General features: G+C 38.0%; 7 protein-coding genes across 15 annotated transcripts in view; 5 read left to right on the top strand and 2 right to left on the bottom strand.

The window, feature by feature from the left end:
- The window catches only part of tenm2a (teneurin transmembrane protein 2a), a 206,682-nt gene extending 182,106 nt beyond the window's left edge, over positions 1-24,576 (top strand). The window contains exons 11-29 of the mRNA XM_060885595.1: positions 413-613; positions 2,080-2,265; positions 7,278-7,424; positions 10,165-10,375; positions 10,549-10,668; positions 11,077-11,338; positions 11,730-11,997; positions 13,338-13,481; positions 13,965-14,214; positions 14,319-14,339; positions 14,436-14,665; positions 16,561-16,715; positions 16,983-17,872; positions 18,620-18,795; positions 19,608-19,843; positions 19,970-20,266; positions 20,505-22,122; positions 22,242-22,372; positions 22,861-24,576. Coding sequence (XP_060741578.1) covers positions 413-613; positions 2,080-2,265; positions 7,278-7,424; positions 10,165-10,375; positions 10,549-10,668; positions 11,077-11,338; positions 11,730-11,997; positions 13,338-13,481; positions 13,965-14,214; positions 14,319-14,339; positions 14,436-14,665; positions 16,561-16,715; positions 16,983-17,872; positions 18,620-18,795; positions 19,608-19,843; positions 19,970-20,266; positions 20,505-22,122; positions 22,242-22,372; positions 22,861-23,601 — 6,284 coding nt within the window. The 3' untranslated portion in view covers positions 23,602-24,576. The remainder of the gene's footprint in view (positions 1-412; positions 614-2,079; positions 2,266-7,277; positions 7,425-10,164; positions 10,376-10,548; positions 10,669-11,076; positions 11,339-11,729; positions 11,998-13,337; positions 13,482-13,964; positions 14,215-14,318; positions 14,340-14,435; positions 14,666-16,560; positions 16,716-16,982; positions 17,873-18,619; positions 18,796-19,607; positions 19,844-19,969; positions 20,267-20,504; positions 22,123-22,241; positions 22,373-22,860) is intronic.
- A 1,558-nt stretch (positions 24,577-26,134) lies between these two features.
- Positions 26,135-28,496, top strand: tstd1 (thiosulfate sulfurtransferase like domain containing 1). Its single transcript, XM_060885023.1, has 4 exons — positions 26,135-26,246; positions 27,285-27,410; positions 27,608-27,770; positions 27,916-28,496. Exons 1-4 carry the CDS (start codon positions 26,234-26,236, stop codon positions 27,968-27,970), a joined length of 357 nt encoding a protein of 118 aa, XP_060741006.1. The 5' UTR covers positions 26,135-26,233; the 3' UTR covers positions 27,971-28,496.
- Positions 28,497-30,026: 1,530 nt separating this feature from the next.
- Positions 30,027-33,249, top strand: cfap96 (cilia and flagella associated protein 96). The gene is made up of 8 exons (XM_060885021.1): positions 30,027-30,181; positions 30,342-30,439; positions 30,624-30,843; positions 31,525-31,662; positions 32,032-32,107; positions 32,215-32,397; positions 32,490-32,668; positions 32,929-33,249. Exons 2-8 carry the CDS (start codon positions 30,346-30,348, stop codon positions 32,978-32,980), a joined length of 942 nt encoding a protein of 313 aa, XP_060741004.1. The 5' UTR covers positions 30,027-30,181; positions 30,342-30,345; the 3' UTR covers positions 32,981-33,249.
- A 93-nt stretch (positions 33,250-33,342) lies between these two features.
- On the bottom strand, positions 33,343-43,338 carry pdlim3b (PDZ and LIM domain 3b). 3 transcript variants are annotated; one of them, XM_060885020.1, is made up of 8 exons: positions 43,017-43,338; positions 39,118-39,269; positions 38,715-38,799; positions 36,026-36,093; positions 35,552-35,743; positions 35,192-35,319; positions 34,636-34,747; positions 33,343-34,472 (listed from the first exon to the last, which is right to left on the bottom strand). In XM_060885020.1, the coding sequence occupies exons 1-8, from the start codon at positions 43,107-43,109 to the stop codon at positions 34,283-34,285; spliced, it is 1,020 nt and encodes a 339-aa protein (XP_060741003.1). In that variant the 5' UTR covers positions 43,110-43,338; the 3' UTR covers positions 33,343-34,282. The 3 variants fall into 3 exon arrangements, with proteins under 3 accessions (XP_060741003.1, XP_060741002.1, XP_060741001.1); XM_060885019.1 differs by lacking the exon at positions 36,026-36,093 and adding an exon at positions 36,507-36,694 and having other exon boundaries at positions 43,017-43,336; XM_060885018.1 differs by lacking the exons at positions 35,552-35,743; positions 36,026-36,093 and adding an exon at positions 36,507-36,694 and having other exon boundaries at positions 43,017-43,330.
- A 3,560-nt stretch (positions 43,339-46,898) lies between these two features.
- Positions 46,899-84,327, bottom strand: sorbs2b (sorbin and SH3 domain containing 2b). Of its 2 annotated transcripts, XM_060884567.1 has the most exons (29): positions 83,899-84,327; positions 75,367-75,420; positions 73,963-74,058; positions 72,852-72,878; positions 72,577-72,701; positions 71,412-71,888; positions 70,600-70,923; positions 69,589-69,727; positions 68,756-68,925; positions 68,344-68,410; positions 67,641-67,691; positions 67,240-67,441; positions 66,832-66,946; positions 65,587-65,670; positions 64,980-65,036; positions 63,534-63,583; positions 62,355-62,557; positions 60,627-62,120; positions 59,679-59,764; positions 58,451-58,497; positions 58,202-58,316; positions 57,959-58,087; positions 55,954-56,139; positions 53,308-54,141; positions 52,960-53,130; positions 51,354-51,467; positions 50,174-50,208; positions 49,876-49,982; positions 46,899-49,666 (listed from the first exon to the last, which is right to left on the bottom strand). In XM_060884567.1, exons 1-29 carry the CDS (start codon positions 83,942-83,944, stop codon positions 49,605-49,607), a joined length of 5,667 nt encoding a protein of 1,888 aa, XP_060740550.1. In that variant the 5' UTR covers positions 83,945-84,327; the 3' UTR covers positions 46,899-49,604. The 2 variants fall into 2 exon arrangements, with proteins under 2 accessions (XP_060740550.1, XP_060740549.1); XM_060884566.1 differs by lacking the exons at positions 60,627-62,120; positions 71,412-71,888 and having other exon boundaries at positions 62,355-62,548; positions 83,899-84,172.
- Positions 84,328-98,393: 14,066 nt separating this feature from the next.
- Positions 98,394-114,377, top strand: fam149a (family with sequence similarity 149 member A). 6 transcript variants are annotated; one of them, XM_060885124.1, is made up of 16 exons: positions 98,394-98,405; positions 98,586-98,670; positions 102,418-102,510; positions 102,671-102,803; positions 104,027-104,169; positions 104,866-104,988; positions 106,625-106,783; positions 107,502-107,686; positions 108,134-108,282; positions 108,379-108,473; positions 108,939-109,106; positions 109,457-109,580; positions 109,835-109,954; positions 111,225-111,321; positions 111,799-111,957; positions 114,043-114,375. In XM_060885124.1, exons 2-16 carry the CDS (start codon positions 98,621-98,623, stop codon positions 114,117-114,119), a joined length of 1,875 nt encoding a protein of 624 aa, XP_060741107.1. In that variant the 5' UTR covers positions 98,394-98,405; positions 98,586-98,620; the 3' UTR covers positions 114,120-114,375. The 6 variants fall into 6 exon arrangements, 5 of the variants coding, with proteins under 5 accessions (XP_060741107.1, XP_060741106.1, XP_060741108.1 ...); XM_060885123.1 differs by lacking the exon at positions 98,394-98,405 and having other exon boundaries at positions 98,445-98,670; XR_009649382.1 differs by lacking the exons at positions 98,394-98,405; positions 114,043-114,375 and having other exon boundaries at positions 98,445-98,670; positions 109,840-109,954; positions 111,225-111,331; positions 111,799-111,903.
- An 841-nt stretch (positions 114,378-115,218) lies between these two features.
- LOC132856281 (cytochrome P450 4V2) lies at positions 115,219-121,292 on the top strand. Its single transcript, XM_060885799.1, has 11 exons — positions 115,219-115,487; positions 115,612-115,724; positions 115,921-116,006; positions 117,273-117,463; positions 117,598-117,667; positions 118,291-118,417; positions 119,148-119,318; positions 119,401-119,503; positions 119,676-119,810; positions 120,052-120,231; positions 120,862-121,292. Exons 1-11 carry the CDS (start codon positions 115,295-115,297, stop codon positions 121,023-121,025), a joined length of 1,533 nt encoding a protein of 510 aa, XP_060741782.1. The 5' UTR covers positions 115,219-115,294; the 3' UTR covers positions 121,026-121,292.
- The last annotated feature ends 604 nt before the right edge of the window (positions 121,293-121,896 follow it).

Consider the following 121,896-nt stretch of genomic DNA (forward strand, 5'->3'; position numbering starts at 1 on the left):
TTGGCAACTTAGCAGTCCGTGTCAGTTTCTGTTGAACAGCACAAGGTAGTGGGCAATGAGCAGGCTAGACCATTCAAAGAACTAGAGAAGGAGATTGTGGAAGGAAAGTGGGGGAGATGAAAAAGTATTTGAGAGGAAAGGCTCATTCACTGACCTACAATGTGAAGGATATTGATTTTTTTATGCTCAGATGAAAGGTTGTGTGTGTCTTTGTGTATATGTGTTATTGTCACAAACCCTCCAGACTCAAGTCCACTCGCTACGTCTTGCATATTAGTATTTTACTTACTGCATACAGGTCATGACTCATTTATAGTTTTTTTTTTCTAAATCAATAATCTTTTAATGTTGAGCCAATCTAATGTGCCATTCTCTTTTATAACATTAGTACTGTGTGGTGTTTTATGTGTAGTGGACTGTCTGGACCCTTCCTGCTCTGGTAATGGAATCTGTGTGAGTGGTGAGTGCCACTGTAAACCAGGATGGGGAGGAACACACTGTGAGCTGCCCAGAGCCCAGTGCCCTGATCAGTGTCATGGTCATGGTGCCTTCATTCCTGACACGGGCCTGTGTAGCTGTGACTCTAACTGGATGGGCCCAGACTGCTCCATTGGTCAGTACCAGCTCACTGCTTTTGCAGTTTTTTGTATTAAAATAAGATGTTAATAATATATAAGCAAGCCCATGATGTTTTTTTTTTGTTTGTTTTTTCTTACTAGGCTTACACACTATATCTCAAAATTTAGGTTCTCTCAGTGTTAGGGTTGTAGACGTGAATAGTGATAGCACTTAGCACTTTTTTAATGATGCCTACAGTGTGCTTCAAGCAGCAAATGTAACACAGCGAAATATAAAAACAATGTGTTGGAAGAATAATGCATTTGCTTTTTAAAATTGATAAGAGAAGTGAAAGCAGGCAGATTTGCAGGGAGAGGATTTCAGAGGTAACTAAAATCTGAATGCCCCCTTTTCTTTTCTAGAATGTTCTACAGATTTCTTATGCCCTACCTGTTGATCTTCTGGAAGCATACAGTGTATATTATATTCAGTTCACTTAGGTAGAGAATTCGTAATTAATAGCAGAATCATCTTTAAATTCTTGAATCAGCGTACAGTTAACCAACGAAGAGTTAACTTGAATTAAGAGCCGATTTAAAGGGTAGGTTAGATACTGGTAGGTCAAGCTTGTACTGGATAATGTGAACAAACTAGAAGCTGATCATCTTGTAAGCATTTGATGCTAAAGACATATTTATATAGAGAGAGCTGTATACTAGGGGGGCACGGTGGCTTAGTGGTTAGCACGTTCGCCTCACACCTCCAGGGTTGGGGGGTCGATTCCCGCCTCTGCCTTGTGTGTGTGGATTTTACATGTTCTCCCCGTGCCTCGGGGGTTTCCTCGGGGTACTCTGGTTTCCTCCCCCGGTCCAAAGACATGCATGGTAGGTTGATTGGCATCTCTGGAAAATTGTCCGTAGTGTGTGATTGTGTGAGTGAATGAGTGTGTGTGTGTGCCCTGCGATGGGTTGGCACTCCATCCAGGGTGTATCCTGCCTTGATGCCCGATGACGCCTGAGATAGGCACAGGCTCCCCGTGACCCGAGGTAGTTCGGATAAACGGTAGAATATGAGTGAGAGAGTGAGAGAGAGCTGTATACTAATTAAAGCAAATCTGTTTGTTAATTCTACTACTTAATTCTACTTTGGGCAGTGTATTTAATTTACAAAATTGGGGACCTATGATGTAGCCGTGTGGGATGTTGCACAGATGTTGAAATGCCCAGTCTGAGGGGTAACTGTCATGTATGAATGTATGGGTATAGTATGTCATCAAATTGTTGAGATATTTTGAATACTGAATGCCTCCTTTCAAAAAAGTATGAAAAATAAAGGTTGTTAGTATTTCATTTGTAAACACTGAGAGGCCTGATAGTAGCAGTTGAAACTAAACTACTACTACTACTGACACAGGAACAAGAGATCATCTGATGATGAGCTGAAAGTTTTAGTTCATTTAGTTTTTAAATGTGGCTGTTTAAATTATTTTATTTATAATAATAATGTCTTCTGTGTCTACAGAGGTGTGCTCAGTGGACTGCGGGACTCACGGTGTGTGTATGGGTGGCTCATGCCGCTGTGAAGAGGGCTGGACAGGGGAGGCATGTGATCAGCGTGTGTGCAGTCCCCTGTGTGTAAAACATGGCACCTGCAAGGACGGCAAGTGCGAGTGTCACCAGGGATGGAATGGAGAGCACTGCACCATCGGTAAGTATATTTATAAAGCTTCCCTCTGTCCATTTATACACACGCATCCACTCTCATTTGATACTTTGCTTGTCTTGTCTCATTCATTCAAAGCAACAGAGCATTGGGAGGGACAAGGCCCTTCTTTAGTACTAAAGAAACACCATAATCAGCTAGAACATGGTTTTGGTAGACATAAAAACTCCAGTCTTTGCACTTGTCTGAAGCAGCTTATCATCTCAATAACAAGCCCCTTGTGGTCTGGATAAGGGCTGCCAGAGCATGGAAAACAGAAATGGTTACCTTAGATCTCAGACTGAGATCCACTGGTTTAAAGTGGTACACTGGGTTTCTGATTGATAGGAAAGGCTGGAGAAGAAGTGAAACTGTTGAGTCTTTCACTTTCTTTTAAACATAATGAAAACCGTAGTAGAAATATGTAGGAATAGTATTTAAATAAAATGAAAAGGAATAATACATTAAAAAAGCCCAATTACACCATCCAATTTGAAACTTACACAGAAAACCAGCATAAAAAGTATAGAGGGTTTTAAAGAGGAAGATATAATATGTTGAGGGAAGTTTGCTTTAAGTCATTTTAATGTCAAAAAGGAGACACAATCCAGAGTATGCCGTTGTACGTTCTAGAGTATTTCATCAAGTCTATTTGAAAGTTTGGACTTAGAAATAGAAGAATTGGGAAGCTTTAAAATTGGATTGGAGGAATTGGGAAGCTTTCAAACTGTGTTTTGTTTGAGAGAAAAATTTGCTTTTACATGGCATACAGACAGGTGTGTTGAGTCACATAACAGACCAGTGAAGTGAAAGCTCCAGATGTCTTCTCCTGAAAACAATCACACCTTTAGCTTGCCTCTGACTTCTCTCTCATGAAAAGAGACATAAGACATCTTTGAGCATGAGCATGTCTTTCTGTCAGTGTCTAGAAGTCTCAGTGTGAGTGTACGTTTGTATGTAAGTGTGTATGTGTGCATACATGTTTGAGCCATAGAGAGAGAGTCTGTCACTCGGGGATGACACAAATGTCTCAAATGAAGACTTACCTGTCTGAACATCTCTTGATTTTAGTTCATTCCCCCATACAGTTTTAATGAGAGCTTGTCTGGCTAGTCCTTTAAAACCCTTTTTTTAAGCCAAGTGGCATTGCTACAGAAATCTCTCATATATTCCAAAATAACTGCATGTATGCATGTCTCCTGCCTCTCACTTCGCCCTCTTGTTCCCCCCTCTTTGCGTGCTCTCTCTATTGCAGACTATTGGGATGAAACTAAAGAAGGTATTGTACCTCGCCCGCACTATGTCCTAGTGCTCGCTGCACCGTAGCACTGGCCGCAAGCACTTCTCCTGACAGCTTGGCTGTGTAGAGACTGCGTGCTTCTCACAGTGTGTCCTGTAGACTAGATTTTGGTGGTGTACAGTACAGTAGAGCGCCTAGCTGTGTAGAGCAGGTGTGTGTGTTTCTTCACGTCCGTGTTTTCTTGTACCAGTTTATTCTAACAAAGTTTATAAAGCCTCAGATCATTCTCTGTCTTTCTGTGATGTGTGAGATTTCCTAATGCCTATGGATTTAAGCTTTTATTCAATAGAAGCTTCAGATCCCTCTCAAATAATCACTGGTGACTTTCCAGTAGTCCGGTACATCGACAATGATAGTGTAAGCCCACTGAATACAGTTTCAACCTTCCCATTCGTGTTTCCAGGTTTCCAGGAGTCATATTTGTCTCTCCATGGTACTCATCAAAAGACAAAGTGCAAGGAAAGGACTCAGCGGTCACTGACAGTTCACCTCTGGCAGAGTAATAGAAATCAAAGATGATGTGTCTTTTCAAGTTCAGTCAACTCTTAGCAGTGTGAACCTGCTATAGTGTTTTTTTATATATAAAAAAAAAAAAATAGGGAGGACAGTCTACCCTTTCCTATTTTCCTATTTGACCTACAGAGTAGAGCTCACACAAAAACAGCTGAATTAGAGAAAACAATCCAAGGTGGCGCTAGCACATGTGCCACAGATTTGCAAAGGCTGGAATTGGTGGACTATAGCTGAGGTTAAAGGCACCAGGGAAAGCAAAGATCCTGAGGTAATTGTTGAATTTCATGAGCCACTGGTGCAGAGTTTTGAGGGCAGGGAGATGGTGCAGAATTTTTCTCCAATATTTTTGCTTGCAGGGCATAGGGCCATAACAAGACATTGTAATGACTTTGTCTCAGCAGTTACTAATAGAGGGAATGGAGAGTGCTGCACTCCAACAGAGTATAAGAAGCAACTCTGGGGTGTGAGATGGACCTTTAGTAATCACCCCATTAGGATGCATCAGTGGGGCTTTTAATATTTAAATTAGACAAAGAAAACCCAGTGCTGAATTCTTCCTGGTATATTCTTCCAAAATATCATGCATTACCATTTAATTGTAATAGATTGAAATAAAAGCGCATCCCTAATGAAAAGTTAATTAAAGGAATAGACTTTTTTGCAGTAACTTGTTCATGTTCACATTGACTTTACATGCTGGTGCACTCCAGGAGAACGTGGTTTACACTTGATCAAATGCATGATTGGACCACATGTGTAAGCCATGCTCACTGGGGCTGAAGAGGCATGCAAGACAAATGTGCATTTCTCAATTTGTCCACCAATGTTTAATCAAAGCTTGGGAATTAGATTTACATTTTGACATGCATAAGACAATTGAACAAGAAAAATATCATTTACAATTTACAGTGTGCTGTTACTTAGCTGTTTATTTGGCTGTACTTGAAGTGTTTCATGTCTGTGTTAATACATTCAGACAGCTCTTACAGACAGATCTACATTTCCTCATACGTATGAGCTAACCTTCTAGTATTGTCTATCTATGAGAAGTTTAGGGAGAAATTTGACTTTGTAGTAGTACATCCGTGAGGCCAGTTCTAGTGGAGGGTATTTTATAGGTTCTCTTACTATTTGATTTTTATCAGTCCCATCCTAAGGATAGTTTCAAGGATTTATGAATCTAACCTTTAGTTTTATGACCTTTAAAGGGGATAGAGCTGCACACAAGAAGATTGTTGAATGTGATGGAGAGCAGGTTTTCCCTCCCGGTCTGTTTCTTTCACTGTCACACTCTCAGACCTTTATGTATGTCTGTCTTTCTTTCTTTCTTTCTTTCTTTCTTTCTTTCTTTCTTTCTTTCTTTCTCTCTCTCTTTCCCTTCGCCACCTTAGTCTACCTGGCTTCTAAATACATACAGGGATTTTCTCTGCCTTCCCTCCACCTTCATCTCTCCTTCTCTGAGAATGTCTACTGACCCATAACCCAAGGCAATTTCACCTCCTTTTTCAAGGGATTACAATGATGTCCAATCACATTACTTTAGCTTGGTGTCTTAATACTTTGTGAAGCCCCACTTTATTCTAGGCACTATGGGGAGAATTGACTGGCCTTTGGCATAAAAGAGGGGCAGTGCTCAGTCCTGCCCAAGGAAAAAGATCAATGGCCACTATAGATTCTGCTGTCTTGGTGCTTCGTAAGTATTTGGCTGTCTAAAATGGCAACTTAATTTAAAAAGCAATCATTTCTAAGTGACTTTTCTCTCAACTCAATATTGTGTGACAATCAATGCATAGTGAGCTGTTAATGTGGCATCTCAAGGACCACAGATGTCGAAAACTGTATTAATTAAAGCCGCATTGCATTTGATTCATGAATGGTAAATGGGCTTTAGTGCATTCAAGGTTTTTCATGCTCTTTTGCCCATAACAATCTCCCTTACCACAAATCTAGTAAAATGTCACCTGTGCCAAATTAGGCACAACTAATGACCATATGATAAAAGATACTGGCCCATTCCAGAAGGCCATATCTGCATGGTGACCAGCAGTGAAATCACCGACATGCTAAGGTGTTAACAGTTTAAGGTTAATCTTTGGGCTTTTAGCCTAAGCATGGCTGAGCTCACACTGACATATGTGATAATCCTCTTACAGTAATAAAAACTGAGCATCGGTTTCCTCCATGCTGAAATTTTTGTTGTATATTAGAATATTATTGGTAATACATCATTCCAGGTATAAATCTTGTCAATGTTGGGCAAAATATTTCATGTTTTAATTACAAAAGTGCCAGATTATGAAAAAATGACAGGCCATAAACAGGGTTTAATTATGTCCTGGTAAAGCAGCAGGAATGTGGAGTTTACCCTTTTCAAGGGATGGTGTACTGTCAGATATATACACAATCTCTCCCCAAAGTATCCACAAATACATACAGTGACCTCATATCAAACAACTGTGTCAGAAAATAAGAAAAATTCTTGCCTATTTCTCTTTTTTTTTTTTTTTTTTTTTTTTACTTTTTTTTATTTCTCACTCTTACAAACACTCAAACATAACTTGTTTTAGCTATTTAGAAACTCTCAAAAAAATATGCATCTCTTCTCACTATAGTATAAATGATTTATGAAGTTACTAAGTAGGAACTCTAAACTTAATTCTAAGGCATATCTCAGCCTCTGGCATACATTTGTCAAAATCACTCACACAGATTTATTCCCACTCTTACATGTAGCTCATCACATAACCCAAGGCTCTCACCTACTCTGTCACCTCACTTCCACTCATCTCTCTTGCTAAATCTGCCTACTACCATGCACACACTTTCACCTAGATACACACAAGTCTTCTAATCTGATCTGATCTGTCTCTAGCTTCTCCTAATCACATTCGCACATGGAGAGCTGTGTGCAAGCCACAGGAATCAAATCATCTCCCCCAAATTAACCCACTGGGAGCTCCTATACGTGCTCTTATCAAATATTCCCAAATCAACAAGACCTCAAGGGAGTGCTGCAAGTGTATTTATGTCTACATTGCATGTGTGTGAGTGTGCATGGTACTGCATGTCCTTAGGCACTATAGAATGTCAGCCAGTGACCCGACCTTACATTTTTTAACATTTAGTGTCTTATTTTCCTCTTACTACAACTGTACCCCCTTGTCCCTCCCTCTCTCCTTTTCCCTGTGCTCTACCTTTTTTGCAGATGGATGTCCTAACCTGTGCAATGGCAACGGGCAGTGCACCATGGGACAGAACAGCTGGCACTGTGAGTGCAAGACAGGTTGGAGGGGCACAGGGTGCAATGTCGCTATGGAAACCTCTTGCGCAGACAACAAAGACAACGAAGGAGGTCAGACAGCACCAAACAAGCCAGAATTCACTATTACAAAAATATATAAAAAAATATGGTTTACAGAAATATAGTAAATACTCTATTAAAAATAAATAAATTGCTTCTCCAATTTATAAACAAAACTGTAAGCAGTAATACTGGAATTAGACATTTGTGGATGATGGCAGATGTGTGTGTGGCATCTTTGCCTCTTCAGTCAGTAGTCGAATTACACTACCATCATTCTAAGCTAGCATAATAGCTTGTGTTGCTCACATCCATTTGTCTTCCAAGAATGGAAGCAGGGGCTTACACAGATTCATAGCAAGCTGTCACAGCACATAGGATTGTTTAGTTAACTTATTTCACAATGTTTTCAATCATCACCCAAGGGCAATGAGGCAGGTGAGCAACTATTAACTTGCAAGCAGAGACAGTACACAATGGCAGAGTTCACCTTGGAGTTCACTACATTGGCTGCAGGTGGTGGGACAACCCAGCTCTCATCATCATTTTAAACCAAGGTCTTAGAAGTAGTCACTGAAGTAGCCTATAGAGACAGTCACCTGTCTTTGCACTTTCCCATTGACTTTGCAATTAATCTTAATAAACCGCTCCTGGGGAGAAGCAAGCATGCTCCTTTTCACATCCAGCAACATATTCAACCCCCAATCCCATGCAGCTCAGCAATGCCAAGACAGCAGATTCTGACACAACAATGAAGATATCTACCATATTCGTGAAACTATACACCGTCGCCTCCCAAGTTCCTGTAGCTTGATTCTCATAAAAGAGTAGGATGAAAAAATGGTTTTAGTAACACTCTGTTAATAAAATCAATATTTAGTGAGATTATATGGCAAAATTTCTTTCATATTTTATGCATTAATAAATGTCTTTCTCAGAAATGTATTGAGCAGATTTCTTAAGGTTTAGATGCACAATTTCATGATATAATCCAATACGCTAGAAGAACAAATTCAGCTTGTCAAGAAAGCCTGCAGAGGTTAATAGAAAATAATTGGATTTCCATGTACCACAAGTTACATCCCTCAAGTAACTCATCAAGACAGAGGGAGTCTACATGGACAACTTTGATGTGCTGTCACAGAATGACTAACTTTGTATAATCTTCAGTGATTTCTAGGTTTCACCTACTTTTGCTTTTTAGAAAAGCCATACTTGCCTCATCACCCTGATTGTATAGATTGCATCCTAAAAACTAGATTGGGCAAAATCTTGACTTAGGTCAATCAAGACTTTAAAGCTGTCAAGCGAGTATACACACCAGGCTGTATTATAAAACACCAAGATTTAACACCTTTCATAGTTTAAGAAAATGATTCTGAAGAAAGGGTTAGAGATTTCTGCCAGCATTGAGGGTCCCTAGCTGAAATGTACTCTGTCAGGTTATTTCCCATAAACTTGGACATGTCAAATGGAATTACAAAATTGGTAACAAAAAAGTATTGGCTGTAAAATGTGTATTATAAAAATGTTTTCAACAAGCTATATGGGCATTTCACTTTTCTCAGTTCCAGAACTCCATTTTCATATTATCCAGTATCCAAGAATTTTAAAAGCGATGTGTTGACTAGTCCCAAACCAATCACACCAGAGTCATGTAGCAGGCATCAGTTGGGAAATAGATAGTGAAATAATCGAAGCTCACCAGTTCAAAGATATTTCAGTGTAGTGTTCACAAGATAAACATTTAACCCTTTTCTCATTTTATTTCTGTTATCTGATCGTTAGATTTTTTTGTACATTTTCAAGTTTGAATCTTGGCAGTGTGAAGGCAGGAATAAAAGATGTTAGAGGGATGGTAGAGAGAGAGTCAGAAACTAAACCACTTGTTAACACTTGGGCTAAGATGCCCTGAACATAATCACTGTAATATATTTTGATTAAAGAAATGGACCAATCCCACACTCTCAACGCCACGGTTTGGGTTTGATTCCTGGGCAGGGAACCACCCCACTCACTGAGCGTTTAACTCTAGGTGCCACTCCCAAGCCCCGATGAAATTGGGGTGCTGTGTCAGGAAGGGCATCCGTCGTAAAACCCGTGTTAAAATCAAATATGTGTCAACCCCAAACTGGAAGAAACTGAACCAAGAACATAAAGTTACAGATTGGCCGTTTTTTGTTTTTTTTTGACAATTTATATGGTTCCACTTTGAGTAAAATAGGTCAAACAGGAAATTTAAGATCATACACATGTAGGCTGTGGTGTAGTGCTGTGTTATGAAGGGGTGTATTAGGGTGGCCTTGAAAGTATCCCCACTCAAGGGTCAGAGTGACTTTGAGTGGACAGCTTGTCTCAGTGGGATGCAGCTAAAGAGATAAATGCTTTCTCTGACCCAAGGTGCCTTTTTCTGGGCCCACCTTATGTATTCACCTTTGTCTCTCCCGCGCTCTCTCTTGATTCATGAAGGCTAAATTGCAACAGAATATAATCCGGCTCTAAATAATGATTGCCGGTACAGAAAATGTGCAGTGTTTGCGAGTGCATCATTTTAGCTGTCCTCGAAAAACTTCATAGAAACATCACATATAATTTGATGGAATATAAAGCTGCAGTAACTGAGTGGCAGAAAATCTTAAAAAAAAATGCTTTCGTACTCTTTTTTGAGTACTCAGAAGGAGAAGAGATATTAATCTGTTCATATTTTAAAAGTACAAGGACAAGGACAAGTGAAAGCAATTGATGAATTAAATGATTAAATGACTCTCTCGGTTGTTCTCTCTTCCTGTAGATGGTTTGACAGACTGCATGGACCCGGATTGCTGTATCCAGAGCCCATGTCAGAACAGCCCACTGTGCCGTGGCTCCCGAGACCCATTGCAGGTGATCCAGCAGAGCCAGCTGCCTGTGCAGAAGGTTCGCTCCTTCTATGAGCGTGTCAACATGCTGGTTGGCCGGGATAGCACACATATCATTCAGGGAGAAAACCCTTTCAATGCCAGGTAGGGCAGCAGGTTTACTTTTAATGTATTCTATTGTCTCAGGAGAGAATCTGTGTCATTGTTTGATTTTGACCTATTGCAAGGGCAGAGTTTTTTTTGTTTTTTTTTTTAATATTTTCTTGCATCTTTGTATAAAGATATTTAACCAGTTAAATGTACGTTTTCTTTTTTAGTCTGGCATCCCTGATAAGAGGCCAGGTTCTGACAACAGATGGAACCCCCCTGGTGGGGGTCAATGTGTCCTTTGTTAAGTACCCTCACTATGGATATACTCTTACACGCCAGGATGGAACGTGAGTGAATACAAAACCATAATTCATAAACTTCTCCATCGGCAACCATAAACTGCCTTTAATACTCTCTCTCCACCCTCCCTATTGTTAGCTTACTTATGACATTGTTAAATCTGTCTACGCTGTTGTTTATTACAGCTTCAAGTGCTGTTGATGTATACCACCGCATTAAAAACAGAAATACAGAACAAGTGTTTATTACATTTATTTGGGGTCATGTAAACCCAGAGCTTTTCTGCTTAAATAGCTGCAATTTTTCAATGAAATTAATTATTCCCCCCAGAAAACTGGCGTTTTGACTTGTAAAATCATTTAGAGTATAATAGCGCCATCAATAATGTGTACAGCACAAGTAATTATGTTTTTATTCTCGCACCACATTTTCTCCTTCTCGGTTCTTTCCCACAGCTTTGACCTCATCGCTAACGGAGGCGCTTCTCTCACACTGCATTTCGAGCGTGCGCCGTTCCTGAGCCAAGAGCGCACAGTGTGGCTCCCATGGAACAGCTTCTATGCCATGGACACGCTCATGATGAAAACGGAGGAGAACACAATCCCAGGCTGTGACCTGAGCGGTTTTGTGAGGCCTGATCCAGTTGTGGTGGCTTCGCCCCTGTCTTCGTTCTTTAGCTCTCATCCTGGAGAGAGGTCCATTATCCCTGAAACTCAGGTCAGAACAAGGTTCCACAAAATGTTCTGGGTCATGTTGTCTATTTCTTTTGCCAAGGTATTAGAATAAAAGCATTTTTTTTTCTTCTTCCCGAGCCTTTCTCTGTCAAAGCCCCTAACTCATTCAGCCATTACATTGCACATCAGTTAACTATGCTTCTCTCGAGTAGCAGTTTATGACATTTCAGAGACTACAGGGTACAGATATTATACTTTTTTTCTTAAATGAGCTGCTTCTGAATCTGATTAAAATTAGTTTCATTTCCTTTATCCAATCATGTTTTCTTTCATTTTTTTCCAATTTTGCGAGCTTAATCTATTTTTCATTATCCCTAAGGAAGAAATTCTACCAATTTCTATGAACTGCTAACTCAGGCCATTATGTTCTTCAGGTTCTTCATGAACTGATTGAGATACCAGGAACCAATCTGAAACTATGTCACCTGAGCTCACGGGCAGCAGGCTACCGCTCGCTGCTAAAGATCACCATGACCCAGGCAGTGGTGCCGCTCAGCCTGATCAAGGTGCACCTGATGGTGGCTGTGGAAGGTCACCTATTTCAAAAATGGTTTCATGCCTCACCCAACTTGGCCTACACCTTCATATGGGATAAAACAGATGCTTATGGCCAGCGAGTCTATGGCCTTTCTGAGGCAGTGGGTGAGTAAACATTTAGGTTCAAATACGTTAGAATATATCGATGTAATATGAGCTCACATAAAGGTTATTTTTAACACATAAGATACACAAGATCGATGCTCAGCCATGTTAACCGAGGAGTCAGTGTGATATAAGAGAGCACTCTGCCTGTAGCCCTTGTCAAGACTAGCTTTGGGGAATTGCTTCAGGTATCCATGCTGCTGTCTGCGCTGGGAGGAAATTGCTGAGTATCGCACTCTGTCACTGATTTGGTGTGTGCAAACAGTGTGATAGCAACTCCACCCTCTTTATCAGCTTGGCTCTATTTACTCTGCCTCGCCATCATCTCATTGTAGCTATATACCAAATCATGGCAAATCCTCATGCAGAAATTTGTTTTACCATTTAATAGATTTATATTAATGTATGTAAAATTCTACAATTGTGTACTGCATGTCATTACTGCAGTGTGTGCAGGTGAGTTTTCATTAGGGAGCTAGTATTTCTATTTATTTCTATTTCTTTCTGTTCTCCCTCATACAATCCAGGTAACGGATACAGTTATAGACTTACAGTTATAGACAAAACAGAAAAAGGTGGCAGAAACATGTCTTTTCCTCTACGAGGTGTCAGTATTCAGATCAACCCTTTTTTTTAAAAAAAATCAGTCATGTAAAAGGTAGGTAGAGTATGAGCAATCAGATACATGTGACTGCATGCTAAAAAAAAAATATTCTGTTGTGAGCTAATAGTCCATGAGTGAGGTAGACTGTCGGCTGTGTTCAGAGAGCGAGGCATTATCCTGGTACCATCAGTGATAATATTCATGTATTCTAATCGCTTCCAAAAATAAAAAATAAAAAAAGCAAGAAGTACTGCAATGGAGGAGCTGGAAAGGGTTATGAAAATCTACATTTTATTTTACAGTAATGAAAGGACTTTAAATAGAATATTTGATTCAAAATCTATAAATTCACACTGAAAAAAATCAAAGAGCTTCTTTATTATGTCATCCGTTCTGTCTCAATGAGATACAGATTACAAGGATTATAAAGTTTTTAGGATGAGACTAGGTGCCTCGTCTATATTGTTGGGTATTTTTTAATGATGCTTGGCTCTGCTAGTTGCTTGAGTTAAATAGTTATGAGGTAAAAACCTGTTTTTGTAGTTATATTGGTTCTCATTGTCTCATCAGCTAGCTTCAGTTTTCAGCTGATCCATCTTTAATGTGGGCCTTGACACTTAATCAATTAAAAGGGCTTTAAATGTCTAAAGAGTGACATGCACTGTCTATGTTCCTCTCCCCTTTGCTCCTTCCATTGCTCTCTTCCTCTCAATATATATATATATTCTCTTTGCAGTCTCCGTGGGTTACGAGTATGAGACTTGTCCTAGTCTGGTGTTATGGGAGAAGAGGACGGCTGTGCTGCAGGGGTATGAACTTGAGCCCTCTAACCTTGGAGGATGGTCTTTTGACAATCATCACATCCTCAACTTGCGAAGCGGTATGCCCTGATTTCTAGCACACAATTTGTGTTCAATCCTGCCTACTCCTCATGCATTCTGCTGTGTTTTTAACATCTAGGGTAGTACTTAGGTCTATGATTTAACCTAGTAAATAATTTAAATTGCTTTGAATCCTGTTTGTAAAAAGTTTGATTTATCGCTAACACCACATGGCATTATTCCAATGTAGAAAAGTCGGCATATATATATATATATATATATATATATATATATATATATATATATATATATATATATATATATATATATATATATACAGTATATATATAAGTCTTGGTGCTTCTTTGTGAAGTTCAATGTTGAGTCAATCAGTAACCTAATTCACATTTTAACAATGTGGCTGCAGCAGTAAAAAAACAATGCTTATAAACTGCTTTTATTGAAAATGACTTTCTGAACATAATTTTTTTTTTCTTTTTACTAGTAAATCTTTACACATTCTGCTTTCTTTTACAATCCAGGAATCCTCCATAAAGGCTGTGGGGAGAATGTCTTTGTTTGCCAACAGCCCCCAGTCATAACCAGCATTATGGGTAATGGGCGTCGGCGGAGTATCTCCTGTCCGAGCTGTAACGGATTAGCAGATGGGAATAAATTGTTGGCACCAGTCGCACTGGCAGCAGGTATCGATGGCAGCCTGTACGTGGGTGACCTGAATTTTGTGCGCAGGGTGTATCCGTCTCTCAATACTACACGTGTGTTAGAACTCAGGTATACCAAAAGGGTTTCATATATTTCTTGCATGTACTTTCTGATACCTTACCGTTGCACATGTTGGAATTGTATTTTCTTATCTTCCCTTTTCTGCCTCAAAGAAATAAGGATTTTCGTCACAGGTAAGCCTTGGCTTCTACCGTAACTTAAATGTTGATCCTTGAATAATATGTATATATCAAATCTGCTGTTAACTCTATCTTCATCATTTCCCATAGCAACAACCCAACACATAAGTACTTCCTGGCCGTAGACCCAGTTACAGGGGCTCTGTTCATCTCAGATACAAACTCTCGAAGGATTTACAAAGTGCGTTCACTCACTGGGGGGCGGCTTCTGGCTGACAATGCCGAGGTAGTAGCAGGAACAGGAGAGCAGTGTCTACCGTTTGATGAGCGCTGTGGGGATGGAGGAAAGGCTGTGGAGGCTACTCTTATGAGCCCAAAAGGTAAAGAGTAAAGAAAAAAAGAAAAACTTGGTAGATTCACTTACACAGCAGGCAGAGGTTATAATACATTTATCTTGGTTCCCTTGTCTTTGACACCTAACGTATAAAAGAGTCCTTGTTTCAATGAAAGTGAACATTCAAGCCTAAGCTATTAATTCAACTTTATGCTGTTGGGAATCAGCAGCCGGTGCAGCCTCAAAGTTTCTGCTGTCTTTCAAGGATAATTCGTTTTCCCGCTGGCTTTGGCTTTAACCATTTTACTAACAATGATAGCTGTAAACAGATATTTAAGAGGAGGAGCAGTAAACCAGCATACCCATCATGTTTAATTATTACCAATTATAATACATCAAATGAAATATAGAAATTTCATATATGAAAGATATGTTACATGTTTGGTGCTTTAAAATGAATAAAATCCATCACAGCATAAAGTTAAAAAGAAAAATTGTAAATGTGAAATATGAAATATTAAATCACAGGTAAGAATTATTGTTAATATAAGCACATTATGCACCATATTCAGAGTTGATCTGTGTGCATTAAGGGAAGAGTAAACAATTAAATTGTACATCATTATATAGTCCTCATACCTCATTACAGATTATCCACTTAAGCATGGACTTATTTTACTTTATTATTATTGTTATTACTAATTAATTAAAAATTAAAGCATGAAATAAATACACACACCACTTTGTGCACATGACCTCGGTTGCATGTTTTCATATTATGTGTCTAAATTATAATAGTGACACACAGAATAAGAAATTAATAATTGTCCTCATGATTTGATTCTCATGAATTCGTTTCCGCCTAAGCTTTTTGTTTTGTGCTGCTGTAATTACAAAATATTAAACTATATCTTGTTCATCATAATAAATCAGGATGTGCCGTATCAAGTGCTATTAAGTGGCTTGCAGCCAATTAATGTGTGTGGAGCTATTATTGTCAAATATGAAACATTGTGGTGATTGTGTCATAAACAACTACAATCTTTTCCTTGTCCTAATGATGACAAACATATTCACAATATATTAGGCTATTAGGTGTTTTTTCTCAGTTTTATATTAACAAAATATTAACAGTGTAAACTGTAATTGTATTGTCTCTTGATTTTATTATCTCTTGCATGGCACATCCTGTTGCAAATGACAGCACAGGAACTAATGCAATCTGCTTTGTCAGGCCACATTTTGTAATGCTTGTCCTGAAAGACAGTATGCTAGACACAGCCAATAAAATGTCCCATAAAAAAAATCTGGCTGTTCACCGGGTAACCGGATAGGGAGAATTTTTATGTTTAAATATTGCCGTATTTGTTGAACTTGTGTCACTGAATCTGAATACGGCTCTTAAAGGGAAATGCTGTGATGGATTGTAAAAAAAGAAACTTGACACCAAACTGTCAGAAATGTCACTCTGTCACATTCTTTGTCTTCGATATGGAATCATGAATAGAGAGGGTAGCAGACTACAGAGGCCTGGTTCCTGATTCTCAGAAGACAGTGAGCAGTGAAGCATCTGCAGAGGCATTCTTGCATCTTTTTGCCCTGCATTTGCTCTCTTTGGATCTGTCTTCCTGTCATTTTGCCTCGCAGTTCAGTCATAACACTACTGAAAAGCAGCTTTGACCTCCTCTGTGAGACACCTACACAGGTTCCTCTATTTGTTTCTCATTGTCTCAATGTCTTTGAAAGCTATTTTGGTCTATTTCTTCTTCCGCCCCCATATGTGAACCGATATGCTCTGATGAAGGTGACATTTGATGGATGTATATTATTGCTGGAGTGGAAATGGGATAGGAGGGTCTAACATTTTAAACGACTGATGGCACGTTTGAGAAAAAAAAAAGAATTATTGCCAGACTATTTCTCTCCTTTTCTCTGGCTTAGGTATTGCAGTTGACAAAAACGGGCTGATGTTCTTTGTGGATGCTACCATGATCAGGAAGGTGGACCAGAATGGGATCATCTCCACACTGCTAGGGGCTAATGATCTCACTGCTGTACGGCCACTCAGCTGTGACACCAGCATGGACGTCAGCCAGGTGCGCAAGCGGTCTGATACTTGCATGCAAGGGGACCACAAAATCCTCAAAGAAGTAGTGCCTTTTTTCTTGCTTATGCTTTTGATTAGTGAACTGGGTTCTCAAGGTGTATGAGCTTAAAATGAAACACACTTTTAGCTTATCAGAAGGCATCTGGTTAGAAGCTGGACTAAAAGACATATGAATTCTGATTGGTAGGCTATTAACCTATTAACCGATCTATTTGATCTATTTGGAATATGTACCATGACTGCTGCTCTGTTTTAGGTGCGTTTGGAGTGGCCCACTGACCTGGCAGTCAACCCTATGGACAATTCCTTGTACGTTTTAGAGAACAATGTTATCCTTCGCATCACTGAAAACCATCAAGTAAGCATTGTGGCTGGGAGACCCATGCACTGCCAAGTTCCAGGTATTGACTACTCCCTCAGCAGGCTGGCTATTCATTCAGCACTTGAGAGTGCCACTGCCATTGCTGTCTCCCATTCTGGCGTGCTGTACATTGCTGAGAGCGATGAGAAAAAAATCAACCGTGTGCGGCAAGTTAGTGCCAATGGGGAGATCTCATTGCTGGCTGGTGCCACCTCTGAGTGTGACTGCAAGAACGATGTCAACTGCAACTGCTTTGCTGGCGATGAAGGCTATGCCACTGATGCCAGCCTCAATGCCCCCACTTCACTAGCAGTCGCTCCTGATGGCACACTTTACATCGCTGACCTCAACAACATCCGCATTCGAGCTGTACACTCCAACCGCCCAGGCCCAAACCCAGCTGGCCAATATGAGGTGGCATCACCACGAGAACAGGAGCTCTATGTGTTCAGTGAGGAGGGACTTCACCTGCAAACCATCAGTCTGGTCAGTGGAATGAGTCTTTACAACTTCAGCTACACGCCTGAGGGAGAGCTTGCTGCTGTCGTGGATAACTGTAACAATACTGTGCTAGTACAAAGGGAGGGTGGCGGCCTGGGTGGAGCTAGCACAGTTAGACTCCAGCTACAGCCTGACAACAAGGTATTAACTTTAGGGTTGGATATAGAAGACAATCTGCGCTCCATCTCCACTGTTGACCAGGAGATTGTACAGCTCAGCTACAGTGGCAGCACAGGCCTGCTGGCCAGTAAGGCTGACGAGACAGGATGGACCACATTTTATGAGTAAGTGAGTGAGTGAATGGGTGTGTGTGTGAGCATCTGCAAAGTCATTTAGTTTAAATCTTGGGTTTAGAAACACCTAAGAACTCAGCATTTTAATAAGGTTCAGATTCAATTTCCTCTGAATAAAAATGGGTTGTAGAGGTTTGCATGACGTGTTTATTCCCCTATGATGGTGTGAAATCAGGATGTGTAAACATTTGTATTCAGAATCATACCTACGTTATGGGAATTATGTGGAACACTGCTTCCCTCTGCTGTCTGCCTACGTAATTGCACTCGCCTACAAAAAGAAAGAAAAAAATATGGTGTGTTGCTGTCACTGAACTCCACTGAAACAGACATCACTTAGTCTGGAACAGATCTTTGATATGCTTTAAACACTGCCTCCATGGAATTCCAGACAGACATGGAAAGAAAAAAAGTGAGAGAGTAAGCTAGGGACATGTAAGCCAATACATAGACCCTTGCCATAAGATATGCTTTCAAATCGTTTGATTTCTGATATTACCCTACAAGTTCACATGAGAGTAACAGATGCCTGCTTTCATGTGACAGAACAGTCATACTCACACAGGGTCTGCTGTGCTTCAGTCAGACCCAAATGATGCAATGGCAAATTTACATGAGAAACAGCCTGCTGAAGCTTTCAAAGTCATAAAAATCACAGAGTTTGATTGTGGTTCCACTGTTTATTTCAGAAATGTTTTTGTTAAGTTTAGTTTTGTGAACTTCTTGTTGTGCCTGCAGGTATGACAGCGAGGGAAGGCTTACCAATATGACTTATCCGACTGGAATGGTCACAAGCCTACATAGAGAGATTGAGAAATCCATTAACATTGACATCGAAAGCTCAAACAGAGATGATGACATCACTGTCATCACCAATCTTTCATCAGTAGAAGCATCCTACACTGTAGTACAAGGTGTGTGTACTGATACCATTGAACTAAAACGAGCTATATAATATGCTTTAATCGCTTGTTTTTCATGCAGTATGTGCGTAAATGATTTATGTTAAGATTTGTACAAACATTTATGCGATGTACAGTATACTATCTGAACTTTTTTCTGCAGAAGCATAAAACTACATCTCGGTTAAAATATTAGCCCTTTTTTCCTAAGCCCCTGCCTTGCCAGACCAATCTATGATTAACAGGTTTGCACCAAGAAGAAATGAGCAATTGGGCCAATTTTCCCTGACCCATACACCAGATGAGACAGAGCCTAAAATAATACCATTAGAGTCGTTCTAGGAGCTTGGAGAGGGAAAATGTACAAGTTTAATTAAGGAGTTAGCCCAAGAGGGTAGAGAGAGATGAGAACTTTCAGCTACCTGAAGTTGAGAATCATTAAAATCTCCAGCTGTTTCCTGCTCGACATCTGTTCACAGAGATTTCTCATTAAAGCCCTACTTCCTCCTCTTAATTTACTCTAAATCTGAGTAAAACAGATAAGCAAAAGTCAGCATATTTATATAACGTTTAGTCCGTTTGGTCTAATGGATTTAATCTAATGAAGAAGTGCATTTATAGTAGCTTATTATAATTTTCAATTTAAGCAAAAAAAAAAAAAATATGTTAACAAACTAGTTATAATTGTGTATGCAAACAAAATTTCTTATAGTCAACCAAAAGAAGTCATTTATTTTCAACAATATAATTTATTTATATGTGTTTTGGAAATTAAATGCTACATTAGTTTGACTGAAATCTGTGGTACTCTGGTGGCTCTGCAGATCAAGTACGGAACAGCTACCAACTTTGTAACAACGGCACGCTGAGAGTGGTCTATGCTAATGGGATGGGTATCAGCTACCACACAGAACCACACATTCTGGCCGGTTCAGTAAGCCCTACCATCGGCCGTAGAAACATCACCCTGCCCACTGACAATGGACTGAACTCCATAGAGTGGCGACTGCGAAAGGAGCTGACCAAGGGCAAGGTCACTGTGTTTGGCAGAAAACTAAGGGTGAGTAAAGCCGCTGCACTGCAAGGATCTCATCAAACATGCTCAATTGAATGGGACATCTATGTCCAGAGGTTTGTGCCAGCAACAACAGAGAATTACCCATCGCTACACATGTCTGTTTTTCAGGCCCATGGACGCAACCTGCTCTCCATCGACTTTGACAGGAACACACGGACAGAGAAAATTTATGACGACCACAGGAAGTTCACACTAAGGATCACTTATGATGCTCAGGGCAGACCTGCTATATGGCAGCCCAGCAGTAGCCTGGCTGTGGTAAACGTGTCCTATTCCTCCACGGGAAGGCTGGTGGGCCTGCACCGTGGCAGTATGAGTGAGAGGACAGAGTTTGACCAAAAAGGACGCATCCTCTCCCGCACCTTTGTTGATGGCAAGGTGTGGAGCTACAGCTACCTGGACAAGGTGAGTGTGTCTGATCTGCTCGGGTTTGTCAGTGCAATTTCAAATCAAATCAATGCAATTTCAGACAGCTATATGTCAGCAAATGGCTTTAAAAATTGCTTATTGCTACTGCTTTGCTATGTGTATGCTAAAGTATACTAAAGTGGTATTTCTAGTGGTTGCTTTAAACTGTTTTGAGATTATTTATATAAACTATGTTTCCAGTAAAGAAATATGTCTTGTATTCTTCATTATACAGTCCATGGTGCTGCTCCTGCAGAGTCAGAGGCAATACATTTTTGAGTTTGATCCATCTGATCGTATCACTGCAGTCACCATGCCTAGCGTGGCTCGTCACACAATGTTTACCCATGTCTCCATTGGCTATATCCGAAACACTTATAACCCCCCAGAAAGCAACGCCTCCATCATATATGACTTCAGTGAAGATGGCCGCCCTCAGGCCACATACTTTCTGGGTATGGGACGGCGTGTCCTTTACAAATATGGTAAACTGGCCAAGCTCTCTGAGATTTTGTATGACAGCACTGCTGTCACTTTTGGCTATGATGAATCAACTGGTGTACTCAAGATGGTCAATCTGCAGAGTGGAGGCTTCTCTTGCACAATAAGATATCGCAAGATGGGACCTTTGGTGGACAAACAGATCTATCGCTTCTCTGAGGAAGGCATGGTGAATGCCCGTTTTGACTACACCTATCACGACAACAGTTTCCGCATAGCCAGCATGAAGCCAGTCATCAGTGAGACCCCACTACCAGTGGACTTGTACCGCTATGATGAGATTTCTGGCAAGGTGGAACATTTCGGCAAGTTCGGAGTCATTTATTATGACATCAATCAGATCATCACCACGGCCGTAATGACACTCAGCAAGCACTTTGATGCACATGGCCGCATAAAAGAGGTGCAGTATGAAATCTTCCGCTCACTCATGTACTGGATGACAGTGCAGTATGACAACATGGGTCGTGTGATCAAACGCGAGCTGAAGATTGGGCCATATGCCAACACAACACAATACCGCTATGAGTATGATGGTGATGGTCAGCTCAGTGGGGTTAAAGTGAATGACTGGTCCACCTGGCGATATAGCTATGACCTTAATGGCAATCTGCACCTACTGAACCCTGGCAACAGTGCCCGTCTCATGCCACTACGTTACGACCTGCGTGACCGAATCACACGCTTGGGTGATGTGCAGTACAAGCTGGATGAGGACGGTTTTCTAAGCCAGAGGGGCTCAGACATCTTTGACTATAACTCAAAGGGACAATTGATGAGAGCCTACAGCCGTGTAGGAGGAGGATGGAGTGTGCAGTACCGCTACGATGGTCAGGGACGACGAGTCTCCACCAAGAACAGCCTGGGCCAGCACCTGCAGTTTTTCTACGCTGACCTGAACAACCCGGTGCGAGTCACACATGTGTTCAACCACTCAAGCTCAGAAATCACCTCACTCTACTATGACCTGCAAGGCCATCTGTTTGCCATGGAGGTGAGCAGTGGTGAAGAGTACTATATTGCTTCGGACAATACCGGAACACCACTGGCTGTCTTTAGCAGCAACGGGCAGATGATCAAGCAGGTGCAGTACACGGCCTACGGTGAGGTGTACCACGACTCCAATCCTGAGTTCCAGCTTGTAATCGGATTCCACGGTGGCCTCTATGATTCGCTGACCAAGCTAGTGCATTTCACACAGAGGGACTATGATGTATTAGCAGCCAGATGGACATCGCCTGATTATACCATGTGGCAGAAGATCAGCAAGGACCTGGCTCCCTTTAACTTGTACATGTTCAAGAACAATAATCCTCTCAGCGACATGCTGGATGTGAAAAATTATGTCACAGGTAAGTGTCTGGCCTTGGTCTATACACTCATTGATGGGGAAGACACAAAATGAGAGCATTTAATAAGACTTGATTAATATGAGCTTTTGACTCGAGTCTTTTTTATCTTTCTTGTGCAGATGTAAAGAGTTGGCTGGTGATGTTTGGTTTCCAGCTCAGTAACATCATCCCTGGCTTTCCTAAACACACATTATACTTTGTGGACCCACCGTATGAGCTCCAAGCCAGTCAGGAGTGTGAAAATGGCCAGGTGAGTTTTATATCCATGAGAAAAATGCAACCCAGAAATTTGAGCGAATTTCAACACAATCTGCACTGTACTTGTAGTGTATATATGTAAAGACTTTTCGAAGCAAAGCTCACTTTGCAATTCCATCAGTAAACGTAAATTCTACAGCTTATTTTAGTTATTAAGGTATTCTCTAACTTTTAAATATGTGGTCAGCTGGAAAATGAGGCACTTCCATGTTTACTTTAAGCTACACTGACTATCATAATAACAGATAAGCACACACTCTCCTTTCATTAAAACCGATATAAAAATGATTTTGTTATAAATGAAATATTAATGATGTACAAACACACTTGATAAATTAATCAACGCATACTCCAAAATGTTGCTCATAAATATTTATTTGAACAACTATTCTTAGATGTTTGGAATGCTTGTTTGTGTTAATTAACAATTTTCTTTAAAATAATTGCGGCGTAACTCCAGCCATCTTTTTTTTTTTGCAGCTGATGTCTGGAGTTCAACAGGAGGCTGAGAGGCACAGCCAGGCTTTCATGGCTTTAGAAGGTCAGCTGCTCAATAAAGATCGACAGAGCAAGCGTGATAAACCAGGTCACTGGTTTGGCACAGTGCCATCCATCATTGGGCGGGGCGTGATGCTGGCTGTGAAAGAGGGTCGTGTAGTGACAGGTGTCTCTACTACAGCCAGTGACGACAGCAAGAAGGTGGCTTTAGTTCTCAACAACGCTGCGTACCTGGAGGGAACGCATTACGTGCAGGATGGCCGTGACTGCCACTTCTTTGTGAAGATTGGCTCAGCTGATGCAGACCTGCTTGCACTGGGTCTCAGCAACGGGCGCAAAGTGCTGGAGGGAGCCGGTATCAATGTCACCGTGAGCGGACGCTCACGGCGCGGCGTCACTGTAGAGCTGCGATCAATTGCACTGTCCCTGAGCGTGCGCTATGGTCTGGCGCAGGACACACTGGACGAGGAGCGCGCCCGGCTACTAGAGCTGGCACGTCAGCGGGCACTGGCAGGTGCCTGGCTGCGAGAGCAGCAGAGGACACGGGATGGTAAAGAAGGGAGCCGTCTGTGGACCGAGGGTGAGAGGCAGCAGCTGCTCTCAACAGGGAGAGTTCAGGGCTATGACGGTTACTATGTGCTACCTGTGGAGCAATACCCTGAACTGGCTGACAGCAGCACCAACATCCAGTTCCTCAGACAGAATGAGATGGGCAAGAGGTAACAGAACTATGAGTGCATTCTTATCCTCTGCATTCTTCATTCTCTTTCTCTGCACCACTTTTTGTCTCACCCCTATTCTCCTTTGACCTATATCTCCTTTACCCACGGAGAATAAATAAACTTAAGGGGTAACTCGCTGAACACTGCAGGGACTTTTAAAAAGAATATTATTGGTACTGCCATGGGCAAAAAATAATTTGCAAGAACTTTGTCTTTGTTTTTGTGCACTGCAAATAAAACAGATCGGCTGTTAATATGAAAAAAGAATCCCCTTTTTAAAAAAGAAATAATATTTTTACCCATATTTTTTGGGTTCGGTGAGGACACTGGTGCCAGATGGTACTACATGTTCCTGTGTGATCCAGATTACAGAGAGGATGCTTCTCTCACATTGTTATGAGGCCTAGTCACAACACTGGAACTGAGCAACATCCACAAAGTGGATTATCAGTCATATCAATCTCAGGCCTCACGTTCAATAACAGGACTGCCAAGTGCGGCTGCGGCAAGTCCCACCTACAAACTGTTTTATGTTCCTTAAAGAAAGCAGAACTCCAACAAAGGACAATTGTTTGTTTTGTTTGATTTTGATTATTATTTTTTAAACAAGTAAAAAATCTATGGCTATATTTGCATAAGGTCAATGTCCAGCATAGTTTTGTTTTGTCACTGGAAGATTAGAATAATATCTGTGATGTGTCGGATAACACTGATGTTCCGAGTGGGCTTTAGACGCGATAGTTTTGTACATCTCAGTTGCAGTAGATTTGTGAGACTCTCACTTGGGCACTTCTGTACAGAAACATCAGAAAAAATAAAAGAACGAAACATTCATGCTATCAAGATTAACTGCTTAACCGTAACTAGCGTAAGAAATTATTTATTTTTATTTTATGTTCATTATTTTTATTTATGTATTTATTATTCTTAGTACTCTACGACAATCATGAAGACGTCACCATTTTTAGCCAAGAAAGCAGAGTATTTTCTTTTGTATAATATGTATGAAATGTTCATTAAGTTTTTATATTAATTTTGAGTTGCTTAAGCAAATTAGTCATAGACAAAAATAATTTATGTAAAGTGTTCAAAATTGTTTATACTTTAAATAAAGTTTAAAACTGTGAAACTTGCTTTTTTTTTGAAATATCTCTATGTACAGTGTATAGATTTTCCTTTATGCAGTAGAATATTGTTCATAATATCATATTTTATATTTCTAACAAAAGGTGGCTTGTAATGTGCAAACCTATAGCTGGTATAAAGACGCTAGGATTTGTGGCACTCCAATATTCCACATAAACAGTATTGATCCCCAGTTTGATGTTTTGTTTGATTAGGTTTGTTTTTATGCAAAGTTGCTGTACTAGAACCCAAAACCGTAGAAATGGATTCTATCCACTGTGAAGAGACTCATTATGGATGTCATTATGTACCAAATCAGTATTGAGGGATTCGTACACTTAAGCAAGTCTTCTCTGAGACCTTATCAATAAAAGGTTTACTTCATGTGAGTTTGAATTGTCTGTTGCATTTCTGTGTACTGAAAATGTAAGGATTAGTCCAACTCTTATTAGTTCAGTTGAGAGAGCTGTAACCAAAACAAACAGGGAAATGAATGAATTAATATTCATCTATTATTTTATAATTAATAAATATATAATTACTTAATTAATAGATTTGATTGTGATGTATGCCTAGGTGTTTCATTCAAAACGTTGTGGAATAAATATTAATTTTACTGTAGATCAAGTTTTATTCAGATCCATTTATTTTTCCAATAATAATAATAATAATAATAATAATAATAATAATAATAATCATATTTATTCCACAACTTTTTGAATCTAAGCTTATTGCACATTTAAATTTTTAAGCATAATGACAGCACACTGTTTGTTCACAAATAGCAGCCTATATGGCATAAACATAATGTATTGTATAAATATATACTCCATATCTTTGGCAAGCTAGCATGTTTTTAGGGAAGACTTATCTGAAATGAAATAATAGTGCAACAACCAGCAGTCCTGTAAAATTATTTTCCCCTTCTAGACATTAAAAATAAAGCTGTTGAAGAGGGAAAGTAAACGCTTTCGAAAGCAAGGTGATATCCTTATATTAAAAAATAAAATTAGATCAAATAAAATACCATGTAAATTAGTACATTGCTAGATCGTGATCATACATATTTTTTAGTTCCACTCTATAGAGTTCCACTCTATTCCACTCTATCACAGTACCCACACTACAATTCTATACATTGCCTACTATAAAAGCACTCAATTGCGGATCATTTTTAAAAATTGAGCCATTTATAATATTCAAGACCTGTCTCCATTTTATGCATTAGAAATTGAGATTTTTAAAACTTTTTGGTTTGTATTTTTTGTTTGTTTGTTTGTTTTCTTTTTTCTTTTTCTTTTTTCCATTATTTAGATCTAAACTGTCGTCCAGGACTTTTATTTTATACATAGCTACGTAATGGGATGAAGTACTGAATATTAATTTAAAGCCATTTGCTATTGGACGGCCCGTTTGTGACACGCCCACTCGTATATTTATTCAACAATGAGGAAGTGTAGTAGTATAAACGTTCATCTGCTGGCTGTCGAGCAGGTAGAAGGGTCAACATGGCAAATCCAGGTAAGTATATTACACACCTTTAAATACATTTTATTTTCACCTGCACAAGCATTACTTATAAGGCTTAATTATTATGTAAAGTGAACAAAATGTCATTAGCACTGAGTTTTACAGGGCTCTGATATCAGTTTTGTGATTAAAGCAGCAGATAAAAGCTTTATTTATCCTCAGAATGGTGACAATCCTTTGGTCTGTTCAGGTTCATATTTATTATTCATTATTGATTTTATTAATGTTGCAGCTTTCATGGCCTGTGTTGTTTTTTTTACCCCTGTTTTTTATATTCTTTGGATATTTTATTCTGCAGTTATGTTGTTTTTCATCAGTTGTTTTTCCTGTTGTCACTAAGAGATCCCTGAAGATTAGTGATGTCAGTAAATGATGACTTGCACTTTTCCCTGCTTCTGAAGGCGGTTTATAGATGTAGAGAAAGCACTGATTTATATTATAATGTACTCCTCACATTAAAGTTACATCAGCTGGGGAATAGCCATTTATAACCACTGGATATATAACGCAAGCATTTCTGAGACCTTGTGAAAACCTGTGGGTATTTTGTATAGTATATAACAGAGTCTGTGTTTCCTGTTTTTCAGGCTGCTAGACAAAACAAAAACATCAAAAACACAGGGTGTGCACGTAACTGTGTATTGTAATAAAGATTTATTTTACAAACGTAATCCAACAATATACCAATTGTTTGTGGCCAATAATATTTTGCCTATTTATTAGCCAGTTATATAGCGCTTATAATCACTGAACTATAAACAGGCAAAACTATTATTTTTATTATTAACTAATTATTAATACATTATTTATAAACCTGTTTGTTAATGAGTTTTTGAAGTTTCGATTAAACTCATTTAGTTTAAGTTGAATAACTTTAAGAAAATAATAATAAATATTTTCTAAATAAAGATATTCTATAAATATAATTTTAGTATCCACCATTATAACTACATTAAAGAAAAAATCACAATGAGAACCACTGCAGCTATGCAAGACTTGGCATGTAATGATTGTATTATACATTTCTAGATAAAGAAATCTCCTACAGTGATCTCAAAGCCCTCAAAGCAGGCAGTAAAGACCTTGTGCTTGTAGATGTGCGCTCCAAAGATGAAGTAGACAGAGGATGTATCCCAGGCTCCATCCATATCCCAGGTGAGTTACAGAGCAACAACGTATAATACTGCACAATAGCGTTGCGGTATTTAGTTCATTAAAGGAAAGGTAAAAGCATATTAAACTTTATAATTAACACTTATGATTTTCAATTTAACAATTAATGTGAAATGTTATTCTGTTAATTACTTATGACTATTCCATGTCATTAATGTCACACTTACTGTGTCTTGCAGTACAAGATGTGGAAAGGGAATTCTCTCTTGATGAACATACTTTTCAAGACAAATTTGGTGTCCCGAAGCCCCTGCTGGATAGCTGTGATCTGGTGTTTCACTGCCAATTGGGACGACGTGGAGAAGCTGCTACAGAGAAGGCCAGAAGCCTTGGTTTCATCAAGTATGACTGAGATTAAACGTGTTATTAGTTAAGAAGCTGATATAGCCAGTGTATAGAAACAGGGGTCGGGTCAGAGGAATTTTTTATATCCCCTTCTTTACTTTGTTGCTGTGTGTGTGTGTGTGTGTGTGTGTTATCTTTACAGTGCAAAGAATTATGCTGGAGGTTACAAGGAATGGTCAGAGAAGGAAGGGAAATGATGCTGCTCCAGTACACAGCACAGCTGTCCAGGACGTCTATTAGGACATCTAAGTAGTTTTAGTGACAGCTTTGTGTCTCTCACAAGATAGGAATCCATTTTTAGCTTAGACAAACTGTATAATGTAGCTATTTATCTATAAAACTATACATAAACATATATAAATAAAATAATAAATAATTAGAACATCTCAGGAACTGTATGAATGAATGTGAATAAATATTAACGTTTTACAGACTGTAAAATTTATTTAAATTCTGTTTAAGATCATCAGAGATTTTTTATTCAAGAAAAAAAAAACACGTTATTGATGGTCTGCGCATGCGCACTTCTCTGCTGTATGGTACCTTGTGAGAAATAGACTTCATTTATATTGTCACGATGGCCGACAACAAAAAGATGGACTTTTACTTTGCTCTGTGTTCTTCTTACAGGTAACACCACGCTATGACTATGTCACAAATCACTGTTGCCTTATATGTTTGTGTAGAGTTTTGGAGATGAATTAAACATTGAGTCCTTCACGAGTTGTGCTTGTTGTGTGTGATGTTGTGTGTTGTTGTGTTGTTGTGTGGTCACTGGACAGTGTTCCCCTCTGGGTGGCGCCGTTACTGCACACCGCGTCCAGACTGCAGAGTGACGCGGCCAGGCGGAGGAAAGTTTACCGCCTCATCCAGAGGAGATTAGTAAGAATATATATATATATATATATATATATATATATATATATATATATATATATATATATATATATATATATATATATCATGATTAAAATAGACCACGTTCAATATTTAAGCAAAACACAAGACAATCATTTTCTCTGTTTATTTTCTCTTAACCTTTGTATTGTTATATTCTTTATTACTCATTGCATAGTATTCTTCAAATAACAGTGAACACAGTGCCATCTAGTGGCTTTCTTGAGTAGTAGCGTATCAATAGTATATAAGGCACAAAAGCTCCTCATCAACCAACAGCACAACAATAATAAAAACAATGCTAGATTGCAAAAATAAAAAAAAATAGTGAAATCTTTCCACTCGTGTAGACGCTTGCGTGTGAGGTGCTTATAAAATGCCAGGTGAATGAGCTGGGCCAAGGATGCAATTTGAATTTCATTGAGTTATATTCAGTCTCTCAGAATAGTAGTTAAAAGTGCATCTACCGCATGGTTAAGTGAAATGTGTTCAGGGGCGTATGATGAGTCAATTGGGGGCACGTCGAGTCATTTGGGGGGCACTGCCCACTAATGCCCACCCTTGGGGACAGGGCTGACTGGGCATTTAATTAAATTGCATTTAATGTAATTATTTAAACGTTTTTAGGAGTTCAAACTTGAAATCCTGTAACTTTGCACCTTTGGCTGTAGCCCAACACCAGAACGCTGCTTGTGTCCTAAATAAACACGTGTTTCCGCTCCACTGTCAGCTGCACCACGGTGTTGGATGCGGGAAGCTGAAAAAACCTACATATGTTTATCCTGGAGAAGTGAAGCAGCTGATTCGCGCCGTCTTCCCGGAGGAAATCTGCGACTATCACGACCCTGAACATCAAAATGTACAGGAAACAAACCGAATAATCTGAATGCATTTAATTTGGTGAATGCAAGTAGTGTTTTTGTCACGTGATCTTTCTTCCCAGGTGGTCACTGTCACCATGGAGGACATGAACAGCGTTAGTGCGCTTGATCAGAGCAGGTGGACTGACCAAGAGCAAATCTAAACACTTCTGTGTGCCAATATTAATGTTACATTGAACGTTACATGTGTTTTTGGTCAATGTAGTCGTGTTCACCCGGTGCATGTTTACTGGTTTTCAATAAAGTTTGAGTATATATCCAGATTTGTGATGTGGTGTGATGAGTCCATTTATAAAGATTATAAACACTAGAGTTTAATGTACAACTGTTATGAGCCTATAAGTTATGAGTGTGGCTGTAGAATTCCTACTAGCTCCAACAAGCCTTGTAATAGTACATTAATATCAAACACTAAACTACAGCACTGTTAGCATCATTGCTAAGTGCTAACAGTAGCTGACCGGTGTGACACCTCAGCTCAAGGTGATGGCTAGCGTTAGCTTACACTCGGTACCAAGGAGACTAACGTACACAAATACCTCCACAACCACGAAAACACACATGCAACAACTTCATCCAGACGACCAACACGTTATATAACGTAGTAAACAAGATTTGCGGCTATTAAAAGTAGGTTAATGAACTAATTAATTCATTTTAGTTCCTTTTGATAGACTGGGAGTAGAAATTTCAAGTAAATTATCCATTGAATATGTGATTGGATTTTTACTGCTTAATAGCTTTAACTACTATGTATTAATATGTTTCATTTCTATTTATATGTGTTTAGAAACATGCCTGGCGTAAAGTCTGACATGGAGCGAGTTGGGCTCTTCAAGGAAATGGGTTACATCTCTATAGGAGATAAATACAGACCTTTACTTTATCGTAGGTCTAAATACTATTACACTAAATCTCACTGTTAAAACACGCATGCTGATCAGTGCTGCTGGAACTGTGTATGATTTCACCTGGTGATATTTCTTAGAATCTTAAACCTGAACTTGAACCTGAGCTCCTGTTTATTTATTATAGGAACACTTTGAATTCCTCTTATATCTTTTCTTGAAAGGTCCAATTAATGAAGCTGCATATAAAAATAAACAGATGTTGATCAGTGGCTCAAAGAAGAAATCAGCACTCCAGGCTGGTTACTTTGACACTCGGTTCAAGCGGATCTTTGAGAATGAGGCATTGACGGACCATCTCAAAATCCAAAGGCAGTACCAGATTCAGCAGGCAAAGAAGAACTTAACAAATGCGTTTTTACCTAGCAGTGGGGAAAAGAAATCGTAAGAAACTTTTTTTTTTTAATTTGTCCAATTTCTTTTCCAGAAGTGCACATTTGAATTTGCTTTTATAGTGATTGGAGGACAGAATGGATAATGTAGCTGTTAGGCTGAAGTAACCTCAGGATCCCATTGCGTTTCAATTTTCGTGAGACATTTCATTAGATAAAAATGTTTTAGCAGCCACCTTTGGCATTGGTTGATAGAAAGGGGACTCTTACACATTTTACTGCATATTACCTCACGTTGGTAGACTCATTAAAAGTTTACCCGAAGCAGCAGTTAGACTCATGACAGTGACATGAATGTGAGTCTTCAGAAGCCAACTGTGATGTAATGGTCATTTTCACTGAGAAGATCCAACACTCAGAATTTCCATTCCATCATGGGCCTCACGGCTCTGGAGTCTGGCCCAAATACTGAGCTCCAGCCAAGTTATCGTCATGATCTTAATCAGGACAAACCACATTTTGCCCATGTTCTCATACTACCACACTACCACGTAATACTTAAAACAAAAAGAATTAAACTCTTGAGTGGTCAGATACATTTTGGTGCAAATGAATCTTAATCTACATAGTGAGTTTTTTCCCAAAAAACATGCTCTAATTAGACAGTTGTTCTGCAATTTAGCATTTTTGTGTTTTCATAAATATGTTATTTATGTTTATTAATGTTGTGCAGCTCAGGTATTGGCAGCTACTATGGAACAATCGGGGGTCCTGTAAAGGCTATGAGTCCCCTGGAGATTCCCAAGAAGGCATACAAATCTCCAGGCAAGAACATATACACCAGTCCAGCTAAGAAAGGAAGTGGATATGGGTCAGTAAGGACTTTGTCATTCCTACTGGCATGATTTTATTTTTCTGTGTGTGCACTATAAAGAAAGGTCCTTGTTCTTATGTGTGCTTATATTGTCTTGATTCCATGTACTGTTACAATGACATTTTTCCTCTTGAGGGTATATCAAGCACAGACCATTTTTGATCCAACCTTTCTCATAACTGCATGGATGTGATTTAGAATGAAAGACTGAGAGTTAAAGCTCAGTGCTGTTGCTTAGGGAATTTCCTCTCATGGGACATTCGCTTAACTATTTTTAATCCCACTACAGTAAAAGCCTGAGGAAAGTGCTTTCTATTCAGACATAACTGGAACTGAGACTGAGTTATATTCCCGTGTGTTCAATAGCTTTCCAGATGTTACACTGTCTAAATTGGAATTGTATTCTTCTGACCCTTATGACCAAGTGAAAGCGCTACTAAAGGTATAAAATAATGAAATCTTTTTTCTTTTTAACTGTAATGTTGCTTTTTGAGAACAGTTCACCATTCTTCTGCATTGTGAATAAAAGAGTGATAATCTGTTTTCCAGCGTGAAATGGCAGATCACAGGTCTAAGATGAAAGGGGGGCCATTTCGTTTGAACCATCATACACAGGAATGTTTTGATAGCAATCCTTACAAGCTTAAGAAACCTCAGCCACTTTCAAACATGCCAGAGGAAAAAAAAACGCACTTTGCTGTGCCTTTCAAACCATCATCTCCCAGCAAAAGGGTAAGACATGCTATATGCAAGGCTCAAACTCCAATACATTTCTTTTAATGGTTACTGATGGATTAATTTCTTTTCTCTACACATCCTGTTAGACTGGAGGAATGAAAGCAGGAACATTCGATCCTTACCCGTCCCATTCCACAGACCCCTACATCATTAAGAAGTCCAAGTCAGATTCTGTAAGTGCAAATAAGGGTTTGAAAATCTTCTACCCATCACCTGGCCCAAAAAGCACTCCAGTGAAGAGCATTATCTCTCTCAATGTGAACAGGTAAGACTCCTGCTAAAACAGGTATGATTTGCAGAATAAGAATGAGCTTAGCCATGGCATTAAATTTTAATAACCTGACAAAAATGTATTTATTTTTGTATGGAAATCACACTTGGCTAGTTTTTAGGCATTGTTAGGAAGACTGAGTGTTTACACCACTGCATTCTGTAAAACTGGCTCCTAATCTAGTATGTTCTTTGCAGAATGTCAGCCAAGGCAGAATCATAAACTATAGACAATTTCACTACTCTGTTTCGCAGGTTTGTGAACTCCACCAACTACAATCAAGTCCCGTCTGTAATGGCTCATTAAGTGGCAATGACAGACATAAGCCATTTAATGACATTATTGGTATCTGAATATAATTTCTGTTTCTGGAAAAATACTAATGCACATATAATTTCATTAATGCCAGACTAGAATGCTTTTGTAGCTGCGGATGCAAAAAAATCTGTCAACTTGTCTTCAGTACCTGTCATCTTGTCTTCTCATCATGATTATATTCTGAAGTATGTTGTCAGTTTAAAAGAGGGTGCAACAAAGCAGGGCAAGGCAACCGATCTCACTGCGGTCCGATTGCAGACTGAGTGTAATATTGCCTGCCTTGTCTAAATTTGTCACATGCTCATCAGTGTTTTCATCAATCGTATAATAAAAACAGCCAGATGAACTAGTTTGTAAAAGTTTTGTGATTTTAATTAGAACATACAAATACTGCCACCGCCTGGACAAAGCTACATAGTGCAGAAAGTCTAGTAGCTAAATATCCCATTTGAGGGCTGGCCACCTCCAGTTATATAAAGAACAATTCATCTAGGTTTGCAATGAAATCTGCTCAGTATACTTATTTTTAAATAAGTGGTGAAACAAATCTCAACATCTTTAATATAAAATAGTAATAATTGAGAAAATAGCAGATGTGGTGCAGGATCTGTCTCATCTGAAATCATTTATTAAATGGTGATGCAGATAGAGTGTGAGAGGACATTGCTATATATCAAACAATCTCCCAACTCTCCTGTTCACAAAACATCTGTCTTCTGTTCACAAAACATTTCACTAACACTGTTGGTTAATTATTAAACAGTTATATGGCTACTCAGCATCCATTTTCAAATATCAAACTTCTTTAACTCTGGTTTTTGAAGACATTGTCAGGTTTCGTTTTTCTTACATTGGCAATTACATTCATGTATTAATGTTAATGTTAATAAATAGTAGTTAAAAAAAGTTATGTTTAAAAAAATTCTGGAACAAATAAATAAGAATTGAATTTGTATGAAATCCGATTTTTGAACAAATTACATCATTTTAAAAAAATCTAAATGTTACACCTGAAAGAAGCAGTTTTGCTGTTCCATCATAACAGCACTGCAAAAATGACAGTACATTGGATCTCTTGCTGTTTTTCATTGGGCACCTAACCGAGGCACTGAATCTGTCAAGCAAGTATTCTCTTATATGTTAAAGAGAACTCGTCTAATAACAAAATGTAAATATTTCCCCTAGAGCATACATGCCAGACCAGGGTTCAACAAGCAACAATCACATATCTACATGCTTCAATAGGTTGCAGTGTCAATAGGCAGTGAGGACTGGAGCCTGTAGTGTCTTTTAAGCATTAGGGAACACGGTGACCAGATCATGTCCCTCTGGAGGTCTCATCCGGAGTCGAGCATGAGTCTCACAATACAGCTGTCCCTCCACAAAGAAGTATCCTTTCTGCTTCAGGTTCATGCCACAGTCAGAGCACACAAAGCACGCCGGGTGGCGGAACTTGTCCCGGGCTTTGACCACTGTACCCCTGTCAAACAGCCATACGTTTGAGTTTATGTTAGAAATTACATCTCAGCTTACAACTACAGTACATCTCAAAAGCATGGTGTACTATGGAGAGTTTGGAGGTTATACAGAGCCTTTCAACTAATAGGTTAGAATCATACTGGAATATTTGAGGCTGAACTCACACAATGCCATTGCCACATTTGTCACACAGTGGAAGTTTCTGTAGCGTTCCCGAAGCTCCTTGGGGCTTTGTTAATGGAGCTTTGACACTTCTGGTTACCAATGGCTTTGTACCTGTTAAAAAGTTTCAGTAAGAATGATGTGATCTTATGTGTCTTTTATAATATGACAATCTCTGACACACTCAGGTGATGCACCACTTTTATTTCATTTATTTATATCATTCATCTTCAGTAACCACTGTATCCTAGTAAGGATCACAGAGGGTCTTGAACACTGGGCAAGTGAGATCAATTCACCACACATGGGACACAAGTCCATCGAAGGGCACGAGGCAGACTCATTCACATTTACACGTGATTTAGAGTAACCAATCCACCTACCAACACAGACATACGGAGAACATGCAAAGCCCTACTGAACATTGGTAGTCACCCAAGCCCAGGATTGAACCAGGAACCCTGGAGCTGTGATGCAGCAATGTACACAACAGATGAAAAAGCAACAAGAGATTATAGATGCCACATTTTGCATCATTCATACATGCTAGTTACTGACCGTCACTCTCTATGTAGCCCTGCAGGGCCTTGAAGGAGCCAGACTGGCGAGGCTCATGAGGAGTTTCATGATCCTCCTGCAACATTCGGTACACATCAGAGTCCTCAATGGATGTCAGGGGTTTTCCACTGAGAACAAAAACAGAAGAATACGTATACTTCAGGTAGAGACATTTGCAGTATAAGGGACATCAATAATATGTAAACAGTTACCTAAACACTACTAAGTACAGGCATGTTAGCGTCCCAAGACACATCATTAGAGTACAAAACTGCATAGAATATATCAATATGGTGTTTATTGTTGATGTGTAAGTTGGTTAAGCTGATGTAATGAAAAGTGTAACCAAGCATGGGTTACCTGGTTGCTGGTTTATTAGCTACAGCAGATAACTGAGTGTGGTGTAGAGCTTCTGATAGACTGGGATCTGAGTACAGGTTAATGGGGGAGTTATACTGAGTGGAACGAGCCAGGCCTTCAATCTGACTGCGATTAGTAACTGGTGCAGTCCCCTGAACTACATTCGGTGTCACCCTCTGAGATGTGTTATCTCTGAAGTCAGGTTATAGAAAGCCCAGTTGGAAATGGTGTTGGTCAAAGGGACAGCAAAGAGCAGCAGAAGGAGAAGGACCAAAAGCAGAGGAGATAATGAAAAAAGAAGATTAGAGAGGTCTAAATGAAGGCTTTAACTTCTACAGGAAAATATTTTGTTCAAATATATACAGAGTCTGAATTTGACAAATTGAGTTGGATTACAGTTGCACCAAATATTTAAATTTTATGTTGTTTCTTATTACAGAAACAGGTGAATAAATATAATAATAGTCTAATAACCTGCTTTGACCCCCAAGTGTGAAGGGCTTTGGCCTGACATTAAACTTGTGTTCAAAATAGCCAAGGTCCTGCAAGACATAAGAAGGGAGGAAGGAGAGTTTAGAGAGCCAGTTAGTGGTTGACAGAAAGAGAGCAGAAGTCCTCTTAGGTCTGACATTTCTTACCTAAAGACATCTGGACTAAGCCAACTCAGTTAAACCTAACTGAGTAAACCAGAACTATACCTTTGTATGAAATTCACTTCCTTTATTTATTTTTCTCTCTCCAATCCAAAAAGCATAAATTTGCAACACCTTGAATAGATTATTTGCTGTAAACCTGGATTGGGTGGTCCTCAGCTATCTAGAAGGACCTAGGACAACTTCTGGCCCAATAGAAGATATGTTATAACACACGTGTTAGAGTTCAAGCAGGTTAATCCAGGATGAAGACAGACTAGTGAGGTTCTATAGCTTTTCTAGATCGTCAGACTGTCACTCACCCATTGGGCCTGTCATGCACCAAGCCACAGATTTGTCCATGCAGGGCATCCTGGATGTTGCCCTTAGAGTAGAGGCCTATGGGACTGTTGTAAGAAGAGCTCACCACCTGCCTTTTGTCATCCAGGTTGGCAGCAGCCACAAACGGCTGTGCTCTTCTGTTATGGCCTGTGCCTACTGGCTTAAACCCCTGTACGTTTGGACACATACACACACTGCATGCTGAAGCATTACACCGACTGTACGTTTTTTGAGGCAAAATCACAACATAACAGTTTCCTTTTACAAGTTTAAATCTTTGCTGATATTCATGATTATCTGTTGCTTTTTAATCTACTTTACAGAATGATGTAGAATAACAAATACATCAAAATTAATATTTCTTTCACTGCAAGATATTCATTCTGCTCACACATATCTTATTCATTCATTCATTCATTCATTCATTCATTCATTCATTCATTCATTTATGGTCATGGTGGGTCTGAAACCAATGGGCCATTCACATGGCAGTATAAACACATTCACACACTTATTAACATCTACAGACAATTTAACATGTCCACTTTACCCACTAGCTTATGAGAAACTGGAACTACAGTATAAATTAGTTTAAGTTAGCACAGACTGTGTTACACACTGTACCATCCTGCCTCTTATTCCCTTTTTAAATAAGAGTAAACACATTCTATCCACCATTTGTGTCTTAGTAATGATGCATGGTGCATAATCACTGAATCAATGTGGATGTTTCTTATTTAGTTTTAGTATAAATAAATCATATTTATTCAGTCCTATTTAATTATTTGAATTATATACTATCCATATTTTATAAAAAAAAAAAAAAATGACATTGTTAGTGAAGTTTAGATTATTAATACCTAATAAATGGTTCATCTGTTTTTTCTCTGATTAGTGGGAACAGTAACAGCAAAAGCTCATAGACTACAAACTGTCCTGGTGAACAATGCAACAGCAGGATTCTATATTTTTCAATTCTATAATTTTATTTAAAATATTTAAATAAATAACATTGTGTGGTCCTCAGCTATGTCTATAAAAAAAACTAAGAATCTCAGGTGACAACAACAGCAACAACAAAACATCATTCAGAAAGCAGGTGGAGAAAAATACTCTTCCAATTTCTGCAATTATTAAAAGATCCAGAAGACAAATATTGTTAATGAAATGTAGAAGATTTCTTTATCAGGAATTGCATCTCCCTCTATAAAAAAAGACAATTTTTGGATCTCTTATATATGTGTTATGTAAAGACATGAGCCATGACCTCTGAAAAGCAATTATTGCTTATTAATCTAGAGAGGGTTAATTGGCTATCTCCAAACAATTTGAAAATAAGGACTGTTTACAAATGGAAAGTAGCATTTTAGACATTTGTCCTTTTCAGGAATCGGCATCGTAGCAGATTCATTCAAAAGGGCAGAACATTAATGCTCAGAGATATAAAGTACAACTCATGAGCTGCAGAATGTGATTTACAGGCCTCTGTACTGTCTACCGCTTTCATTTACCCATGACTGTCATTTAAAATGAAATTAGCCATAGTTTTAAACTAGACTGGAATTCTAAATATTTTGTGTGGTCCATGTTGGTTTTATATGCTGCTAACAATACACAATGCTCTGTGTCTGGATTCCATTAGTCTGAGGTGGGCAATCATGCTGGTGCAGTTTTGACAGCCCAGAAGACATACTGTTCCCTTTAAAAAGTCTCATTTTTTTCACCAGTTTCTAATCTATGATTTAGTAATGAAACAATTTCCAAACAAATTGAAGGGGATATGACAAAATGATGGGGGGAGTCTTTTTAAGGTTTTTGCTTTGAGGTGATAAAAGTGGAAATTAGAGAAAATTAGTGGTTATAAAATGAAATTGATAGAAAAAGCATGCATGCACAGCACAAGTCTGGATCTGTCTAGAAGATGTCTCTGAAATAAATATCCAGGCACTTAAAAAAATTTTGTGGGTTCTCTTAGCAAAGAGTAAGACTACATTGCTTGTAAATCAACAAACACTCCAATACATCAAATAAACTAGAGCAATAAGAGTAATGGCAATCAAACTCTTTCATATTTCTTATGAACTTAAACATTCAAAAGGAAATACTCAGAGAAGCCTGTGTGTTACAGGTGAAAGCAGAAAGGCATGGTTGCACATATGGCTCTATGCTGCTTTCCTTGTTAATATTACTTGTTGCTCTGCTTCCAGGTTGACTTTGAATGGGTGTGCTTTGCCTTCCTCCATGACTTGTGGTGACCAGAGTTTGGTTTCAGGCCTGTAAGACATACAGTACAGTGAACTGATAAGATCTATTTGTAAGAAGTTAAGTAAGGAGATGAATTGCATCCAGGCTCTAACCTCTATCGGCAAACATCGAAAGGGCAACAAGGGCTTTATTATATCTAACAAGCACTGGTTGTGCAATCAATCATCAGCCATGCTCATCTTTTCTCACTTTTGGTACGATTTAGTACATGATCCAATAAAACAAGTGTAAAATAATGACAGGAAAGGTACAGATTGTAACCTGATACAAACCTGTAGTTTAGCTGTGAATCAAAGTGAAAAGAATTAATGCTGTTATTATTCTCACCTCTCTATTTTGAGGCTGAGCTGATTACTGGTGTCTTTTATCTTGTTTTGGGCCTCAGCGTGAGTCATTCCCTCTGTTGGGACTCCTTCAATAGCCAGGATGACATCTCCTGGGCACAGGTTGACCTGTGAGGCCTTACTGCCAGGAGTCACCTAAAAACAGTGTTTAATGGTGTACTTAAACATTGTAAAGCCGCACCACGAGGTAAGATTCTTGGAAAAATCCTAAGAGAAAGAACTCATGAACAGAATTATATTTTATAGTTATCACTTGACTCTTCTATGCAGAAAGTCGTCTATAAATAGTGAAGTGCATGTGTCAATTGAAGTGTAGTATCACCCGCAGCTCGACCCATTGGTGGCTCGCTGATCTAACCTCTGTGGCATTCACTGCACTCTAGCAGATCTGTCTCTGCTTCATTAATGGATCCTGACATCATTCCTTACTTGTCTCATCCTTCACTCTTCTTATCCCTGACCAGCTCATTTCCCAGGTATTTTTCTTCCCCTGCAGACATTTATCTCATTTGTCTGATGTGTTGGTCTTCTACCTGAGGCTATGACTAATCTGGATTGATAAGGTCCTACTCCCTATCATCTTTCAGCACTGTGCCTCTCCCCAGAGGGATTTAAATCATGTCTTGGCAACTAATGAAGACCAGAGGGTTTGGTTTCTCGTTGTTGGTGTTAATGTCTGAAACATTTTTGAGGTTTTTATTTTGATCTCTTGATTTATTAGCTGAAGATAGCATCGCATAAAACTGGGCTATCATCATCTGCTCACCAGACCAGAGATTTTGATGAGGCGGGCTTTTATAAGCCAAGCTGTATTTGCTGTATTGAAGGTGGGATGTTGACTGTGAATGCGGCATTGTTAAACACTTTATTGCAAACACCTGGTACTATTGCGATGGCTGAAGGTGAAGATATTTGCTCTAAAAATGTGCATCAACATCACTTTAGAACAAACAACGAAAATAAGCTCGATCCCATGGCACCGCTTTAACAAATGACCAACACAGATTTCTCAGATGCAAATGAGGATATAGAGCAGCTGCAATCAAGCACTGTAAATACCATAGACAAACACAAAGGACCTTTTTGTTTGTACAGAGCACCTGTTGTCTGGGGTCAGACTTCAGACTTAAACAATGTAAGAAATACAACATAACAAATAGACATCTTGGTCCAGACTAAGAGCATGCAACATTTTAAACTATGTCATCATGACAGATGAGCTGGCACTTGATATTACAGCATGAAAAGGGAGAAGGAATTTGTCGTGGACTCATGGTTGTCATACGCTTTTCTTTTCTTTTCTTTTAATTTTTCTTTTCTTTTCATTTTCCTTTCCTTTTCTTTTCTCGCACATTATTTCTTGTATTTATGTAGGTTGATATAACAAGAAAGCTAAAGTAAGGTTGCTGCCTACGCAAAGTTGAAGGTTTCCATGATGTCAACACAAAAGCATGTGTTAAAAACCACTCCGTTTTCTTTTTTGGGTTTTTTGTTGAAAGAAGCAGCACAGTTATGTCAATTAGACACATTATATTTGTGATCATGTTACGTCAGCTTCTTACAGTTATGACTCACTGTTAACTCTCATAGTCCTTATGAATACTGTTTTCTTTGAATCTATCTTCCACTTGACTGTCAGTAAATACTGCAAGGAAAAGCATAAGACTGAAAGAATTCTGTCTGCTAAAAGCATCTGTCTAACTAACCACATACTCTATTATTCTATTGCATAATAGAATCTTATGCTTACCTGTTGCTGTTTTTTCAGTATTTTCATACACAATTTATAAAATGAAGCCACTGTTCTGGGTTTATCATTTATGATTTAATCACAGTCATATAATTAGTATTCCCTAGCCATATTTCAAGTGCAATGGAATTCAACTAAACTTGGACAAAGTTGAATGAATGAAAACCAGGTCTCATGCTGCCTCAGTCACTTTTCATTATACTATTCATTATGCAGTCTTTATACACTGTTAGGCCATCAAAGCCTATGAATGGTGCATTGTGTAGGAGGTATAAAAATCACCAGCTGTCACATGAGATGAGAGTTTTAATAGAATGAATCTGAACTATGCAACGATTATGTTACAAATTATGAATGTATACCACTACAGTTATTGTCAAACATAAAGCTCTATTATCATGAACACAGGGTTACACAGCCTCAAAAAAGTGTTATAGATCTACACAAATGTGATCATTTGATGTGGTAAGTCAGCACCTGTCTGATACTAGAAATAAGGAAACAGTTTAGTGATGCTAAAAAATAATAATGTTAAAACAAAAATAAAGATTTGCTGTTCATACCACTAAGTAAAATAGTTTATTAGGTTTATATAGCAGATTTCACACCTTATTGCATGTACATTATGTCATTGCAATATTACACAGAATTAATCGATACATTACACTACACTGATGTCAATGTAACATGTGACTAACCCACAGTGAGTAACAGCAACTGTATTTCAACTGCAGACAGACGGTATGACAGCAGCAGTCACTTATACATATTCACAGCTGCAAGGAGTTACTCAGGAAAAACTCGAAATTCCTCAATGTACGAACAGGATGACGTTAGAGTAACTGTATCTACTTCCCTTAGTTAACCTTTCACCTTTCAGGGATTTCCTTTAGCAGATGGTTAGGGGGCTGTGGGTTTGAGGGATTAACAAATCACTAAGCAACAGGTGTGGAGAAGCACTCTGGAGACAGTTTTTGTGTGTATGTTTGTGTGTGTGTGAGTGTGTGAGTGTGTTTGTCTGTGTGAGTGTGTTTGGGTGTGTGTGTTTGGGTGTGTGAGGGGGGCATGATTTTATTTTTCAGCAGGGTCCAAATATTCCCTCAAGAACAGGACAGGAATTCCCGACAGTTTGACCTTGTGGAGGCCGTCGAGAATTTATTTATTTATTTTTTTGTTTGTTTGTTTGTTTGTTTTCATTATCCAAAATTTCTTTTTGGTAACTGATGGTAAAGATAGGGTTACGTTTAATTTTAGGCGCAATTATTAATTAATTAATTAGCTATATTAAATTGATATCAGTGGAAGGTCTTCACAAGAGAGAGAGAGAGAGAGAGAGAGAGAGAGAGAGATAGTCCTCCACTATATTTAGTAGTACCATGAGTGTGGACAATCCACACTTTTCCAGGGTAATGAATGTTATGAAAACCAGCCAGAAAAGTTTATATTCATGAAAAGTGGAGGCATGAGTGACTGATTCATCATCTGAAATCTAAGCAGCATGGGTTCAACATTGCGTATGTTAAACATTGATGGTATAAAAACATTTTAAAAGTGGGTTGTTTTAACTTAAAGAGGATGGCATTAATTGACAACCCTGCTGTCCATTTATTCAAATAGTTTTCTGATGAAACTGCTGCTAGATTTTAAGATGGAGTGTGTTTTTTTTAATGTAAGCTACTCTTGCATACACTTTATGACATTTTTATTGACACTATACTCTATAACTCTTTTAGATTTTCTTATATCACCATACTTTATATTCTCACTCCCCTAATGTGGACCATTGCAATGTCACAGATATCACTTTAAAGTAAATGGTCTGTATGATATCAAAAATTGCAAAATATATACACTGCTCTACATAAACATATACAGTCACACTTCATGTGGCTCAGATCTATGTTCTCCATATGTTTTCCAGCTCTTTGGCTTCACACATCTCAGCTGTGTCACGTCCAGGACTTAAAGAGAAAAGCTGTATTGTTTTTCAGTTTAACCCACTGGTTTCTCCTGCCTGTGCCTCTGCAGCCCAGCACATCTAAGGCATTCCTATCTCTGTAAGCCTCTCAACCCCTGCTGGAGTGTGTGATGAAGCCCAGACTGTAGCAAAGTGTCCGCTTATTATCACTCACCCTGGTGATGGTTAGAGGTTGGTTGAAATCTTTGCCACCACACAGTCGAAATCCCCATGGGGCAGGCCCTTGTAGTAGCACGTTCTGCGGCATGTCTCTACTTTGTTCTGCTTGTTCTCTCGCTCCTCTTTTTGTTCTTGTCTTTCGCTTTTTTACCCAAGGAGAAGCAGCTGCACAACTGCAAGAATCAGCTGTTTCTCTGTATCTAGACACACCAACACTGATTGGCAGTCAGTGCCTGTGCCTGAATCCCTTTTATGTGTGTGTGTCAGTCGGTGTGAGGTGGATACCAGGACGCCCCACCTCTCACAGTGAGATCATGCAGCAAACTGAAGGTCTGAGGTAGTGCACTACAGCATGTTCTCTCTCCTTCTCTCTCTCTCTCTCTCTCTCTCTCTCTCTCTCTCTCCCAATTTATCTTGCTACTCACACTTCTACTCTTTCTCTCACACTACTATATGACACTCTAGTGTCTACTCTAGTGTCTACTCTAGAGTTCTCTCCTCTCTCTCTCTCAGTCAGACATCTGTGTAGAACTGACAGGAACATCACTCATGCATCACTCACCATATCAAAGATATGGCATGAGTCAGAGATTTGGCCTACAGAGAAGATCAAGCAAAGCATTAGCCTGCCACCCCAGCTGTTCACTGCAAGCTTGAAGGTGTCAAAAATGAGGAAACCACTGGCTTTCAGCAGACGAACATACAACTGCTCTGACACTGATTCGGGTTCAGAACTGGCAAACGATGGATCACCTGGAGTGAAGCATGAGCTCATCTTTCAAAGGCTGCATGCCACAGTAACAGTCTGCAGGTATCACATGGCACCTGAGAGCAATGCTGACATTTCTACCTATTCATCATACCTGCATGATGTTACATGTGGTTTACCTCCTAAAGAAACCACATAAGAGTTTGAACTCGCCATTCATCTTAAGTCATCCTTGTGTGTATAATCTGTTTGAATGATATTATCCATGGAAAACTAGCTGATTTATTACATGCTCATCAAATCAGTCAACAGTCACGCTGTACTTTATGACAAGAGAGGGCCATCTTTACTGCGTATGAAGCTTTTAAGGGTGTCTGTTCAGTTTTATGAATAGAGATCTTCTTGATTGTGTTTCAGACTTGAACAACTCCTTATTTGGTTGAGCCTCAGACTGCAGTAGTGAATAAGTGTTTTTTCTCTATGATGAAGGTCAATGCTGATCTAGGATAAAAATGTTTTATTTCCCTGATAAGTATGTTTTTGCAATTCCATTCCTCATTATTTTCTAGGGTTTCTGAGAATAATTTTATGTTACATTTCTGTTTAGCTGAATGCAACATAGATGCTGCAGTTGCATGAAACTGAACACCGCTGACAGATTTTTCCATGAGGATCTGGCAGAGTGTGCGGCTGAAGAACAGAAAGTCACATGTTGAATTTGTGGAAATTTACCATAAGCCTGTAACCCTGGCTCCCTGATAACATAAGTGATGTATCGCAGCATGAGGCACAGTCTTTTGTAGTATCCTTCAGTAGTAATAAATCATGGCATACTGTATATGCTGCAAGGTAATCTATTCAGTTTTAGTCTATCATTGGATAAGATGGCCTGGTTTGCAGTTGCAGTCTCAGTTAATCCCAAAGGTATTCAAAGTGGATGAGGTCAGGGTTCTGTGTAGTCCACTTATTGTAGACCTTGTTGTGTGTTTAGGCACAGTGGCATGCAACAGGTTTGAGGGAAACACATTCCAAATCATAAATAGACATTCTAGACAATTGTGTAGTTAAGTGTTTAAATAGACATATAGTGTAACACAGAAAACAAGGATTAATATATCTTTAAACATTCATTTCGGAATTCTGCTATGAGATACTGAAACCACTAAATTGCTGTTCAGGCTTCTTTCACAGACTGATGCCAAATGTAGCTGATTAAACCAACATGTTTTATTTGTGAGCCTACATGAAACACACAGTGTGCCATTGTGTGCTTAATCACATCAGGTTTATAAAATCCTTCTTAGATGTGCAGTAATGACCAGCTCACTGCAAAGTAAATGTTCTCTGTCTATATTGCACAAAACAAGGCACAAGGTGCAAGGCCATTTGGGCCATTCACCAAGTGTAATACACATGCACACACATGGGAAGATGCATCCCTGTGTAGCTAAAAGACATACAACAACTTCATGATTTTTTTGTACACAGTGCCCTTTGCATTATTATATAATAAGAGCCGATGAATTCATCACTATTCAGAAAACTCGGTGGTTTGGACAAAATGGTTGTGGTATCAGGATTAATAAAGTTTTAATAAAAGCTTAGAGTAAAATATCATACATAATATAATGGAAAGTTCTTTCAGCACCAAGCTAAATTCTATCACGCTTTCAAAGTTTTACACACAAATGTCTTCCATCAAACATCCTTTTTTCTTTCATAATGTAGTAGCAAGCTGGCTAAGGCTACTGTTTGGAGCTAAATGTTCTCTTGTGAGATGACACTGGTACAGGCAGCATTCTTAGGACTAAAGTGTTGGCTTCATTCTTCTGAACAGTTTTATCTAACCAGCATGTTGTGCTCGTCATCAGAGAGTGAGAACCGGTTTTAGACTGATCATAAGTCCAGTTGCATCATAAGTCCAGCCTCTGGAATGCACACTTCTCATCTGCTGTATTAGTTCTGGGTGACAACATGAGTGGACATGTTCCATAATGAGATACTCAAGCAAATCCAACGTTTCACATATAATCCATTTTGACATGTATATTTGATGACAACCAACACCAGATTTTAAAAAATCTCTATCAGTGAAACATTACATCAAAATCGTTTACAAGTTGCATTAAAAAAATTCTAATATTTTATTGCTTTACCTTACGCTCGCTTGCGTAATGTGCTATGCAGAACTAACATTCACACTTATAAAACGTTTAATGTTATAAAAGTGGAAGGGGTGAATTTAAGAAAGCTTCTATTTGATAACTGAGTAGAGAGGAAACCTGGAATGCTGTGACAGCTATAAGCAGTTTCATTTTGTATCACAAGAAAGAACATGAAAGCCAACTCTAAAAATCAGGACTGAGATCATTTTATTTTTGTAGCTAGATAAAATAGCTGCTAAGCCTAAGTGTGTACTTGCTCTGTGATTGGTGGCCCCTGTGCCTAATTATGTGCCTCCCATCTCTAAAATTGTTCTGGACATTCTGCTGCTTGCATATATCTTCATTCAGCTGTATTGGGTTTAAAGCAGTAGTGAGCCTGAGCTAAAGTTCATTCCTCTTCTATCGTTATTGAGTGATGAATAGAACACGGACAGGATTTGCTTCAAATTAAAAAGCCTACAGTAAAAAAGCTCTGAGTGTGGATACAGTATAAGCTTTGGCATCCCATCAGGACAACAGATGCCTCTGATTCTTTCTCAGCAAGAGGAAACCCAGGCTGCTCCCTGCAACTCTCTGTTTATGGGGTTGCTATGGTGGTGAGTGGACAACTATAGGAAGGAGTGAGGTTATTTATAGCCAAGGCTTAAATGCACTGCTCAACACTCCCAGACATTGGCAATGCATGACTGGAGTTCTATCTAAAAAAATACATGTGCATATTAGAACATTTTAATTTGTTCAGTCTGGATTGCACCTCGTATGAGTCTGTTTGGAATTAATATTTAGTTATACATTTCAGTCTAGACATTCCCTTATTATCAGAACTGTGTATTCATCCTGAGCAGATGAAAAACCCTTGGGCTGTGAATTTAAATGAAGTTGTGATTGTAAGCTCACAAAACTACATAGTTCCTGTAGGGCTTCCTTAACCAAAACCCCACAATCTGCAGCTGCTGTTCATTTAAGCTCAAGCTCGAAGTGAAGAAATCACAATGAGAAAATCTTAGATTAGCGACTATTTATTAAATGTACAGTTCCACAGAGAGAAACAAGAAAGAAATATAAAAATAAACATTGGCTTGATGTTCTGGAGGATGTCCGCATATACTGTGCTCTTTTACTACAGTATATACATTCACACATGTATACTACAGGGCAAAAGTGTGGAAACAAGCTGTGTTTTTTTAATGAATTCTTAACCGACATTATGTGACTTCTCATTTACTAAGGTATACTTCAGTCCAACTACTCAGTGAGAAAAAAACATGTCAAAAATAATTTAGAAAAGATTTACAAAGGCTTGAAATGTTATACCAGCAACATACATGATGAAACTTCATAAAAGAATGTCTGGAGTCATTCAAGCAAAAAGAACATACTGATTTGCTAGATTTGAAACCATTTAAATAGGTGTACACAGTTGCTGCAGTCATTCAGCCAATGCTTTTGATCTACTGTAAGTTAATACACATTTCTTTTCCCTGTAAAAGAAATTTTTAACATTCACATTGCTGGTGTTGCTTTCACACATTTGGCCTGTAATGTACATATTTGACATCTGAACATTGATCTAATTACATCACTGATCCTTTCAATTTACTGAGCATCAGATAATCACAGTATGGAAAAATACTGCACGTTTAATCACTTGTTTTGTGTTCAGTTTATCAGTAAGACAAAATTTAATAATGATAGTCTGTATAATTCAATTATATTGATTTGATTCATCTGATTCTTTTGATTTGTATCTTTATGCCATACAGTCTGTTTAAGCATAGCGTCAAATTAACTGCATGAATTCAGTTTTTTCTATATATTTCCATCTTTAACACAGTTAACACATGGACACTTCGTTTCCTGCACAGATATACAGTCTTGTGTTATGTTCTACACTGAATTGCATAAAGGACATTGGGTAGAGTTATTCACCGAGTATACTATTACAGCACCTTTACCTTAATTCTGGAAGACTAGAGATCTAGTTTAAACAAGCGCACAGTTCTCATGTAACTAAGACACCAACACAAATTACTGCAGTGGTTTCTGGGCAACTTTAATACTAGTTGTGGTCAGTGATCATGAAGCTATGGCTCAATTTAATGCTAAATGTCTTCCTCTCCACAATAGAACAGTGTCATTGTTATTTTTATGAGGTCACTAGACAAATTTGGAGACTTTTACATCGATTTGATTAGAATCCGTGCACTGATTGTTATGCATTATGAAGGAGCTGGTAAACTAATATATGACAACACAGATAAGCCTGCAACAAAATATAATGCGTCAAATAAAAGTAACACTCTTAATAATGAAAGTGATTTCTAATGACTTTTGTGCTTAAGTTGAACCATAAGGTTTGGGGGACTCCTAAGTGGTGCAACAGAAAAGCTTTTGCCTGTTCTCAAGCACTCGACTCCCTATGATACCATAGCTATCCGTGAGCAGGAGTCATGAGAATCAAATTGGCCAAGGTCTCAAGGTGGAAGAGATGGCATTAGTGTCTCTCTCCTGAAATTCAGAGCGACACTATTGTATCGATTACAGGGCGGATAGAGCTTTCCTCCAAGTGTATTGAGCTACCCTGTGATGCTCCATGAGTAACAGTTTGAAAAGAAGAGGAGGATTCACATGTCTCTGAGGAAGCATATGTTTATTCCACCCTCCTCTCTTGGTTTGGAATATTTCTTTAAATCAAAAAATCTTTAAACACATGTTGACGATTATAATTTAACAAAATGTATCTTTTATCATTTGGAAATAGAATAACACTTTTACCTAATAAATTCAAATAATAGATTTATTTTTTAAGAAACTTTACTCAGATTCATACATACTAAAATGGCCATATTACATACAAGCTATATCATGTTGAGTTATAAATAAGAGATTGCAGTGTGCATGATCACGTGGCATCAAATAATTAGTATTAGGCAGTAGGTAATATTGTGGTTCAGTTAAATGATAGCATTACAACAGCTACGCAGTGCACATGGTTGTATAAAACAGGACATTCTCTGGCCTAAAAATATGATAAACACTTAGAAAATCCTTCAGATATTTATATGAATGTCTGAAGGGACAGAAATCATAGAAACTCTGAGGGTGTTTATACTGAATCATGTTGTATGTGCATGTGCTAGAAGTAGTAAGGAATCCTATTCAGCATGACACTGCAATTCTGGTCAATCTAGATGTAGATTAGATCAGACTACAGGTCCAGATTAGCAGGGGCACGTCTTTGTCTCCAAAACATTCCTAATGTATTCTCTAAACCTTCCAATGTACCCCAAAACAAGAAAAAATATATATGCCTCTCAATAAATAAAGATAAATAGGGCACTTTGTTAATTCTTTCCTTCTTTCCTACTTAATTCATCATCTTTACTAAAAGGCAGCTATGCCGATATTCTTTAATGAAAAATAATGTTACAAATATAGGCATTCAAAAAAGCCATCTTTTTAAGTCTTTGATGCAATTCCATCTTTATATATGATTGCTTGAGAACTGAGGGATTCCAGTCCTTCAGCTAATGTACAAAGTGTAATAATCCACTCCAGGACCAATGAGACTAATTTCCATACACGTTTCTCATGCAGTATTGGGCTGATGGTAAGATAATGATGCGGACAAATAGGCGACATTCTCTGTCTACTCTTTGTGGCTTCATATCAGCAGACGTGTACAGAAGAACACAGAGAGAACCTCAGCTTAGAGTCTCTTCACATAGTTTCCAGGGAAGGTTCCAAAAAACTTGGTCTTCCTGGACGTTCCTGAAAACATAATATGTATTTATATGTGCGTGAAGTGACCTTGTTGGAAGGAAATAACCTACAGAATTTTTTTAAAAAAAAAAACAACAACAAATAAACAGATTATTATTCTATTTCCTTTAAGAGCAGCGTCTCAAGCCAGTAGGTATTGCTTGGAGAACAGTGCCATCTTGTGGTGAAAGTGTGCAGTGTTCACACTGTAGTCTTACCCACAAACCAGCCATCATCACATTTCTCCATCACATCGACAATGTCTCCTTCTTTCAATTCCAGCTCATCCTCATTGCGTGGCATGTAATTATACAGGGCCTGAAACCTGGTGTTTTAGATATTCAGCAGTTATTTTCAGTGTGGAAAAAAGACAATGTCATCTATTTTTCATACTGATTGTTCAGCAATTACAATGCTAACGTGATATATGACTTTGGGGAAATTAAATAGAACAAGAAATGGACAGATTTACAGAGGGCATCATTTGATATTACTCTGAAAGAATAAGACACTTACGGTTCTCCACCTTCCAGAGGATCCTGTGTTGGACGCTGAGAAAAAAACAAAACAGGTCTGATATAAACATGATGCATGTTGCACACTTCACTGAATGATATTCCCAGCTGATAATACGGTATCCACTGGAGAACACAGTAACTCATATAGTAACACCTGCCTGGATTAAATGTGCATATGAATACAAAGAATGAAACAAACGTTCCAGCACTTTTAATTCATTTGAAGAGCCAGAAAAACAACAGCACTGAAAGTTCATATACACAAGAAATCAAGCTCCACCAGGGGCTAAAGATTGTTTCTAAGCATTGCACCAGACTGTGGTAACATATCCACTGATTTTTCTAGTCAACCCTCTGCACTCATGTTTGAGATCCTAAAAATCAGGACTGTACTCCCCTTATCTGGCTGGACTTTGGCGGAATGAGCCACTTGTCTAGCTCTGGGGAGAACACCTTGCTTATGCTGTGTACACAGGAAAAATCATTGGACATTCCTACAAGCAATCCCAGGTAGGCTAAGCATGTGTACTCATTGTTCATCTCACTACACAGCAGAAGAGGCCCTTATGCACATTTCAGCTGCTCAGTTGAAGGCTATTTGTAATGCACAGACACATCCAGGTCACACACTAGCAGACTGCAACAGATGCTCGTGCAACAAAATCTACATACACAAAAAAACAACATGCGCAAGAAACACATATTGTTGCAGTCATAATTGCTTATTTGCTCCTGATTCAATACTTTACCACACAATTTAATAAAAGACAAACAAATGCATGCCTAATAGAAACGGTACATCTTTATTTAGCACAAATTGCTTAACTTTGCTATTATTGCCAACATTGGGTAGAAAGAACATGTTCATATAACCCCGGCCTATAAATATTATTTATATTACGTTATTTACAGACATACTGGTATTTTAAATTATAATGAAAAAGATGGACAATTAATTCTAGACATACCTCTCTTCATCATGCATGAAGACAAAATTCAGTGTCAGTGCTCAACATTCTCAAAAAAATCCAATGTTAATTTGATGCAGAGAAATTAAAAAGTCAATGCATTAGTTGTATATAACATATAGATATATTAGAACATGTATACAGCATGTATATGGTCTGACATGACAAGCACTTGCATAGGGTTAGACACTGCTTTGCACATTTTCATACCCTATGGGACGGTGAATAGTTTTGCCCTTTAACAGGTGATCCACAGGACCTCCTAGACATCACAGGACTACGGGGGGGCTTACCGATAACCACAACATCATGCCTTAACACAGGCTGTAAGAACCAGAGCCAGAAGAGTCTTCCATCAGGGTTGACACACACACCACCCACACAGAAATAAACAGAGAGAGAAATATACGGTACATATTGCATGGGGCAATGGTTTAATTAGCTAGAATATTAACCATATTGGTTATTAAATTAACCAAGAACTCAAATTTAAATTAATGAACAAATCTATTTTTGGTATTTGGCCATTATGTAGATTATATAATCGTTTGCATGAAGAGACTGAATAAGTAATCTGTGTATATTTCTTCTATTTGTTCACAAATTATGAGCCATATTCAGTTATGCACGCATAGTGAGAAATTAGTACTGACATTGCTCACATAGGCACTCAGACTTCAGAGGTAACTACAGACATATAGATATAATAAAGACCTATTCAGTATTTGATCCGGTTGTTGATAAGCCAAAAACAGGCTTGTGTCTAAAAATCTAAGCACATTTTTCTTGTGCAATACCAACTCAAGCAGAAAATAGCATGAAGTCCTGCGCAACTCTCTGGCACCACTGGCACTGTCTGCTACTGATTGATACTGGCAACCTACTGAATTTATTCAAAGGTCTGGGCTGTAAATGCACTCAAAAACTACAGTTAATCATCGAAGGCCAATTTGAAATGTATAAAAATAACCCTATAGATTAATGAGTACAAATCTCCCTTTCTTTTTACAGATAAAATTATGAAGAACACGAACAAATGAACAAAAAAAGTTCAGAATTTTATTCATTTGACCTCTGAAAAAGTGTGAATTAAAATATAATACACTCACCTATATCTTGTACAGATATTATAATTGGCTACATTAAATAAGTAGTTGTCAATGGACGATATATAAGAAGAAATATAATGCACAATAATTTTTTTATTTCTATTTATGGTTACTTCCAAATAATGATGGTGAAAGACACATTTTTCAGTAGTGAATTTAACATTGCTGTTAAATATTTTTGAATTTCTGTCTACTTTACCTCAGACGCTGTTACACAGAAAAGTCTAGAAACCTCAGAGGTGTGAACTTCAGCTAGGTTATTTGCATTATCTGAAAGGGCGACCCATAAAATCAGCGGAAGCACCTGCACAACCCAGAACCCATATTATAAATTTTGACATTGTTATTCGACTCAAGTCACCAACTCTGAACATGGCTCTATGTGAATATCTGTTCACCTCATCATAATATACAGTCTCTCCAGTTTATTTCCTTGCCAGTGGACACGGAGGAGGCCTATAAAGCTCATAAAGGTACACTGATCCAGGCTGAACCAAAAATGAAACAGATATCAACTGACTAGTATGGAATTGTTTTGGTGCAAGAAGCACCATAAAGGATCTGGAGCAATGTATTATGTCCAATATACTGCATAGGAGTGGATACAGATACAACATTTTAATCAGCACTTGTTAGTGTCTGAGTTATAGACACTGTGGCTAGAGAAGGTTTTTGAGGAAAATTATTGTTAAGCATCTCCTCTTTACCTTGACCTTCGAGGAGCGAAGCTGTTTGGAGGAAGGAGGAGGGGAATGAGACACCCCGGGGAGTGGAGGGGTGGAGCAGGGGGAGGAGAACTTGGGAAATGCAGGGGATGTGGAAATCAAAGGTTGTGAAGAGATAGGGGATGATGGACTCATAGGGGGACTTTCAGCCTGCTAACAGGAAGAAACGATGAGCTTTAATTAAAGGGATAAAGTGAAAAATGTTTCTTTCAGCATCTAGCAATCGCTGTAAAGTATATACTTCAAGTAAGTATGTGTTAGTCAAGAATACTTTTATCTCTTATTAGTACAGACACACTAACCAAATCACACAACCAAACTGAACACTACCTCATGATCTGACATCAGACTACAAACCGGGCGGACTGGAGTGAAGGTATTTGATGACTGTGAGTCTGAATAAGCCCTTCTGTCTTCACTTTGATCCTCCTCTATGAACAGTTTGGGTAAATCCTCTGAAGCAGTTAGATCTTGCCTATAAAACTCTGATGTCTTCACAATGGGATGATTTGCCTGGCTGGCCTGGATGATGGACACAAGCTCTTCACATACATCCTCCTCAGTTTCTCTGGAGGATAAGGGGAACTTTAAGGATGAGGGTTGTTCATCAGGCTCATACACAACCAGATCAATTGGGCAGCAAGATCTTGGTGAGTCCAACTTTTCAAAGCCAAAGCCATCTGAAAAACGTTGCTCTTTCTCAAGCAGACCAGGCTTGATACTTGTATTCACTTCTATCACACTGCCACACTTGGGGCTGGAGTCAAAAGTGGGGGAAATGGGGGATGGGGTAAAAGAGGCAGAAGTGAGGTAGGCCTGAGGTGAGGGACTGGGCTCAGGAGACATGTACGATTTTGGAGAGCTTATAGGAACAAAGTGACCCTCTTTGAGTGGAGGGGTGAGGGTGCCGGACATGAGGGAAGGGAAAGGACCCCGTGCAGTGGCAGCAGGGGAGTCCAGCCTTTCATAATCTGGCTGGAAATTAAAGGGTAAAGGGGGAGGTGTAGGGGCAGGAGTGCCTGAAGGAGACAGACCGAGGGTGAGGGCGAGCCACTCTCCAGTCACTGCCTGCAGATGAGCTGCTCTCTGGGAGCTGGGCGAGGGGGAAGTATGCTGGCGGGGAGTGGACGAGGGAGAGCAGGTCATGAGGTGTGCAGATGATGGCTTAGAAAAAAACAGAGAGAGACAGAGGAAAGTGAAAGCACAGAGTGAAGTAGCAAGAATGAAATGGTAAAGGATGGTTGAAGCATGAATCATAAAACAGCATTCCTTTTTTTTCCTGAAAACAACATGGAATCAGAAGGGAAAAGCATGTAAACACTACAGAAGTGTATATGTACATTACATCATTAATAAACTATGGTGCCATTCAGAATTAAATTATCACATCGCCTGTGAAAAAACGCTCTGGCTAATTTGCTGTGTGCTATTTTATATAAGAAGACATAACTTACAAAAGCAAGCACACTTCTTTTGAAAACTCTCTAATAATGAGTGATTAGGAAATTTAAAAAAAAACAGTGGAATATAACCACCAGGCATCCTCTTTGCTTTTTGGGTAAAATAATTTAACAGTCTATCTATGAACATACAAACAAACAAATAAAAATGACAATATTATAATAAAATACAGTGCAACATTCCACATCTGCAACTCCCATGATACCAACACGTTGTCATTCGAGCCCCATAGCACCTGGTTACTAACGACACCTGTTTGCTCCCTCTAAATAACTTGGGCTGTCAGCATTACTTTGCTTAGTCTAATTCCAGCATCATAACTGTGATGGAGCCAAGTATTTGTTATCTGCTTGTCTTGATTAGTGCCTGCTTTATGCTTACTGATTTAGTCTTGTCTTGTCTGTTTGAAGATCGTTGACCTGAGTATTGCATGTTTATATACTGTCTGCTATACTGAGTTCATAAAACCAGAAATGCAGCACTTCTTGTCTGTCTGTCTGCTTCAGAATGTTCTTTTGGTGGATCATTTCCAGTACATTTCTTTGATGGATGTTCTGCATCGCATATGTCATTTTGTACAACTTGTACCGCTGAGATATTATTTGGGTAGTGAATCATTGTCAGCACTGCATGGACACTGATATAGTTGTGTGTTTCGCATTAGAACAAATGTATATAATTTGCCACCAAAGCTGAAATGCTGTTTACTTTAAATATGTACTCTTAGTTCAGGGGTAAGGGGTAAGTGGTTAGGGGGAAGTACGTAGTAGCTCAGTGACTAAGGTGTTGGACTAATCTGAAGGTTGTGTGTTCATACCCCAGCACCACTAAGCTGCCACAATCAAACCCCAATGTGTCAGTTGTACAAATGAGATAAATGTAAGTCTCTCTTCAGAAACAGCTATGTGAAGGACACGGAACCCCAATCAGAACATAGATGCAGAAGTAACACTTGACCTTTTCAGCCCATAATTAGCCCCAGATGATGATTGCACAATCATTGGCTGGATAATTTATCTGGGCTAAGATCAGTCTGTCTTAACACAGGTCAGGGGAGCAGAGGGTCAAGTGTCCACTACTTTATGCTTTAGATAGCATTACAATTAATGACAGTTAACACAGACCTAATCTACAGGGATTCTTTAAAGAAGCTCATCCAAACAAGGTCCCATTAATTCAGGTTATAATAATGCTACTAAATTAACCAAATCACACAACCAAACTGAACACGACCTCATGATCTGACATCAGACTACAAACCGGGCAGACTGGAGTGAAGGTATCTGATGACTGTGAGTCTGTTATTATTGTCACAATTGTAAAAGTATCCATTTTAACTGTAACAATTTCAATCCATATAAACCATTCCAACGCTATCTGCTTTGAAAGTTAATGAGTAAGAAAAATTATAGTTTATTCTTTATCTTACACATCCCAGTTCATAGTTTTCAATGTTCCCACACCTTAACCTACATAGCTAGCAAGAGCCCACTCAGTGTCCACTCATATACTCACCCTACTGTTCAGTCGGTCGCTGGCAGAACTGTGTGCAACTCCTGGTGACTGGCTAGGACTTTTAATAGGTGATTTCTTGATGATGTCCACATAAGACACTGGAAAGATGCCCTGTTTGTTTGTCCCAGGGATTTTTCCTGTAAACCAGTTCTGGTCCACTTGGCGCAGCACTATAACATGCTCACCCTGGAAGAGATTGAGGCAATCTTCACTTAAAGCTGGATGCAGAGTTGGAGACAATATAGTGTAATAAAAAGATGACAAGGCTTTAAATTATTATTATTAATCTGAATATAAAACATATATGCACAGTTTAATGTGGCTACTAGACCTCTGGCAAGTCATGAAATCATAATGTGTGAATGAGAAGAAGAATGATTAATCTTTCTTTGGTTCCTTATTTAAGTTCATGAACTAATATAATAAAGCCAGCATTGTGGATAATTTGTTCTTCTCACCTGTAAAGAGAATGTATCCATTTTTAAAAGAACCAAGCAATTGTCTGCTATGTTTATAACACATTAGTAAATGTTCTTCATAATCTTTCCATAATTCGTTTTTTTATATATTTGGTTCACTAATTAATAGGTATATTTGTGTTTTAATAGTGTCCTTGATTGCAATTTCTTTTTTTTTCCATTTTACTTACAGCCAAAAATATTAATTTCTGGGTGACAATGTGATTATGTCATCGATGCTGGATTTAATACTGCTGCTGGCTCAGAGATCACACAAGACAAATTACCTCAAATCCAAGGTCAGAATCACAGATAATTAAAAGACACTGCTTTTATTACCGTATTTTCCGGACTATAAGCCGCAACTTTTTTCCCAAGCTTTGAACCTTGTGGCTTAAAAAATGACGCGGCTAATATATGGATGTTTCCCGCTTTTTTCTTCCCGCCACATTCTGTGACGTGCTCGGTTTTTTGGTGGCATGAAGCTTTCATTAGACCAAGGAAATTGCCGAACGGGTTAACTCCGACACTGAAGGAGATGACTTCAGTGGTTTCATTGCACAGGAGAAGGAAGATACTGACGAATGACTTTCTTGGTAGGCTACTGTTTACTGCAAATCTTTTATTTTTTGTTACAAGCCGTGTTCCGTTAAAGACTATTTATTTTTGTTACAAGCCGTGTTTCGTTAAAGCCTATTTATTTTTGTTACAAGCCGTGTTTCGTTAAAGCCTATTTATTTTTGTTACAAGCCGTGTTTCTTTAAAGCCTATTTATTTTTGTGACAAGCCATGTTCTGTTAAAGCCTATTTATTTTTGTTACAAGCCGTGTTTCGTTAAAGCCTGTGTAAAGTTAATTTGTTTCAATGTACCTGTAGGCACCTGCGGCTTATAGACATGTGCGGCTTATATATGTTCAAAATAATATTTTTTTAAAATTCAGTAGGTGAGGCTTATATTCAGGAGCGCGCAATAGTCCGGAAATTACGGTATGCAACACCCACAGAGTTTCTGAATATAGAAGTATAGAAAATCAGTTCTTCTTAATAGAAGCAAACCTTAATACAGCCCATAATGAATACAACAAATGTTGTACAGGAACTGCATGTGCATTGCATAATATTAAAGGTTTATATATACAACTGGCTGCAGAATTTCTGACTACCTTCACAAAAATTATGTTTCTGGCATAAATATATTGTATAAATATATAAAATAACGAACTTCTGAAAATTATGAGTTTTAAAACTAGCTGAAATCCCTCAACCAATATTGGGTGAAGCCTTGTCCAGAGAGAGTAATGACAATGAACATTTACCTATAATTTCTAAAAAGGTTACAACAATCAACTATAAAAGCAGTGCATTTGAGATTACTTTACTGTATATTCTTTGAATTTCTGCATCTTGACTGGTCTTAAGTGAGACCACATGGTCTCAACAGTCCAAAAATCTACAGACTTAACCTCCTGACAGAAACATCTGGAACTCCAATATTTACTAGCTGGGAATCAGCACCACCATTTTCTACAACAACGGCTGAGCCTTGCCTTTCTTAAGGAAAGCTCCACATTAGTGTCAGCGCTGAAGTTGTAGCGAGCCACAGCTTCCCCGATCTCTGTACTCTGGGCGGGAGGAGGAGGCCTTGCAGGCTGATGTCTGTCTGATGGAGATATTTTCTGACAACAGTAACACACAAAGACAGCACAAAAATAACACAAAGAGTTAATCTGCAAGCACAAATTCCAAACAGGTACTGACATGAGCTCAGGTTTTGCATGAATATCACAAACCTCCACATAAGAGATAGGAAAGATGCCCACTTTCCCATGGCGTTCTCCTTCATACCAGTTATTATCTATCTGCCGTGTGATGTACACAATCTCATCTTTATTGAATGAAAGCTCTCTGCATAGATTTAACATAAACAAAGTTAGTCTATGATAGAGGATGATTATGACATGCATAATGATTGTAAAATATTTCACTTTTTTTTTGTGCAAAAAGTACATTTAAATTTGTAAATACACAGAATTTCTTACTTTGCTGTCAGTGCCTTGAAATCGTATATTGCTTTGGCAGGCAGTTTCTGTATGATAAGAAAAGTACACAGATTAGACTGCTTGGTAAAACAACAGATATTGATGTATAATTCCTATAATATTAACTCCTTTAGACTTTCCTCAGGTTACATGAATACATGCAATAATATGTAAGGTGTATTAGTCTGTACAGTGCAAAAGTCTTCAAAATTATTGTGACCCTTTACAAATATGTCGGTAGTCTCAGATGTTCTTTATACAATTGTATGTAAATATTCTGTGAATAGTGAGGTTTTTTTCATCAGGCTTGATTAACTGTTTCACTTACTTCTGTTTTTGCAGATAGAATCCAATAAATTTCAATGTTATTTTGTCTAAACAGTGGTCTTTTACATAATATGTTATTTTTTTGCTCATATACAAATATTTTGAAATTAATTGCAGTGTATTTCATAGCTTTTGGTATGCAAAAGTATACAGAGAAACAGGATTTTTTTGACGAGTCCTTTCGCAGTTTTGTAAGTTATTTGCATCTGAGGCTGTTAGAGGTGAAAAATTTTCATTTTACAGATGACTAATATTACAAAACTCAAGAAAACCCTTCTGAATGTGACAGTATAGACAGAAGATTGGTCTTTTTGAAAACCATCATCCATTATAAACCAACAGACTCCAATTCTTGCTCCTCCTAACACATGCACTGTTTCTGAGACTTAAAAATTGGATTTTGCAATGTGGTCCTAGATTGTGCCATAGCCCAGGTCAACACTTTTGAGGCAGATTCGCTAAACTCATTCATTTCTAGGTCACATGGAATTCCACTAATCACCTTATCCTTCTAATAAAACCGTGGCAGAAAATCTACATAAAAATGTCCAAATCCTGCAGTATAATCCCAGATTACTTCCAATAATTTAAGGAACCTCCTCTTATTTCTTACAGACGATATTGAAAAACATAGACACGCTTTCAAGGAGTGAAATAAATAATCAGTGTAATAAGTATGGCATATCTATAAGTATGCAACCTTCAAGACCCTTTAGTGTGCAAATTTATTTGAACTACTAAAATCACAGGCTCTAACACTGATTTTTTCCCCTCATCACTCCTCATGCATCACCATAAGAGATGTTTTTTCTCACTCTTGCCAGGTATGCAATTAGCTGTACTTCTTGCAATGAGCATGGAACTAACATCTGTTTTCAGAGGTTGATGTTGAGCTACTAACCTCTCTGACTTCAGGTGTAGGCCTCCTGCTCTGTGGAGTTTGTCGTCCTACATCAGGATAGGAATAACCTCTGGATGTGTCTTGATCTTGAAAGAAAAGAGAAGCAAAACAATGAGGAAGAAAAAATTCAATTATACCAAGCTGAAAACCTACTTCAATTCCATGCAGAATGATGACTGTTGGAGTTATGGTGTATTTAATCAGAATAATTACTGAAACAATATAACAAATGATTTAACAGAAAGCGATTAATTCACTAATACACAAAGGAAGAAATAAAAAACAAAATAAATCTGATTTTCCCTGATTCTTCTAATCTCTTTGATCGCTTTTGAGCAACTTGTACCAGACAACTCAGGCAGATTTATAGTCTTGCTCTGGAAACAGATCCCATGCATGGAACAAATGTATTTACGCGAGTCTCACATGGTAAGGATTTCTCACTGACAAATGCTTGCATGGCTCTATGCTCAGGGGAGTAGTCATTAAAAAGCCCTTGGCTCCTATTAAAAGTAAATAGGACTTCATGTCCATTAGGTTTATTTAAAAACTGTGGAAAGATATACCCTGTGCCAATGTAAATATATGATATAGCATGCCTGCCTAAAGACAGAGTAACCAATTACAGTTCAGCAATCCAGTGACAGGCCAGCATACAGAGTTTTATACTACAAACGTTTCCTTTCCATATTTTTTAAGGAAAGGTCCATATAAACAGGAGAGCTATTGAAAATATATTATTAAAGAAATTATTACACAATCAAAATTAAGTGAAACCATGGTTCAATGAGACATCCAATGATAAATGACAAAACATTTTACTACAGAAAACATTCACAAAAATATCTAAAACATTTCAGTACAAGGCATGGAGGGTGGTTGGAGGAATGACAGCCCAAACACAAAAAAAGAATATGGGAACATTGGTGACTGATGAATTGAATCCACCTTGAGAGCTTCTCGGAGTGTTATTCTTCTGGTTGTTGTCTGTGTAGTGGCAGGAGGCACTGCAGGTCAGATGGGAGTACTCTGGCTGGTCCTGGATGTACATGTTATCAGTATTATGACAAGGGGAAAGCTGGACTGGACTGGATTGGTCCAGAGTCTGAAGAGAGGACTTCCTTTCAGGAACTTCAGGTAGCAGCTCTGACAGCAGCCTGTGGAGGATGCTGTTTTCTGGAAGGCTGCCCTTGTGTTTTTCAATGCAAATATGGTCATAGATGTCCTTCAGGGCTGAGTCAAGAGCTCTGTACATGCATCGCTTAGATTTTGGTATGTGGGAGTTCTTCTTTCTGCGAAAAGGCACTGGGCTCACCAGAAAGGCCAGTTTGCTGAGGCCATTGTCAGACTCTTCCATATGCCGGCAATTCCTTTGGTCTTTCTTGGCTCTCTCATGTTTAATTAGGGTAGTAAAGCGTGTGAAGGAGGCAGGGCACATGCCTTTGCAGGAGCTCACTAGTTGCCTGTTGTAGCGATGATGACGGCCTGATCCACAAAAGCTCTCCGAGGATGTGAGGGAGCAGTGGTCAAAGTCAGTCTCACTGCAGTTGGATGAGCCCTCAATCTGTATAAAGTCAGAAACATCAGATACAACAGCATCATAGTCACTGTCTGAGAGCTCTTGCTGGACAGTAGAGCATTTCATGTGATTGTTGGACCCTTGGATACGAACTGGCACATTAGCAAGAATCTTGTGGTACTGTGGTTGTCCCTCTGGAGGTTTTCTGGCTGGTGGCTCTTCATCTAGCAAGGACTCAATGGAGTAGCTGCGATTTTGGTTGGTAATCCTCCTGGTAGGACCTGTGTTCTGGCAATCACTTTCCAGGTTTGGCATGGATTTGGATTTTTGGATTAAACTTTCAAATTCAGAGATCCTATTGTGCACCATATCATGAGGTATCTCACTGCTGGAACCGTTGTTGCTCAAGCAGTTTTTCTTCTGCTGCTCAAGCTCATAATTCTGTATCCTGGCTTTGACCGAGCAGACATGTGAACTGCTAAGCTCTTGCCGGTTGATGTGGTGCATCTTCTTGTACAGTTTGAGGAAACCTGACGCAGTATTGGCTGAGCAGTGCCAGCTGCGCTCTCTGCTTTCCTCTGTATTCATATTGTCATTGTGAGGAAAAACATTTTTTTCTGCATTCTGTGTCAATGAGACAATGGGCCATTTTGCCATTCCTTTATCCTGGCCCTCAGAAAGAAGATCATCGTAACTCCAAGATCTAGTCTTAGGAGAAAGCTCCAGACTCTCTGATTCTGATTGCCAGCCATTCTTTATTTTCTCTGAGGCGGACAGAATGATTGTGGCTTCATTTTGGACATCATTTTGAAACGTGGCTACCGAAACCTGTGAGGTAACATTGTCCACTACTTTAAATGAGGTATCAAGGCTTGGATTTTGTCCATTTAAATGTGCTGTGTGCAGTGTGTTAATATCCCCACCTTTATATATCCACCATGAGCAGCATGACAAGAGGGAGACAGTAACAGGTTTTTAGCAGAGTAAAATAGTTTTGTGCTTGCTACAGCAGCACATCTATCCAACATATTCTATATGCAACACTGCAACAAAAGATTTCATGCTCTAAGGCATAAGTTTATGTACAGTATCATAATAAATTTGTCAAAACAGTAGTTGAGGCTTTAAGCTTTGGCCTAGTACTGTCTGACATCTACCTTTTGACCTTGATAAGGAGGAAGTGGAAGGGGTGTTTATTGGCTTTCTCTGGGTGTTCCTGGTACTGGTTGGTTCTGGAAGGTGAGCAGCATGAATCTCAGATGGTTTTACGATGCTCTGGTTGGAGCTTAGTGAGCTTTGAGGTCGAGACTGGGCAGCTGTGGGCTCTGACTTCCTTCTTGTCCTGTTATCACTGGCAGAAAAAAATGGTAAAAGTAATTTTTTATGAAAAGTATTTCATATATTTGAAATAGGTACTTTTCCAAAGGTAGCATGGTATTTGGGGCTAGAATATATATTCCAGATGACACTCAAAACAGCCACAATGTAGTACTATTTTGCTTGATAGCTACATGTGTATAGGAGACTGACAAATCTTTGGTGATTTGTTTGAATAACAAAAATACAAGTTTTTAAAAAATTTACACATTGTATTTAAATGCATATAACTGTGATCAATTTCCCAAACAAGTAAATAATTTGCAGTACTTCTTTTACCTTAGATGAACCATTAAGCAGCTTTTTAAATTTCTATTCTAAATTTTTATTACTTATTATTCATTCTACACATGAAACATGCAATATTCATTATTAGATCAAAGCATTCTAGTGTGAATAAGATACTGGGAGATTCGATCTTAGATGACTGATATTTTTCCCCCAAGACTGTGTAGAAAATGTTTCTACCAGAAAGACGAATTATAGCAATAAACAGCTGTTAGGCTACACTAGCCAGATAACATCCTGGCTATTAAACATATTGCTTCAAAACACTAGGATCAAATCAAAACCTGTTGTACTACACAGTTAATAATATAGATTTTTCTTTGGAAAACTGCACACAAACACATTAAAAAGTCATTAGTATAAAATAACCAAAAACCAGAAGTGAAGTCACTAAAAGTTGTTATTTTAACATAATATATAGAGGAGACAGTAAGGACAGGTTGTGGCCATGACAGAAGTGGTGGTCTGTGGGTCAGAGGACATTGATTTATGCCATGCTGACAGACCACAAGGACAAGGCTTTTTTAGCTGTCCTACTCTTCCAAACCGATTACAGTAAGCATCACAATTCCTGTACATCAACAATCAACACTAGTTCATCTTAATTCAAGTAAAGCCACAACTTCATTTTTCTTATCTGAGGTGTACAGTAGGTGCGAAAAATAACTTACCTTGAGGGCCGGTCAAAGCTTCTGTCAGCAGAAGGCTGATAAAGAAAGGTCTAAAACAGAGAATAAAGAGTAAATGGATTCCTTTAATGTGTATTCTTATAGATCCAATTACTTCTCGTACACTCAAAGCTGACCAAAATGCCCCAAAATTCCCAAAATGCCATATTTGCCGTCTTTTCCCAAATGCCATGTCTTTCAAAAAGGGGAACATCAGACAAAGTTTTGCGTGAGATGAAAAGCCGTTTGTTGAGCAGCTGTATGCAGAAAACTTACAAGTGTCTCAATGTCAAATGAAGCAGGGAATTCCTTGTGCACATGGCTGGAGTAAATAACCATTTTCCCTTCTTATGAAGCTCTGAGAAGGAGCAGCTGGAGTTATTCTCTCGAACTGTAGGAGCTGTTCATCTATTTTTTTTAACAAGTTTTAAAAGTAGCCTCTGTGAGGTGGCAGGAATGTCCACTTGCTATGACACATTTGTCAACATAAATAACAGGAGCGAGAGACGGATACCTCGCAGTCAAGCTCTTAATAGGGCTGTGAAGCCCTACTATAATTTTAAATAGCTCTTTGTATAGCTTTGGAGCGGTCTTCCAAACATAAATGTTATTGTGAGCAACGAAAATCTAAGGCAGCGGTACCATCGTCTTACATGTTTCTCACTATTCAGTGATGTATTGAATAATTGGCAATGATTCTTTATCATAAAGATATAAAATAACTCAGTAAGACTGCCTTATCATATGTGAGCTGTAAACATAAAGTGAAAACACTGACAAAGGGGCTGACTATTTTTAACTGAGAGAAGTGGCAGGAGGATAATATTATCCACATAGCCTTTGTGAAATGCGATGTCATTTGATCCTTAATGAAGCAGGCCCACATCCTTGATTTACTCAAAACAAAACACAGCACAGGAAGTCATGAACTATGTACTCTGAGACATTTTTGTGAATATAACCAATGTGCATTTGGTTTATGACATCTAGTTTTAGACATCTAGTTAGCAAAAAAGAAAAAAATAACAAATAACATAAAAAAAAATTTTTTTGACAGAGAACGATGAACAGGTGATGAAAAATTAATAAACTGATTTCTTACTATTCATTTAGCCAGGTGCTACATGACAGAGCATCTGAACACACCAGGAGTAAATCTCTACCTGCCTCTTCTGTATACTTGAGCTCACAGACAGCTACTATTGGGTAGTTTTGCACTGATTGACAAGGGGTTAGAGTAATTACATCCCTCCCACCCAGGGAGCATGGACAATTTTACCTTCTTGAACTCCCTGCCAAAAATAGAGGCGGCATCACTAGAATTAAAACTAGTTTGCTCCAAAAAAAGGTTGAAGGATTTTCTGTTGCGTCACTACTTATTTTTCCATTACTTATTTCTTTCATTCATTTTTTTTTTATCACTCATTCTCTTCCCCACACCCTCATTACCTCATTACGGATTCGGAGCGCACTCTCCGGATCATAATCCAGACGTTTTTTAGGAGGCTTGACCCAGAGGAGGAAGAAAGAGCAGAAGGAGTTGTGGTGAGCCAGAAATAAAAGGGGAAAAAAGGAAGAAGTAATTACCTGACTATAGTTGAAGAATCAGACGGCATGCCACTATACATCAGCACATGATTAGCATCACTACACACAGTACTAACTACTGGTCACTACAATTAGCCCTCACACCTTTCACCAAAGCAATATGTAATCATGCAAGTGGTCTTTAAATCAAACATTCCATTTGCATGTGCTAAAGACCGCAGAGCTGGATGTGTGAAAAAGAGGGGATCTTGGTGACACAATGAGACACAAGGCTAAAATGTTGGAAGGTCAGAGCAGAACTGGTCATGTTACAGTTAAACTGGCCTTCTGTTGATTTCCAGTCATTATCAAGAAGCTCACCTAAACGCTTCTGCTCATTCCAACCAGTCATTCCAGACCTGACCATAGCGGAAAGGAAGCTAACTACTATGGAAGCCAACAAGCTTCCCAATTAATGTGCCATGCTAGCAGCATCAAACCAAACACCCACAACTACACCCTCACTTACCGGCCGTCCAAACTCCAGCTCTGCAAAGAACTTATACCAGGGTTCATTCTCTAAAGCTAGCTCTTCTGGTGTTAAGTTATTCATCTGGTTGTAGAATGGATAAAAGTGGGGAAAGAGGAGAGGGATAAGAGAGGGAACAGGAATGACAAGGAGTAATGCCCACAGACATGCAAGTGTCAACATAAGGAATGGCTTTGACAAGATAGAAATAATGAAATATGAATATTTGTTCAGGCCATTATTTCTACAATATCCTACATATTAATTAAAAAATACAACAAAAAATGGGATGATGTGTTGCAGTTTAATGGTCAGCTGCAGTACCTTTCCCACTCCATCAGAGAGAAATAACAGACCTTTTTCCACAATATAATTAACAACTAGAATATGTCCTCTCTAATTATAGTACCCACTAGAAAATTATAGTTATCTTAGCAATTCTATTAATTTGCCAATAATACAAACTCCATAAAAACAATTAAGGCAGTCCTAAAAAACTAATTTCCAGACAAGTTCCTAAATAACACTTTAAAAACTAGAAAAACTAATAAATTTGTCTTCTGTATGTTATTGCAGGTCCAAATATATCCAGTAGATGGCAACAATGTATTAACAGTTGATGTGACAGATATAGGTGCAAATAAACTGAAATCAGATGCACATATAAAATATCATCAAGAAAAATATGAAAGATACATGTTAAGTATTCTGAAAAACATCACAAAATGTTGAGCTATAATGACGAGTGACAAAATGGTGAAAAAATGTAAGTCTCCTGATATTATAACTCTGATTCAGGGGTACATATTGACAGACTGCCTGACATCCTGTTTATTAATCGGTAGTTATAAAGCAGTGACAGATTCCAAACAAACATTTAAAAACAATTATCAATGTAACTACAAATGCTCTAGTATTCTGTTATTCTTGGTGGCCCTCTAAATACTCTTTATCAAGGAAAATGGTTAATGGAAAATGTATTTCTGTATTTGTCATTGGATGTTATCAATAGATGGTATAAAATTAGCATTAACAATTCCTGTTAGGATTGACAGGTTAGTGGTTACCTGTTAGTGTATTACAATTATCATAATTTTCAGGGGAATACAAACATTTTGTGGGCTCTGTACTGTCTGTACACACTCTTACTTTAGAAGCTAAAATCACATAAAAATACTGTCAACACCACTAACTATAACACTGTTAGCGGTGCTACACAAAGAGGAAAAAATCAAGTACACTTACTGCTTTCTCTTGATCTAGAATAGAAGATTTCCCTGGCTCGTAGTCAAAGATACTCCTAGGCTCGGCTCTGTATTTGCGGGTGTCCACTTTTTTATCTGGAGGTCCCCACTGATTTCTAAGAGATCAATAAGAGAAAAATAAAATGCTTTTAACGGGTATCGTATAACAACCACAGTTTTGTAACAGCCTGAGACTTTGTCAGGTGACTACCGTATGCATGCTATATTTACTTCAGACTTATACTGTATCTTAGATGCAAAATACACTCTGTGAAGACTATCCACAGTTATGCATTAATCTGCTTAATCTTACTACCTGGCTCATCCCAGGCTGAACATTACACTGGACAAATCCACACATGCTGTTGAACAGTAAGTATGAGACACAGAGTATAAGGCTGGATCTCACATGTCTGGGGTGCTGCTGCCACTCTGGCGGATATTACGGTTGTGAGATATTGGCTGAGCTGATGATGAGGTTGGCAGGGAAGCGGAGCTGGATGTTCTGAGTCCACATGTGCCATTATCAGAAATGCTCTTAGTTATGGGTTTGTATGTACTGCTCTTAGGTGCAGGGTGTGCCTGGATATTATTAATTCGACTATGCTTCTCTGTAAAAACATAGTCAAAATAAAAATCCATTAAAATCCCCAACTTGAATAAATTTTTATAATGCTCATTTTTCACCTTTACATTAGTAATTACACCTTACAAAACAAGCAAATTACAAACTGTGCTAGCAGTATCTCTGACAAATCATGACCAATTATTTTTGATCGTGTTAATCTAGAGAAAGTGAACAGGACACACCGTCATTCATAGTAGGCTGACTGGCAGTATGGGAACCAGAATGTTCAAACTCTGTAAAAACAGATTGAAGAAAGAAACAAAGACGATTAGTCAGACTTTCTTAGTATTATATAAACAAATGGTCCCATTTATTTTACCAACACAACACTTAACATAAACCTAATTTAAAGCTTATAATGCGTTAGGCAGGGAGATCAGTTGTCATGCTCCTTTGACCTCTGTAATCCCAAGGACAATATTCTGACAGATACCTGTGGGGCTGCGCAGTCAGGCTCCTGGAATGATTCAGCTCTAATCCACAGTCTGCTGAGTGAAGCTCTTTTCATGTAGCAACATTTAATAATCTTGTCAATTCCTCTCTTTGAAGACTGATTTTAAGAAGCTTGAGCCATTAACACATGGCAAGAACAGATGCCCTACCTATATTGGGATTCACTATTTTATGCTAATCTATTGCATGCTTTATTATAAAAGCAATAAAGGTCACACAGTATATTTTTATAGTAACTGATTATGCTGGATTAAGGGTGAACACAGGAAATGAGAATCTAATCTTAAGAGTTACAATATGTTGACCATACTATGTAACAATGTCAGAAGTTCATGAATGTTTTGCAGATTACGTAATTGCCACTATAAACGTTTCACAATATTGATTTGATCAATGTAATTGAATACAATTGTGTAAAAGATTCCACCTTACCTGGTTTATGCACCATGTGAATCTGCTTGAACATACTCTTGTACCAGTCTTTTGGTCTGTCCACAGTCTAGGTTAACAACAAACAAAAAAGAAGTTTCTCTGATGTTTTTGTTATGTAAACAATAAACTGATTGCTGCTAAAATGGGACTCTGATGAAAAATATAGATGCCAATATTATGTTGAGAAAAAGAACACTGCTGTCTGGCCATTCAATAATGCTGTTTTCTGTTTCCCTGAGAAAATGCCCTACCAACCAGTCTCTAATACTTTCATATGAGGCGATGATGCAACACAATTGTATTTGTATAATACAAGGTTACAAATGTTTGACTATATAATATGTATCACTCTATATAAGTATATATAAATTCACAAGACTCTCAAGAGAACTCTGTGCTATGTTGTGCTTACAGTCCTGGTTGCGATGGGAATTCCAGACTCATCCACAGGGCCAATGCCTGAGTAATGGGAAGCTTTGCCTACTGTACCAATCCTCTCTGTACCAATCCTCTCCTCATCTGGTGAGTTCATAGACATCACTGAACCCACAGTGGCATAGACTGGAGAAATGGACTCGGCAGCTGCAAGGGAAAAGATGAGGTCAGACGGACAAACTGACATTCTCAAGAATGCTGTTAGTAATCAATGCAACAATTACACTTAATAGTACACGGAACTTACATCACAAGAGATGAATATGACAAATTCAAAAACCAACACAATGCTCCATCTTTTTTTCCAAAATCTGTCTCTATACAAAAGTGAACTGCCTGGAGTTTTGATAAAGCCTCAATATGTATGGAAATTGTGTTAATCCGCCTTTATCTACTTGCAAAAACTTCCTAACACAGATCTTACTTGCCACTTGGGATTAGAGAGCTCATCCAATGCGAACCGAACAAGGAATTGTCACTTGTGCTGTCAGTGAACTAAACTGTGGCAGCACGCTCACATTCATTAACCATGCATTACAGTTGCCATATCACACAAGCGATTTATCAAAGAGCATGAGGAGTAAAATTTTCACCTTTCCTTTGTGGTAGATGTTGCATTTTGCTGCATGTATTTTTAAACCCTCAGACACTTTAACCTTATAAAGCTTTTCATGTTATTAAAATTGTCTGTTTCAGATTTTCAGGATTTTAGATTCAGCTGAACAGTTTTTAGATTGATATGGCTGAACAGTGTAACTGGTACAAACATAGTCCTAAACAATTTCCAGTACGTCTGTAGTTTGTACTCACGAGTGCTCCGGCCCTGCTGCATCGCTGTAAGACTAGGGCTGAAAGAGGGAAGAGGAGGGTATGTGGAAGGGGAGAAGGGTCTCTGGAGGTGACTCTTTAGGCCTGCAGTCACAACACTTCCGTTTACAGTCCCTTGGCCCTTAGTAATAGAGAAAATTAAAAAAAAAAAAAAAGATGAAAAGGTTTAACAAATCAATTTAAGCAGTATTATTCAATACATTGTCATGGCTGTAATCAGAAATATATTACATCAAAAGGATAAAGACAAAGTGGTAAAGACAGAGAATGAGAGTGCAAAGAGGAAGCAGGGCGTAGTATGATTTTGCTACAGCTATTTCCCCTTCACTGGTATTGTTTAGGCACAATCACAATACCACCATGATCTCATGATCCCAAACCCAAGATCTCTCTACAAAGAAAGGCTATCAAGTAAGAATGCTAGCACTGGAGTAAACTATGGGATTAGTAGATGCTGAAAGGCAAATGCAGTTACCAGAATCCTGAGAAAAAGTAAATGTGGGTCTGGAACTAGACTATCATTAGTATTGTTCCACACACAAACATTCCAGAGGCCAAAGGCGGTAAAACCAGTCAGTGTGAATCATAGGGTGGTTGGTGTCTGTGGATTAAGCCTTTGAATTCAAAATAAAAGAAGGCCATAGAGAGTGAATAGGGATGGAGAAAGAGCCATGGGTGGAGGAAGGGCACTAACCAATCAAAAAGAATAAATGGACAGAAAGGTCAAAGAGAAAGTGTGAGAAAAGTTAAAACAAATAATAATAATAGGTATTCAAGAAGAGAGCAGAACGATCACAGAGAATCAAAGAAGGTAATAATGTTAAGAATGTTTGAAACAGCAACATGTTGGTCAACACTAAGGTCAACTAAGTGAAGCTTTAGAAATGGGGAGTCAGAGCAGATAAAAGCAGTGAAGTTCACTGTGAATACAGAACAGAACTGTAAGACAGAACAGAGAGCTGTTCTGAGATCCAGACCATGCGGAATAGTTACATTAGCAGTGCTAGCTATAGCAATGTCTATCGCCATGTTGTCAGTGGAACTGCTCAGCTGGCAGTGGGTGGGTGAAGGGGACTCAGAAGCTCCCTCTGAGTCTATTCCACATGTTCTCAGCTCCTCCAGCATGGCTATGGAAGACACGCTCTGAGCACGAGAGGAACAGCCACTCAGAGCTGGATATAGATCCAAATTGGAATAGGCAAGCCCATAGGAATGAGGATGTAAATGGTGCTCAGATGCCTGAGAGCAGGTGTAGTCAGTGGAGAAGCGTGGCCTGTTAGGGTGCAAGCAGGAGGGTAATGCTGGTCCTGGGTAGGCCTGACACAGAAGAGAGTAGGAGGTGAGCTTCAGTGGCCAAAACAGTGGTAGTTTGATGGAGATGATTGCGGTGTATTAGACAATGAAGGTGAAATTCATGTCATCTGCTTTAGGGGAAAAATAAAAAATAGGTGATCGGTAGATGGATAAAAGAAGATGTATTTTAAATCATTGCATTGCAGAACAATAATCAGTCCATAATAATACAGCCTTAGGAAAGATGTCTTTTAAAGATTGCACTTGTTATAAATGGCATGAGCAAAAAATAAGGATTATAAGTATTATAAATATGAAAATGCCTTGTAAGTGCTGTGTGAGCATGTACCAAAATGAAAAATAAAAACAAATAAAATAAAGTCCAAATGACTTCAGATGTGTGATACTGAAAGAACTGAATGACATTAGTACTTTGCCATGGTGCAGTATAAATATGCTGGAGGTTATTATGATGACGGAACAGCAGCTATGAATATAAACATGATGAATACCACTTGTTGGTCTGCAGGGGGCAGTGAAGGGTGAAAGATTGTTCTGGAATCCAGAGGGTCCTTCCTTTTGGGTGGAGTGTGGGGGCTGAGAGACAGAGTCTGTTTGTATCTGGCTTCTGCCTGACTCCGTGGTGTAATGAAAATGGACAGAGAGGCTACATGTCTCTTTTTCTGCCTAATCGGGAAGTGTGAGTTAAGGTGATCTAAGGGTGAAGGATGTATGCTAGGTTTCTCAGGGCCACATACACTGGGGAAATTGCTGAGAGGCTGTCCCGAGGCAGTGGTGTCAGTGTCAGAGAACTGGTTGCCTCTGGAGCTCTGCTCTGAGCTTGCAGACATTGCTTCCCTGGTGAATGAGTTGTGTGTTATGAGCAGTGGGCCATCATGACATTGTGTGGGATAATTATGGAGGCTAAATGTTCCTGGATTACAGTCAGGAGGATGCAGCTGAGAGCTCTTTCTGTGAGGAGTGAGGCCCTGTATAGCCATAAAAACATGCAAACAAGCAAGAAATAATAAATTAGAAAAAAAATTACGAGCTATAATATAAGCTAATATATGTATTCCCAAGAAATTCAAGTAAAGAAAAACTGCCCATTTGTGTACGGTAAATATGTAGAATATCAAATGCATATATTATTATTATATTATTATTATTATTATTGTACTATTTACCTTCTAGTTATATACCTTCTAATCACTATCTCTAAAGCTTCAAACATGTGAGTGAACAGAAACGAATGTACATGAAATGTTCAAAAATACATTTGTTTGATGATGCGTCATTCAAGTCAACCACATTTTATAACCATACCTCTCTCCTATCACCAAGGGTCACAAGTTTACCCATTAAAATATAATATATAGCTCTATAATATAATATATATACTATATAACACCACAATCCAACTCTCTGTGATCATGAAAAAAGGGGCATATTTTCATTCCAGATTTGCAATCCACCAATAAGTAACAGCACTAAACATTTCACTGTGGTGTTAGGAGCAAGTCAAGACATCTATCTGTTTTCTACCTTTGCCCAACTGAGAACAATAAATTTAGTGACGCTTGTCCGCTCCATTTCCACAAGCATGTCCTGTGGAAGGGGGAAAAAACAACAACTTCCTGATACATGTAGAGCCAAACAGAAAGGAGCATAACCTACCGGTGTGGGCGACTTCTTATCCTGCAGGTTGGGCCTAACACTTCTATACCCTTTAGCTGCCAAAGACGAAGTGGCCATGTTGCCATTTCTTAGAGCATCTCCAGTCGTGTACTGCCACCACATATCTAGACCAATCAACATGAAACAAACATCAGTACCAAAAGCTACATTTTAGCTTGGCCTAATCACCATGATATACACATAAAGTAACTGTTGTCCAATCTGGGACTATAAATATAATTTCTCAGAAAATAAAATTGACAAAACTGCTTTACCTGAATCTGTCACTGGAGATTCTGTGCCTACACAATAATAAAAAAAAAAAAACAGTTAGTTGTTTGAGATGCTTAAGAAAATACATACAGAAAGCTTCCACCTGACCATTTATCGAATACAGGAGTAAATTACAGTCAATAATTAGAAGTTACGCAGCACCTGCGCAGATGGCTAAAGCACTATAACACTCCATTTTGAGTGAATATTGTGTAACACAACCAGATATAATTACTGGCTGTGTTCTAGTCCACTGCCCCACCTCTCAGCAGAACATGACAGAGGTAGATATTTAGATGGATTGGATGAAGTGATAACTTATTCCAGGTCAAATACAACTGAGTAAAGTAAATCAAATATTCAGAACAGAATGTAAAGCCAAGCCAAGAGTTGAATCTTGGTGAGGTCACACATCCAAATACTTTTGAAACTTGCACTTACAGGCAGAATAATTAAACAATGAAGACTGTGTGTGTGAGGTCATAGTCCATAAAGTCGCTCAAACAAAAAGGGTCACCGCCAAATGAAACAAGGCTGCAAAAAAACAGGGTGGAAAATAGCAACAGGCTGCACAATTGTTGCTATGGAGCGGCACAAATATGGCAACAATCCAGCTCCTGTGAAAGTCTGTTTCCTTTTAAGTAATGGGGAGGAACAGTTGCAGTATCTGAAAGCAAAAACAAACCACCCTGAGAGCTGGTGAGATGGAGTGAGAGAAAGCAGGAGACAGGAGTGAATGATGCTTATCGAGTGAAGAGGAATTCCTGCCTGCTGATTAAACATAAGACTGACTCTTGGCCTAAGGCTGTTCATTTACATGCAAACGCTCACATGTACTGTAAGGGACCAAAAGGCATCAATCTAGCATGATCAGCAGCTCCTTAGCCATGCCCTTGTTAGACTTTTCAGATTGCAATACTGAAATTTGTCTCTTTTCTGGTGACAGACATGAGAAACCCCTCTATTATAAACAAGTAATAATTTATCTTTAAGCAATCTGGGTCCAGCTTAAAGATTAGATTTTTGTGATATAATGTGACACCATATATGTGTATTGGTTAGTTTTGAATCAAAGCAGTGTGTGTGTGAGATTGCACCAGGTAAAAAGAGTACCTGCAAGACCACACAGGTTTGGGGAACTCTGGATTCTCTTCATGGGGGTTAGAGTGAGTGAGAGCGTGGTGCTCTTGTGAGCTCGTCCGCCGCTGTCTGTGAGAAGCGTGGCATCGCACACATACAAACAAGCAACATGAAGCCAAAGCACATGCAACAAAAACAAAAATCACAATGAATTAACACAAACTGCATTTAGGCAAGCTGGTTATGTTTTTGTCAACTGAATCTGCATGCAAAGCTTTTGATTAAGTGGCATATGATTTGACTTAAAATGTTTCGAAAGACTTTAAATGTTTGTCCAGAAGTTTAATAAGCCGATGCTCGCCATAACGCTAAAATCCTGTCTATAAAAACAAACAAATGATATCGTACTTGGTACAACTGTAATAATATTTGTCATCTTAGATAGGTTTCAATCATAGTGGTTACTTAACAACTGCAGTAAAGACAATTAGAAATGTTTACTAGTTGAAACAAAAAGCCGATGCTCGCCATATACAGATGGATCCCTGTGTCATCCCATATTACAGGTATGAATCATTACCATGTTAATAACTTCATTTCTAGACATGAAGAAGATTACATTCTTACAGGCACTTACAGTGCATCATATGAGATTGTAATAAAAGACAATAAACAATGCTAACGTTCGGCAATTAGCCTGACTAATGATCACAATTAAAATATGATTGCATTGCATCCCTGCTGAGAATGATCAATATGTCAGGGTCTGTGTGAAGAATTTGATGCTGGATAACAGCACATTAAGTGACTAGCGTGAGAAGCTTTGTTTTGGAGGGAGACAGGGTGGGGTGCTAACAGTGCCAGACAGTGAATGGTGGCTTCCCTCCTAAATCCCATGCCAGGTTCTGTTTCTTAGGAAGGGCTAGGTGCTGAGTGTCAGTCTAACAATGACGTTATCCAGCTTCTTCTTTTTGTACTAAAAAATAAATAAAGGACTTTAACAAGGAGCACTACACAGTCCACCCTGAGCTGAAAGCACAAAATCATGCAACAACAACAACAAAAAAATAAAAAAAACACTGCACAGGTGACATGGGTTCCAGACGAATTAAGCACTTTCACTCAGTTTCAGTGAGGAATCAAGTGATCCATCAAATAGTATCCAAGCATTTGTACATCTGACTAATGAATAACAACTCTCAGTTTTATTTTCTCCAATTTAAAAAAAACCTGTTTGTAATTGTTTAATAAATTAACATAATAATAAAATAAAATAAATAACATCTTAACAGATGCTACAGAATATGTTTCCTTTTTCATATGAAATCCCGCAAATCAAGCTAACATTAAAATAAATCCTTAACTTGTTATTGAAAAGATATAACTCTTGCGCTATTCATTTACACATTAACATCCTTCCTGGAGGCTTCATCATACCTGTATTCATGTTGAAGAACTCTTCCTCTAGTGTGGTCTTAAAATCACACGGTCCTGAAAAAAAAAAACAAAGTCCATTAGTGTGCTATTATAAAAAGGTTAAGCAAATAAACATGGCACCAGCCGCACAGTAAATATTGATGATTTGACATTGATCGTAAAAAGAGCTCCGCGAGCCTCTCAGTTTCATGGCTGTGCAGTGTGTGGCAGCAAGTCCTCGCTCCATGTGGCTGTTCAGTCCCGCTGTCAGAGAGCTCCCATCTGAAACGTAATACAACCCGAGCATTTCTGCTCTGAAACATCCAGCTCGGTTTCAAAACACGCACACACACACACACACACACACACACACTTTTCCTCCAATTCAGTTTGTCCTAGATTGATCACTTTTAAGTGACAGATTGACAGCTCTCATGACCCTGTTCCTAAAATATCTCATTTATTTTGGTATAAGCCTAATATTTCTAGGAGAGTCTACATGAGGAAGTCATTTCATTACGTTATACTATTACTCAACCCTCTAACACATGCTGAGGTATGGAGTGTAAGTGTAAATCGTAATAAATAAACAGCCATATGTAAGCACTTCTGATAAGATACACCTGTATGTCAGTATACACAGGCAGCTGCCCAACCTGCCATTCTATCTAGGAAACAGTGCTGCACATATTAGCATTGCAGTTAAATGCCATACAGGATGATAGTCACTGATGCATGATTAACTGTCCATCCTCATCAAAGACTTCAAGTTAAATCATGTCAGATAACAAATTCATGTACTATTTCCAATCATGGATTAAAGAGAAGGATTATATATTTATTTTGACCCTTAATAAAATATGGCACCGTCTCATCTTTCGACCATTAAAAGAGAGCTTGAATGTCAAGACCAAAACAAATCTTCAACCAGTGCGGCCTATAAATCGGAGGTGAAAAACACAGGGGACACATTTGCCTGTCACACTGCCGGGCATGGGGTAAATCAAAAGTTGTAAGGGCCTGTCAGTAATAAACGAAGAGGAGATTATGGGGTTAGGTTTCAAGAGGGCAGACATGTGGCGACAGAACAGCTGGGATGGGAAGAGGACAGCCACCCAAGAAGCCACATGTATGACCACAACGAAAGTGCTCGGCTGTGGCTTCTTTTAAACACTCGAATGCCTTGTAAGAAACCATGACACCAAATACGCTGGTAAGATAGGAGAGTCAATATTTGAACGTATCATGGAAAAAACACCTTTGCGTGACACATAACTGTCCTACATATAACTGTGACAAACTATATTCTGTAGACTTTATACCATTTTTATAAAATAAGATTATAAAATAATTTTTATAATTCTAGCATTAGTACAGAACTAAACATAAACGCTAAAATCCTGTCTATAAAAACAAACAAATGATATCGTACTTGGTACAACTGTAATAATATCTGTCATCTTAGATAGGTTTCAGTCATAGTGGTTACTTAACAACTGCAGTAAAGACAATTAGAAATGTTTACTAGTTGAAACAAAAAAATAATGATTACTATATACTTAACGTTGTATCCAACTTATTCTTCAGACAATCTGTTGAGAATGAGTGTCATGATTACTGACTATATACAATTAATTACAATATCAGTCAGACCAAATCATCCCAGGCAGTTCTAATGTTAGATTAGACAGTTATGTAATAACAGGGACAAGCGTGAGCAGGCATTGAGATTACTGAGCTATAGGAGAAGAAAGCATTTCAAGCATAGCTGATTCCTCATAAACAGTATTGTCTCTTGTTGAGAGCAGCTTACGTTTAGTCCGATTTATGGCAATAGTGTATTGGAGAGACGGGAAACTGAACCCCTCTCAGACCTGATTGCTCTTGGCAGGAGACGAGTGAAAGTCATATCTCACACCTCATTGACAATCAGCTAAGTGATGATATTGAACTAAATACCTCATGGTGACATGCTACACTATCTACAACATCACAGCATACAGCATTAATGCTCACACATTAAAACTAAAAACAAAAACAAAACATACATCTTATTACTTCCCAAACAACAACAGATCTGTAGCTCCAGACTGTCCTATAAGATGCAATGCCATTAGGAAAAAATGATCAGGCCCTAGAATAATTCCTTTAGTTATATACTCTTTGTACAGACACAGAAACATGCTGTGTCACATGCATCAGCTTGCAGACTGCTGTGTATTTCATATAACTTATCTGAAATCCAGCACAACATGTCTAGAAAGACGATCAATTCTTCTTTCTATCAAAAACTCATTGATCAAACACAGTGTCTGTATATGAAAATATACAGCTAAGACATGGACTCTAGCTCGGTTATTGCCGATATGATGGCCAAAATACTTAAATGTTATTAGATGTGTTTATGCAGATTAGATATAAAAGTGATATGCCATTTTAATATGGAATGCAAGACAAAAAGACTATATACATATATCAATTTGAAAACAAAATGTTTTCAGCGAATAAGACGACTGTATTTGCATGCATGTTGTGTATCCTGTAACATTTCCAAAATTTTAGCCATATCACATGTTTTGCAGCACATAATATTCCTACCTGGTTCTGTTAGTATAACCAGTTCCTAGCCTGGAATGTTCTCTTGAAAAAGCATGCAAAGTTTATAATAAGAAACTATTGCGCATCAAACAACACAGTTAAACAACACAAGATACAAAACCGTGCTCTCTTTCAAAAGCCAAAAGGAGCTCAGGATCCTTGCCGTGTTGCTTACTAAAGCCAAAATAGGAAGAATCTTCTTCTCATCTGGGATTTGGAGTTGAGCTATTTATATTAACATTTTTGTGAGGACATGAGATGGCCTGTGTGTTTTTTTTTTTTTTTTTTTTTTTTTTTTTTAAAAACAAGCAGTTTCTCAATCAAAATGATATTAAAAGTAACTCTGTGAGAGACTTGTTGTGCCATGGTTAACTAGCTGGAATATGATTGGTGTAGCTGTTACCATGAGTTTTATCAATAATTTTTTTAAAACATTCACATAAATATAAAATTTTTGATATTTGCTATGTTTGATATTTTGCTGTTGGACAGCAAATTCTAGAGGGCTAATTTTTAAATACTACATAGCCTCAGAAAAAAAACTACTATGTTGTTCCATATCCTGTCTCTAGAGTGGTAACCATTAACTGTATTTAACCTTAAGCTTTCACCTGGACAAGCGGAGGTAATGTACCTTGAAGGAAAAATATTAAAGTTAGATAACTGGACTATAATTTGTCTATAAAGTAAAGATTTAAAGATATACTACATGCACCTTTCTAGGTAAAAAAATGCTAAACTTACATACAACTTACTTTTGGATTGATGCATCAAATTAAAAGGTAATGATTAAAATAATCATAACCTTAATCATAACGTGATTAAAACATAAAATTTTGTTGTTTTTTGAAACTGATATAGGTTAACAATGTGATGTAGCCCAAAACTCTGCTACTTAAAATTGGGCTGCAAATCGTCATTCACAGTTTAACAGCAGGTTGTTAAAGATAAGGATTGTGGGTCACATATCGATAAAATAAATCATATTGAAGCAGATTTAATTATAACGTCAAATATCTAATGGTTGTCTCAAGAATGGTGCCCTCTATATCGTAGCCTTTTTCTGACAGTGTAAATAAACATTTCAAATTTCAACCACAAGCTTTATGAGAATAAGTGACATTTTGTTCTGTTTAGTTTTATTGTAAGCAGCAGCTGTAAATTCTAAAATCTGCTATTTAAGCTCATCAATATGCTATAAGAAAACAGGACACAAGCTGGAAATATCCAAATAAGGCATGATTGTGTTAGTGGACTGGCAGTGTGCAGTCTCTATGTACTGTAGGGGTTAAGTGACCATGCAAACAGTCTCTTGATGAAGCTGCTTAAGATAGAGAGTTGTGAAACCACTCCTCATGATGCAGCAGATTTTGTACAATTTTCCCTATGACTAGTGTATGCAGGGTTGGGTGAGAAAGTGAGAGCGCGGCTCCAGCTGGGCGCTGTTTGGCTGCTGGGCTAGGAGAAGGCGCGAATACATGCCAAGTCTGAGAGGTCCAGCTGGCAGAGTGGGCAGGTGCTAGTGAAGAGCTGTGCAGGACTAGCCAACGCCGTAGAGAGCCTCGGAATCTCAGAGACAGCCACTTAACATTCAAACAGCTTGAGTGTAAGTCACTGAGGCTCCCTCGGCTTGACAATCTGCCTCAATCACACACAGCTGCACACATGGAGCTCAAGAGCTTCTGAGAAAAGTTAAGCTTGACTCTGATAGTGTTATTTATTTCTGTATGGAATTCAAAGCATGGTGCGACACTGAGTTATGTTTGGGTCACGGAGAAAGCTGATTGCAGCACTTGCAGATAAGATTTCTTTTAAGGAACTTTATAAATAGGGTTAGGGTTAATTAAAAGGAGCCTTCTGGGTCACATGCAAAGTCACTTATTTAGCTACTTTATCTATTACAGGACATCCTGTCCACATAAACATTACCGTCAAAGTGGCTTCAAAACACAAAAGAGCTTCTGAAGTAACTCTGGTCTCAGTAATGATTCTGGGATGTGAAGCAACATTATTAAGGAAAAAAAATGTGCCAAAAGTTTATTACTGGATATGAAGGTTGTGAGTTATCTTGTTAGAGAGAAAAAGGTGCCTTGAGAACAGATCCCAGAAGATCGTAACAATTTATGATGCTGTTCTACTTTTTAAAAACATGTATTTAGAATATTAATACATAAATATATAACTGTTTAAGGTTTACACTTTTCCCGGTGTTATATGTGACTGCCAGGAATATGTGATGTTCTGCTAATGTGCTGCTGTGCTTTTTAGCAAACTAATCAACAACACAAAGAGTCTGTGCAGTAAGTGAAGCAAACATTTCTTTACATATAACAAGCACTTCTCTGAAATGTATAAAATATTCAACGCAAGTGATATGATGTCTGCTGGATTCTTTCTTTGGGTAACAAGCATGTTCGCACTGTAACACATGAGATTTAATTTGAGCACATATGATCATTTTTAACACAGGTTTCTAATAGGGACTTTCCTTTGTTTGACAGCGTGATAAAAACAGCGTGGTAAAAACATGCCGTGGTTTCTCGTGCCACTTCATTGCCTATCTTATCAGGTTAGGGTAGTTAATGCTTACAGGATTCGCTGTTTCCCACAGATCCGAAATATACTTGGGTGGAAGTCAGTGGACTGCAGGGGGGATCCTAGTGGACTGCAGGGGGGAAATGTCCTAGTATGTTGCTCACACATATATTTTATTAATATTGCAGGTGTGCAACAGATATAATGGATTATAGACATGAAAAAACTATGACTATTTAATTTACTATTACATTCACTCTCTGCTCTTTCGTTCTCTCATCCCCAGACTTAAGTCTTACCACATAACTCATATTCAATAACTAACAACTAGAATAAGGAAATGTTGAAATAAATCATACATGATGCCTGAGTGCGGTGGGTGAGTCAGCTCATCGGTTACTGCTGCTCTGCCAAATTAGAAACAAGGAATATTAATTTCTTGGAAGGAATTAATAAATAAATTGTGTAGACTTGGGTGGTCATTAATATACCTGGGCACGATGGCAGTGTATGACTGTGGCATTTACATAGTACAACAAAATCCCTAAATGCTTCACAGCTCTCACATCACATTAAACAAAACTATCATTTTTGAACTTTGGTGTTGTTTACCTCTGAGACAAAAGCTCAGGATGGTGTCGTACATGAGAAATAAATTAACCATCAGTGTAGACACAGACAAGAAGAAAAAAGAAATGGCTACAAACCTCTGAACATTCATGAACAGTGTCGATTCCAGATCTGTGCTTTGTAGGAAATATATAAAACAAATGGAACTGACATTTGAAGAACAATATTGTTAACCAACAGTTGCAGTGACAAACACCTGAATACAGAATGCAGATATATTGTAGTAAAGGCGTACTCGTTATAACAAGCATGCATCGTTCCCATCATTCTCACTCTGTGCAATTCATGAACATGACATGGCGCTATCTGCTTACTAGGGATCGTGACCCCCATGTGGAGTCGCCTAAATTACAAATGAGATAGTGAGTGTTGCAAGCTCCACTTTTGCCTCATTTATTTGTTTTGCAAATAAATGTCAATTTATATTACACATGAAATTTGTCTGCAACTATTCGGAAATGTCACTGGACTGACTGGCAGTCACACAAACTATATTTATAGTAACATGCTTCATGATGTTGTAGTCTTATTTACTACCCTGACACAAAATGATTACAGGAAACAAGCAATAAAAACTTCACAAGAGATAATTAATACAAATTTCTCTCTCTATCTATTGCCACTAGTTCCTCAAAAATAAACAGAGACTCAGACTCAGTGGAACAACAGAAGCCAAGAAAACAAACATAAAAACAAAGGCATTATTGAATATTGATTTACAAGTCATAAGTGATATATCCAGAATTAATAATGTAGGGTGGGCAAAGTTTGAGGTTATTTGCCCACAGTCTGAGCTACAGGTAACATGTTGTGTAGTAATTTTTCTTTAATGTGGCATGCATTATGTGGAACGATGTAATGCCTGTTAGCCACTCGTTTGTATGTAAACATTTAACACTCCTGGCTGTAAGAAATGTTCATTAGCACTATTAATGGATGGAAATATAGTCAAATTCACAGCTCGAAGTCTAATTTGACTTCGCAACTTCAACATGCTGTGCTAGAAAGCAAGGATCTGACTGCATTTTCATCGTATGATGGGCGTCATGTTTTGCACATGGGGTAGCTCAGTGGTTAAGGTGTTCGAACCCCAGGTCCACCAAGCTACCACTGCTGGGCCCCTGAGCAAGGCCCTTAACCCTCAGTTGCTCAGTTGTAAGTCACTCTGGATAAGGGTGTCTGCTAAATGCCGTAAATGTAAATGTAAATGTAAATGCACAAATTCATTATTCCAAGCATCGTAGAGTAGTTAACTGCTAAACCCATCCACAGTTCTCTATACATTGGTTGTTCATATACTGACTGGGCTGAGTTGCTACCAAGAACCATGCACAATAAGCTCAATATAATCAGTTCCTCTTGTGCCTATGCCGATTTCCTTTGGCAATGCACATCATTTGGAGAAATGAGAACATCATTACAAGAAAAAAAGGTCTTTGTTCTTCTAGCAAAATAATCTTTTCATTAAAGAAACCCTGTCATGTTTCCAGATCGTTGAACCTATCTTCTCATTCCCTTGTATATGGTCTGCCTCCTGAAAATATTTTGACTCATTACATTTGACTACTATCTTCCTGTAGTGTTCATTTCCGGTTTAATTCAAATGATTTATTTAGTTTAGTGTTTAGCGAGTTTCATGCTGCTAATTATGATGAAACAATTAGTACCAGATACAGCAACAACAAAAAAACAATCAAAATAAAAAACAAAGCCTGTGTTATCATGTGCAGAGCGAAAAAGAAAAATGTGCTCAAGTCTAAGGTTCAGAATCTCCGTAACTGTTACGTGCCTTCGTTATAGGAAAACTCTGTCCAGATCTCATGCAAATCTCTGATCAGGAGAAGAAGAGCATTTGACTTCTCAATACTGATTTGTAAAAGCTGCTTCAATCAAACCACATATTACATTTTGGATGGGAGAATCTTTTGGAAAACACAATGACGGCATTTTCAAAAATGACTCATTTTAGACTAGACTAGGACTTTGAGCGATTTTTGAACATGTGGCTTTCAAGATGAACAACTTATTCAGGGCCCCACCAAACATATTTTATCAAATGCAAGAATGAACAGAATTAATACTTTAAAAAACTAAAATTAAAACTAAAAATTAATACTACAAAGCTAGTAGTAACAAGATTGCAGCGTAACATCCTTACACATCTTACACGTCAGCTAGTTTAGTTACGTAAACTGCACATTCAGTTCTTTCCACACCACATGTCTGATACAGAAACCTTTCCACAAAATGGCAGCAAAGTTGTAAAAATCATGTGGCCCCCTGGTTGTCATGGGCCCTAAACAAAATGTTATGCCATGTTTTCTGCATACAAGCTTTAAATGGCTGAATTTTAAAGATTGCAATGACTTGATAACGCTTGAAAACTGTCACCAAAAAAAAAATCATGAAAGAAAAAATACTAATGATGTGAATTCAATTTTTAGATCTGGATGCTCTGATCTAAAAATACTATTCTGGCTAAAAATCAGACTGAGTACTGAATACATTTTTGTTGTAAACAAACAAAACCAGAAAAAGATTTTCACCAAATAAGAATATCACCATGATATCAACACTAACACTATTATTGTGTTCAAATAAAAATGAGATAGGTAACAAAATCTGAAGAAATATGACACCTTGTCCATGAAGAAGTGCTCTTTTTCATTCCATGATAGAATATAAATAGGAACCGATATAAAGATAAGACTGTTATGAATCATTTGAGCCTCTAAATGCTCATATTCACCTGCAAGGCAGTATGAAAGCCAGAGAGGACAGAATCCTTACCACGCATTAAGAGTGAGCCAGGTAGCGCGTTAGACACGACAGACATCAGTGCTGCCAGGAAGCAAGCTCCACTTCCCTTTCTTTTTCTTCAACCTTTAGCCCAGGAGGACTGAGATTTTCAGCGTTAAACTGGTAAGTTGCTGCCTGTTTCTGGAGGCAGAAGAGGTGAGAAAGTAAGCCCCTTGCTCCAAAGCTCAAGCCCTGCGGTTTGAGCTATTTTCAGATGGAGACATGTATGTCTGGAGGCTTGAAAGTTACTCCGCACCTCAGGAAGGGAAAGTGACAACACTTTAAGTGCACAGAAGGAGGACAAACATCTGAGCTCGGCTGGGGCCTTGGTATGCCACATGCTGTGTACAAGCTGAAAACACTAATGATAACTGACAAGTTAGCCAAAATCAGTCATCATCAATGAAGAGTTACAGTATATACTAAGGCCCAAATTGTTTTTTTTTTTTTTCTTTTTCTGATCACAATATCTCCCGCTTTAACCTCCGAGGGAGCAAACACAGAAAAGTGTGTAACATAATAATAGATATGAAAAAAGCAAACAAAGTCAAGTGCTCACATTTGAAAAACAACCTAAGGAGGAAATGTGTTCAGCTCTGGTACCGTTTATGACGTGAACTCTATTTTTGTTTCTATTTAAATTTGTTTGCGATGACAGTTCTCATTTATCATGTAAGTGTCAACCGTCGGTCACATGTCCATCGTGCACTTGTCATGCTGCAACCATTTCAAAACAAATTACGAAGCTATTCATTACATGTGCTACATAACATGGATTTAAAGCAATTGCAGAGAAATCCTGAAAAAAAGCACACTCATACTTCTTAGACATGTCATGAATGTGACAAAAAGCATGAACATGCACATTATTATTGAGAACTGATCCTCATAGCAACATGCATGATGTCATATTAAGCAGTTTGTAGCACAAGGATGGAAACTATTTACGGAGGAGATCAGACACCTGGTAACCTATTAAACAGAAAAGAAAGCATCCCCCAGGGGGTCAGAAAAATGCACCATAACTGAAGGTGTCAGCACAAACCTGAGCCAAAGAAAACTGCCCCTCAAAGCTAACATCACTCATATTCTCATACCAGAGATAGCTTCAGAGTTACGCCAGACCAACCTTTAAAACTGATACTGATATGATCTGATACGCACCTATGCCTGTCTAAAAATGGACATGCACATATGTAACATGAAGGACGCAAGTTTCACTTGGTTTTTCCAAAAGGGTTAATAAACATATGCTAAATCCAATGATTATGCCATTTATAAAATCAAATATACTGATGGCTGCAATAAAAAACAATGTTTAAACAATGTTTCTTTAAAAAGGATCATTTGTGTTGCATCACAGTCACAGGTCAGGTCATTAAGATTTTGCACACTTTTATTTAAATACATAAACAAATGTATTATGTTGTTTTTGTATGGATTAGCAACTTATCAGTTTAAACAGTGTTAAAGCACATTAGCAGCCACGGGTTCACATTATTTATTCATTTATTTTCAGTAGCAGCTGGCCAGTATACTGCTTGGGTTTGTGGTGAAATTGGAGCATATCCATATTACTGGAGCATAAGACATGGGAAGCTTTTCGAGTAGCCAATCCACTGGCATGTTTTTATATGAGGATGAAATTTGCGTACTGATGGAAACCCACACGGTCACAGGGGGGACAGGGTTCACGTCATTGACTCTTCACTGTAAAAAAATTCGTTTTTACAGAAATTTACTGCCAACCTGAGTATGAGTGAAAGTTCAAAACTGAAAGTAAACCACGGTAAGATAAAATTACAATAATGAAAGGTAACATCTTACATAATGCAAAATAACAGTACATTTGGTTGACCAAGAATACAACTGAGCTAAGTCTGTTTTGAAGGCACAACCTTCTTAACCACTGAAACACTTCTACCATCAACCATATCGATGCAATCTTTTAATGCTGTTAATTCAGTGTTAGAATCAGTTCAATCAGTGCAGGCTAGATGTGGTGGCTTACTGCTTAATGAATTTATATCATACATCAGGATAAAGAGCAAATATTTTATGTATACGATCGTGTGTTATTCTGTACAATATTAATATATCAAAGTACTTTAATGTAAATCAATAAAAGCTTATGTCATGAAATCTGACAGCTGTCAATGCAGCTCACTCGTGATGGCACACGGCTGCATGACTGTATCACCCTCGTGCTTGATGTTGGAGCTTTATAGACTCCTGGTATCTGCAGCATGCTGGATGAACTGAACTCCTGGAACCTGCAGCATGCTGGATGAATTGAACTGGAACCTGCAGCATGCTGGATGAACTGCACGGTTTGTTACACATTAATGACAGTTGCTCAGCAACCTTTTGCTGGTTAATGTTTAAACAACCCTTGCTGGAGTTTAGCAATACAAGTATCCAGTCTAAATAAACTCAATGCCTTGGCCACGTTGTTTAATAATCCTGCTTTCGTAATTCACTTTGTGTTTGTGTTTTGTTGACAAGTTGTTTGTCTCAGGTGTGTTAAAGAAAAGTCATGCTTCACTACACCTACCTTAAACAAGCTGTGTAGCCAAAGAAACCGAGTAATCCCACAAGTCCATATCCTCCAGCCAGACACATATACTTCTGTCTCTTCTCTTTTTTTGTTTGTTTGTATCCTGCGTCTCGCGCAAATGTAGCTAGTATTCATTCAGCACGTTTATGTGAACAAGTGCGGGTGCTGGAGCTAACAGCTAACCGACTACAGCTCTCAGAAACATCCTTCTTCTGATTAGTATTCAGTCTCCCGCGTGTTTTCCTGCTGAGGAGCAAAGACGAGCATCAATAAGGCGGCATGGCGACCCCGCCTGGCTTTAAGGCTACTGAGGAATTCTCATTGGCGTAAAGAGGATCCTGGTTGTCATGGAGATGTCAGACAGCGCGCTCGGCTTGTCGTGCGCGCGGAGATGGCGCAGTAGCACCGCACTAAGGAATGCGTACTGCCTAAAGCAGTAGCCTACTAAACAGTGCGCCAGAATAGTGCGCATTGGCAGCTGTCTCATGCTCGGTAGTATGCAAGAACGCCGTTTTAGTATTTAAACGTTTATTTAAACGTTTTATACGTGAGAAGGCTTTTATATTGACGGGATTTTCTTTAAATAAAATATTTCTTTCTTTGTTTGTTTGTAGGTTTAACTTCAAATCCCGAATATTGTTGATAGTAATCTTTTGTAAAAAAATAATAACATTCTGTACAAGTCAACCAGTGACTGTGGAATGACTTATAATTGTGACTTTACTTTATTAATGAGAACATTTTTTAAATCTATCTATCTATCTATCTATCTATCTATCTATCTATCTATCTATCTATCTATCTATCTATAGATCTGTCTGTCTGTCTGTCTGTCTGTCTGTCTGTCTGTCTGTCTATCTATCTATCTATCTATCTATCTATCTATCTATCTATCCTAAAAGCTGTAATGTTTTTGTTCCAGTTTTGTTCCTGCCTCAAAAGCCATATCAAACATTCTTCATAAGCAGCGTGAAACTTTCACAGTCAGGACTGATTGTTTAATGTTGTTACTGAAGAAAAAGTAGATTTATACATTTGATAAGTATTGTACATGAGAGGGCTTTTTTAAACATTAAACTTCTTAAATTGAGCATTAATATTATCATTATAGGTTTCCTCCGGGTTCTCCGGTTTCCTCCCCCGGTCCAAAGACATGCATGGTAGGTTGATTGGCATCTCTGGAAAATTGTCCGTAGTGTGTGATTGTGTGAGTGAATGAGTGTGTGTGTGTGTGTGTGTGTGTGCCCTGCGATGGGTTGGCACTCCGTCCAGGGTGTATCCTGCCTTGATGCCCAATGACGCCTGAGATAGGCACAGGCTCCCCGTGACCCGAGAATAGTTCGGATAAGCGGTAGAAAATGAATGAATGAATGAATTAACATTATAGTGTTTTTCCTGAAGCAAAATTTACATTTACCGTATTTGACAGACACCCTTATTTAGAGCGACATACATTGATTGGTAGTCCAACGCCATAATCACTACACATGACACTACACTACACAAAAATTTATGTTAAATATTATTAGGCTTAACACATAAAGAACTTCATTTAAAATTTGTAATTAAATGTTAATTCACTTTGAAGAATGTGCACACAAATAGTGATATATGAAATCAATATAAGTGCTTTGTTAGAATTCCATGAACAGCATCTAAATACAAACTGCACAGAATGTCACCAAGGAGCACTCTGCAATAAATGCAGCTGCACATCTAAATTTAACAGAACTGTCTACAACCCTTTACTACTTCATGTACTACCAAAGAGGGGCATAATTACACCTTAGACAAAGAGACACAGTTGATAAGAAGACTAGACACGACTGATAAGAAAACTAAATGGTGGATAATGGCCGGTATTAGAAACACACATGTTTATGCTAAGGGTTTGTAAGACCTGCACAATCAATCATCATAAATCTCAAGCATAAGGTTGAAAAGCTGAGATTTAACACATCAGTCTCCACAGTATCTAGTAACTAATTTGAACTATTCATTAACTACAGTGATGCTATAGAAATGTTATGTAGTTCCAAGAGCGAGGTATGTAAGTTTCACCCACCAACAGGTCCTGTGGGTTTAAGTGGTTAACCATAAATTGTTATTTCCCAAAAGCAGAGCATGTTTACTTAGTGCTCAGAATCCAGCTCAAAAGCTTTATTCAGCTTTTTAAGATCACAGGAATGCCACTCATGTTAATCTGGTTCAAAGGAAATATTTGTTCTTTTTTTAGGATTTGCTGAGGTACACAAACACCTGGTAGAGACAAATAGGCCAACTTAATAGCCTGATGTAAGATCACATACATACTGTATAAGGGAAAAACATTGAGATATTTTGGTCAGCATTATACACACTGTCAATGTACTATTTGTGTGCAGCTCATCAGATTATTATGTGAATAGCACCATGACACTAATAGCCAATTGTAGAGCACTACCAGCACTATGTATAGAATCTTTTTATCATTATTGTATGATGCCCTACATTTGCTCTATCCCACTGAGAAATATCACTTAATGATGCCTGAGATACACAAATATGGAAAACTATTATAGATACATGTAACTGTAACTGACCGAGTTTAACAGAAAACGTAATAGTTTATTCCATAGGTGATTGATTTTGGAGGGTTTTAGTCCAGCATACTGTAGATTTACTGGTCCAACAAACCTGATAAAACAAGCAATTACCTGGTAAATCAACCGTCTTTGAAGAAGGAAATTGAACAGTGCTGTGTTGTCTTTTAAGCACTGAAATCAAATCAAATCAAATCAAATAAACAATTTTGTTTGTCACATGCACAATCATACACAGTACAGCATGTACTGAAATACTCTTTCTTGTCATGGAATTCTAGGACAGTCCGGGAAAATTCCACTGAAACTTGTTTTTTCAATTTCACCTTTAAAGAATTTTTTTTCCCCAGCGCTGAGTTCCTAACACAGATACATAGAGCACATCCTTGAGATTTCAGTTGCTACTGAAACAGCACTCTGAAATGAAACAAAGTTCACTTTCATCATGTCTACAGGCAACCAAAACCAAATCACCCAACACGTCCAACAGGATTCCATTCATTGTTCTTTGGAGTTCACAGTAAGAAAAGGATCTCTGATTAGAGGTGTAGGAAACCATTCCTACCCTGACCCAATGAAGGCCTGTTGCTCCTGATCACTGAGGGACCCCCTAAAGGATAGGATTACCTGAGGACTGAGAAGCCTCTGTCCACTAAAGAGTAGCTTCCATGCCATTCTTTTTTATGTTTTCCCACTAACACACCCACTTGGGCGAAACTGGAATCTACTTGAGTACAATGACACAGGAGACAAGAACGTGTGTTTTGGAGCCACAGGCCCGGGAAAACAGGTCATATTTGTCCATACTCCTTTTGCACAATGGTCACAAAGACACACCAAGCTCTAGAGTTCACAGGAAACTGGACCAAGTGAATTTGTAATTGTATCCGGGGATGCTATTGAATTACACAAACATCATCACTCTGTTTCTGACCTATTACAAAGTTATCAAATGCATATTCGTATGTTTTTGGAACTGCACAAATTGCTGAGGTTTACTCCAATGTGATATAGCACACTGGAAACCCTGGAAGTAGCACAATGGAAAACAACATAGTACATAGTCTCTATTTTATCTACATAATATAGTATTTCCATTTCAAATGAATAATTAAGAATAAAACAAAACAAACAAATGTATGGTGTCACTTAACTGGTAATGCTGGAACAGACTATATATCAGGCTATATATTAGTTTTACAATGACGTTGTCTTCAAGACACAAAGTAATCAAAAAATTAAGAGAAAATTAAAATAAATTATATCCAGACAACCGAGTGAACATAGTTTTGCGTACTGAACAGTTTTTATCAGAACAGCAGGGGCGAAAAATCAGGTTAATTGCTTGTCCTTCTCTGGGATTTGTCAATGTGACAAAAAAGGTCTCTGTTTCGCACTGTGTTCTGTAAATGAGACAAAACAGTAAGTGAGCAATTCACTGGAATGTTATTCAAGCAACTCTAAGCTCAGGAAAAAGGTTCACTTTGGAGTTGGATAAAACACAGAGGAGCCCAATATCAAAAAATTGTTTCTAAATAGTGAAATTTAATGGAGATTATTTGGTGCAGATCATAATTTAAATAAATGTATAGTGCAAAACATAAAATGTAGAGGTCACAGAATGACCATTTTATATTAGATCATTCCAAGCCTATATTATCTATTCAGCTACCATTATTCAGTTCAGATAGATTAACAAAGGGAAGGTATATGGTTACTGTGGGCTTCACCTGCACACAAAAGCTTAGAGGACATCAGCAACAGCAAGGATCTAACAATTCACAATGTGCCTGGTTGTAGAAAGGAAGCCTGATATTACAACCCAATAATGTGTACAAAAAAATAAAATCCAAATAAATCACATTTTTCATCTGTATACACCCACTACAGCAATTTAACTCATGCTGGTAGAAAATCATCATTCAGTAGTCAAGCATTAAATAAGCTCACATATCACCAGAAGTTAACAGTCAACAGATAATTATACTAAACTGGTTTATTGATGACTACATTCGACTCACACATGCAGTATTAAACAGTACTTATATAAACACAGTGTAAGCTTAAATTTGACTCAAGGAATGAGAATCCTTGAGTGATGTTCACTCTGAAATGTAAATCAACTTATCCAGAAACATAAATGTTAAACTTATATATGCAAATGTAAAAGTCCCAACTGACTTATGCAACAATGTTTGCTGACTTATGCAAAACTATGCTGACAGGATAAACTTATTTATTTGTTTAATGAATATCTTAATGAAAATGGTGTAGATTATGCTTACTTTTTTTTCCAATTTGTATGTTAATATTTTTATACTTCAAATCAATGTTTTTTTAATTTATATACAAGGCATACATTATTTATTTAACAGGCTATATAAGTATGTCCTATTGAGTTCTATTAATAATTTTATTTTATTTTATTTTATTTTTATTCAAGTCTACGATCTTGGGATATGTAGTATTATATTGTTGTGGTTTTTGTGAAAATTGTGGAGAATTACAATTCACTTATACAAATTATGATGCTTTATTTAGACATAATAATAATAATTAATATATATTTAATAAATCATTCAATAGTTAATAATAAATAATGAAATAGCATAGAACATCAAATAACTTATAGACTTAAATCACCCTTTTAACTTGCACTTACCTTCATATGAAGGCATTGTGGTTGTGTAATGTCATTAACGGCTGTTAGTTCTGTCACAGTGACACACAAACTGACACAAACCCAAAGTCAGTGATAAATCCAAAGCCCTCTGGTTATCTTCTGTGCATGGGGAATCATATCAGCCCCTCTGCTGCTATCCCACACACGTCTGTCACCTCAAGCGCTCTTTTGCTTGCTATCCAATCTGAGATGCCTGCTTGTCTTTTCCTTCTCACCCTGCCACTGCCAATCTCTCTCCTTTGTGTTTAACCTTCAGTTGAGGACAAAGCTCCCCCAAGCTTCCACACAGACCTAATTGCCAGTCGACTGCTCTATGATGCTGTGGTCTGACACAGATTAGAGTGCAAGCAGGGAGATGAGTTGATTTTCAGTTATGAGAAGCATCCTCTAGCATGCAGCAGCAGACAAAGCCTTCCAGCCAATGGAACAAACAAGCTCTTTCTGTCTCATGTTTTACAAATACGATAAGCTGTCTGGGATTAGCACAGCAGCAGACCAATCAGAGCTCAGAGGCAGAAGGGTAGGCTGGGTAATCAGCATTAAATCAAAGCAGACTGACTGAATATATCAGAGAAGGTTATAAGTGTTCAGTACCTGCAAGCAGAAATAACCCTTTTTGCTATAACTAACTATTCTTCTAAAGCATGAAATAAACACCAATGCAAAACAAACAATTTTTTTAAATTCTTCTTCTTCTTCTTCTTCTTCTTCTTCTTCTTCTTATTATTATTATTATTATTATTATTATTATTATTATTAATAATAATAAATATTATTAATATTAGTATTATTATTAGTATTGTTAATTATTATTATTATTATTGTTATTATTATTATTATTATTCTAAATTAATTAATAATAATTAATATAATAATTACTAATTAATAATAATAATAATAATAATAATAATAAACACCAAATTCAAGGATATATTTAATCATTATAATAAGATCATTCATTTGGATTAAATCACACCTCTAATGGTTACTGACTATGTTTAACAAAGATGTAAAGTGGCATCAACAGAGAGCTGGGTGATGTCTGGATGAGGGGCTTGAATTATGGCCCTATCACTTTCAACATGACCTTTCAACACAGGCCCTCCCAAGGCGACGCCAGATCTCTCATCTCTCCATCTCCCAAGATTCACAGCTTCTAACCCACAACCCTGAGCACACTCTATCTTCGTGCTCTATTTATACCTGTTTTCATAAATAAGCTTGGCACCAAAGCACCTTAAACACAAGAGCTCCCTGTAATGGCCCTAACAGACATATCTGTATGTGTATATTGTATACTGGTCACTTGTTTTAATACCAGAAAAATAAAAGTATGATTTTGTATAGTTGTTTCTGTGTTACAAAATATTCTAAATAAAAACCACACATTTTTTATGGTGCGTTATTTTAAATCCAAATGGCCAGCTACAGTAAATACAACTTTATGAATTGAGGGTGGTTTGTTCTCTATAAATTATTTTTTAAATAATTATCTCTATATGAATAGCATTTCTGTTTCTTGGTTTGTTGCTTAAGAAAACGTTTGTGTTAATAACTTTAGTGTTGAGTAAGAAATAACAGTGTCAGCTGAAATGAATACACAAATAAACACATAATGCACATACCCTGAAATCATGTACAGTATACAGACAGATGCAAACATTGCATTTTCCAAGGCATCCATTAGATTTACTCTCCACTCAATATGAACAACTACTGACCCTGCAGTCACTTCTGAGCCCCCAGCTGATGTAGTAATAAATGAATGCCTGTGTAATGCCTAACATATTTGACTAGCAGATGAAGGAATCACTCACACCCTGGTTGCACATTTGTGTAAGGAGTAACTTCATGTTCACAGTGTTGAGGGACATCTGTGTGTGTTTCACACCCCAGTCATGTAGGCAGCAAGCCAACGCACAAACGCAACTGTTTTGGTGTTATGATGTATAAACAATTCAAGCTGAATGAAAATCGTTTGCATTTGTGGTCTTTTTCTGTGTGTTATTTTAAAAGAAAAAAATAGCAAAGTCAGACAACTAGATTTAATAAGTTACCGTTGAAACTAGTTTTTGGGTTCATGTACAGCACAAAGGTTTTGTTTTAATATCTTTGATACTGTGGCTCCCCCTAGTGGTAAGTAAAGCCTCCTACAGATGAATGTGAGGCAAACTTTCTTGGTCGTGCTGTTTTTAACTAAACACCAAATAGAATAAGAATCACAATCAGTAGTAAATGAAATATCACTTTAAATGAGTGGATTTTTAGTTTAGATCAGACATTACTGACACATAATTGATCTAAGCAATTCCATAAGAACTCAGGGCTCTCACGTTCTGAAGACAGACAAGAGTGACATTCCTGCCCGGTTCCATAGACAAGTTTTTTCTGCGTGAGGAATACGATGTGTTTCGGTAGAGCGTAACAAAATACCGAAATGAGTGACTTTAACTCTCAATGCGTGACACTTGACAGCCCTGAGAACTCAACCTATTGGTTGTTAATTATATCAATAAACAAATAAATGTCAGAGTGTTGAATAACAGCTTATAAGGCCAAAGTGAATCTTATTTCGCTTTGCCTTTGCAGTGTCTCCAGCAGCTGTAAATAAAATAAATAATCCTGTAATCCAGTGTCTTTTCTCCAAATCAGCTTTCTCAGAAAATGCATCGGCCTCTTGAGTATCCATGCAGGCAGGAAATCCCTGCAAAGTTATGACCTTAGTTCCCACACACACACACACACACACACACACACACACACACACACACACACACACACACACACACACACACACACAGAATACAGATTATAGACAGTTTTAGACATTTCTTCTACTTCAAATACATGTTCATATGTCAGAGGACCTAATAGAAATGATTAATGATAATAGAAAAGATGCACATAATAACAGAATTCTCAATTTTATGGATATATATATGCACACAAAAAACAGAGAGGATAATATACAGTACACATGACTCATGAAGCAATGATTAGTTATATCTGATGATGCATTGTTTACAAAAAAAAAAGACCCAAGCAACTCCTGTCTTTTCTTTATTGATTGACTGTTGACTAAACTGTCACATTTACCTAAAAATAAACTAAACTAAACGCTAAAACTATTATAACTGTATCATATATTCAGATTGTATTTTTTGATACAGAACTGATTGACATTGATGAAGATTATGACATTCCTCTTGCTTATCTCTCTGTCTTGGTTTCTTCTCCTTAAACCATCAATCTTGGCTCGGCTTTCTCAATGGACAGTAAGGCTGGCTGTATACTCTCAATGAGAGAAGAACTGAAAACTAAATCAGCATGAAGCTGTATAATTAAAAAGAACACAGTGTGTGTCTTTCTAGGACAATCTGCACCCTAGGTTTGGCTTGGAGAGAGCTCGAAGCTGTTAAACCTCTGCCAGAGGAAGTTTTGTATTTTTAATACGGCCTCATTAAAACCTACTGCATGATATTACTTTAAATATTACAGCATGTTTGCAGCAGGAGTACCACAATCTAAGAGAACATGTTTAACAATCTTTATTGATTAATGAAACTTTGTACCTTTTCTGTAACACGTATTTACATGGTTACTCCCCATTTTGAAAGCATTTATATCTTCAAAATAAATGCAGATTTATGCACAATATTTATTGGACATAATGCAGATCTGAGATAATCAGATAATCGGAAGTCATTTCACCCATATGCTGTATAGCATATTATAACACATATAATAATGTTGTGTTCTTAACTTTGTGTTGAGAATATCTGGCTGGTGAGAGAGAAGATTTCTGAGTGCTTTCTACATTCTGTTAATGTGGAAGAACCACAGTGAATATCCATATCCAGATTTACACAACCATTGATCAGAAAAAGTCTGGAACAAAATAGTCATTATAACGTAACAGTCTGGATGCGATGAGTAAACTTTGAGCATGTGCTGTCTGTGGCAGAGAAGCTGCTGTTGTCACATCGTCTTACAGGAGCTGAAAGGCAGAATCTGTAAGCAGTTACTGTAGGCTAAAAGTGAAGAGCTTTATTTTCATCTGCATTGGTCTCATTTGTGAAGACTTCATCACACATTGTGGGTTATATTTGGTTTAGATGTAACAAGAAAAAAGGTATTGTGAATTGTTTGCATTATTCAATGCCTTTGTAAAACTTTAGCATGTTTTAATCACGATCAGTGGTGTAATACAGAAATTAAGCTTGACTGAGCAGCTTCAGATCATATAATCTTTATGAGTTGCTGCAATTTTGTGTAAGGATCAAAATTCTCTTGTTGTCTCTTGTTCTAGGTGTTTATCTCTTATTTATTCCAATTACACACATCAATTAAACTTTTATGCTTCTCGGTCATTTTTACATCAGTAATTTGAATAAAAGGGATCTAAAACAAATCCATAAATGAAAGCAAATATGAAGAGATATTTAGTTGCGATAGAACAGAAATGGTGTAATTGTTGTGATGCATTAATGGACTTTTAAAAGGTGCTATATCACATTCTACATGTCATTTTGAGCAGTTCTTCATAAGGGAACGCCTGCACCATCACAGCATTCACACCATTAGATGTTGGTTGATTGGTTTATCATAAAAAAAACATGTTGGGAGCTCAGTACACACAGCTTGCTTTGAGGTGTTTCTTTTTGTGAAATTTGTGCTGTGACCAGCTGGGCAACGGTAAACACATTTTATCAACTCATTTTATTGATGTAATTCCCTTAGAACTTTGTTGTCATATTTAACACATGCTGTAACACATATTCCTTCCAGTGTATGGTGCACTGGAAGAATAAAAATTCTAAAGTGTTTTGCTGTGTCTAGCTAGTAGGTGGAAACATTGAGGTACAACGTGCAGCAGCTGAGCTGGATTAATGGACTATTAGAAGGTTGTATCCAAAATTTAGATGCCATTTTCAAATATTCAGTGCTCTGAGACTTTTGAATTTAATGTAATTGTGGAGACATCATGTAATTCTTTATATCTGTACAAATCTGCTTTGCTATGAACATGCTTAGTTTAAAGGAGACTGGTATTTTTCAATATACTGTATGTACATGGGTATGATGAAAGTCAGTTTTGCATGGTCACTGGTGTGTACACCAATGCAATGACACTTCATGCCAAAATGGTTGTTCTGAACACCAAAAATGACCAGGGGTGGTGTTTAACAACTGGATATGCTCTCATGCACAAGTACATCAAGCCAAGGCCTGCAACAATGCCATGAAAAAATTATAGCAGTATTTGCTATATATGCCTTACTCTTACATCACTTTTGCTCTTTTTCTTTATTTTATTGTGCACATGTGTATTGAATATTGCAAGCTGAATTTGAGCCTAATTTGAGCCTAAGTAATGAATCTTAATTGAAGATATCTTTTAATATCTTCTACTTTCGGCTTTTCCCGTTAGGGGTCACCACATCAAATCACCTGTTTTTGGCATCCTCTACTCTCGCACCAATTAACTTCACATACTTTTTGAACACATCCATATATCTCCTCTTTGGCCTTCCACTTGACCTCTTACCTGGCAGCTCCATCTCCAACATCCTTCCACCACTATAACCACTTTCCCTCCTTTGCACATGTCCAAACCATCTCAATCTAAACTCTCTGACCATGTCCCCAAAACAGCCAACCTGATCCTGTCCATCCTCATCACTCCTAAAGAGAACCTCAACATCCTCATCTCTGCTACCTCCATCTCTGCCTCATGTCTTTTCCTCACTGCTACAGTCTCTAACTCAAACAGCAGAGCTGCTCTCACTACTGTATTGTAAAATTTTCCTTTCATTCTTGCTGACACTGCTTTCACACAACACTCCTGACACTTTTCTAAACCCACTCCAATCTGCCTGCCCTCGCCTCTTCACCTCTATTCCACACTTGTCGTTGCACTGGAAGGTTGTTCTCACTTCTCGGATTGTTGAATAGTGCTGATCTTTTATTGTGGAGTTGTAGCAACTACAGAGGAATAAAGTTTATGAGCAACACAACGAAGCTATGGGAAAGAGTAATGTAAGCTAGGCTAAGAAAGGAAGTGAATATTTGTGAGCAGCAGTATGGCTTCATGCCCAGAAAGAGCACTACTGATGCATTTTTTTTGCTCTGAGAATGTTAAGGGAGAAGTACAGGAATGGTCAGAAGGAGCTGCACTGCACTTTTTGTGAATATAGCCACAGGGGTTGCAAGCCAGTGACTTCTGTATATAATCATCATCATCATCATCATCATCATCATCATCATCATCATCACTATAACAATAATAATAATAATAATAATAATAATAATAATAATAATAATAATAATAATAATAATATATAATGTAAACTTCACCATTAAATAATTATCTGTTTCGTAGTTCGGTTGTGGATAACAAAATGCATTGTTTTGGCTTCTAAGTTTTAGACTGATAGCAGTTTGTTCACTTTCATACACCAAATCGGTCACAGATCTTTTACTCCGAGTCGAAAATCGAAAAACGAGTCACTTGGGTGGTTCAAAGGAACCGATTCTCTCGCGGTCGCCAATAGTGCATGTCGAGTTGTAAAAGTTGGGAGGGACATTTCTTGACAGACAAGCGACAGAAACCGACAGAACCAATCAGATACACGCATTTACATCTCCACAGAGCTTAGTGAGTGACGCATTGAGGGTAAGTTTTGACTTTAAGCGTCCTTAGCTACCTTTTTTATCTGAGTCTGCTGATACGACTCATGAACACAGATCTTTACATGTGTGAACTGTTTAAAAGCAACTGACAGTGAAGCACATCATAGTGCAGTGCTTTAGCTCCTTGACCACAATTTCCGGCTCTAACTTTGAAAAGCATCAGTTTCTCCTTAGCCGGACATTTCCAAGAGGAAGAAGATGAGGAAGGAGCCAGACACCATGAACTCGAGCCATGACAGCAGCCTGAGGTTAGATTTAAGGGGTAAACACTTTTTAACAGACGGTGTGTTGAAGTGCATTAAGTGCTTTTTTTGTTGAACCCTGATGAACCAAAGGTTTTTTTTTAATCCTACTTGTTGACATTTGTGACTTGTGGCGTAAAATATGAAGTAAATATAACTATTTAGGGCATACAAATATATTGTAATTTGTACTTACTGTCGTAATTATTGTAATTATTTGCGCCAGCCAAGACTTTTTTCTGGGCAGATCTGCACATCACATGCAAGGATAATGAGTGAATGTGCGTATTGTCTTTCCTAGCAGATCTAATTGCTACATCTACACCAGCATTTGGTTTCACCTCTGGTCCAATTTAAGGCTTTCTTTGGAAACCTCAGCAGGTTTCAGTTGTCTGTTTCTCTATAACTCCTAAGTCGAAGATGAAGAATATGCATGTCTTTTCATAAGACTGCTTCTTTAAGCAAAAAATCTAATCAAGGATATGTAAATAATAAATATTTATTTAAATCTTTTATAAAATCAAACACTTCATAGCACTAATCTCATGTACATTTTATTAGGAGTTCATGATCATATCTGAAAAATCAGAGTTGCTCATTTTTAACAACTAAAAAAAACTAAATAAAGAAGCGAGGTGAAGTCAGTGCTCAAATAATTAAAATATTACATAAGCCAATTTGCATAAAGCCAATTTGCATAAATGCTTAGACTCAGTTGCAGTTTTGTTGCCTATTTTGTTGCATACACAAGTATTACTTTTACATATAATATAAGCTACTTGACTTGAATATGTGGTACAAGGAATAGATAGAGGAATAAACCTTATCTAAAGTAAGCCGTATTTTACTGTATAATTTAATGGTAAATTTAAGAAAATGAGTAATGGAATAAAGATGCAAATACACTATATAGTTAAAATGATCTGAAGGCCTGAACATTACACCCATTACACTTTTATGTGCTTGTTGAACATCCCATTCCAGATCTAGTCCCTGTTTTTGCTGTATTTAACAGCCTCCACATTATTGTGAGGATTTTGGCACATTCTGCAACTAGATCATTAGTGAGACCAGGCATTTCTGCCAGGAGAGGTGGCCTGGTGCACAGACGGTGTTAAGTGGGGTTGAGTTCAGGATTTTGTGCACGGCACTCAAGTTCTTCCACATCAACTCAGATTAAATCAAGTCTTGTAGCTTGGCTTTGTGCACAGGGGTATTTTCATGCTGGAACAGCTGTGGGCCACTTTGTTCCAGTGAAGGGAAATTGTAATAGTATGGTAAAGAAAGACATTAGAAAATTGTGGCAACAGTTTCCTAAAGGTCCACATAAGTGTGCTGTTGTATCCACATACTTTTGATTATATATGTTTCTATATGTCAGAAGTGTGTGTATATACGTTTACGGAATTTGGCAAATGCTGTTATATAGAGCAACTTACATTTATCTCATTTTATACAGCAGATCAGTTAAGGGGCTTGCTCAGCGGCCCAGCATGGATGATTGTCCATTTATACAGTGACAATTGGTATATTTTGTTTTTAAGTGATGCTAAATTATGCAAAATGGTGATGATAAATGAATTATCCAGAGTGGTAATTTCAGGCTAAAAACCCAAGGGTAATGAGTGACACAGCTCTGGTGAAAAATGTGTCTGGTTGTGCTTTGATTTAATCAGAATGGTGGATGGTTAAATATAGGGCATTTTTGATCAAATGTATACATATAATTGTCTAATTCTACTCATTTATTTATTGGTACAAATGGTACAGGTATGTGAAGGTAAGATTAGTGCTATATTGATGATCTAGTGGTAGTACATTTTTACCCAATATGTTTGAGCCAGAATGACCCACAATGAAACAGTCAAAGTTACTATACAGAATGTCCCACAATGCACCAACAGAAAGAACCCAAATTAGCTCGTTTGCATTCTTTCAGTCATGTTAAACCCGAGTCTCTGAAAATGAGCCGAGAATTTACAACATATCTGTTCTGTTCAATCACAGCACCTTTGTTTTTGGTAGTAAAAGGCTGATGATAAACTGAATTCACATCAGTCAGCTGCCTCTTGTGGCTTTCATGAAGGTCATGCATGTTTCATTAAGGCCTGGCAAGCAAACTGCTGAAATTGTTTGCTGTTTGCTCTCTAGGGGAAACATGATCTTTCACCAGTACCAAAGGTTACTCTTCAGCCTCCATCACCCGCTAAAGCCTGAACTTGACTGCTAATTAGTTTTCTTTTCACACTTTCTTGGCTGCCATGTTGCTTCTGTGTTGTGGTTTAGCGTGAAAGTTCAGCAGAATTTTATAGGTTGTGAGCAATCAGCCAGTGTTTGGTTCCCAATGCTTTTTGTCATCGTTAGACAATAAGAAAAAATGTTTTCTCATGGGATCTTTGTATAGTAGCTTTCTAAAGTGGACCGTTTTAAGGGTCTTGCACAGGCACAAACCAAAAACCTTTAATGGTTTTTCATATAATTGTTGTGTAGGAAAACTACATTCAGTAATTTGTATAACGGTTCCATTAGATTACTAAATGATCTAAAATGGGTAAACACTGAAGGGGAAAAAAACATTTTCAAGCTATTTTTGTCTAGGAGTATCGGGTGAAATAATAATGAAATAGAGGCCACATATCTGCATTTTGTTGAACTGCATTAGGGTCATGCAGGGATGCAAATACAAAAAGAAGGAGGGCAGGAGAGAGGGAGGAAGGGCAGATCGAGAGGGAGGGAGGGAGGGAGGGAGAGAGGGTAAAAGTGTGGACAGGTGAAAACTCCCAACGAACCACAAAGTCATCATCATCAAGTTATTTAAACCTGGTTCAGCTGAGTACCTGGTACAGAAGAGTAGCACTGAGAGTAGCAAGCAAGAGCTTTGTTTGCTAATGGACAACAGATGACACGTGTAAAGACTCGGGCACAAGAGAAAGGAACTTGAGAGAGAGACAGCACAGCAGGGCAAAGACACATTTCTGAGAAGGATGAGACTTTAACCCTAGGGTTTGCTTTGACCTTTTCAAGTTGAGAGAGCAGACAGGTAAACGGATCCTCCTTCAGACTGTGGATGGACAGGTGAGGATGCTGCCTGTAAATGCATTCTCTCCCCTGGCATTATACTGACTGGCATCCATGAGTGCATCATTCGGTAGGTTTGGGTATTCTTCTTCAGTACCCAGTTTATGCTCTCTGCCCATTCACGTTTACACAGACTGCTACAGGACAAAGCAGTCCGGCAGGGACTTTGGGCTCATTGTTATTGGGTAAGTTGGTGCATTTATGGAATTTCAGAGCACCTTCAGTTGTGGAAAGCTGGGGAAATCATTTTTCATAAATTCTTTGTTTAAGTAAATAAAAAAAAAACAATCGTTTCTCAGAATGCTTTAGAGATTCCTTTGAGATTGCCATTACATTTTAGATTTTTACAATTTGTTATTTCAGATTAAAGAATATTTCCGAATACTAAAAGCTAACATTTATGTTTTTCTACATCAGAAGACAACAGTAGAGCCATGTGTTTCACTGGCAGCCACATGTCATAGTGAAACATGTGACACTCCAATGTCTCGCATGTCAGCATTTTGTATTTTGTTCTTATATCTGAATAATTCATGTTACAATAATCAGCTGAGTGAAAACTTGGAGCAGAACACTGGAACCCATTCAAATTCATGGCATAACATTTATATGCCACAGCAATGCCTAACTTTAATAATTAGATATAAACCTGTGTTTCTTTGTTTTATGCTTTAGAAAAAAGCTTCTCCGTGAACCAAACAAAAACAGTTGTTCAGACCCTGTCCAACTCACCAGAAGTGCTAACAGAGGCCTATCGAATGACCAAAGGTAATTTGTTCACGCCTAAATAGACTTACATTCTCTCAGATTTCACCAGAGAAGAAGACGTATATGTTTCTAGCATAGAACCGTTTTAGCTTCATGCCCAAATGAATATCATCTAGCAAGCAGTGCTGTAATTAGGCCGTTTATGACCCTGTTGTTTCAGTGGCTCAGTGTGTTCTCAGAGCTGCACTGGTGACTGTAGCCCAATGAGCCTTCTCACAACATGTTCACGCAGCGCTGGCTATGCCACAGGCTTCTCCACTGAACACAGCTCTATCTACTCCTGGAGACACGATGTAAGAATGTTGATTGCATTTGTTGCTCAGTATATCACAGCACTGTTTAGTATGTGAATCTGTAAGCAACCTAAAAGGATAAACAACTCTTCATCAACTCTTCAGCTCCGATCTGCACTCAGTTCCAGCATCATCATTTTGATATAAAGGCTAATATGCTTGACATTTGTTTCAAAGTCGATGAATATTAAACGCACACTAATAAAAGGCTGGTCTAAAATATAACCTAGTTTTGATTCGGTCATATATCAGCTACATAGTTGATTGCGTTATTAGCTGGATATACTGTCATGTTCATAAGTATTTGCACAGCGATGCAATTTTTTGTGATTGTGCCTTTTTTTGGTACACAAGTTTGGTGTACACTACCAAGGTGAATTTGAAATGAAGCAATTGAGATGTGACTGAAACACAGACGTTGGGATGTAAGACATGGGATTGTTTAAGAAAACAACCCTTATGTTTTAAACAGTGAAAGTTAGTCCAATTATTTTTGAAATTTTTTTAAATAAAACAATAAGGCAGAAATTCATAAAGGAAATACAATTTTTCCACACGATCTTCACTTCTTCAAACTACGAGCAGTGAATAAAAATACCGTTGCAATATCACATAACATGCCTTGACCCAAACGTGTGGAAAATTTGAGGTAATACTGAAACATTACAAGCTTCTCAGAGTATTCCGGAGTTTATATGATTTTGTGTTCATGCCTGCAAAGTCCTCGAAGGACTGATATTTTTGTTCAATTTTTTTTTCTTTGCACTTCAGTCATATCTTCATTGCTTTATTTCACTGTCCACATACTTATGGGCTCGACTATTCATGTCAGGAGCAAAGTAAATGATTTGTCTAATAGTTAAGAGCATTCATGCATACAGCTATTCTAGATAATTGACAAGATTATTATTAACACAGCCACTAAAATCATAGGCACAAAAGGATTTTACTCATGAAAGGACTTTTAGTCATAAATGCATCACTGAAAGGCAGAGTTGTTTCTTAAACATAGAACACATGCCAGTACAATTTTATGCGATTGTCTTTGCCAAGAAAAATACATGCAGTTTTGAAGTAGAAGACAGCATGGATTTGGATTTGGATGCTGGTGTTAACAATATTCTCAGCTGAAGAAATCATTTTGTGTGGGGAGTTTGAATATACATTGTAAATGAACTGACGTTGAAGGTGTGTGTTTGTTATATTCTGCAATTTGCATGCAGGAGTTCGACCGTGAGAATACTCAGCATGTACGACAGCTCTTTAGTGCCCTGGATGAACTGCTGTATGAAGGTAAAGTGTGCAGTAAATCAGAGTCTCTGCGCAAGGAGTGTGAGGAGTGGAACACACACTCCCCTCACCTCAGGTACACACACCTCAGAACCTCAGCACCTGTATGTGCTTGTGTCTTTCTGTCTTTGGAACCTGACTACTGTTGTGTTGGTATAACCCTACGTGGGAGAAATACTGTTAACTCCAGAATTATTGGCACCCCTAAAGAGATCATAACACTTGATTGAAATAAACATTACACACTGATTAATGATACTATAAATAATAAATAGTAAACTGATACCCATAAAGTATACTTAAAATAAATGCGAACAAAATTGCGAATGCTGAAATTAAACTGCAAACAAGAACAATTCATCTGATTTGAAAAAAAAAAAAAAGAATTAATTTCCTAGGTTGGATTAACGGTAATAATAAATTCTGATTGAACCCAAAACCTGAATGCACACCCAAAAGTGTTCAGCCCTGTCTATAGTCTAGAGTATAATGAACTCAAACATTCTTTCAAATCAGCACAGAAATGGTTATGTGACACAACCTAAATGTTGGGTTTGATTCTGAGCTCTGTTGTCTGTGTGAGTTTTTTTTTGCATGTCCATGTGAGTTTTCCTCCTGGTTTCTTCCCACTGTCCAATATATAATGCTGTAAAGCCATTAGATGTTTATAGATGAGCCATTGAATGAAGCAGTGCGTGTACACGAACCTAAGAATAAAAAAAAACAAAAAAACAAAGGCTAATTAAACAAACTGCATTTGTTTTTTCTGCAGGATTTTAGGAAATCAGTTGGAGCCTCCAAAGCAAGAGGGAATTCAGTATGTGCACTTGAGACCCACTAGCACTAGGATGGCAGTGTCTCCTCCATACCTGGATACAAGACACAACCACAGCGAGTAAGCTCTCACTTATCTACCAGTCCATACACACTAGACTGTTGAATGTGAAAGACAACATGTTTGCTGACAGCATACCTCTTCACCAAGTCCATTAAATGTGATTTTTCTAATATGTTAGTTTTTTTTTAATAGTTTTGATGCTTTGAAGTTTCCAGCTACTAAGAACTTGATGGCAGTTTAAATGGCTAGTCTAAATTGCTCCTAGCTGTGAATGGATGGATGGATGGATGGATGGATGGATGGATGGATGGATGGATAGTGTGAATGGGTGTGTGGCAGGCTCTGGATCCACCATAACCCCGAATATTTAATGTTGGTACAGGTTTTATGCCTCCCATTTTATCTGAGCTTGGGATCAGCACTGAGCGTTAACCCCTCAGTGTCAAGGTTGGTTCCCTAACCAGTAACTGAAGTCATGCTGTGGTGGTAAGAGCTGAATTTGCAAAATGTGCTGAATTTGCAAAATTTTTCTGGATAAAGCTAATTTATTAATGTTTATTATGGAAAATAAGCCAAATATAATGTTTCTTGTGATGAATTTTTATGTTGACCACAACTTGTGGTCAAGCAGTACATTTTAAATGGCACTGTGCTAATTGACTGGTATTCGGTTCCAGTATCGAAGGCCATTAGAGTCGCAGTGGGGAATGACGTTCTGTGTTTAAGTGAATGAGAGTGATGACTGGCTCTCTGGGAGATTCTGATAGCAGAGAGTAATGATGGCTGGCTCCGGTAGGCTCAAGGCCACAAGCAGACAGATAAGACAGATGGGTAAGGCTGGCGCGTGCTGCAGAGCGGGGAATGACCAGATTAAGAACACAGCCTAGACGTTTCCATGCTTGGAGAGTTTACCACAGACTTCTTGTGATCTAAAGTTCTACATTCAGCTTTTTGTTTTTTTTATTTATTTCTACAAATTGAGAATTTTACTATCATTTCTGCTAGTTAAATGTATTGTGTTGTAATTATCTCAGAACTAGCAATAAAGTCATTAAGGGTCTGCTTTTACAGTAGGTTGAATTTATTCCAGTTGCTCCAGTTTTTCATCATGTAGTTTACATGTGTTGAGACTGGGGTCAACACAAAGGTTTATAATGGGGTAACACTTTATCACAAATTCAAGTGAATTTTTAACTGATGATCTGTTTATTTGCCACCATTTACATGAACACAAAAGTAATATGCTCATGGGCCCCAGCTGTCAGACTAACCTACTGTAAATACCACCAATTGTATTTATTCTTTACCATTGCATGCCTTTAGCTGTTGCCATATATGTTTTTTTTTTTCTTAGTAAACTTTTGAAAAGATGCTTTACTTCTCTGTTTTGCTTTTCATTTTTCATTTCAGTGCTCTAATGTGTTAGCCCTAATGCACAGATTCAGGCTATTGATTGTTTTTATGGCTGTTGTCTCCATCTCTAGAATCAACTGACTGAATGTACAGCATAAACCATGTTTTTATTTTACCAGCACTGCCACATACCAGCCCTCTAGCAGAAAGCTCCACATCTGATTAAAAAATTCGGTGTTTTGTGGAGTAATGGGATGAAATTGCAATAAAAATGCCCATAAGTGCTGCATTTATCAGTCTGGCCTAGTTATTCTCTCTCTCTCACTCTCTCTCTCTCTAGGCTCTGTGTGGAGGGACACAGACTCGCTCCAGGATCCTGGTCTGACTACTCCGGGTTGACTATTTCTGAACTATCATGCTCTCTAATCCCACAAGAAGAGGAGATCTACGAGTTAGAGGGCAGGATAGAAGAGTTTCTAGCTTATGATAGGAGAGAAACGTAAGCAAAACGGAAGTCTTTATGTATGCCTTTTTTTAAGCACTCACTGTGCGATGTGTAGAATGAGAGAGATTTCCTAAAGTAAAATCATATTCATATTATTTTCTTAAATATATATATATATATATATATATATATAAGGTTCTTGGGTCAAGGATTCTTCACTGAGCTTTCTCTCTCTCTCTCTCTCTCTCTCTCTCTCTCTCTCTCTCTCTCTCTCTCTCTTTTCTTTTTAATTAATTTATTTTTTTGTTTTTTTAATTTATTTATATATTTACATAAAATTCAGGCACATAAATTTTTTAAAAAGGCTTTCTGATGGTTTCTTTGGATTTTTAACAATTAGAACTACCTAAAATGGTGACAGGTGTCTGTGCAGTTAAAGATATTGGAATTGTAACAATGATTATATCCAATAAATGATACAATCTGAACCAAATTTTAAATATTGCATAAAAACGTATTGTGTGTTAGACATTGAGGATGAAGAGGGTGGGCATATGGTAGCCTAGTGGTTAAGGTGTTGGGCTACCAATCGGAAGGTTGTGAGTTTGATCCCAGGTCCACCAAGCTGCCACTGTTGGCCCCCTGAGCAAGGCCCTTAACCCTCAGTTGCTCAGCTGTATAAAAATGAGATAATGTAAGTTGCTCTGGATAAGCGTGTCTGCCAAATGCTGTAAATGTAAATGAGGAGTGTTGTATGGTTCTTTTGTGTTAGGGACAACGAGGGAATGGATCATAAGATGACCTCAGCTGTTACCTCCTGGGATGGTGTACCGCGTCTGTCCCCCAACGCCTGCATCCGTGATGCCGTGGGTGACGAGTTGTTTGATGACGTATGGCGGGAGGTAGTGAGCTTCCTGGAAGAGCTGTTACGCAAACACTGGACGAAGCAACATTCTGGTGGGTTTTCTAATTCTAATTCACACTGACAGAGATGTTCGCATTTGTATGCCAGTACTTCATTCACTTTGTTTTCATTAATTTTAGGAAGCACTGCAAAACCAATCCTTAATTCAGCCTTAATTTGGTACCAAGATAAAATAATAGAAGAAACACTCCAAGCAGAAAGAAAGGAAAAAAGCGTCATTTATTTAGAATTAAAGACAACTATGCTGATGATTAAATATTTACAAAGGCTCCGTGTAACAAGAGTATTATATAGAGGATCAAGTGATCTTGAGTGATGTAATGTGTGCACACAAAGTGAATTTTACATATAGCAGTCTGTTTGAACTTCTTTGGATCTGTGCTGAATATATTTTTTAATTATTTATTTGATTTATTTTTAGTTTTTTAAAATTACTAATTTGCTAGTACTTCATTATTTCGTTTTGGTATGAATGAAAGGCGCAACAAAGAGATGGACACTGGAGAGCTCAAGTCAAATTTTTTGTGAACCTTCGTCACATCTTCCTTCAAGGGGAAGTCACATTTCTCATAGCAAAGGCCCTAATAGCAGGAGCATGTTACTATGGCCAAACACCTATAATGGGCAGGTAAAAACCTCCAATAAAAACATAGGACACAAATACAGAATGCTGTCATGTGAGCAGTGCGGTTCTGCACTTATAAATCCACTCTTTTCATTTTAGGACTCAAATGTCTTTAAGTCCAATTTGAACGGTGTTATGACAATCCAAGCAAAGCCTTTGCAGCAGAGACAGCAAGGATTTGGCGAAAGGTCATTGTAAGTTTGTCACAAAATCTCACACAAAATCACTGCAGCACTATCAAAACCAAACTACTGTATAATAATATTTGAACAGTGCTCTTCTGTATAACTCTGACTTTACAAAATGAGCATAGTCATAAAAGATTTAAACAAATGCAATTGTATGGTGCATATTACCTAATAATATGTACAGTACTACATTATTTCTATGACATACATATACTTTATTCATGAAACATCAGGAAACATCATTGCAGCTCTAATTTCATTTTACTAGCTGGTATATCACACTTAATATCTAGCTGCACTCAGTTATCATGATGTGTATAAACGGTAGTAAAAAGTTAAATTATTATATTTGATTTAGTTAAAGGGGTTCAGATTTAGGCTACCAAATCTATTCCATTCATCTATTACGTATTTACCAATTTTGCAAACATATTTTAGTTATTTTTGCATTGTGTTGATTCCGTTACTCAGGTGTGACTCAGATGACGGAAGCACCACACTAACCACTCTAAAGGCCCCAACTGGAATAAGCACACACTCCCACAAACCCTCTGGCCAGCGGATTCTGCCCAGGATCAGTGGCAGAGCTCTTCTGCGTCACAATTTCCAAGGACAAAGCTCACTGCGAGGAACTAGACTGTTAGTCATACTCTCAGATTTACCCACTTATACGGTCTTACGAAACCAGATGATACTAAACAACACCTAAGATAGCGAGCTAGGTGGGAGCTAAAGTTACCAAAGAAAAACAGTTTCCTGTAGCAGATATGTGTCTATTTAAGCTTTCTGGTTTTTTTTTCCATTTTTTTTGTCTGTGTGGTTAAAACTTTTTCATGTCAGAAGCCAAATTCATGCATAGTGTAACTGTAGAACAATGTAACAGCAGTAGGAGTTACACTGTAGAGAGTCTTCTCAGGGTCTCTTTAATCACAGACAAAGGTTGGCAGCTAATGTCTTGGCTAATTGGCAGCTGTGTGTTTGTTCTGCAGATCCACCGTCACTGAGGACCTGCTCACGCCACCTGTGAGTGCAGTTCAGAACCACAGACTTCCTCTCATCCATTCTTCTGACTCTGTAGAGCAAGATAATATTCCTGTTATGAGACATACACAGGTAACATACATTAACAGGACTGGCCTGATCCAATTGCTTGCTAGATTTTTTAACGCTGTAACATCTCCCATTTACTGTATGCATTAATATTGCACACAGAACAAATTTGCATGCATTGTATTTAGTTAGGATGCGTCATTACTATATATGATTAATTTTGCATGTATGTTTTGCTTTTAGGACAAATGTATAGTTACATGCTTAGTAATTATAAGAAATGGCTTGAAGTGTGATATGACACTCATGTTTTCTAGCTCAGGGGTCGGATCATAAGAGGTGGTGCAGTGCACCCAGTGTCCAGCCTTCCACCACTGAAAGAGCCTACTCTACTGCTGGAGTCACTATCTCGCCCCAACACCAACCATACGTTCAGAGTAAGAGTCATTCTTAAGGGCCATCATGAGCAACCCAAACAACTTTCACACCTTTTAGCATATTTTATAAACTGAACTAGACTGAGGAACTTTGTTTGTTCAAAATTTGCTCAGATGGTGATGGTAGCAGAGAGCACTGTTTGACATGTTGCTCTAAAATTTCTTAAAAGTATTTATTTGGATTGTGCTCAATACTACATTCATCATGTAATAACAAGATGGTTATTTTGTAATAGTTCATGACGACCCAAATCCACACACATCCTAACATTATAATTCATGAATAACTATTGAAAGTTTAAATGTTTGTTAGAATAGATGTCTAATTAGTCATTATGATCTGAGTTTTGTCTGTTATGTTGCTGTAAAATCTCTTAGAAGTATTTATTTGGATTGCGCTCAGGCTGGTGGTGACTGTAGTGACCAGGCTGAGTGCAGTCTCTGCGCTCAGGCTGGTAGTGTCATTCCATTCTTGTAGTGACCCTTGGTTCAAATAGAGTGAAACATGGCAAAAAAGAAAAAAACAACTTATACGTAAAATTGCCGGAGTGCTGGAGCTCAGCTCTGCTTTCTTCACATAAATCAAAATCAGGGACTTTGACTCTCCTTTGCTACCTAGAATATGATTGGAATAGGATTTGGCAAAAGGTTTATTTTAAGGCAGTATTACAATGATTTTTGATAAATTGAACTTAGAATTCTGAACGCAGTGTTTTATGAGACCTGCTGGTATGCAGACCTAGACTCTTGCCTCAAAGTAGGAAGATCACAATTATGTATTATAGAACGCCTTTGTATTCTGTAGCATTACAATTTCCCTTTACTGGAATTAAGGGGTCCAACTTATACCAGCCTGACAATGGTTTGGATAGGAAGGTTGGATAGGAAGAACATGCACAAAACCTGCCTGCAGTGATCTCGACCTCAACCCCACTGAACAACTTGGGGATGAACTGGACCATTGATGTATTGGCCATTTAGAGTATTTTTAAAAAGCAGTAAAGTGTCTCTTTTTCAATTATTCACAATGCACAACTATAACAGGCTTGCAACTGCTGTCAACTGTCTAAAGAGAGCGCGAAAGATAAGAATGCTATAGCAGGTGTTGTAGGGTTTTTATAATTTCAGCAGTGTAAGTGTTCACTGAACTGTAAACACCAGATCCATCTAGCGTTGCATTAGTTGTTCAGTACAGTACTACTGTATAAACAATCTACAGTATATGAATGGTAAGATGATAATGTAATTTATGTCTGGTTACGTTCTGCAGTCGGACACACCCATGAAAAGCTCTTACACAGCCATGGATTTTGCCTTTAGTATGAGGACAGGGAGAAACCTTTTCACTGGGAACTTTTCCAAAACAGGTAACTGAGTGTGAGTAAGGCTACATGTGTATTATTGTTACACACAATTATCATTTTTTGTTTATGATCCTTAATATTGCATTACATAATATTGTGTATGATCCTTAATATTATATACAGTCCTCTCCAATAGTAATGGGATGGCAAGTCCAGTTCTTTATTATACTCTGTACTTCGAAGAAATCTAAGTTTTAAATCAAAAGATGAATATGAGATTATAGAGTAGACTTTAAGACTCTTCCTTTTGCTCACCGATAGAATTGGAAGTTGTATGTAATACATTCATCGTGTAATAACAAGATGGTTATTTTGTAATAGTTCATGACGACCCAAATCCACGCACAGCCTAACATTATAATTCATGAATAACTATTGAAAGTTTAAATGTTTGTTAGAATAGTCGTCTAATTAGTCATTATGATCTGAGTTTTGTTTGTCTGAAGCGTTATTAAATTGTATGTTGAATTTGTATCTTAGGTGAAGGAACACCTATGGGTGTAACAGGCTTCAGCATGGGCATCTCCTCTTCTACAGCAAACAGTTTTTCTGACTGTGTTGCAACACCAAAGAGACGCACACATCTTCTGTCTTCTTCTGATGGGGAGGGGGGGAACATTACTGTCCTTGGATCAATAGGTAAATACACAGCAATGATAATTCATTGGAAATGAATGGATTATTATTTATGGTTAAGGAACACATATTTTTACATTGATGGTTTGGTTTCTGGCTTTATAATGCACCAGTCTGCATTTCATATGTAAATGGACTATAATTACAGATGGTCAGGATAAATTTCTGGGTGTTGCCATGCAAAAAGCCTGAGAAGCTCAGCCCAGACTCACAGATTTCAGCTCCTTTTCCTCCTGGGAGTTCCCCAGATGTTCCTAATGCCATGAGATATATTCTCACCAGTGGGTACTGGGTCATGTTCTGCTCTGTCCGTCCTGTGTGACATGCCTAATACAGCTATAGCAGGAGCTGATCAGGGGCATCCTTTTTTTAAGGAACCTGAACCAAGTTATCTGGGACCTTTTTGATTCTTTGAAGCAGCTGCTTAACTCCAAGGCTTTGCCAGATTGCTTTCTTATGTTATTATACTGTAGATAGTGTGTCCAGCAACCCTGTGGATCAACCTGATTTATTCATTCACTCACCTTCAGTAAGCTTGGATAGAGATGTAGATTTACTGGAGAACAGAAAGCCTTACGTGATCTTTATTTTTATCACCAAAGCCCCGGAAAAGAGAGTAAAGCATTCCTGCTGTGAATACAATCCTTTTGTATTCTCTCAGTCTATCTCTTTAAATGGTTCACCATTAGCAGCAATGTCTTTAACCCTAACCTAAAAGAAACACCCCATTATTTTTAAGGGGAGCACATTCTTGGGATCAGACTAGGAAGTGCTGATTTTTCTCCCAGTTGCTTCATAGCTAACCATTTAAGTGTGAATTAAAGACTAAAGGCTAGATCGATATGCAACACTGAAGATATGTAACATAACAATCCAAGCCTTCTCAGAACATCTGGCTGTATTTGCTTTTTGACAGTACAAAAGTTTTTTAAATTGAAAAAGTTTTTAAGTTTTTTAACCTTAATCCATGAGATGGACTCAAAAACACCTATTTATTTGGTTAAAGAAGTCCTCAAAATGCCAATGTCACTAATCAGCAGTCAACATTCAACACTTTCTCAAGCGAGCTCATGCAAGGTCTCATCTCCACTTTATGAAACCCTTGATGGCTTAGCAGATATGTGGGGCCACTTGAAATACAGGAAGTTTTCACATTGTAGCAGGAAATGAACCACATTATTCATTCATTCATTCATCTTCTACCGCTTATCCGAACTACCTCGGGTCACGGGGAGCCTGTGCCTATCTCAGGCGTCATCGGGCATCAAAGCAGGATACACCCTGGACGGAGTGCCAACCCATCGCAGGGCACACACACTCATTCACTCACGCAATCACACACTACGGACAATTTTCCAGAGATGCCAATCAACCTACCATGCATGTCTTTGGACCGGGGGGAGGAAACCGGAGTACCCGGAGGAAACCCCCGAGGCACGGGGAGAACATGCAAACTCCACACACACAAGGTGGAGGCGGGAATCGAACCCCTACCCTGGAGGTGTGAGGCGAACGTGCTAACCACTAAGCCACCATGCCCCCGTGAACCACATTAATTAAGCATATTTATTTCTTAATCTAGGTATATTGATTTTTATCACTTAAAACTTACTTTATCACTTATCCCTCAAATTGTGGCTGATATTCTGCAACCTCATAGTCAGAGCCTCACTTCCAGTTCAATATGCTGGACAACAGAGGCATGTATCACACTATTATGCTAGTTAATCCTATTAAATCTAAGGTGACATGTCTCTTGTGATCCTGATAGTAAATGTTTTAGCTCAAACTAGCTCATGCAAGAAGTGAACAGGATTGAATTTTAATCTCCAAAGATATAATTTATACAGTGTGTATTCTTTCCACCTAAATCATAAGTAATCAAAAATGCAAGAGGGCCTTTTAAGTATAAGAAACCTTTTTAGAATAATGCATGAGATGAAATATTGCTTTGTTTGTGAGTTTCTGGGAATAATTAATGTTCGTAATGAGGAGAGCTCAAGGACAAACGCACATAAACCGAGAGCATTGAATGAATGTTTGATTCATCAGTAAACAAATAACAAATTTTGTCTTAACATTCCTCAGGTGCGCGGAAGGCACTGAGTCGGTTTCCGATACATGGGAAGAAGAAGTTTCATGTGGTAATGCCACAACCCAGTTAAAGACTGTTTACCCTGCTGAAGGACACGGCAAAGAGTGCATCCTATCAATGACTGATAGTGTGGAAGAACAAAATACTTTTGTGCTTTACAGTGTATATTTTACTTGCACTAAAAGAACATGCTGTTACATGGCCACTTGCACGGTAATTTTATATAAAATAGGAAATGCACAGATATTAGAAATTATGCTGATAAAATTTCAAATTAACATATGGGTGATCATTTATGTTTTCAATTATTTTGTATAAGGAATTACATGCCTGTGTTAAATGCCAAGTCAATGTATACATGAAAATTAATGTATGATATGTAGTGCAATAAATCTATTTTTATTGTAGCTGTGGAGCAGATTATTGTATGTAGATGTACCCAGAGATATCTGAATTACTCTCTTAGTTTATTATTATATACTTAGCCATATACATTCATGGTATGTGGCAGATGCGCTTATACAGAATGACTTACATTTTTATTTAATTTATACAGCTAAGCAATTGAGGATTAAGGGCCTTGCTCAGGGCCAAGGACTGGCACCTTGGTAAGATTCAAACTCACAACCTAACGATAGTAGTCCAGTAGTCCAACACCTTAACCAGGAAGCTATCACTTCCCCAATTACATCCCTTTGAACAGAGTGAACAAAGAAGAGAACCACAACTAAATCCACATTTTTATAAATACAACCAAATAATGGAGGCCATCTTTTCATTTGAATTGAACTTTAACTTCTGATTTTATATTTGGAAAAAAAAAACTTTTTTTAGTGACTACATTCAAGTGCTGACATTTTAAATTGAGCATATGTTTGATTTCACAAGTATGTGTGTGATTTTGGGTGAATATCTGTAGATTCACATACATCTCTTTTTATTTTCTATATTTTTTCCATCGGTGGCTGTTTCTCGCAGAATGTCAATGGCAGTAACTTCAATATTTACCATTCATAAGCAACCATATTACCAGTGTGCTGCATTTTCCTGCATTTTTATTCATCTCGGTTTCTGGCTTGACAGCCGCTCGTCTCCTGTCAATGATTTAGCGGGAGGCCATAAAAAACTAGCATGACCTGATAATCTTTTGTTTTGTTTGCGAATCAGAGAAAGTCTGAAGTTCATGTGAGAAGGATTTATCCACCTTTTCAGAACATTCACTGATGCCATTTGTATTACTTAAAAATGGGATTTTTGTTTGGATTATACACTCTGGGGGGCATAACCTCCATTATCCTGCTTATTCTGCTGATGTACATGTTACATTCTCCAATTAAAAGCTACATACATCAATGGAGGGAGATGAAGCCAATTCCTGGAATGGAAGGCGCCTTTCCATTCATTGGTAATGCTTTGCAGTTCAAAGCCAATGCAGGAGGTAAGGTATTGTAACCTTGTGGCTATTTGGTTTTATTTCCTTATGAAATAGAGTGTTTTTGTCGTATGCAATACAAAGACATGGTGCATTACATTTTTTTTTTGTATTTGTATGCCATTTAAAGATTTTTTCAACCAGATTATTGAGGGGACTAATGAAAACAGACTCAGGCCTCTTGTGAAGGTCTGGGTGGGACCCATCCCCTTCTTGGTTTTATTTCATGCAGAGACAATTGAGGTGTGTATAATTACAGCAATAGTTACAATACAGTACTTGCTCTTCTGACAACAAAATGTGGTGACTCGTTTATTTGGTCACTTTATAAGATTCTGGGAAAGTAAAACATTAGTAACGAGTCAGCAATTTATTAATGCCATGATTAGGCAAGACGGTTGTCTTCTTGTTTACATGTGGTTGCTCTTTTTCTGTCTAGGCCGTCCTCAGTAATTCCAAGCATCTAGATAAATCTTATCCTTATAGATTCCTTCACCCTTGGCTTGGCACAGGTTTACTCACCAGGTACAGATACAAAAGCACCTGTCCACTTTGAATTACATGCATGTATTCATGGCTGATGTCACTGTATGAATCATGGTTTTAGTTTAATTTAGTTACATTTCACTTGACAGCTGGCAGATGTTTGAATACAGAGATAATAGTGTTGACACTATTGCTTGTTTGTACACATGCTATGGTCATCTATGACATTATAAAAGATTAACGTTAAAAGTATAAAAGTATAACACCTGTGGATTTTAAACCTAAATACACAAAGTTGAAAAACAATGAAGTAATACAAAACACAACCATTACAAAGTAAGTGCTGAGAAAAGATGATGTGTAGAAAAATAATAGGCAATGGCCTATCAAAGCAGAGAGAAGGTTCCACCCACTTCCACCAGAGAGAAGCCAGGACAATGAATAAGTGAGTTTATTGTTATGAGCTGGTTTGGATCTCAGTGAATAGTTAGCAGTTTAAGGACCTAAGGTGATTTGCAGATGTGTAGATTTGACCCACTGTACATAGATATAGGTTCATAGCCTGTTAAATCCTGAAATGTGAGGACAACAGTTTTAAATGGGATCTTTCATGTAAAAGGACACCAATAGGTATCTGTAGGGGATGAGTGGGAGAGGTTGGCTAGCAGTCTTATATAGCATTCTGAATGCACTGAGAGGGATATGATATATGAAGGAAGTCCAAAATGTAGCAAATTGCAGTCTGGATATAATTGGAGCTTGTATGACAATCTGTATCCAGGAAAGGTCTACAAAGACAAATCAAAAGAATCTGTTTGATTGTGTTTGGACTGATTGATGTGTTTGGAGAGTTCGAGTTCATACACAGATTCTTAGTATGGTGTGTCAGTGATGATTGATTGATTGATTGATTGATTACTTATCTGGGTGGTAAATCATTTAAGTTTTAATCTTCCACAAAGATAAGTTATCGGAAAGGCTGTCTGAAAGACCAAAGTTGTGTGTCATGCAAATAGTTATGTTAAGAGAAGCAATGAGATCTGACTACTGATCCCAGAGATTTTGTATACAAGTAGTAGACCAGGCCACTTACTAAATTCCAGTAGTAAGGCTATGAGGTGAAACTAAACCTGTATCTATACTGTATCTATAGTGCTCTTTATTGTGGGACCAAAATCTCTTCGAAAGGTTCTGATATGCTCTAATGAAATTAATTGTTTTTCCTTCTTTGTGCATCAATAAACATTAATAAACATTATCCAAATATTGATGAGGCTTTTATGATTTGCTTATCACACCTTACAGCACAGGAGACAAGTGGCGTAGTCGACGCAAAATGCTGACCCCAACATTTCACTTCTCTATCCTCACTGACTTCCTTGAGGTTATGAATGAACAGAGTGAAATTTTGATCCACAAGATGCTGAAACATGTAGGCGAACAACCATTTAACTGTTTTAGCTACATTACACTCTGTGCCTTGGACATTATATGCGGTTGGTATTTATTTTTTTCTACTGTCTGTCACTGTAATACTTTTGAATCACCAGTAAATCTGTTGACATTACTAATTACAGTTAAGAGTAAATTTAATATTGTATAATATGCATGTATGTTCCACATAAAACAGAAACAGCAATGGGCAAAAAGATCTATGCTCAGAGTAATGCTGACTCAGAATATGTCCAGACTGTGTACAAGTAAGTATTTACCTTGAAATATGCATCAGTTGGTACATCTACTATATAGGTACTGTATAGTGGTAGATCATTCAGTTATGTGGTAGATCATTCTCAGCATAGCATTGACACTGACAATACTGACACTGTAGTGTGTAGATATGGCATGAATGTATTATGTACTGTGGTGGTAATGTCTGTTCAGTAGTCCATATCTTTTGAATGTATGGAGTAAAGAGAGACTGAAGTTTTTACCTGTAATTGTAGCGCTGATTTTTTTGAGAATGTCTAACACTAGGTGTAAATCTTTGCTTTTTTGTCCATATCACTGGTCATTTCATATAAAATAAATTAGTTAGAAACACAATATAAATCTTGATGTGACTGAAAAAACAAAAGTAGATTAGGTCTTTGATTTAAACAGCCTCATAATGCTAAAAAAAAAAAAAAAGATGGTGAAAGCGACAGAGAGCGAGAGCGAAAGAGACACACACAGAGAGAAAGAGATACACAGAGAGAGAGATTTTTTAGTAAGTGTGTGAATGGAAGACAAATCTGCTTGATTAATACTCAGGGGCTTGTGAATTGAGGTTACACTTAAATTACACAAAATTTAATCTAAACTTAACTTAAACTTCCTGCAGGATGAGTGACATTATCACTCGGAGACAGAGAGCACCGTGGTGGTGGCCTGACTGGATTTATAACATGTTTGGAGAGGGTAAAGAGCATGCAAAAAGACTCAGGCTTTTACACTCCTTCACTGCAGGTGTAAGTGACTTTTTCATGCTATGATTTACTGTAGTAAAAAATTAACATTTTAAAATATGCATCTGTGAATCACAATATATGGTAATCGATTATCATATAGCCACTCTGTTTTCTTGTCACTGGTAAAGCCCTGTACTTGCATCAAATTGTCTGCTAGTCACCACCTACAGTACAATTCCATCCCTCATGGTTTTTAGTCATAGGTAAATTTGCTTGTAATAATGTCTGTTTTCCAATTGTTTTTCAATAGGTGCAAACATCAGAAACAGAAGTCAGTGTGTAGTAGAGTATTGCAATGCTTGTATCGCTCTCATCTCCTTAATAGAATTTTAACCTCAAAAATAAGATGTTCATACATACATACATACATACATACAGAAGGAAGGTTTCCACCTATTCAAAAGCAATTGTAAAACCACAATACAACATTGAGAGGAAAAAGAGTGATGACAAAAAACATGTAAGATAGACTTTTATTTTAAGAGTTGACTAGCAGAGATGTTGATGCAAGTGCAGGTCTTTATCTTTTAACCAGTAATAAGAAAACAGAATGTCAAGGCAATAATCGCTAAAAAAAAATCAATAAAACCTGCCAAAACCAATAAGTAGTATAGAATAAAGCATGTTCAAGATCTAAACAGACTAACACATGAAGAAAAGCCTATCCTTTTTTTTCCGACCGAATTTTGACCCAAGTTTTCAAATCTTTCATGCCGATTGTGTTTTGAAGGTGATCAAAGAGAGAGCAGAGCATGTGAGTGAAGGATCTGACAGTGAATCCGATCATGGCCCGAGAAAGAGAAGAGCATTCTTGGACATGCTGTTAAAAACCAGAGATGATGCTGGTGCTGCGCTGAGCCATGATGACATTCAGGAGGAAGTGGACACCTTCATGTTTGAGGTGTGAGTAAAACACACTGTACTAAACACTAGAACTGAACAAGCTTGTGCCTGATACCAACTGTTCATAGTATCTTTAATAGGGGCATGACACCACTGCAGCTTCCATGAACTGGGCCTTACATCTGATAGGCTCTCATCCAGATGTCCAAAAAAAAGTACAGGCAGAGCTTCAGGAGGTGTTTGGTAACACTGATTTATGTTCATGTTCTGTTACATTATTAGCTATAAGTGTGTTAACTATCAAAAATGTTTGGTAAATAATGATTGGTAAATGTAGATTTGAGAAATCTTTTCTCTCTCTCTCTCTCTCCCTCGCTCTCGCTCTCTGTCTCTGTCTCTCTGTACTGTCGGACAGGTTCTTCACAGCGCCACGTGGGAGTGGAGGACCTAAAAAGGCTGCGGTACCTGGAGTGTGTCATCAAGGAGAGTTTGCGAATCTTCCCTTCAGTGCCGCTCTTTGCACGCAGCATCTGCGAGGACTGTTACATAAGTAAGCCATGTTGCATTATCATAATATCATATGGTACTATATGGTACTGCCGCTATTTGCGTCTCAGTGTAAAAACAAATGTTTTGTTTTTTGAGTCAGATTCTAATTCACTGCAAGCTTTTTACCTGCCAGAGAGATCTATTAGAGATTTATCTGTTGCACAACTTTTCAGGGTTTTGTGATATTCAGGAATTATTTATTGTCAAATAGATGTATGTTAAAAGCTACTATTTTTCTGCAGATGGTTTCAAAGTTCCAGAAGGTGTAAATGCTGTGATCATCCCATATGCTCTCCATCGTGATCCTCGTTTCTTTCCGGAGCCTGAGGAGTTCAGACCAGAGCGCTTCCTTCCGGAGAACAGCACAGGAAGACACCCATATGCATATATTCCATTCTCTGCCGGTGCTCGAAACTGCATTGGTAAGAGACTAGAGAGGTTCTGATGCATAAGCAATCATGCTCCAGTTCTGTGTGACCCTCAAATTCATGAACCACTTCCACAACTTTTAGTGAAGAAGTGAAAAACTTCAGGGTGCTAAATTTCTGGGTCAGGGTTATTTTGTTTTATCAGGCAGGTCACATCCTATTAGCAAGACCACTTGTTATGATATTGCGTCCAAGCACCATTACAGTGCAATTCATGGACGTGCATTCTACACCCCACCCTGAATCAATCACCCATTTCGCATGGCACTCTAACCGAGGAGCTGCTAACTTTCCTCCTGCATTTATCTCCAGAGACCACAGATCTGTCTTATACTGTTGACTGAGACAGAGTGTCTCTCATCAAGTGGTCCTGGCAGTTCCAGCCCACTGGCCACTCAAAAGCCTCACTGCATGTGCGAGAGAGACGGAGAAAGAGGGAGAATGAGAAGAGAGAGATAAGAAAGAGTGAGAGATGTGATATTCTATCAGAGATGAATCATTTCAGTCATCTGTCTGCTGCCTTTCAGCACTGAACTGGATCAGAATACTAAGATCACAGTTGTATATAATGTGAAATAGAAATGTAGTACATGACACTTGTTTACTGTTTGATTGTGTGTCCAGGCCAGCGCTTTGCTATGATGGAAGAGAAGGTGGTTCTTGCCACTGTGTTGCGTCACTTTGATGTGAAGGCGTGTCAGAGTCGGGAAGAGCTGAGACCCTTGGGGGAGCTAATACTCCGTCCAGAGAAGGGCATCTGGATCCAACTAGACAAGAGGTCTAACTAAAACTGAGCCACGTCTTGTACGAAATGTATGCAGTTATTCGGGTATAAGGTACAGAGATTTTGCCTGCTGTTTGTCTGCATACTCAAATGTATGGTATGTGAATTCTCTGGCACTTCTGTAGAATTTAAGTCACTTCTCTGCATCCAGAAGAAATTTACAGTTTAGCATGCTTTCAGTATCCTACAGTGCTCTCTTCTATAGCAGACTGTATGTACATATCGACAGAACTTTCTAAAAAATAAAAACAAACTTTTGGTTTTGAATGGATCAGATGATTATACAAATTAATAATACTAAATGTTATTATTAAATATTGTAAGCATTTGTTCAATATTGAACAATAATTTATAAGGAACAATGTATTTTAGGGACATCTTTTATACTGTAAAAAAACGTTCAATGGCCATTTGATTGGTTGTGAAGAAGTGGGTCATTTACACATGCTTAACTTTGTTTAAAACATTATCCTGTGGGATTAACATGTGAATGGGTATTCTTCTTGATAGTTTTTTGAATTAAACATAAATAAATAAAAATTTATTATTATAAAATAAATATGCAGTGTCATGACATAATTTCCTTATAGCTATCCATCTAATCATTCATTTTCGTTTTTTATCTATATGTCCAAGCATATCCATTAAATGTTCACTTAGAACGAATGGAAAAAAGGTAATCAAGTAGAAAGATTGAATAGGGGTGATTTGCCTAGAGGATGTTTACACTGGATGCATTGTTTACATTGGATGCAAGTTTCACATAACTTCAGAACCTTAAGATACCTGACAACATAGTAATATAAAAAAGCACTGGGTTATCATATATAGTAGAGCACTCTGGGGAGGTACACATGAAACAACAGAACTGAGTC

Source organism: Tachysurus vachellii, chromosome 13 (assembly GCF_030014155.1).
Source record: "Tachysurus vachellii isolate PV-2020 chromosome 13, HZAU_Pvac_v1, whole genome shotgun sequence".
In the NCBI taxonomy this organism is placed as follows: Eukaryota; Metazoa; Chordata; class Actinopteri; order Siluriformes; family Bagridae; genus Tachysurus; species Tachysurus vachellii.

Coding starts and splice junctions, on each gene's coding strand:
- LOC132856281 (XM_060885799.1), top strand. CDS start 115,295: ATGGGATTTTTGTTTGGATTATACACTCTGGGGGGCATAACCTCCATT. Junction 115,488..115,611: donor GTTCAAAGCCAATGCAGGAG/GTAAGGTATTGT, acceptor TGCCATTTAAAG/ATTTTTTCAACCAGATTATT. Junction 118,418..119,147: donor TACACTCCTTCACTGCAGGT/GTAAGTGACTTT, acceptor TGTGTTTTGAAG/GTGATCAAAGAGAGAGCAGA.
- fam149a (XM_060885124.1), top strand. CDS start 98,621: ATGAGGAAGGAGCCAGACACCATGAACTCGAGCCATGACAGCAGCCTG. Junction 109,107..109,456: donor TCACTGCGAGGAACTAGACT/GTTAGTCATACT, acceptor TTTGTTCTGCAG/ATCCACCGTCACTGAGGACC. Junction 111,322..111,798: donor TGGGAACTTTTCCAAAACAG/GTAACTGAGTGT, acceptor TTTGTATCTTAG/GTGAAGGAACACCTATGGGT.
- cfap96 (XM_060885021.1), top strand. CDS start 30,346: ATGCCTGGCGTAAAGTCTGACATGGAGCGAGTTGGGCTCTTCAAGGAA. Junction 30,844..31,524: donor AGCAGTGGGGAAAAGAAATC/GTAAGAAACTTT, acceptor AATGTTGTGCAG/CTCAGGTATTGGCAGCTACT. Junction 32,108..32,214: donor AAGTGAAAGCGCTACTAAAG/GTATAAAATAAT, acceptor TCTGTTTTCCAG/CGTGAAATGGCAGATCACAG.
- tstd1 (XM_060885023.1), top strand. Junction 27,411..27,607: donor AGGCTCCATCCATATCCCAG/GTGAGTTACAGA, acceptor TGTGTCTTGCAG/TACAAGATGTGGAAAGGGAA. Junction 27,771..27,915: donor AGAAGCCTTGGTTTCATCAA/GTATGACTGAGA, acceptor TTATCTTTACAG/TGCAAAGAATTATGCTGGAG.
- pdlim3b (XM_060885019.1), bottom strand. CDS start 43,109: ATGCCGCAGAACGTGCTACTACAAGGGCCTGCCCCATGGGGATTTCGA. Junction 38,800..39,117: donor CTCAGCCTCAAAATAGAGAG/GTGAGAATAATA, acceptor TATGTCTTACAG/GCCTGAAACCAAACTCTGGT. Junction 34,748..35,191: donor GGGCTACATAGAGAGTGACG/GTCAGTAACTAG, acceptor ACTTTTTAACAG/GTACAAAGCCATTGGTAACC.
- sorbs2b (XM_060884567.1), bottom strand. CDS start 83,944: ATGTCTGTCGTGTCTAACGCGCTACCTGGCTCACTCTTAATGCGTG. Junction 75,421..83,898: donor TGGCTCACTCTTAATGCGTG/GTAAGGATTCTG, acceptor TTTTTTTTTCAG/GACCGTGTGATTTTAAGACC. Junction 66,947..67,239: donor GGCAGCAGCACCCCAGACAT/GTGAGATCCAGC, acceptor TTGATCTCTTAG/AAATCAGTGGGGACCTCCAG.